At 41.3% G+C, this 122,500-nt stretch overlaps 7 protein-coding genes across 9 annotated transcripts; 1 reads left to right on the forward strand and 6 right to left on the reverse strand.

Moving 5' to 3' along the window:
- Positions 1–261: 261 nt before the first annotated feature.
- LOC139661032 (collagen alpha-1(IX) chain-like) lies at positions 262–13,817 on the reverse strand (the record flags this gene model as incomplete). Its single annotated transcript, XM_071539350.1, has 16 exons — positions 13,664–13,817; positions 12,493–12,567; positions 11,688–11,726; positions 11,494–11,556; positions 7,620–7,673; positions 7,126–7,161; positions 6,256–6,279; positions 5,135–5,188; positions 4,819–4,872; positions 4,493–4,525; positions 2,838–2,894; positions 2,593–2,646; positions 1,867–1,920; positions 1,653–1,706; positions 401–454; positions 262–315 (listed from the first exon to the last, which is right to left on the reverse strand). Coding segments are annotated over exons 1-16 (834 nt in total), but the record flags the coding sequence as incomplete, so codon positions are not given.
- Positions 13,818–15,416: 1,599 nt separating this feature from the next.
- Positions 15,417–26,724, forward strand: hyls1 (HYLS1 centriolar and ciliogenesis associated). Its single transcript, XM_071539338.1, has 12 exons — positions 15,417–15,552; positions 17,093–17,246; positions 18,115–18,237; positions 18,474–18,547; positions 19,255–19,601; positions 20,317–20,372; positions 23,178–23,344; positions 24,559–24,604; positions 24,708–24,762; positions 25,123–25,204; positions 25,668–25,694; positions 26,471–26,724. Exons 2-12 carry the CDS (start codon positions 17,147–17,149, stop codon positions 26,588–26,590), a joined length of 1,197 nt encoding a protein of 398 aa, XP_071395439.1. The 5' UTR covers positions 15,417–15,552; positions 17,093–17,146; the 3' UTR covers positions 26,591–26,724.
- Positions 26,658–34,189, reverse strand: mrpl4 (mitochondrial ribosomal protein L4). The gene is made up of 9 exons (XM_071539340.1): positions 33,999–34,189; positions 33,212–33,293; positions 31,874–32,045; positions 30,764–30,815; positions 30,302–30,419; positions 29,354–29,460; positions 28,779–28,888; positions 28,119–28,192; positions 26,658–26,900 (listed from the first exon to the last, which is right to left on the reverse strand). The coding sequence occupies exons 1-9, from the start codon at positions 34,044–34,046 to the stop codon at positions 26,755–26,757; spliced, it is 909 nt and encodes a 302-aa protein (XP_071395441.1). The 5' UTR covers positions 34,047–34,189; the 3' UTR covers positions 26,658–26,754.
- Positions 34,190–35,459: 1,270 nt separating this feature from the next.
- On the reverse strand, positions 35,460–48,119 carry LOC139661022 (neuroblast differentiation-associated protein AHNAK). Its single transcript, XM_071539336.1, has 5 exons — positions 47,968–48,119; positions 44,435–44,488; positions 44,148–44,268; positions 43,474–43,643; positions 35,460–43,035 (listed from the first exon to the last, which is right to left on the reverse strand). Exons 2-5 carry the CDS (start codon positions 44,435–44,437, stop codon positions 35,938–35,940), a joined length of 7,392 nt encoding a protein of 2,463 aa, XP_071395437.1. The 5' UTR covers positions 44,438–44,488; positions 47,968–48,119; the 3' UTR covers positions 35,460–35,937.
- A 3,346-nt stretch (positions 48,120–51,465) lies between these two features.
- On the reverse strand, positions 51,466–75,859 carry abcc10 (ATP-binding cassette, sub-family C (CFTR/MRP), member 10). The gene is made up of 22 exons (XM_071539337.1): positions 75,817–75,859; positions 74,924–75,136; positions 71,865–73,236; positions 70,602–70,829; positions 69,322–69,478; positions 68,343–68,500; positions 66,411–66,490; positions 65,763–65,934; positions 64,219–64,317; positions 63,274–63,463; positions 62,675–62,752; positions 62,190–62,375; positions 61,070–61,208; positions 60,040–60,232; positions 57,331–57,674; positions 55,525–55,694; positions 55,182–55,342; positions 54,356–54,609; positions 53,759–53,904; positions 52,861–52,958; positions 52,475–52,587; positions 51,466–51,772 (listed from the first exon to the last, which is right to left on the reverse strand). Exons 2-22 carry the CDS (start codon positions 75,097–75,099, stop codon positions 51,637–51,639), a joined length of 4,650 nt encoding a protein of 1,549 aa, XP_071395438.1. The 5' UTR covers positions 75,100–75,136; positions 75,817–75,859; the 3' UTR covers positions 51,466–51,636.
- A 4,295-nt stretch (positions 75,860–80,154) lies between these two features.
- Positions 80,155–95,879, reverse strand: sp2 (sp2 transcription factor). Of its 3 annotated transcripts, XM_071539348.1 has the most exons (9): positions 95,864–95,879; positions 95,095–95,118; positions 91,708–91,784; positions 90,309–91,061; positions 88,075–88,290; positions 86,738–87,029; positions 85,156–85,333; positions 82,783–82,976; positions 80,155–80,302 (listed from the first exon to the last, which is right to left on the reverse strand). In XM_071539348.1, exons 1-9 carry the CDS (start codon positions 95,865–95,867, stop codon positions 80,202–80,204), a joined length of 1,839 nt encoding a protein of 612 aa, XP_071395449.1. In that variant the 5' UTR covers positions 95,868–95,879; the 3' UTR covers positions 80,155–80,201. The 3 variants fall into 3 exon arrangements, with proteins under 3 accessions (XP_071395449.1, XP_071395447.1, XP_071395446.1); XM_071539346.1 differs by lacking the exon at positions 95,864–95,879 and having other exon boundaries at positions 95,095–95,138; XM_071539345.1 differs by lacking the exon at positions 95,864–95,879 and having other exon boundaries at positions 88,072–88,290; positions 95,095–95,117.
- A 6,240-nt stretch (positions 95,880–102,119) lies between these two features.
- Positions 102,120–119,964, reverse strand: socs7 (suppressor of cytokine signaling 7). Its single transcript, XM_071539342.1, has 10 exons — positions 118,409–119,964; positions 116,929–116,996; positions 114,738–114,842; positions 111,852–111,983; positions 110,016–110,161; positions 108,536–108,704; positions 106,073–106,201; positions 104,786–104,921; positions 103,113–103,256; positions 102,120–102,404 (listed from the first exon to the last, which is right to left on the reverse strand). Exons 1-9 carry the CDS (start codon positions 119,962–119,964, stop codon positions 103,136–103,138), a joined length of 2,562 nt encoding a protein of 853 aa, XP_071395443.1. The 3' UTR covers positions 102,120–102,404; positions 103,113–103,135.
- Between the last annotated feature and the right edge of the window lie 2,536 nt (positions 119,965–122,500).

The following is a 122,500-nucleotide window of genomic DNA, read 5'->3' on the forward strand; positions in this document are numbered from 1 at the left end:
CACACTAGTTATGATGCATAAACAAGTACAATTTTCTAAAATGATTTCAGTGAAAATTTAGGAGCAATCACACTGACCAGAACACTATTTTCTTGATCCTTTAAAATTAACTTAAAATTAAATTAACTTAATAATAATAGTAATGATGCATTTGATTCATAACACACTAACAAATGTATGGTTTGCACACAGAAGCAGCATTTGATGTGTAAAACAAATATATATATACAGAAGATTTGTCAGATTTTTTTATGGACGTACCTGTCCTCCCTTCGGCCCCGTCTCGCCCACCGCTCCTCTTTGCCCCACGTCGCCCTAAAAAAAAAACAGAATCCACGTTGAGCCGGGTTCGTCTAAACTACAAGGAGAGGTGAACAGATGCAGAGACACAGGCACTTACCGGGCCACCCTGGATCCCCTGAGGACCCACGTCGCCCGGCTTCCCGCGAGGTCCCTGTGTGTCGGGGAGATGAGACGATGTTTCAGGTCAAAGTCACTTTAAGTTACATGTGAAGAGTCTAATATAAAATGCTATATATCTATTTTTGAATAAGCAAATATACCCAAAATTTATCCTTCAATATCTCTACAATTCAGATGATCCAGTGTCCATTTTACAATAAGGGTCACTAAGTTAAGGGTTAGTTAATGCTTAATAAACATTAACTAACCCTTAATTAACAGTTAACTAATGTGTAATTTACTAATGGTGTTCATGTTAACTAAGGTATTAATTTATACATTGTTTAATAGTTTATAAAGATGACTATTAAATAATGTAAATGTAAATAATTAGTAAATGATTACCAGACACATTAGTTAACTGTTAATTAAGGGTTAGTTAATTCTTATTAAGCATTAACTAACCCTTAACTTAGTGACCCTTATTGTAAAGTGTTAACCACGTACAGAATTTGTTATAATTTTAATAATTTTTCAAAGGATGGATGTTGCTCTTTGGAACAATTAAGGAAATTTCGCTAGTGCTAAGAAGTAGGCTTCAACTGATTTGGGTTTTTGAAGACTGATCCCGGTACAGATATTTTTAGACTGAAGTCATCTAGAGCAAATACTTTGTGCTGATATTCAATATCTTATATAATATATATATTCAAATCGTGGTGAAGTCAGGATCCTGATCACAGCAAGCGTCCGTCCAACAAAATCATGCGCTAACTTGGTAAAACACGATGTAACGTTCACTGCTGCTGAGTGTGAAACCTGCCCACCATGCTGGTGATGGTGTCGCTCTACGGAGGGCAGAGTGTTGTTGTCATGACAACGCTGATCAACAGAGGGCAGCACTGGACCAAAAATTACATAAAGACACTTTTTTTTTTTTTTCTTCTTTACACCCCAAGCGGCCAAAACCTCCGGTGAATTTTGAAGCCAATGAGGAAGCGGCAATTCCTCTAATGTCCGCTAGAGTCCGGCTCCAAAAAGTCTCCAAGCCGCCAAACTCCATGAAGTCAACGGACCACAACCCAACTTCTCACTCAAAATAAAGAGGTTTTGGTCTCAGTAGTTAATTTCACTTCTTCTAATGTGTGTCCATATGGCGATTTTCAAAATAATTGCGTCATTAACGGGATATAACGGTTATGCTTTACACTTCATGCTGTACGGCAGTGTGTGACCTCATGACCTCTTACCCTGTCACCTCCGGAACCCATAATTCCCGTGATGCCTCTTGGTCCACCTGGGCCCTAAAATTACTCAGCAGATAGAGGGAGAGAAGGAGAGAGAGAGAGAGAGAGAGAGAGAGAGAGAGAGAAACATATCCCATGTTAATATGTTTGAAGCAGGAGGTCAGGGTTGGTTTGGCGTTTGCAGCGTTGTGAGAGAAAAGACGGTGAAATATTTTACTGGTAGTCCTTGAGTTCCGACTTCGCCCAGCGCTCCTTGGTCGCCCTCCTCCCCCTGGAAGAGAGAGAGACCAGACATGTCACACTCGTCTGCAGCTCCATTCATACTTTATATTACAAGGTATTATTGTGAATAGTCAATGAGCAAGAATATGATGGAAAATGGAACAAACTAAGTCCAAGTTTATCAGAATGATGCTGATCTTTACCTTTCCGTTATTATTATTATTAGTAGTATTTATTATTATTTTCCCCCTTTGTTTTTATTCTGTCTTTGTTTTACTGTGCTTTCATGTTTTAAAGTGTTTGTTTATGGTATGTTGTATTTTTTATGTTGGGTATTGTGTTATGCTGTGTATGTGTTTTTGTTGAATAAAGGAAAGAAAAACAGTAACTGTTTTCTGTATTTGAGTTTTAGATGCAGAAATGTGTGAAGAAACTCTTGCACACTCTCTCTTACTTACAGTTAAAATGTTTTTATTGAGAAACAACATGCAGTGTTTCAGTCTGGTGGTTTTCTGCAGTTATGAGGACGCTCCCATCTAAGACACCTAAAACACTGAATGCTTTTTTTCAATAAAATGTTTTAATTGCAAGTAAGAGGGCGTGTGCTGGAGTTTCTTTGCATGTGATGTGCTGCAGGAATGGGCCAGTATGCTGTACAGTATGGTATTTACGGTATATAACAGAATGTTATGTGATGTAAGGGAGGAAAGAGGGATGTTACCTTGTGTCCTTGTTTTCCAGGCTCTCCAGATTCTCCCTTAGCTCCTTTGTGGCCCTACAGGCAGAGACAACAAGTTAAGTTTATTTCTAAAGTATTTTTAACACAACAGGTTCATAACAAAGTGCTTTACCGAGCAGCAAAGTGCATGCAGGTAAAACAAAGACATACCGAATACAAAATCCTAATAGTGGACCGGTCAAAGTCGCTGTTGGAACACAATAGTAGCAAACATGGTTTTTACTCACTTTCATCCCGGGGAGCCCGGAGTATCCCGTCAGACCAGAAGGACAGGCGTTGGGACACTGGAAAACACAACAGCCTATTTGAGGTCATGGGAGAGCCCTGCCACCAGGGGGCGCCACTGACACCCAGAGATTATCTTCCCTGAACAGAAGACACGCCACTCCCTATCCACTCCGTCGGTTCTTCAAAAGTGGGTGCGAGTGCCTCCTGCCCCCAGCGAGTGAGATCGGGCTGCACGGCTAACATCGGACTTCATGTGACTCTACAGCAGGTTCCCTTTAAATGTTTTCACGGTTCTGAAACGATCCGAGAGGGAATATTCCCAATTTCTATTATTCACATGACAGCTTGTTTCTCCGTTTTATATATAGATTTTTTTCTTTTAAAACTAGCTTCCATAGCAGTTTGGTTAAACGCGTACATGCGTGACGCACTGACGTCACTCATAGGATAAGAAAATAAAGTGCTTTTTTTTTTTTTTAAATGTATATATCAACTGAATTTGACAAATTTACTGTATATCTTCTACAAACACACTGCGAGAATATAGACCGATAATGGCTTCAAATTGCAATGGTTTGTGATTTTGTGAAATCCCTCATTGATCTCTATTCATTTTGCACTTGATAAACTTAGACTTGGAGCGCCCCCTCTGGCCGTTCTGAGAGTTGTGAATCTTCTGTTCAGGGAAGACAATCTGATAATCTGATGAACTGACATGGTTGGTAAATCTTGGTCATATTATTTATTCATTTATTGATTTATTCACTTATTTATTTTATCTCTCCTGTGATGTCGGCTTCAAAATATGAATGTATGTAAGGGACTTCTGTGGTCGCAGGGTGGGGTATGAGGAAGATAATGCTCACTTTTCATATGATGTAAGAAATAGATAATAATTTAAAAAATGTGGTCACAAAAAAACAAATAAAAAGGGAAGAAATTCTTTGGGCTAACTTAATTCATTCTTGCTTGGCTTTAGCTGCCATAGAGTTGCACCACTATTATCAATGCCCAAGAAACCGTGTAATATGTGGAATCAAAGCATTTTAACAAAACCTAAGACTGTAGAAAGTGTTCCAGATTGACTGGAGATGCTTTCCAACTGCGCTGATATTTAATACCTATAAAACACAAACATGGAACCATTTGCTTTGCTAACTCTTGTGGTAACAACGGAGCTAGGTAGCCATGTTTCTGGCTCTCTCCTGTCTTGTATCTTTATGCAGGTATATCACTTTGTAGAAATCTTGACAGACATAACATTTGCATTGGTAACCATTGGAGGACATTCCTTTGTTCCTCGTACCTAGCTGAATCACCATCATACCCATGATCACAACACAAAAACACCCTCTGTAGCATTATGGCTATATTCTATTTTAAATAGGTTTTTTGCATTCCAGGATTTTTCACAGTCTTGAACATCTCATCCTACTGAATAACCTCCATTCTTGCAGAGTTAGGATGTTTAAAATGTAGCTTAAGTGTAGTTGTGTTAATATTTTGCAGCTGACTAGATTCCTGGCATTCCAGTTTCTAAGTGAGGTTCAGTAAATAATATAAATAGCTTGAAAGGGCTTGGTTTTAGTGCTGATAACTGTAAATGAATCTCAAAGAAAACACTGAACAGAGCAAACTTTTGGATCAAACTTACCAGGTCCTCGCCTTGATAAACACCTGGAGGGCCCTATAGGGAGAGAAATGCTTGAGCTTAAAAGAAATCCTGTAAATAAACTTCAGCTAATATATCTGCTGAATACACAGTAGGTTGCCTCTCATGTTAGCATATGAGATATTTCATCACCAAAAAACATCAAGGCGTTAATAGTTTTCCTACTGTACTGCCAATAACACCCATGATTTTCAGGGGTGTTGCTAGGAATATTCTGGGGTCTGTCACAAGATGTGTTAACCCCCCCCCCCCCCCCATCCCAATGCATCTAACCTAGAACAGTATCAGACAGAAGGTGTGATATTTACCCGCGGCCCAGCAGCACCAGGAAGACCCACCGACCCTCTCCTGCCTCTCGCTCCCTGAAACAGAGAGTGGGATTTAACATGAGAGGAAAATACATCACAGTGCAGTGTAGCTAGCATCATAAATATACTTTTTGTAATGTTTTTTGTTCCTTTTTGTAATGTTTTTTGTTTACTTTTTGAAAAATCACAAAAGTCATGAAGTTCTGAAAATATTTAATCGTGAATAATTTGACTTGTAACTAAAATCAACTCAATTCATGAGAAAACCAAGGAAGCATGGCAGAATTTACATGAACTGAATATGATTATTACTCACAGGTTGTCCAACTTTGCCCAGTTCACCTGGCAGCCCATCTGTTCCAGGGAGACCCTGTGAACAGCAACACAACCTGACCTGTTAACAAGCTGGTGCCATGTCAAGTTTTTATAACACTAGTCTCCACGCCACAACAGTTTATGGTCATATACTGTATATATTACCATCTGAATACTTATTAAGGATAAGGATGTTTATTGTCATTATAGAGCATGTTGTACATGAAAGGGAACGAAATTAGGTACTCAGGTCCCGGTTCAGGTAATAGCAATAATAAAATCAAGAAGAAAACACACAATAAAAACACCATTATAAAAATAAGTAAATAAATATATAAATATAAGTATAAATATAAAGTGAGCAAAGTGTGAGGATAGGAATAAGACTGTAAAAATCTGAAAAATAAACTGTACTACATACTACGGATGGAAATTAGCTTACAGCTATATCTGGCACAGTATATTTATTGAGCATTGTCCCAGTCAAATAAACAAATAAAATAAAAAATACATGTTAGTAATCCATACTCCTCCCAAATATTTCCAACCAATACAGTCTACATAACATGTTTAAACTGACCCCAGCATACATTTAGAGAACACCACAACTGTTTACATTGTATTTTCTTCATTTGTTGTATTAATTTTTCTACTTTTTTATTGCTCTTCTTGTACACTTGTATTTGTCTTTCCCCCTGTTGAATCTGCACTATTTGTTGTTTCAACAATTTTATTTTCCCACAGGGATCAATGAAGTTTCATCTTATCTCTTCTCTTTATATGTTTTTCCATTGCACCAGCACCACTCTGTACCTGCACTAGCCTGGATGTGGTGCATTATCAGTACTATTCTCTGCCTATCCCGGCCCTGCAGTGGTTGTGGTTCAGCATCATCACCCTTTGGTTTTCCACTGGAATACTAAGCAGGCACGATCCCTGGAGGGAAAGCAGCATGTAACCCTGCTGGAAGCCTCTGAAAGAGGATCAGTACCAAAAATGTTTCTCCATACTGAACTGAACTGTGATCAGAATATAACGGGAAAACATACCATACTGTGCCAGGATGGGTAAAGCACAGTACAGTTATACAGAGGAAAGCAACATGATACAGGAAGTACTCACGTCGAGGCCGTCAGGTCCGACACCCTGTGGAGACAGGAGGGAGATCAGGGAGAAGGCGGGTTTGTATTTGGTGGTTTTAAAGAAAGAAAACATGATGAAGCAACTAGCTGCAACTACAGAAGGGGTTTATGATCACAAAACCTTATAAAGTAAATTTCAAAATAAAATTGATAAATAATCAACAAAAAAAATGGCAACAGAAATAAATGAATTTGGGAGAGGAGAGGTGAGATTTTGGAGAGTTGTTTCCAGTATGACAGGTTTATTATTTGATCATTCTCAGTATCAGTGGAAATGTTATAATGATGATTGTTTGAAGATAAATTTAGATCAATAGAACACAGAACGTCTTGTTGCTTGAGACAGAATGAAATCAGACTGACAGACTGAGTTGTGCCTGGATGATTAGCACTAGGCACTTTGATTAACACAAAGGTCTTCACACAAATACTATATTTATTCATATGATTTATACAGCACATCAGTGTACCAAAGACTGAGACAGTTTTTACCAAAATCATTCTCTACATGTCATGTCAGTTCTTCACTGAGCTGTTATTAATTAATAAAAAGAAGTAAAATTTCTATTATTGTGAAAATGTAACATTTACTATGCATCTTCACACCTAAGCTGTGAATTTTCACACAACTCCCACATTTCTGCACAGAATCTGCACTTGTTCCTGATATATACCAATAATACTCAGAAGGTTATTGTTGAAACAAATTTAAAGAAGACGTTAGAGGTTCTGAGAGGGTTGAGCCTGGCAGGAGCTCTGCCAGGGTTAGAGGTTAAATTCCCACTGTAGTCACTCATGCTAAAGATATATGCAGATATTATAATAAATCAGGATAATCTCTGTCACTTACAGGCTCTCCTACAGGTCCGAGTGCGCCAGGTTCCCCCTGAAAACCAGCAAGAAAACACATGTGATCCTGTTGCAGCACGTCAATTCAAATCTTTACTCTTCTAGAAGGAAAGTTTGGTTTGCAGACAGGGTTTTAAAATTCACAAGAAATCGCCATAATATATACTATACAAACAATTGTCAAGAAAAGTGAGAGCTGCTGAAGCAAGACAGAGAAAAAAACACACTCACCTGTGCAAAATACATAAGTTTTATACAGGCACAATAATTGCAAGGGCAAATCTACTATTCTAGATGCAGCGGGGATAAACAGGCAGAGGGTCTTCTAACAAAAGCAGGAATATAATTTTTAAAAATGCATTTAATTTCTCAGAAGCAACACACTCTTGTTTCAGAGGGCACCAGTAGCTCTGCAGACTGGACTGAGGTTGAGAATTAGCGCTGACATTTCAGCAGAATGACAAACTGAACATAATGTGGAGATAATAAACTTACTTTTGGCCCTGTTGGGCCCTCAGAGCCCGGATCTCCAGGAGGTCCGACGGGTCCCTGCAGAGAAGACAGAAGCTTTCAACAACAGTGATGCATAACAAGGAAATACATACAAATTATTTGGATTGTTTCATTAGTACACACTCATCATGGATACTGAGCTTTCTTGGCAGACATGCTTTTCCATTTTGTTTTTTATATTTCTAGAGCTTATTGATGAGAGGAAACATGTTCAAATTGTTTACTGGGCCTATGAGTGTACAGTGAATAAAGTTACTATTTAACAATTCTGAAAAAATGATTGTATAGATTTGTAATCATATGGTATTGATTTGTAATTTTTAATGACATGGTAATTAGGTAATTTCAATGGGACTGAGCAACTTTGCAATAATTCAAGTCCAAATAGTGACACTGTCGATAAAGCACTGCAAATAAAGAAATGGGCAACAAACTTAGAGGGGAATGCTGACTTTCACCTTTTAAATATGTTTTTTTTTGTTTGTATTAAAACAGTTCAGTCTGCACAAGTGAACAATCATCAGTGTTTCCAATGAACAAAAAGAAGACAGAAGAGTTTGTCCTTCCCCCGAATCTGAGATTCTACACTGATGTAAAATCAGCTGAGCTCCATAGAGAACGAATTAGAAAAGGTGGAAACAATCACTGGGTCAGTACTCAGGTTGATTTTATTAGGATCCTGCTGCATTTTCTGATGTAGGACTAATTGCACTGCCAAAACATTAAGTTCATTTTGATGTTCTGTAAAGATTCAGAAAAATAATTGTATCACCATACTAAGTTAGTCTCCCAATCATCGTCTATGGAGCAAGTCCAGCATGACATCATTATGACATCACAAATTAGTTTTGGTTCTCCCGTTTCCAGCTTTGGTTGTGTAATAAGTGCTTGTGTTCATAAATATTTATTGAAATGTCCCAGGCCTTAAGAATAAGATCTTCTCTTCATCTTAAATTAAAAGGTATTCCCCTTTAAAGTTGCATTAGACAAGATGTTTATGTAAAAATCCACCAGTCTTATCAGCCTGAATCACAAAAGTGGAGCTGCAACAGAGAAGAGCGTCCCATGCACTAATCGAGATGCTGCAGATAAATTGATTGATGAATTGATTGATGACTTAACAGTGAAATCCAAAGTGTCTCCTAACCAGCAGTCAGCAGTCAGCATGCAGCGCTCCGTCCACAGAAAGCTGAGGAGGCTGAGACAGCTGCTGTCTTTCCTCTCTGGTTTCCTTTGTTATAAAGCTTGGTAAACAGTTCACTGATGTCACCTTACAGGATTTCTGGGTATTGAAGTTCAAATTTTTCAAACACTTACTTTCCATTTGGGGCCCCCAATGTGTGAAGTTGCCTAATGCAGCTTTATTATTTAAGTTCATTTGAAATCAACCCAAATAATCCTGACATGGTTATGGGCAGATACACTTTGTACAAACCTGCATGCATTTTCTCTGCAGCTCTGATCCCTACACATGGACACACACAGTCTAGGTCCCATTATAGGCTTTTAACGTCTGATACCAATGTCAGTTATTGAGGAGGGAAATCAATGTTATAGAGAACATCTGCCCGTAAACTCTTTGAGAGTTGCATGAAAGATTCTGAATCTTAAGGGTTTCTACTGTTTCAGAGGAGGGAGGGAGATGTTGCTGAAAACAGCAACAACAGCAGCAACAAGCAACCTGACAACCAGCAACCAAACATCTGTTGCTGTCAGACAGCAGAGCACGATGCCAGTGGAATGTGATGTGGGGTAAATGACGGTTCAAACCACCGACTGGCTTTCAGAACTAGCTGTGACCATTTCCTCAGGCAGCAATAATATCAATCAACTTGGATCAATATGTAAAACAAGATTAAATAGGAGTGACATGTCTATCAAACTTTCTCTGATTGTGTTTGTCCACTGAGACTCATTACAAAGTCTGATATCAGAGACAGTTGAGACATCCCCTCCCCTCTCCTCCCACCTGCATAAATCACGCTCTCTCTTCACTGTCTGACTAGTCAAAGGTGAAGAGAATCAAGATATCTAAAACTAGACTTAGAGACTACAACAGACTACAACAAGAATGGATTACTTTTGTCTTAAAGCAAAACTGTTGACACTCATTAAAAGAAAAATCCGTCTGCAGATCCTCTTCCACTGTTAGATCTCATCAATCTGTGATGTTCAGTGAGTTATTGTGTGACTGTGTTCTTTCCCTTTCCTACGTTTCCCAGAATGACCCGCACCCCTCACCCCAAAAGTCTAACAAACAAGTCTCTCGATGCTGCATTGCATTCTGGTCTCTCTCCTGCTCCTGTGGGTGGAGGAATTGGTCTCTCTGCCTCTTCTACGATGGATTTCTCCCTGTATGATTGTTGAACGTCTCTTGGTTGCAAAATGGCGGCTCTAGAAAGAAGCCCTCGCTCTTTGATTCTGTGGGACTGACACCAAAACCTGACGTTTACCGCTGATGTTTTACATCCTGAAACATTTTCTTATATCAAACACCATTGACCTTATTCACACAGCGGCCATTTTGAAAACTAAGGGTGGGAAACTCCACCTGGAAGAGCAGGTCCAGCTGTTTTACCCTTAGTATTTCACAGATTCACACTGAAAAACATATCAGACACAAATGTATCTCAAGAATGAGAGGGATATCGGTTCACATTTCAATGTATTTGGCCCATTATCTCTACCTACCTACCGGAGTCTAGTCTAGGCAGCTAGCTAGTAGCTAACTAACTAGTAAGCTAACTAGCTGACTTCCTGCTAAATTCAGACAGTTGTTGTCGATGTTGCTAGCTAATCTGGTAACACTTTGTCTATCTGAAGTCCTCATGTTGAAGTAACACTAGATGCCGATCTTGCAGGTAGAATTTCCCACCCCCGAGTGTTCAAAATGGCCGCCGTGTGAATAAGGTCAATAACTGCACTGGACCCAGAAATGCAACGTATATCGCCAATAGCTGTGTTTCAACAGTGTGTCAGTGTTTTAGGGATTTTTGGAGCATCACACTGTCACTGCTAGGGTTAGAGTGTCCATTTCCACTGGGATCATATGCATTCATGGTGTTGTAAGTCTTGGACAGACTCCACCAAATGCATATATACTGTATATTCTGTCTAGTTTCTGTGTATAAGTCTCCATCAGACTGGATCCTCTCTGATCCTCCTGTCCAGTCTGTCAGCAGCTGCTCTCTGGCTCGACCGGCCGCTCTGCTCTCGGCTCCTTCACCGCAGCAGACAGAAAACACACTGAGGCCATTTTGCGCCGCCTCAGCGTTCAGCTCTGTCCCGTCAGCCTCCCCCCCACCCCCCAACCCCCACCCCCACCCCCGCACCGCCCCTCATCCCCCCCACTCCGCCCCGCCTCACACAAAAAGACCTCTGTTTCTGTCAGGAAGCTCTTATGGAGGCGCACCGCTCGCTCCCCTAAATAGCCAGATTGATGTATCCAAGAATTTCATGTTTTTTCTTTTTTTTTTCAAAGGACTTTTTTTCCCCTCTACACTGTTCACTCTTGGGCCAAGACAAACTGCTCACACAGGAGTCGATGTGAATATCTCAAGTCCTCTGAGATACTCAATACATCCTCTGATCTGAGTTCAGTGATGGAGGAAGAAGAAGAAGAAAGGGAGTTCAACCTGGAGGGAAGATGACCGACTCACATCCATCGGTTCAAGCGGCTAGTGGATTAAAAAAAAAATCTACAGCCTCGTTTTTGTACTTTCTCCAACAAACTTGTTTTCAGAATAGAGAAGAGACTGTTGGGTTTGCTGTGAAAAGTGTCTCTAGAGCAGGAAAACTTCATCTGTCTGGTGTCTGGTGTTAATTTCCCAGCCTGTTAACGTGTCGTTTGACTCACGTCTGCGCCTGGAAGGCCTGGAGTTCCTGGGGTGCCGTCCTTCCCGTTGTCTCCGTCGAGGCCCTGGAAGCAGAAGGTTCAGAAGGTTCAGCTCACATCATCAACACTGTCGGTTTGTGTCAGTTAGACCCACAGTCAGCATCTATCATCTGTTTCTGCGATATGTGAAAGGAGAAATACAAAAATCCACTCACAGGTCCGCCATCGACGGTGGAGTCTACTCCTCTGTCGCCCTGAAGATACAGGAAGGATATGTTCATGTTGTATTATTATGATTTTTTAAAATAGCACAATTAGTGTAATAGCATGACTGACTATTGGAAGTAATGGTCATATGTGTCATATGGGTTTGGGGTCAATTCAGTTTCAGTTTAAGGAATTCAGGGAGTGCAATTTTCTTCAAAATCCACAAACTTTTTCATAAAAAGGTTTGTGGATTGGGAGAAAATCTTGTATCTCCCAAACTTTTCAGAAACAAAGAGCCTTTTTTTTCAGGTTGACCACCATGTATTTTTTGAGTTTATTCAGTTGGTTTTGAAAAGGTTTCATCAGCACCGTGGAATTTAGAGTCTAAACCCACAGAGCAGCATGTGTGTTCAGTAATCCTTCAACTGAAAACATGAGAAATTGGATTTACTAGGTTTTCACAGCAGTATCGTATCTGAATGAAGTAACTGAGAAGCTTTGCTCTGTCAATAGAAAGGCCGGTGGATTTTGGCTATTTCCTGGTGAGATTTTGAAAATCTTACAATAACTGGTTGTACAGAATGTGAGTTTAGAAAAAGCGTTTGAAAGCAGAGATATTTCAATTTAAAAGTTCAAAACAGCTGCAAATTAACTGCTGCTCGGCCTTCCCAGTGTAAACCAACGGACATCAGTTTCACTTGAAATACTTTGAACTGATGAAATAGAAAATGAACTGATCCCAAACCACGCCACATATCTGAGAACTGAAATTTATGCGCATGAGAAAGAAGATGAAATGAAATCTTGGCTCACATCAATGCCGTCCACTCCGGGCACGCCGGCTACTCCAGCGGGTCCCGGGGGGCCTCTGGGACCGACCGGGCCCCTCTGCACAACAACACAACACAAAACAAACATTTTCACTGAAACTCATCTCCAAATCCTGGCTGTCGCCGCACACAGAGACTCATTGTGTCTCCATCATGATGAGAGGAAAGGTCATGAAGTGAAACTACAGCCTGGTGTTTCTTTACACTGCAGCTGAGGAGCCGCATGTGTTCAGATTACTGCTGCTGCTTTAACCTGATTGGCACCAGATGGACTCACATACTCACCAGCTTTCTGTTCACATTAATTAGAAATAAGGCAAAAAGCAATAGATGTCAGATCAAATGCATTTTTTGTAATAGCATGATAGAGAGTATGCATTTATGTTTTTTGTATATATTTTGGGATATCCTGCATTCAGTCAATAGAACATTTTACAGAACATTTACATATCACATCCTGATTTTGCAACCATGCAATAATAATATAATGTGATATCCTCATGATAAACTATAGGCAAGGCAAGGTAAACTTCATTTATACAGCACATTTCACACACAAGGCAAATTCAACGTGCCGCAAATAAAACACAAAAACAAAATACTTAATTTGTCTGGTAAAATGACATCAAAAAAGAAAGAAAGAAAGAAAGAATAAAGAACAAAGATCAAAGATCAAAGAAAGAAAGATAAAACTAGGTAAGTAAGGACAATTTTAAAACTATAGTAATCCCGTAATACATTTTAGCAGGATTTCCAAGAAAAACTTAAACATATTATGCAGCTGCTACAGTCAATAAGCTTATGCCACAAAAATCCAATATTAATACTGAAGGAGGTTAAAAAATACATTAAGTCCCTATAGGAACATTATAGTGATCCCATAGGAGATTAAAACAATACCATAAAATATGATAAACTCACTATTGATTACCACAGACACACCTGAGTCTCTACAGGAACATTACAGTGACACCATAGGACATAAAATACCATAAAGTGCAATAAACTCACTATAAACTCATTACAGAGTATCACAGACACGCTCTAAGTCCCTGTAGGAATATTATAGGGATATTAGAGTGATTTTTCATTCAAGGAAAGGAAGGAAGTTTAGGGAGCGAGGACAGGGAAGCAGAGGGAAGCTCTTGTCTCACCTGAGCGGAGCAGATTAGGAGGATTTGCAGTAAAACCACCAACGAGGACTCCTGGTAGATCCTGGAGCGAGCCATGGTCTTCCCAGGGCCGAGGCAGACGCAAAAAGTCCCTTTTTCCCGGATTTAGTCGGGTTCACGGTCCACCTGCCAATATCCCCCCCGACTGGAAGCCCTGCGCTGCCTGAGGAGAGAGGATGTATTAACAAGTCCTGTTTATTCATGAGGAGCCGCAGCCTGCAGGCTGGTTGGAGGAGGGATGGAGGGGGGAGGGGGGGTGGGGGGCAGGGGGGGCAGGGGGGGTGGGGGGGGGCAGGGTGGGATTTATAAATACCTTCAACTTCCAGTTTTACACTCTACCTGCAGTGAGTAAGATGAACTGAAAATATTCTGGAACTGGAAGAAAATAACTTCACATGATCATTGAGCTTTACCTGGCTTCTTATTGATAAATGTCCTGTACATCTTCAATTTTGCAAAACATATTTTTGTTCTTTAAGTCAGTGGTTCTCAGTGTGGGGTCCGGGGACCACCAGGGGTCCTTAAGGGGGTTCCAGGGGGTCCCCAGCAAATTGATGAATTATTAAACTTCAGCAGTATTTCATTTACAAGAAGTTAACACAATTAGAGAATGTAGCATAATGACTGTTTTGATCAAAGTTTCCCTGTTATCGCTCTACCTACAATACAGATAGTCATGGGATTCTGGACAAAATCATATCAAACAATAAAAAATATTGTCAGATTTAGGTCCGAGAGACAAAATCTCATCAAATGGGGGTCTGTGGCTGTAATGTGGACTAAATTCGGGTCCTTGATATGAAAAAGGTTGAGAATCACTGCTTTAAGTCAAATGGAGTTGTGAGATTTGGTCATTTGCATGCCAGCAATCGTTTTTACGTTTTCATTTTAGGACACTGAAGGCATCACATCTTTTAGTATTTAAATTTTTCTTATATTTTGATAAGACAAGACAAGACTAAACAATGAAACAGGACATGATGAAACTGTATTGATCTCTGTGGGAAAATTGGACCATTGCAGCTGCAAATAGTAACAGGATACAGCAAAGAAAACTAGAACATAAACAAGAGCAGAGCAAAAGATGGTCGTGTAAAGATATGCAACCGACAATTTGAAGAACATGTTAAGTAGAAATGCATGAATGAGAATATGAAAAGGTATGGATGATAGCATTTTTAAACACAATACTAATGTTTTAACTTAGTTCAGAAGAAGAGTTCAGAAGCAAAGAAGAGCCAGGCTGAGGTTTGCAAAAGACCATAAGGACTGGACCGTAGAGGACTGGAGTCAGGTCGGAAAACACTGCATCTTTTTTGTTATTTTGACCATTTTTGACCAAACACATACCTGTAAATAGTAAAACCACAGAAACTGATAATTTTGCAGTGGTCTCTCAATTCATTTTTTCCAGAGCTGTATATGCAATATATAACAAATGAGAGGTAAAATAAGAATATGAAGATAAACAATGCATGAAATCACAGCATCTGTATGTGCATATGTCTTGGTTTAGCAGTTTTAGGAGATGGATTTCTTTTTAAATTAAATTATTTCAATGGTGAATTATCCTATTATGTACAAAGATATTGAAAATGATAGATAGATATTTCTGATACTAAGGTATTGCACGGTCCTCCAGCCACATGTGTTCTGTAGGCGGCGCTGTTTCTAACCAGACTGCGGAAACAGGAAACAGGAAACAGGAAACAGCGAAGAAATGAGCAGGCGTCATTTTCAAAGCGTTTTAACGGCTGTTGTCCTGACACTGAGCCTGTAAACAATATACAACACGCCCCTGTTTACGGCTAAAACTGTCCTGTTAATGTTTACCATGCATTCATTATAACAGCGGACCGGTCTGTGTGCAGGTGAGAAACAAACCGTTACTCTCGTCTTGCTAGCTAACATTGTTTAGCCATGTTTATTGGGCTACACTGTCTATAAGACTGCTAACTAGCTAACTATTACATTAGCTATAGCTAGCCCAGATGCTTTACACTCACTCTTGTATGGAGAGAACGACACACCAAACTCATTTTCTATCTGGCAATTTCATGTTTCCTTGCTTTTTACTGCATAACGTTACGCCACTCTTAAAACATAACTTGGGACCTTTAAAAAATCGTTACAGTCTAGGTGTAAATTCAGCATTGGTGGAAGAAGTACTGAGATCTTTTACTTCAGTAAAGGTAACAATACAACAATGTAAAGATACTCCATTACAAGTAAAAGTCCTGCATTCAAAATCTTACTTAAGTAAAAGTACATAAGTATTGGCAGCAAAATGTACTTAGACTATCAAAGTAAACATACTCATTATGCAAACTGTCCCCATTTAGAGAGTTATATTTTTCATAAATTATTGGAATATTAATACTGATTTATTGACATACATGTACATGTAAGCAGCATTTTAAAGTTGTCAACGTGAAGCTAGGCTAATCTTAACAATTTAGCTATACTTTTGGGTAGTCTAATCTATAACAATGCTATTTTATAGTTATTTTATAAAGATGATCAAATGTTTTAAATATAAAATATTGATCTGAAAAGTAACTAGTAACTACAGCTGTGAAATAAATGTAATGGAGTAAAAAGTACAATATTTCCCTCTGAAATGTAGTGGAGTATAAGTACAAAGTAGCATAAAATGGAAATACTCAAGTAAAGTACAAGTACCTCAAACTTGTACTTAAGTACAGTACTTGAGTAAATGTACTTAGTTACTTTCCACCACTGAAATTCAGCACACATACCCACCAAGCAGAACTTAATGTATTTCAATTAGCTGCATTTAAACTTGTAGTTAAGGTAGTTCTTGTGGTTCACACTGTTCGCTACTGGCATTCACTGTGTATTTGGATGGGGGGAAAAGGAGTGGGAATAACAGGCGAGCCGACTCTAAAAGTCGAAACTTTATTTAAATAAGACCTGCTTGTTGGATTATATGTATGCCGAATTCACTAGTGGGACTAAACAAATCAGGTAAGGTGTTAAATAATGTTTTACCAGCTGTGTACATTAGCTGATAAGCAACGCCACATTAAATTGACAGATAGTAGAGTTTATTGTTTTCTCCATACAGTAGAGAACAGAAATCAGTTGCAGGGTCTTATGTTCCCAGAGTCCTTTCAGTTTCAAGTTAAAATATTTCATAAATATTATCCAGTTTTTTGTTGTTGTTTTTTTAGAACAATGCCTCAAAACAGCTATATAAACACAACAAAACCAATGGTTATCATTTTATTTGATTTTGAAGGTCTCTAACCCTAACCCTAACCCTAGAACTGGGGAACATAGGACCCCTGGGAACATAGGAATGACTCCATGTTGGGAATAGCTGTAAGTTAGCTGTTCACTTGTCACATGACACACTTACTCAGTTTATCGGGATGGTTTCTCCCTCAGGTTTCATGTACCTCTTCCTCCTGAAGCTGCTCTCCCACCTGCTGTGAAAACATTATGGACAACCTGGATTTCTCAGAAGAGGAAATTCAGGAACAGCTGGCGATACTGGGCTACAGAAACATACCGACACACAGGCTGAGGGAATTCAAACGAGGTTAGACTCTGAAACACATCTGTCTGTCTACTTAATCCATTTGCCTTATAATGTTATTAGCTGCACATTGTTATTCTGTCAAAAATCACTTGAGATTAAATGAAAAAACGTGTGTGTGGGCTGAGGTGTAATGGCACGGGAAAGTAATAGGCTGCCTATAGTTTTTGATTGATTGATTGATTGATTGATGTGTTTATTTGAGTGTCCTGCACGATTTATGGTGCCCAGCCCATATGGGCTTACAAGACACTAGACAACAACAACAGCCAGGATGGCCACATGACAAATCATAATATGCATTTCCACAAATTCAAAAGGAAAACATTTCAAAAACATTCAGTTTCCATGACAGAAATGTCCTATTATGTTGGATACAGTGTTCTCTGTCTTAGTTGCCATGCATTTTCTATAAATAAAGACAAAAATCTCCTCATTAAAGAGCCAACTCAACATTTTACCTTCAGATAACCAAAACAAATCAGGGTCCCTCAACTGATTTTTTTCAAATAGATGATTCTTCAAATCACTGTACATGGGGCAGTGAAACACAAAATGAAATTCATCCTCAACAACACCAAGATCACAAAAAACACAAACGCAGCTCTTCAGGAATACCTTTATATCTGCCTACCTCAATTGCCAGTGGTAAGGTGCCAGTTCTTTACTGAGCACATAAGGACCTCTGCCCTCTATTTAAATTAATTGTTATATAAGGTTCTGTGAAGTAATCTTCCTTAATTTGAACGTAGTTTCTGAGCTTTGGCTTCTTGCAAATCTCCTCCTTCCATTGTTCCTTATGGATCTTTAGCAGTTTTTTTTCTTTAGCACTTTTTCTATAGTAATGCTGTCACTCTTCTTATAATGTTAGATCTGGATGAACTACTTCAACATGAAAAATGGAGGAGCCGGGCCTCGACCAGTGAGCTGAACTCCACCAGATCTCCAACAGCCACTTCTCAGCCAAGTCCTCCCGCCTACACTAAAGAGAAAGGTACGCGCTCTTGGTTGAATCCGTTATTAAAATTTGTCATAATAACAAATAAGGAACAAAATGCTGTAAAGTAAAAGGAACAAAACAAACATGTCAACAAGCAGATATAATAAAGAGACGCCTTGTGCTTCTGGCTCCATCGAGGCAGAGCAGAAAAGGCATAAGATTGTATAGTTGGAATTTTAAGATTTTCCATCAGTTGTTCTAGTAGGCTAATTCTGTGTTTCTCTTCACAGTTAAACAGTTTTACATTGAAAGACCTGGTGATGGGTTTTTCTTGCATGCTGGGAAACCAGACCATGACAGACGGGTATGTATTCACCACATATTACACCTGCCTATGAATTTAATAAAGCTTGTGTAGAATGTAGTTTAGCTACTCGTCTGTGGCATAATGTAAAATGCCCTTCGATGGAAAAATTCACCCTCAAACACTTAAAAACTGTTTGGGAAAAAAGCTACTGGTGATGTATCTTGCATTTCTGGGCCCATGTAATAGTTTGGTGTGTTTTTCTTCTTCATGAATAACTGGCCAATCGTAGACGAGGTGACGTCACCTCCAGATATTTCCAGCAGCTACAATGGAGTTTGATATGAGAAAATGTTTCAGGATGTAAAACATCAGCAGTGAACGTCAGGTTTTGGTGTCAGTCCCTCAGAATCAAAGAGCGAGGGCTTCTTTCTAGAGCCGCCATTTTGCACCAAGAAACGTTCAACAATCATACAGGGAGAAATCCATCTGTGGAAAGAGATTAGGGCCAGCAGAGATTGTATTTAAATTTGCATAAAAATCAATAAGGCTAAAAAACAATTGAGTGAAAACAAAAGTAATCCTTACTTTTGTTTTCACTCAATTGTTTTTTAGCCTTATTGATATTAAACAAAAGTAAGGATACTCCCAAGTTCTACTGCTGCAAAAAATTACAGAGGAAACACTGATTTTCATGTTGATTCCTAGAAATAGGACTGAATTTGGCACATGTGATGGATTAATACTTTGCATTATTTCCAACACAGGTGCTCACCTCCTGTCCAAACAGAGACTACAGCTCAAGGCAGGAATACTATGACTCCTATGCACAACACTCTGTGGCCTCCAAGCTCCCGCCGCCGCCAGCCGCTCCCACCAGGCTGGAGGTTCAGCCGCACCCGGAGGACACCCTGCACCCGGAGGACACCCTGCACACCCTGCACCCGGAGGACACCCTGCACCCGGAGGACACCCTGCACACCCTGCACACGGAGGACACACTGTACACAGAGGACACCCTGCACACTCTGCACCCAGAGGACACCGACAGCCACACGTCCACCCCTGACAGACAAACCCATGGGAGACACTTCCTCAAGAGAAAAGTCCTGAGGTAAAGTTAAAGCATGCATGGGACCAGACTATGGATTGGTCTCTGTCTGTCCGTTTGCTTGTTCATTTATCACATACAGTACCTCAGACACCACTGGCTGGATTTTGACAAAACTGTGTTCTGGTCAGTGTCCAAAATTGACTTTTTGTCTCATGTGCCAAGGGGTGGTACACTAAAAAATGTACTTGCCAGGAATAATTTCTTCCAGGCAAAATATATAATGTATACACTTTTTATAAAAATGTCTTCCTACCCAATTTCAGTGGTATTTTGTGTACAGAATCAGGTAGTGTGTGAAACATTCAGTAGAGACAGAAGCAGATTTAGAGTTTTAATTTAAAACTTGCTCACTCACTTGGATACAATGGATCAGTTTTGTAATTCATCGTGAAGTGACTCGCCACCTTTTCTTTAAAGCATTTTGTGACAAACTTGTTTAGTTATAGTAAGAAGAAGTGATAGAAGGGTTTGAAAGAACATAATGTTTTGATACCCCATTGATTTACACTGGCATTACAAAAAATGCTCAGAGACTGATACCAATTTCTCAGAAACAAAAACTCAGACGTGAATCAGTTGTTCACTAATGTTCATTAGGATAGTCTGGGGAAAAAACAAAATCCTTTCTTTCACTGCCTGAACTGGAGCTTCTACTAACTGCAAAGTTTGTGTCATTGTTGAAACTGAAACTATTGTATTTTTTTTCCACCTAAAGGAAACATAAAGGACGGTTCCTTGTCTGTGATGAATCAGTGCACAGCGAAGAATCAGGTAAGGTAGACTTAATTGTGTCTGTATTTATAGAAATCATTCAAAGGTCTTCTAATTGTATATTTGACGTGTTTTTTTTTTTTTCCAAAATTAGATATCTACCATTTCAAATATTTAACACCTACTCTGACAAAATGGCCATGTCATAAAAATAAAACTCACTGATAATGTTATTGGTGGTACTATCTGTGTTATGACATTTGATTACAAAAAAAAGAATATAAACATATTAGAGCATTTTGAGCGACACATTTCAGGAAAAACTTTGAGCAATTAATTTCAGGCAAAAAAAAAAACTAAATGGGATGTGTAGCATTTTGGAATTAAATTATATGGAATTAAATTATTGGAAAACATTTTCTTGGCTCATACATGGCCCACACAAAAAGGCAGAGATGCAATCCCCTCGGTCACCAGCATCTGGCGCTGTTTCCGTGGGAATAGAGCGGTGAGGACCTGCCACTGCCGAGGCTCCTGGGTATCAGATAATCCTCTTAGCTCTTTCCTTAAGCCCATCTGCCTCACCAGATCACACACTGTACACACCTCCGCAGGAGTGCAAAGGCCTCTTCCTCCTGTCGCCACCATGTACAAAATGTACAACACTCAGTGGGACGAGGACAGCGAGGATGAGAAGAATTCCCTCAGCTCCTCTTTCTGGTCCGACAGGGAGGAGGAAGAAGAGGAGGAGGAGGAGATCGAGCGAGTGAGGTACGAGGAAGACTCCAAACCCGCCGCTACTGCAGAAGACGACGTCCGAGAGCCTTCAGGGGAGGATCAGCCTGACGAGAACAAGCGTGGCGACATCAGCGGAGAGAGGAGTCTGGAGGAGAGCGACGAGGAAAGGAACGATGAAGGACGCTGCAGCAGTAGCACCGGCAGTCCGGCGCTGAGCCTGTTGACCTCCGGCTACGGCACCTACAGACCAGAAGAGCAGGAGGGAGTCGACTACAGAGACGACCACACCATCGCCGAGTTCGACCGAGAGAGCCAGGAGGGTCTTTCCGAGATGAGAGACGACGAAGAGGACGGCTGTTCGCTGTTTAACTACGGCGAGGACGATACCGAACCCGCGAACACGCCGGACTACGAAGAGACTCGCCCGCTGACTGTGCTGGAGGGCAGCGAGTACAAAGCCGACACGCCGTGTTGTGCGTATGACCATCTGCGTGAAGAGATGGACGACGAAGACATCACGGATATGAAATCGGAGGAAGATGACCACCGCTTTGCTGAGGTAGGAGAAGGTAAAAGGCCGAGGGATGAGAAGAAATTTGAAGACGAGCTTGATGATTATTTGCAAGCAGTGGTGGACAACAAAGATGATACAAATGCAAGATCAGAGGAGGAAGACCAACGCGTCGCTGAGGTAGAAGACAAATTAGAGACAGGTGGGAAGCATTTAGAAGATGGGAGTGATGTTGCGGAGCGTGAAGAATATAGAAAGCTGGCCGTAGAGGTGCGGCACCATGAAGAGGGAAATGATGTGGAGAAAGGAGCCGAGGATGAAGTGGAGCTGGAGGATCCGGAGGAATCTTCGAGCAATAAGCATATCAAGTTCATTGATTCCAAAGTGGGTTTCGGCCGTCCGAAACACAGTGACAAAACGTATGAGGAATGGGAAGGGAACCAAAGACACAAGAAGGGTAAATGGTTTGCTGTCGCTGCTCAGCCGTAGTTGCTTTTGCAAATTGCTTGTGTGTTTTCATACCGGACATTAAGTTTGAACCAGTATCAATATCAGGACATCAGGCCGTTACCAGGCTAAAGTATGTCACTGGGAGAACTGGTTCTTCTTCTTCCTGCTCCATATCATCTCGCACCAAAATGCACATGAAAATACTTTTGTCTAAAATCCTTAATCTTTTAGTAAAAAGACACTGACACTGGTATTAGATATTGGTCCAATATCAGCCTGAAATTTGGTGTCAAATGTTGCACTTACAGCTATGTGTAATAAGTCAGAAATCAAAGCAATGTGATTTTCTGCCTTTTTAGCATTTAGAGGGATGTTGGATCTCTTCAGTGGATGATATTGTCATTATTTTATTTTCTAGTGACTCCACATTAATGTTCCAAGTCTATTTTGTTCAGAAAAAGTAATGTTGCAGATTGGTACTCGATATCGGCCAATAATTAAACTTACCTGCAATCATTATTGGCCGTGAAAAAGTGAATCCCCTTCCATTGTCTACTGAATACAGAAGTTGAAAATATACTTACTACTTAAGTATTTCCATTCTGTGAGACTTTCTACTTTTCCTCCACTACATTTCAGAGGGAAATCTTGTACTTTTTCCTCCACTACATTTATCTGCCGACTGGAGTCACTAGTTACTTTGCAGAATAAGGTTTTAAATGCAAAACATACGATAAGCTCATAAAATGTGTTGCATTGTTAGAGTTTAAACTCCCCAACAGTATTTGGAGTAGTTAGACCAACAGCATTAAAATACTTCTGACAGGTTCATGCTTCAATAATTTAACTCTCTGACAGAATGAGGACTTTTACATTTGATACTTAACTACATTTTACTGCTAATACTTCTATACTTTAACTTAAGTAAACTTTTGAATGCAGAGCGTTTAATCTGCATCAAGCCTTTTAATGGAGTATATTTCTGTTTGGTATTGCTACTTTTACTGAGTAATACTCCCTCGTTCCTCAGTAGATATCGTCGTTCTGCCCTTGAGCAAGGTCCAGCTGCTCAGTGGAGCTGCTCAGTAGCCAACAGTTGAGGACTTGATTATCATATAAATGATGTTGCTAACAATAACAGTAACAGTGTGTTGTGTCTCTGGCAGATGCAGCGAGCGGTCTGGAGGAGCGGCTGGCGGGGCTCCAGGTGTCCATGTCCCCCCGACACGACTCGGAGACGGAGAATGAAGACCTCATCAGCCAGACTGACGACCAGAGCTCCGAGAATGAGGGAGTCTCTTTAAGCGCCTTTGAATCCTACATCAGAGGCATGGTGGGTATTGTAGTCCCCAACATGTGGCTGAAGTTTCCAGTGTTTTTGTGTTATCATACAAAAGGTAGTTTCAGTTTAAATGTATGTTGTATGTTGCTGCTGTTTAGGAGATATCGTTTTGATCAGTTCCTGTGGGCTGAGAAGGGCACATACCTGACACCAAAGAGTTTCAATATCTAGAGAGCAATCTGGATCCTATCTACACAGTAAACCCATGCAGTCTCACAGCAAGGACGCCATTAGAGGCAGATTTAGAAAACTCCACCTATGTTTATTCTACCTAGACTACTGCGCTCGTCTTCCTTCATTTGTGATTTATTTGTTAGTGGAGAGCTGAACCTGATCATTGCTGCCACTTACTGTGTGTTCACACTGTGAGCAACTAGGTTGATGTGTTGCTCTATTCTGACCAGTTGTGGGTGGAGCCAGAAGCTCTGATTGCATCCATGTAGGAATCCGCGGGAAAGTTTTGAACAGGCAAATTGTGTATTTTTGGTTGTACTGCCTTTCATAGCAACATTGTAACAAGTTAACATAGCTATCTGGTAAGTGCTAATTAGGTAGCAACAACGGAAAGTAAACGAAAGGAAAAATAAAATAAAATTAGTTCATAGCTTACCATCCGCCCCAATAATGGATGAAACTCTTGTACAAGCATTGTTTTTTGAGATGTTTATTTGTTTAGTCTTTCAAATAAAAGTTGTAGAGAACTGGGAAGCTTTGAATAGCTGGAATCAACTTCTGGTCCATGTTAGACTTGCCAGGCAGAACTGTTGTTCATGAAACAAAATCACATCAGCAAGCACACAAATCTGATTGGCTGTTGATGACTGTGGTGACAAGCTTGTAGAAATTTCCCTGGTCGCTCAGCTCTGTAGGAAATGATCAAACTGATGGTGGCTTGTTCATCGTGTTGCTCACAGTTGGTGCACATGGTTACTAGTAAGAGGGTAATGAGTTCAAAACTCTGACTGGCCGACAATTTCCCCAATAATAGGCTCCTTCCATGACATGAGACATGTATGTTGTTTTACTGTTGTGGAAAAAACACAACCATGCATGGAGAAATAAGTTGTAAGATAGCGGTTATGTTGATGGTGCCTCTGAAAGTGACTGCTCCCTGAATATAAAGACTCCAGATATCCTTGAAGATCGTGCATTGTCACTGAAAACCACTTTCACAAATTAAAGTTCTGTCATTTCATTTTGGACAGGCTCGAACACGAAGTGACGGTGACCTCAGGCCCAGACCCAAGTCCTGTAAGTCAACAGGAGCCTTCTTGCACCGATGCATATTGATGTTTTCATGGTGATAATTAGCAAAACGGTTCATATTTCCTTATCGAATTAATTGTTGTTTCAGTCATCCGGCCAGCACTGGGTCAACAAACCTTAAAGAAGACCGACCCGGTGGCCAAGTGAGTAACAAACTGTGGAATTCACATTTCTAAAAATTAGGGATGCACCGATACCAGGCTCAAATATAAATACTCAGCATTGTATCTACTCAAAATAAATTACTCGTACTTGTATTGAAAGAAATGGTATCAGTGCACCACTACTATTTCACTTTAAAATATGTAGCTGTTAAGTTCAGTTAAGTTCAACTTTATTGATCCTGAGGTGAAAGAATATGATATATATATATATATGTATTTATAGCAGATAAAAACACAACAAATAAAATATATATAGCATTTTCATTGTGTTAATGCAGAGTTTTTATTGGTTTGAAAATTGAGTAAGTTGTTAATTATGTGGTTCTCTTGTATTCCCAGGTATTTCCAGTATAAACAACTGTGGGAAGTGTTTAAGCTTCCAGGAGAAAAGGACAGGAGAGTCCTGCACAGAGAGATCAGGGTATGGAAAACATCTTGAAAAGAAGAACAAACTTTGTATTTTGTGTTATACTTATTATTTTGACACATATTGAGTCCTTTAAGCCCATCCCACGATGCAAGGTGCACTCATCGTTTCCAAAACCTCCACTTAATTGTTTGCACAGGTTTTCACTGTTAGACCCTCAGCGCTCTGTATCTTGCTCCTCCAATTCATCAGTTCCTACCATCAAATTCATAAAATTAGGCTGTTATGTTCTCAGCTTGCTTTCTGTAAAATGTGGCTTTGGTTGTGGGAAATATTGGCCATCTAGCAATTGACACTTATTCTACTATTGCATTTATTGTAAGTCAACAGCTCAGTGTTTAAAAAGAAATGTAAACTAGTTTTGGCTTTAAGGACACTTCTTGATTATAACTCATGTTTAACATGGTGAGTTGTTATTCTGTTGTTGCTTCACAATGTATTCTGTTTTCTTTCTCAGGAACGGCTGGCATACCAACCTCCACCAGTAAGTATTTACCTAAATGTTGTACTTAAAGCTGCACTAGGCAAGTTTTTCAGCCTAAATCACACAGTGGGGCTACAAGAGAGAAGAGCGTCCCATCCCTACTAATTGAAACCCAGTAGATTTGCCTTGTTTGCCCAAATTAAACTCTGGTGTTGGTATGGTCACTGGCAGTGTGACAGTTTGACTTTCTGTGTTCTTTTTTTATTTTTTATTATTTTGTTAGGGGTGCCAGCCAGGTCTCTCTCCTGGCATTTAAGATTGGTCAGTCAGTTTTGTTTCGTTTGTAGTTTTTTCTTAGTGTTTTTAAATCAAACCACACAAAGGATGAACACCAATCAAAATGTACACCCTTCACATTGAATGACCACTCAACCCAACAAGAACAACACAAACACAAAATTTTAGGGCAAAACCAAAATATTCTTATATTTAAAGACTCGCAAAAAACGCCCAAAATCCCACAGTCCCAAAGTTCACAAACAAAAAATATTCCAACTCTTTCGTGTTCGCCCACAGGAAGTGGCGAATCGAAAATTCAGAATTAAATCCCAGGCGGTCTCCTAAACTGGCTGAACCTCTTCACCACACACTGAGAAGAGGACATTTAGTTTACTGTTGTTGTCACATGACATGATATCTGGGTGGTGAAGTTTTGTAAAATTCAGACATTTGGGCGAACCAACATACAAAACTGCCCAGTGCAGCTGTAAAAACCTACAGTACACAACAAGTGAAATGCAGTTCATCTGATACTAAGACTTGTCTGTTTGTTGCAGCCTAAACCTCGGAGAGTTTTCGTGCCCAACACCTACGTGGTGCCAACAGAGAAGAAGCGCTCCGCCCTCCGCTGGGAGATCAGGAACGATTTAGCCAACGGCCTCCTGCCGCGGTTTTAGGCCTTCAGCTCCCCACATGCCTTTTTAGATACTTTTTAATAAAAACTTACATTGGTTTTATCATTGACATTATTTATTGAAGTTTTTTTTTTTTGGTCAAACATAATAAACACATAATGAAAGCAGTGACTATATTACATGTGGTTTCATTGCAGGACTGGTGCCTATGGGAAGTCAGAGTAGGGCAGTTTGAAGGGGTACAGGGGGGTGAAGCGCTGGTCGTGCCACAGCAGCTTGTCCTCCAAAAACCTCACGGCCTCCAGCGTGAGAACGAGCGCCTCGTGCTTCAGCATGCTGTGGACGTTCAGCCCTGGGCAGAGAAAACACCGGGTCAGACAGGGTGAAAACAAAGGGTACTGAGATTTTATTCACTTCTATATAGGCAAGACATTTTTATTTTTATGCTTTTACTGGCTTTACAAGGGCACATAAATACATTGAAAATAGGACATTAAGATGACATTAAGATTGCATTTAAAGGACACTGAAAGCAAAAACAAGCAAATAAATAGTTAAAGATTAAAAAGAAGTTACACATTTAATTTATTGGAAAGCCACAGTAAACAATAATGTTTTAAGCCCTGATTTAAATGAGCTGACAGTATTAGCCGACCTCAGGTATTCAGGAAGCTTGTTCCACAGGTGGGGAGCATAGAAACTAAAAGCTGCTTCACCTTGCTTGGCTTGGTTTTGATCCTGGGAACACTGAGTAAACCTGTTCCCAGATGACCTGAGGGGGTCTGGGTGCTTCATGACGTACGAGCAAATCAGAAATGTATCTGGGCCCGAGACCATTTAGTGCTTTATAGACTAGTAATAGGATTTTAAAGTCTATCCTTTGACACACATAGACAGAAGTCACATGGTTCCACCAGGTTTTGGATGAATTTAGACTTAATTTGTAACATACAAGCTTGATGAAAGGCTTGGTTTTCTGTGATGCCACAAACTTAGCTGTCCAAGCGATTTATAAATAACTAACATTCAGTCTTAGTCTTTCTCTTTATTTTTTAATTATTATTTGCCTTTATTTGACTTGTATAAATAAAGAGCCAAAATTCATCTAGAACCAGAGAAAACAAGTCACTTCCACGTTCTATCTCAAGAACTTGGCAGAACTTTTGGTCATATCCTTTGGTTCCCAAGGAAACATTGCATACCAGTTACTATGGGTTTCCTGTAATTTTACTATATATTATTTCCTGTTAAATAATATAGAAAGTGCAGTTACTAAAATAGTAGTGGTAAAGGTAAGTAAATAAAGTCTGGAGTTACTGGTGCTCCCCCCATTGGGGAGCATTACATCTGAATAAAACTTTATTCTTTTCTTTTTTTCTTATTTAGGTAGCCTGTAACTAGCAACAGGTTTTCACTATTTACTTGACCAGGTTTTTTAAATTTGTTAAATTCTAACTGAAGCAGCCACAATTGACATGTTCTGGCTATAAATTCTTAATATGTTAATTTACTGATTTTGAAAAGCTGTACCTAGCACCTGTAAATACAGAACAGCCAAGTGTTAACTTACCAATGGCTGGAATGATGTTCACAGTCTTCAGGCTCTCTGTGGCCTGCAGGATGTTTTCAGGAAACTCCTCCCCTCTGGAAACAACAGAAACAGCTTCAGCACTTTTTCATATCATGGACCCCTAGTTTAGTCCACATCAGAGCCACAGACCCCCATTTAATGAGATTTTGTCTCTCGGACCCAAATCTGAGAATATTTTTTATTATTAGATATGATTTTGTCCAGAATTCCATGACTATCTGTATTGCAGGTTGAGAGATAACAGGGAAACTATTGTCTTAACTTCTTGTAAATGAAATAATGGGGACCCCCCATCCCCTCAAGGACCCCTTGTAGTCCCCGGACCCCACGTTGAGAACCACTGACTTAGAGAACCGCAGCTCAGTTCAACACTGAAGCTGCTTCCTACAAATCCTCCAGCTTTCCATTCTTTTTCCAGGCTCAGTGTTTAGACTTTGGACAGCTATTCCTCATTGCTTTACAACTTGGTTTTACTAAAAGTTAGTTGCATACATAATCTCCTCAAGCAGTTACCAGCATAGTTGTGAAATTTCTGATTTTCTTTAGTAGTTTTCCATATTTTTGAAAGACCTGGAGCTCTGTAAAACCCCCTGTCCTTCCTTTGCTAAGCTGCACAGGAACCTTGTTGTTGATACTTACACATCCACCATCAGCACAGACTCTCCCCAGTGTCTGTGTCTGATGAGCTCCAGTAGGTACTGGGAGTCAGGCGTGGGGATGTTCAGGGAGTCCACAATGTAAAGGTAATCCTGGAAAATACAACATTCACTTCATAAAGACATCAACACTCGGGTGGGGAAAAAATTGGATTAAATAGAAAAATATTAAAATGTATATTAAAATTAAAAAAATATATCACAATTGCAATACTGACTACAGTAATTTCTGCATCTTTTTTTTTTTTTATCTTATGGGAAAAAGTGTTACTGACAGCTTCCTAAACAAGGCTCTGGTGCTGTATATAATCACTACTAGTCTACAAATTAAGCTGCACATTGGGGAAAATCTTACATTTTATTAAAAGCGGACAAATTCTAAGCATTGGCAGTTCATATTTTCTTCATTTTTTAACATTTTTAAGTACTGAACAAAGAAAATAATTAGGAAAAGCTGTGTCCACATGTAACACAATTGATATTTGTTTATTCAATAGCGTGCAGCCCCAAGTTAAATGAGTTTAAATGATTATTTTTTCACAAAAGGGTTTCAGTCACCTGACTCATCTTGGAGCTGAGGGCTACTTTGAGTCCTTGCACTCGAACCTTCATGGGCAACATGTAATAATAACTGGTCGGGCCTCTGGGTCCATGAGACACTCCGCCTGGAAGATAGTCAAACATGTTAGAGTTCTTCTGATGTGCCATCCTGGACTCACCAGCTGTTCTGTACTGACGATGCTTATGTAGGGGAGAAAAATCAAAGGCATGAAAATATGTGCATTCTTTTCTACCAATGTATGTATTGGTGTGAATGACTATTAAACTTCAGAGAGGATTCATTTGTATGTATACAGGGTTTCTACGCAGGTCTGGAAAAGTATTAAAAATGAATTTGATCATTTCCAGGTCTTGAATAGTTTGGGAATTTGAAAAAATGTCTGGAAAAGTATGGAAAATGTTGCGGTTCAGGTCCGATACACACATAATTCTATGTTTTATGTTGTTGTAGAGCCACTTTGAGTCCACAGTTTGTGTTGATGTGAAGAATAATGTTCAGATAGAGGGACGCTCTTATTACCCAGCCGCTGTCAGCATGCATTATATCAAATACCCACCAAAATCAAATCCGGTCAAGAACATAGGGTCTGGGAAAAATATGGAATTTTAAAATGGAAACCGTGTAGGAACCCTGCCAATCATCTCACATATTCTGATATTTGTGGCTGTGAAGAACAATCTTCATCTATACAGTGATATGACCTAGTTAGCAGGGGCAAGACGTCTATCTGCGTAAATCATATTGAACACCAGACAAAATCTCCAAAACAAATCAAGGTCTGGAAAAAGTATGGAATTTTTTAATTGAAAATGTGTAGGAACCCTGTGTATATAAAAAGATAAAACAGAAAAAAATAGATTGAGATGAAAAAATAAGGAGCTATAAGATCATTTCACCTCAAAAAAAAAAAAAAATCATAATAAACTTTTCCAGTGAACAGTCACCTCCTCTCCATATCGGCGATCTGATGCTGCCATGGCGAGCTCTTCCACTTCCTTTCTGTCTCCATGGTTTCCTGCCTCCGCCTCTGACCTCTGACCTCACCTTCGTGTTGGCGTGGCTCTGAGAGAACAAAACATCTGTTAGTTTCGGGAAAGTATAAATTCCCACAGATCACCTGTCAATCAAACAGTGTGGGCGGAGCTTGGATTTCCTGTTGATGCAGTTTGAGTTTCTCTTTTCTTTGTCTGTTCAGTCATGGCGGCTATCACTGCTCATGATAACTACCCAGTTCTTCTTCTTCTTCTTCTGTCTCACTGAGTTTTATATCTATTTCAAGAAATAGATATAAGCATACAGACAGCATTCATCTCACTATACAAAACACACAGGTTACACAAGGAGCAATGAGATCACAGGGACAAACAGGACAAACAAACATTCAAAAAAGCGACGATCACACTTACAATCCTCTTGAAATTTCTCTGCCACACTTCAACTTGATGGAGGATGTCGAGCCTGAGAGCAGAGGGAACAAAACACTGTTGAAAGAAGGGTTCCTGCACATTTTCCATTTCAAAGTCCCAGATTTTTCCAGACCTAATTTTTTTGTCTGGATTTAAAGGTTTTGGTCGGCAGTTTTGATTTAAAAAATTCCACACTGTTTCCAGACTTGATTACTTTTGATTTGAAGACTTTGGTTGGTGTTCAATATGATTTACACAGATTGTCGCAAAGTATGGAGATAGATCTTTTAGTAATCCAAAGTTGTTATTGGTTTTTATCCTACGGTCTGTAGATTGATAACTTCTGAAAACAAAATCCCAATCTTCATCATTAGTAAAGTTTATTACAAATCAACAGCGCAAAAAACTTGAGCTGACTAACATCACTCAGTTTAGTTTGAAGTCTCGCAGGAAGAGAGATCTTCTGCCACTGAAAGCCGTTTCAAAGAGTGAATTCTTTGGTGAATTTTGTCTATTTTACCAATCCTCTAAACAAACCTGTCGGGTTTAGACTCATTCAAATGAACAAACCATCAGCCTCACAGCTGCTACAAGCTCTCATTTTGTCACTTTTAGAGCTGCAACAATTAATCAATTAGTTGTCAACTATTAAATTAATCACCAACTATTTTGATAATCGATTAATCGGTTTGAGTAATTTTTTAAGAAAAGTGAGTCAAAATTCTCAGATTCCAGCTTCTTAAATGTGAATATTTTCTGGTTTCTTTCCTCCTCTATGACAGTAAACTGAATATCTTTGGGTTGTGGACAAAACAAGACATTTGAGGACGTCATCTTGGGCTTTGGGAAACACTGATCCACATTTTTCACCATTTTCTGACATTTTATAGACCAAACAACTAATCGATTAATCGAGAAAATAATCAACAGATTAATCGACAATGAAAATAATTGTTAGTTGCAGCCCTGGTCACTTTCAGGATCATGCTAGTTGCCTAGGATTACTGAACAGTAAAGTGTTAGCATGCACACCAGACAGAAGTACCTGCTAACCGCCTCAAGGAGAAAAGCTGCATGTTTATCTTTAATAATCTGGTATCAGTTTTTTACCTGACCGGCACTGCGAACACGTCCGGGTGGAGCTCAGCCAGAGCGGAGGGTTCGCTGTCCTGTTGCTCCAGAGTCTCCACCCACATCTGGACCGGACCGAGGTGAGCGGGAACCGCAGCGTCACACTTCCTCACAACGGGGAGGGGGCAGCCGGGGGGAGGAGGGGGCCGCTCTGCCGGGACAGACAGGACCGGACACCATCAGCTGGCTCAATCAAAACACTTTTGAAACAGCCGGTAAATTCACTCCGAGATGGAAAATGACTTGTTTGCTTTTCTTTCTTTTTTTTTTCTTTTTTTTTTAGAATTACAGATTTTGGAACAGTCCTGCCCCTCCCATCCAATAAAACTGCCTTTCTCTCTAACTGGTCTCCCATTGGTTTACCCTTTCGAAGGATCGCTCCCCACATTATGTCCCGCCCCAACATCCTGTCAAAATGCGGTTTCATTGTGATTTTAAGTAATCTAAGGCCTTTATTGACCTGTATTGGTGATCATGACCATTGTCCTTTTATCGGCCAATCAGGTTCCTCCTTGACCAGCTGGTGAATGTTATTGTTAATATTTATATTGTTTTATCAGATTTATCAGAGTCTGACCACAGAAATCATTCCAGTTTGGGTTAGGAGGATTTGACTCAACAGTCTGGAAAACCTGCTTCACTCTGCCTTAAAGAGCTGCTGATGAACACTAACAGACTTTCATCAGTCTGGGTTAGGGCTGGGCGATAATTCAATATTATCATTTATCGTCTTTCAGTGGAATCATATCGTGATGATATGAAGATATTTTGATATTGTGACACACATTTCTGTTGTCTAAATTGATGATGACAAGCAAATTTTACTTAAAAACTCTCATAAAATGAGGTATGGTAGGAATATTATTTGAATATTTCTGTTTTGTTTGACATCACACCTAACATCACCATTCGGTTCAATGAGATGAACATTAATTTGATTATTTAACATGATTTTGCATACATGAACCATATCGTGATATATATTGATATGGAGAAAAATCCTTATGATTATCATGATATTGATTTCAACCATATCGCCCAGCCCTAGTCTGGGTTTCAGAGGAGAGTTTTAGTGTCCCATGATGGTCTGAATGTTTCAGAGGTTTTTCACCCTGACAAGAAGAAAACTCTAGGGGAAATACTGTAACTTCAGGGCATAAAAATAGTCAGAAACAAAGTATCAGCTGTTTGCAGCATCAACCCAAAAATATCAGTGTTGGCCTTCAAAACCCCCATATCAGTTGAGCTCCAGTAGTGACCAAAGACAGTCAACCAGGTCAGATCCACAGTTCTAGCAGCAACAAGCTTCAGACTCACTGGATCTTGCAGGATCCACCAGGTTGGAGGGCAGCAGCAGGTTGGAGGGCAGAGCGCTCTCACCAGAGAACGATGAAGCAAACTGAGGAAAGAAAACTCTCATTTAGTTTAACAAACACAGCAGGTGTCACTTCACCACAGGACAGGCTGCGTCTGGGAGCATTCAGCAGCTACAGCAACACGTTTTCATATCACAATACAATTATAACTAGTCATGCTGATAAAGTATATGCACAAAACAATCTGGACTAGTCAGCATTGCATTTTGAGAAGTTGTAATTGATTTCTATCTCCGTTTCCAGATTTTGCATTTCAACCATTCATGATAAAAGATCGTTTTAATGTGTTTTTATCTTGCTTGTGCTTCTTAATTTTGTATCTGATTAAGTATTTACTGTTCTTGTTTTGTATTCCTTCCTAGAAAAGCACTTTGTAAACTCTGTTTTTAGACCTATGTTTAGACACGTGCTACATAAAAAAAAGTCTGTTATATAGAGCTAGAATTAACATTTTGAGTTGTTAGGGTTAGTCAGAATTGAATTGTGACAATTTAGACTTAACATCTAGAAACAATTGTTGGTATTCTCAAATTCATATTCTGAGAGGTCAGTTACCGATATCAAGAACCATAAAGTCACAATTTCATTACAGATGTCTTTGGTTACAATTATGACCGGTCCAAACTGCATTATGCATATATTGAGTGTAACAATCACTAGTTAAACTGAATAACAGACATGTATAATGTGAAGTGAAGTGGTGACATGTAGAGACGGAAGCTGCTCACCCTCCTAGCGGCGCTTCTGCCGCAGACTGTCAGAGAAAAGCGAAGCATTTCGGTTCAGGTTTCTCACACAGCTAGTCTCTATAAACTCCTCTGGAAAAACATTATATTCTGTACAATAAGTCAGTACAATCTGGTAAGACTTGAAGCCAGTTTCTAGCTGTCTGCTCCATGGAAGGTCATGTGGTGCTGCTGCTGTGTTGACGCATGGTGATGACGTAAAGCGGACGCGGTGGCGCCATCCAGCGGTTTGGAGCCGAAACAACAAGCTTTTCACCTCAAACACCACATTCTCATTTCCATTAATGAATATAAAGTTGTAGCCAATATAAATCAATTTCTAAAATAGCTTCTAATAGAGTAATAAGAAATATTAGTAAGACATGTTTATCACCATTCAAAATATTTTGGCTCTCATTTTGTCCTGATTACAGGCTACGACGTAGAAAAACATGTTGTCAACCTCTTTGTTTCAAATAGAAAATATCATATAGCCTACACCAGTGGTTCTCAACGTGGGGTCCGGGGACCACCAGGGGTCCTTGAGGGGGATCCAGGGGGTCCCAAGCAAACTGATGAAATGTTCATCTTCAGCAGTATTTCATTTACAAGAAGTTAACACAATTAGAGGATGTAGAAGAATGACTTTTTTATTCTCAGATTTGGGTTTGAGAGACAAAATCTCATCAAATGGGGTCCATGGCCCTAATGTGGACTGAATTTGGGGTCCTTGATATGAAAAAGGTTGAGAATCACTGGCCTACACAACATGAATGGTCAGATGCCACTCCCAGCTTTTCTACCTTCTTTACTGATTTTAAAAAATATATTGTAAAGGTATTAAAGGACTAAAGGAAAAAAAAGCAAAATGAAAAAACAAAACTCTTGATCTACTGGTAGCCTACTGTAGGCTATATTTGACCTGTTACCCCCATATGTTCTTGTTTTGTTATATCTTACTTGCCTCTGTAGATGCTTCCATGGGGAAACCTCAAGTCCAAGCTAAAGTGTGCAGAATGTTGAACTAGTTACTCAAAAATGTACTGCATTCCTCACTCCTTGTTACTCATTTCAAAAGTAATTTGAAGTAGCCAATTGAAAGTAATGCAATCAAAGTTTTTGGATAATTCAGCTTCAATCTGATATTTCAAGTGGTGATAACCAAAGTATGTCACATTTCTAAATTTGTAACTGTAAATTGTTACACATTACTGTAAAGCTTTACTGAGTCTACCTAATGCATTACCAATGCTTTACTGACTCGGCCCAATGCATTACCACCCAACACTGGTGCAGGAAAACTACTTTGATGGCTGGTGCTTTTCAAATTATCCACACAGTCTAGTTAGCAGTAAGCACCACTGAATCACTGAATTTTAACTTAGCCTACATCATTTGCTTAAAAATGTTGAAGCAAACACCCATGTTAATATTACTTTAATTGAATTCATCAATATAGGATCTACATCCACATCAAATATCAAATATACTGGGTTTCAAAAGTGGGTATACAATTTTTAATAATGATAATGGAAAAAAAGCTTGATAATTTTAGTCATTTTTACAAAATAATTAAATATCAAATTGACAATATTAAACATTTAAACATTTATTTATACTACAAATTAGACTTAATGTTACTTTTGAAACAGGTTGTATAGGACAAATACTCATCATTACAATGTGTACAATATATTATATTTACATAGAAAAGAAGTGCAAGTGTGCTGCATTGTAACAGATATTGTTTTGCATCATTACAAAGGTAAAGGCATGGGTTTAAGTACAAAAAATCCCCTCAATGAGGCAGAACGTTACATATTTCATTAAAAAAAAAACATAAGATTCAGCAGCATAAATCACAATAAATAAACCCAATAAAAAAAGCACACTAAAAGAAAACATTTGGTATCTCCTTCTGAACACATCATTGGTCTGAATCCTATATGAGGTTGGAAAAAAAGAATGTTGACCCTTTTAGCTCATTTGCATCTGGAACTTCAAGGTCCACATTTGATGGATTAAAGTCAACTCTTCCAAGTGTGTTGTATTTGCGATTTGGCATTTTTCCATTTTGTGCTTGTTTGGGGAAGACAGTGACATAGTATCCGTCTGTGTTGTCATGTACTTTTCGTTTTGAATCTTGTGAAAAAATTGGCAAACGCATGTCAGTTACAGGCTGCTTTACACTCTGGTGCTTTGAATGTACATCAACATCAGCAACTGGGATTTTTCTGTGATGTTTGTGGTCCCTAAGGTCAAAATCAGTACCTGAGGTGGAGATTCCATAGCTGGGGACTGGTGCTTTCAGATTTGTTCCACTGTGGACATCTGGTATTTCTGCCATGGTGAGATCCAGTTTTGAACCTCTGGCTCTAAGAATATGATCCTTCCCCGTGAAGTCATCAATGTTGAGATCCGCACGGGTGAGATCAATACTGCCTAGACGATTCAAATCAGAATCCACGAGAGGGTGGCTGGACCTTGCTTTGGTTTTTGCTGACTTTCTACCAGTGTGACGCAATTTGACATCTGCATCTATGTCCAAGTCAGGCATTCTCATATTTGCTCCTGTGATATCTGATCTACGATTCTTATGGGAGGGCCTTTTGTACTTCAGTGAAGGAGCATCAATGTCAAACTCTGGAGCTTTGAGATTAAGTTGTGGGCTCCGGATATCTGCTTTGGGCATGCTGAGGTTAACATTTGGAGAACTAACCTTTGGACCTGTGACATTTCCCTTCATGTCTGGTGTTTTAATATTTACTTTTGCATTTGGAGGAGATATATCCAGGTCTGCAGCTCTCAGAGGTGCACCAAAGTCAATATCAGACCCTGTCCTATTAAGATCTGGGCTCCCAAACTGAGGCAACTTAAAGGAAGGAAGTTTGAATTTTTTGTCTTGCAAATCAAGATCACTTTGGGGAACTTGGATGTTTCCTGAGGGAACATTCATGTCAATGCCTGGACCTCTAATTCCTGCTTTTGCTTTAGGGGTTGTAAAGTTCATGTCTGGTCCCTCTATATTACCATTTATTCCAAGATCAGGACCTTTTAGACCAGAAGCCCCAAACTTTGGCATTTTGGGCATTTTCAGTTTTCCTGAAGGAGAGCCGATGTCCATATCTGGTACATCCACATCAAATTCAGGGGCTCCTAGGTCAACTGCTGGTAAGTCTGGAGAATCCATGGAACCCTTTAGATTTGGTGCTTTGAGGCTCAAGTTGGGTGTGTCAATTTCACCTTTTGGTAGTGAACCAGAAAGCCCAAACCTAGGCATTTTTGGCATTTTCATCTGACTAGATGGAGCATTGATATCAATATCAGGGACATTGATGCCAGCTTTTGGTCTCTCTAGCGTTGGTACTCTTAGTCTGCCTGATGGCAAACTGACATCTGGAGCATTCAGGTCTAGTTTGGGGCCTTTAAGATTGGCATTAGGCAAATCCAAATCTGGCAAATTTAGTCCAGGGCCTTTCAATTTAGGGAGATTAATGTCTGGTGTATTTGCTTTGGGTCCAGAGAGACTTAGGTCTGGCATATTTAAACTTGGCATTTTGAATTTTCCTTTTGGACCATCAACATCAACATTTGGGATATTTAGGTCAGGCCCCTGTAGGTTCCCATCTATGTCAACATTGGGGCCTTTTGGGCTGGAGATGTCAAATTTAGGCATCTTCAGTTTGGGCATTTTGAACTTTGTGTTGGGCGAACCAATGTTCACATTTGGAGTATTCACATCTAACTTGGGAGATGTAAGGTTCATGTCTGGTAAATCCATGTCAGGGGTATTAATTCCACCCTTTATCTTTGGAGCTTTGAGACTCAAATCTGGTGTTTTCAGTTCTGTATTTATGTTCAAATTTGGTCCTTTTGATAATGTGGCATCAAGATCAGGTGAGTTGAAGTCAAACTTAGGGCCATCTAACTTTGGACCAGAAAACCCTAAATCAGGCATTTTCAAATTTGGCTTTTTGAGTTTTCCTGATGGGCTGCCAAAATCAACATCTGGCATTTCTAAACCAGCTTTGGAACCTTTGAGGTTGACATTGGGTGCATCTATGTCTGGGCCATCTAATTTGCCATCAATGTCAGGTCCTTTTAGACTTGGGAAGCTAAATTTAGGCATCTTCAATTTGGGCATTTTGAACTTTGCTTTTGGCGAACCAATGTTCACATCTGGAGTATTCACATCTAACTTGGGAGCTTTAAGGTCCATGTTTGGTAAGTCCAAGTCAGGGGCATCAATTCCACCCTTTATCTTTGGAGCTTTCAGACTCCAATCTGGTGTTTTCAGATCTGTATTCATGTCAAAATTTGGCCCTTTTGGCAATGTGCCTGAAAGATTAAATTTGGGCATTTTGAGTTTACCTGAAGGAGCATCAATATCCAAATCTGGGGCTCTGAGCTCTGTCATTGGTTTTGTCAGTGTTGGCATTTTCAGTTTACCTGACGGCATGTCAAAGTTGATGTCTGGGGTATTGAGGTCTAGTTTGGGGCTTTTGAGGTCAACATTGGGCATGTTCAGGTTTGGTGGACTTATTCCACCACTGAGCTTAGGACCAGAGATATCTAGGTCAGATGACGCGAGGTCAAAGCTAGGGCCATCTAACTTTGGAACAGAAAGCCCCAAATCAGGCATTTTCAAGTTTGGCGTTCTGAATTTTCCTGATGGGCTACCAAAATTAACATCTGGCATTTCTAAACCAGCGTTAGTACCTTTGATGTTGGCATTGGGTGTGTTGATATCTATGTCTGGGCCATCTAAGTTGCCATCAATGTCAGGTCCATTTAGGGTTGGGAGGCTAAACTTGGGCATCTTAAATTTGGGCATTTTGAACTTTGCTTTGGGTGAACCAATGTTCACATCTGGAGTATTCATGTCTAACTTGGGAGCTTTAAGGTCCATGTTTGGTAAGTCCAAGTCAGGGGCATCAATTCCACCCTTCATCTTTGGAGCTTTCAGACTCAAATCTGGTGTTTTCAGATTTGTATTCATGTCAAAATTTGGCCCTTTTGGCAATGTGCCTGAAAGATTAAATTTGGGCATTTTGAGTTTACCTGAAGGAGCATCAATATCCAAATCTGGGGCTCTGAGCTCTGCCTTTGGTTTTGTCAGTGTTGGCATTTTCAGTTTACCTGACGGCATGTCAAAGTTGATGTCTGGGGTATTGAGGTCTAGTTTGGGGCTTTTGAGGTCAACATTGGGCATGTTCAGGTTTGGTGGACTTATTCCACCACTGAGCTTAGGACCAGAGATATCTAGGTCAGATGACGCGAGGCCAAAGTTAGGGCCATCTAACTTTGGACCAGAAAGCCCCAAATCAGGCATTTTCAAGTTTGGCTTTTTGAATTTTCCTGATGGGCTACCAAAATTAACATCTGGCATTTCTAAACCAGCGTTAGGACCTTTGATGTTGGCATTGGGTGTGTTGATATCTATGTCTGGGCCATCTAAGTTGCCATCAATGTCAGGTCCTTTTAGGGTTGGGACGCTAAACTTGGGCATCTTAAATTTGGGCATTTTGAACTTTGCTTTGGGTGAACCAATGTTCACATCTGGAGTATCCATATCTAACTTGGGAGCTTTAAGGTCCATGTTTGGTAAGTCCAAGTCAGGGGCATCAATTCCACCCTTCATCTTTGGAGCTTTCAGACTCAAATCTGGTGTTTTCAGATTTGTATTCATGTCAAAATTTGGCCCTTTTGGCAATGTGCCTGAAAGATTAAATTTGGGCATTTTGAGTTTACCTGAGGGAGCATCAATATCCAAATCTGGGGCTCTGAGCTCTGCCTTTGGTTTTGTCAGTGTTGGCATTTTCAGTTTACCTGACGGCATGTCAAAGTTGACATCTGGAGTATTGAGGTCTAGTTTGGGGCTTTTGAGGTCAACCTTGGGCATGTTCAGGTTTGGTGGATTTATTCCACCACTGAGCTGAGGACCAGAGATATCTAGGTCTGGTGACTTGAGGTCAAAGTTAGGGCCATCTAACTTTGGAACAGAAAGCCCCAGATCAGGCATTTTCAAGTTTGGCTTTTTGAATTTCCCTGATGGGCTACCAAAATCAAAATCTGGCATTTCTAAACCAGCTTGAGGACCTTTGACATTGACATTGGGTGTGTTGATATCTATGTCTGGGCCTTCTAAGTCACCATCAATGTCAACATCTGGCCCTTTCAGGCTGGGGAGGTTAAATTTAGGCATCTTCAATTTAGGCATTTTGAACTTTGCTTTGGGTGAACCAAAGTTCACACCTGGAGTCTTCACATCTAAGTGTGGAGCTTTAAGGTCCATGTTTGGTAAGTTCAAGTCAGGGGCATCAATTCCACCCTTCATCTTTGGAGCTTTCAGACTCAGATCTGGTGTTTTCAGATCTGTATTTATGTCCAAGTTTTGTCCTTTCGGCAAGGTACCAGAAAGCCCAAATTTAGGCATTTTAAATTTAGGAGTATCAATTTTCATGTCAGGAGCATTCAAGTCGATATTTGGTTTCTTAAGTGTGGGTACTTTGAATTTACCCGAGGGCATATCTAACCTTACATCTGGAGCAGTAAGGTCAAGTTTGGGTTGGTTCAGGTCCATCTCAGGCAAAGTCAAATCTGGGGAACCAATAGCCCCTTTAAATTTGGGAGCTGAAAGATCAAAGTCTGGAGTCTTTAGCTCACCATCAGGCCCTTTCACATTTGGTCCTGACAATCCAAAATCTGGCATTTTAAAACTCGGCATCTTGAATTTTCCTGATGGACCTCCAATATCAGCATCAGGAATTTTCAAGTCTGTCTTTGGACCTTTGAGATTCAGTGATGGTGCATCAATGTCAAACTCTGGCTTTGATGAATCTACATTAAGACTACCTGATGGCAATCTTAAGCCTGGTCTGTTTAGATCTCCATCTACATCAATGTTTGGTCCTTTTGGACCTGATAGGTCGAAACTGGGCATTTTCAGCTTCGGCATTTTGAATTTTCCTTTGGGTGAACCAAGGTTCACATCAGGAGAATGCAGGTGTAAGTTAGGAGCTTTGAGATCCATGTTCGGTACATTCATGTCAGGAGCATCTTTTTTCTTTGGTAATGTGCCAAAGAGTTTGAATTTTGGCATTTTAAGCTTACCAGAGGGAGCATCTGCATCAAGGTTTAATTTACCAGAAGGCATATTAATGTCCACATCTGGGGCATCAAGGTCTACCTTGGGGTCTTTGAGATCAATATCAGGCAAATTAATGTCTGGGGGATTTAACCCCTTTTTAAACTTGGGGGCAGAAAGATCCAAGTCTGGAGCCTTTAACTCATAGTCAGAGCCATGCACTTTTGGCCCAGACAGCCCAAAGTCTGGCATTTTAAATTTTCCAGATGGGCTTCCAATATCCATGTTAGGCTTTTTGAGGTCAATTGAGGGCACATTTATGTCAACATTTGGTTCTGCTATTCCAGTGTTGAACTTTGGTGTTGCCAAGCTCAGATCTGGTCCCTCTAGATCTCCATTGATACCTGGACCTTGAGTACCCGAAAGATCAAATTTGGGCATTGTGAACTTTGGTGCTTTGAATTTGCCTGATTGGGCTTTGATGTCAACCTCTGGGGTGTCAATGTCCAATTCTGGTGCTTTTAGGTCAACTTTGGGTAGATTTATATCAGGTGCATCAATCTCACTTTTTATCTTGGGGGTTTTGAGACTTAAGTTAGGTATTTTAACATCAGCTTCACTATTCAGATCTGGTCTTTTGCCTGAGACCCCAAATTTGGGCATCTTAAATTTACCAGATGGGGCATCCACATCTAAATCCGGAGCTTTAAGGTCAATTCGTGGTTTCTTACATGACACTTTGACTTCACCTGAAGGCATGCCAATGTCGGGACCGTTGAGATCAAGTTTTGGGCCTTTAAAATTGGGAAGATTGCACTCTGGCATATCAATCTGTGGTGCAGATACATCGAGGTCTGGTGTTTTCAACCCAAAGTCAGGGGATTTAATACTTGGTCCCGAAATCCCTAAACCTGATGGTAACTTTACATTGGGTAAATTCATGCCAGGAGTATCAATGGAAGGTGTTTTTAGTCCAGTCTTTACTCCAATATCAAGGTCAATATCTGATCTTCTTGAAGATTTGCCAGACAGCCTAACCATAGGTAATTCCACATAACTGGAAGGATCGTCCACATTTAGGTCAGGGTTCTTTATTTTCTTGGAAGACCTGACACTGATTTTACCTGAGGGCACATCTGGTACACTTGTATCTGGTGTCTTGACCTCACATTCTGGACCACTTACAGCGGGTCCAGAGAGACCCAGTTCTGGCAGTTTAAATTTTGGCATTTTGAAGTTTGTTCCTTCAATATCCACTTTTGGAACACTGATGTCAGAAGTTGGGCCAGTGATATTCCCCTCATGTGGATTTATCCCCATGTTAGGAATACTGACATCTGGAACTCTTAAACCCATGTCTGGCAGTTTCAAATCAGCTTTTTGCAAAGCTGTATCAATGTCTGGAGCCCTGAAAGTTCCACTATTCTCCAATCCAATTTGCGGTCTTTCAAGATTTGGTACTTTCAAGTCAATGTTTGGCACTTGTACACCAGCTTTGGTGTTTACATCTGGACCCTCTGGTAATGTCCCCGACAGTTGGAGATCTGGGACATTTAGTTGTGAACTTCTCGCATCTACATTCAATCTTGGTACCTGAATAGTTCCATTGTCAGCTGGCAGGTGCAAGCCAAGACTAGATGGAAGGTTCAGACCGCTGCCATTAGCATCACCCTCTAATGCTCCAGTCTTTGCAGCAGAAAATGTGACGTCACCAGATTCTAAAGCAATAGGAACGTCTGTGCTCGGTTTCTTTGTTTTCAGAACTCCAAAGTCCACTCCAAGGCGAGGCAATCCAATGTCGTCTTTAAGGCTGAACTTGGATGAGTCTGGTACAGTTTGCTTGACTTTCAACTCCCCATTCCCCATTATGCCTCCCTCTGCACCAGGGGAGTCATCCTTAATGAACTTCTTGATTTTGGCATTGTACAGTTTGCTGTAGGAATCCTTCAGCATCTGGAAAAATAAACCACAGCTTGGTGAGGTGGATTTCACCATAGTGTATATAATTAGTCAGCGTTTCCCCTGTAATTGTTCTGTAGCAGAGTTGGTTTGGGGTCATTTGGACTGCAATTTTGTTTCTACTGCAGGTTGCAGCACAAAAACTATTCTTATTTGGATTTCTTTTATTATAAAGGCACTATTTCAAATAAGAATAGTTTTTGTGCTGCAACCTGCAGTAGAACCTGCAGTAGACTCATTTTACATTTTCTCTTGCAGTGGTGGTTTTCTTGCTGTGGTGGACCACCACTGTTGCATGAAAGGTCGCATAAAAAATGCAGTCATTAATTCATTAATTCATTAATTCATTAATTCATCCATCCATCCATCCATCCATCCATCCATGCTCTCAGTCAGTTGTATCTAACTTGAGGAGATATGTATTCCACCTACCTCCTCTGGACTCTTGGTACATTTGTCCAGATTGTTGAGGCTCTTGCTCAAGTTATTCTTGGTGAGGACTTGGACCTTGTCATTAAACGGCTCCATCAGCCTCAGTACTTTCAACACATCTTCTTTTGACAGTTCATCAAAATTAATCGCTGCCCCCACAATTTCATCCCCTGAAAAAGAAAAATCACGTGTTCACATAAAAAAGCAACACATTACAGGATATTTCTTGGACGCTCTTATCCAAGGCCATTCAGAGGACCATGAGTGTGAACATATTTTAGCATGGGTGGCCTTAGTGGGACTCAAACCCTGAGATTGTTATTGCTGTATTTGGCCCATTGTGTAAAAAGACGGCAAAACGACAAATTAGGATTAACGAGATTAAGCAGCAAAGCAACCAAGTTTTTCACATTTGGATGTTCTCAGAAAACTTTTGAAAATAACTAATTTATGGTATTTTGACAATGATCTTGGTTAGGACTTGGTCTAAAATGTGTATGGTTAGCCCAACCTTGGATTTGAGTCAGATGTACAATAGGTTACTTCAATCTATAAATCATATTCTTGTATGTAACAACTATGCAAACTCTAGAAGTTCGGAGACTTTGTCTTTCACTTTCAAGACAGTCAAGTGCAATACCAAAAAAGGTGCAGTAACAGCTTGAGGGTCATACCTTCCCTGAGTCCCTGATTGGTTGAGGAATTGCCATCGATGCTGGAGATGACCAATCCGCCCTCCTCTGATTCCTCCAGTGTCAGGCCCTCAGAGAGGCTCCTCCCTCTGCGGTGTGACAGCTGCAAGGAGACATTTGAAAATGGAGTTTAAAACAGCAGCACTCCTCCATAAGAGGAGCTCTGAAAAACATTAGGCTACTCAATCCAAACTTGACTTGGAATATCATAGTAATTATCTTCTCATCATTTTCAAATCTAAATAAAACAATCTGTCACTGTTTCATACCATGATCCTTGTGTTGCTGCCTCAGTGGCATATAATAATCCCTTTGCACTAAACCTGCAGGAGGAAATAAACAATAAAACGTTTAATCAACAGATACAGCCATTATGACATGTGGGAACATAATATAGCTCTATATGTTTATCTTATAACATATATAACACATCTTAAAGCTTACACTGCAAAATAAACAAAATAGTAGGAACATTAGCAGGTCTTAGCAACCAGGTGAAAAGCTCTGATCACACAGTGGTTTCACCTATTTAATCCAGTTGACAATAACGGAAAGGAAGGTGTAGATGAAGGGGAGGTAACAAGATAAAGGCAGATTTTTAAGCCTTGAAACCACAGATTACAAAATAAGGTTAAATTCAAAATTAGGGAGATGTTCCTGATGATTTGAATGAATCTATTACTAGAAATCTAAAAAAATAAAAATAAAAAAAATAAACAAACAGCAGAAACCACAAACAGTAGAAGCAGGGGACATCGGTGGTTAGAGACCCACTTATGTATGCAAATAAACAGATGACTGGCACCCAGGTAACTAGGCAGTTGCACCTTTCAGGTATTCCAGTTATGGCCTTGGGGCCATAACTTGGGAAAACCAGGAACAGGTTTATCCAGCACACTACGAACAAGTGTTCTGTTGTTGGGTGTTTCCTTTTTGTAAGCACAAAGTCAAAGTAACCACACCTACCACTTTCTAGTACAGAAACTCTGACACGGCACTGGCAGACCTCCAGTGAATCTGTTACAGTATGTTCTATCAGGCCCTGTCATTAATTTAATTCATGCAAGGTGAGCTGGATGAATGAATGTGTGTGCTAGATTCAGCATCACCACCTAGTTGCAGTTTCACACTTCCACACATCAAAATAACAGTATAAAGATGTGGAGTAAAAACGTTCCTTTACTAAACCAATACATGTTTCAACAGTGTACAAACAGAGTATTTCCCCTGTATTCATTCAGCAGCAGTATGTCATCATAGCAAGAAAATCACCACTGCTAGAAAAAATATTAAATTAAAATAACAGTGTGGTGTAGCCAAATTTTCCTCGAATATTAAAAAGTGTAGTCTTAATGTTTGGAATTAATGTTTTTATCATGATATTCAAAGAACAATGTTTTAGTGATGAAACTTGCACTAGAACCATAAATAAAAACTAAAACTAAAATTGCCCCCAAGTGCCTACACTACATAACATCACATACCAAACTGATGGTCATTTCCACGCTTCCATTTAATTTATATGCAAAGTAAACATTTAAATAACAGAGAAACTGAGCTTGCATAAGTATTCAATCCCTTTGCGTTGTTTGGGATAAATTGCCAAACTGGCAAAACTTTGCTCAACATTTTTTTTCCATCTTACTCAAATATTAAATACTTAGATTGTACTTAGTGGTTCTGAACAATGTTTTCCTTTCTTTGTTGCTATTAAAGCAGAGTCCAGGTCCCTTCACTAGATCTTACTGGGATTTTAGGATGGAGGCTGAACTCTCCATCAGAATACTTAAGCAATGTGTGGGATATGTGGCTCATTTATGGATGAAAATAAAAACCATCGCACTCCCATCTCAGTTTGGGAAAATACAGAATTTTAAATATTTGGAGGTTTTCATGTCCAATTTCTCCATTGACTTTCATAGTAAAATGGACTGGACAACCCACAGAAGCTGCACCTTCTGTATTTTAATTTATACTGTTTGGAAAGGGATGATTTATACTTTCTTTTAAACCTCAACAACTGGACTATAAAGTCCTATAATGTAATGTTCTGATGGAGACTCCAACAATCCGATTAAGTCCCATTAAGATCTGGTGAAGGGACATTAGCAACAAAGGCATTTTTTTTTTTTTTTTTAAAGTTTGAAAGGAAAACATTAAATATAAATATGTACAAAAATAAGATCTGAGTAACAGATTATTAGAAATGTTGAGCAGATCTTTGCTAGTGTGACAGTTCAGCCCAAAAGAATACTTATGCAAAATAGATCTCTTCTCTATTTTTTACTTTCACATACATTTCTAATAATTTGTTTTCTCTTTGATAAATCGTCAGACAGAAAAATAACTTTATGACATGCCATTTTCATTGCACATTGTATTTTTTTTTTATTCAATTGTTTAGTAATGTTTGATTTTGTAAATTAATTCTTCATTTAAAGGCCTCATGTATCACCTAATGGATCACCCAGCTAAAGAAATTCATTATTCATCATTCATCTTAAGTTTCAGTGTGTGTGTGTGTGTGTGTGAGTATGTGCTTGCGTGTCTACAGTACTGTGCAAGTCTTAGGCACATGTAAAAAAAAAAATATCAAAAATAATGAAAAGTTTCGAAATATAAAAAACACACTATAAAGAGCAATCTACTGACACACTAATGCAGAAAACAAATACACATCTAAGACTAAATTGTTAGTGAGTTTTTAGTGTTTCAGAGGCTTTTTGGGGTAAAAACACTGAATACTTGGATTTTTGTGGCATGAAAATGGTCAAATTTTAACTGTAAAATATCTGTATCAGTCTTCACAAAGCCGTATCAGTATGTGCAATCTAATATTCATAGTATACCACAGATTTAGGACTATAAGGCTGCAACCTTACCTGCACTGCACTGACATGTTTGCACATCATATACTGCATTGCTGCTAATGTCTTACACAAACTGTTTACTGACTGCACTGCCACTTTAAAGTCACAACTCTACACACATACAAGGACCTATGCTCAGTTTCATATCCAGAGACACCTAAGACTGAGATCCATGCACACACACAATACGCCTAATGCCTTACTTCCTTTTCCATTCCTATTTATCCTTTTTACTTATATTTGATATTTTTATATTTATATTTTCTTCCTCCTATGTAGCTTGGTACAGCACACTGAAACTTGTTGTACATGTACAACGACAATAAAGGTATTCATATTCTTATGGCGGGCAAAGTCCCTCTCCACTGTATGTGAATCCTGTTGTTTCTGTAGTGTGTATCTGTATGTGTATGGATTCTGAACAGCTGTCAGTATGTCTCCAAGATGAATTCCTGCATATTTATCGTGTGAAACCGAACACTAACATGACTCTGATTCTTGGCGTTTACATTACGCAGTACTCCGAATGACTTTTCAACAAAGGTGGCTAATTTCCCACCGAGAAAGTTACACATTAAACACATTAAACCCTCTACAGATCAGCCAAAATAAACAATATCTTTCAGTAATGACAGACGGAAATGAAAATACAGTATGAAGTCAGTAGCAGCTGGACTCAAAGTGCAGCTTGTCCTTGCCTACTCATGCATCGCACAAGTGTTCCTCAGGTATTTTCTCTACAGCAATGCCAAAACTGTGAGGTGTGCAAGGTAGAAGCCGAGGCTCGACGGAGACCACCGGGGCGATGACATCACTGTGAACTCCCTACATGCAACACTGTGGTCCACTGTGGACCGAGCGACCCATGACACCAGACGGAACGAAGTCCACAGCTGGAAAGAATTACAAATGATAACTCAAATGCATCTTACCTTGTGGTCCATCAGGCAGGTGTTTGACCGTCTGACTTCCCTGTGTGTGTGTGTGGGTGTGTGTGTGTGAGTGTGTGTGTGTGTGGGAGTGTGTGAGTGTGTGTTCTGCAGTCCCAGCTCAGCGTTATCAGTCCATGCTGTTTGCTCTGCGGCTCCTTCCAGCGGTGACTGCCGACCCGGAGCTCCAGTCGGGGAACGGGATCGCAGAATAAGCGGACAAACAGGTTCCACCTCGAAAACATCCCGCCTCTGTCTTGCCGTGGACACACCCACACACACACACACACACACACACACACACACACACACACACAGAAACAAACACACACCTTGAATGTCTTGCAGCTGATGGCATCACACACATGCACACACACCCTCATGCAAACACACCTTGACGATCCCACCTGTGGCAGTCATATACATATCCACACACACACACACACAAAACATACACAAACTCTGTTGGTCATATGCAAACACATTGACACATGCCCACACATATATGTACACAAAAACACACACACAGTCTTGTATTCCATCCAGAGTGAGGACCATCCATTGACTACATTTATTCCCTATCCCCTGACCTCAGTCTAATTCTAACCTTAACCCTAAAACCAAGTCCTAACCCTAAAATAAAAAATAAAAAAAAACCCTAAAATCAATTCACAAAAATGTCCTCACACCGGTCCTCACAAGGACAGCAAAACAAGCACACCAGCTCCAGGTCAGACTGTCGAAACCTCGTCTTTCAGGAACCGAGACAGAGAGAGGAAACCAAAAAAAACAAAAAACAAAACATAAACATAACACTCCCCATATCAACAAGGGGGAAGGGAAGGGAGGGAAAGTGCGGTGTTCATGTGAGAAAAATGCCGACCTGTGCCAAGGGAGCGGTGGAGAGGTGGAGGGGTGGAGAGGTGGAGAGGTGGAGAGGCGGAGAGGTGGAGAGGTGGAGAGGCGTTCACTGCCATGAGTCACTTTGATTACAAGGCTCCGGTTGGACACAATGACGGCTGCCTGTGTGAATCTAGATGGATCTAAAGAAAAAAAAATTATATAAGCCGTCCTGCAAGGGCGTGGCTGCTGCTGCAAATACACACTGATTTGATCAATTAAGTTACATAAGAACGATTGTTTTCAGGGACAGAACACAGACAGGACAACTATGTTTACAGCCAAAGAAGACATTTTTATTATTCATTATTATTAAAACCTATTATCTTGGAACTTAAACATAAGTGCGTGTGTTGACCCACACTGGAAATCACAAAAAAAAAAAACAATCTTCCCAGAATTCTTCTTTCACAACATTTAGATGTGAAATGTGTTCAAATCCATAAACATGAAAATATCACACATATTGCACCTACAGTAGTTCTAATGTATTCGATGGCTTTGAGTCGTTCAATATGACAACATTGCACAAATTCAAAATAATTCACTTTGTCCTTTCAGTGGATATTTGAATGTAAATATGCTTTAAAGTCCATGTAGTATATACATCCTGGAACATGCCAGTGTGTAACAGCCTTGATGTTAAAACGTGTCAGCTATGTGTTCAGTAAAGTCAGATTTATTTATTTATGAAGCTTTTAACAAATTAAGAAAAGTGATTTACAGAGCAACACAGAATAACATACAGATAAAATGCTTCAGTTTGAACAGATTGGTGTTGAAATTAGTGTAGAAAAACTTATGTCACTTATGTGTCAAGTCAAAGTTAGAGCGCAGTAAAGGACATACATACAGATAAAAACAATAAAGGGCAAACTGTGGGACCGTCATCACAGAAACTTCTTAATGATTGACTGCTGAAGGACGCTACAGAGTAAATCATTTTCTCCGGGAAGACATTAATTCCTTCACTGTCCAGATTTCACTGCTAAAAACATTCCCTTTGCTTATAAAAAAAGACTTCTTCATTGCAAAAACCCCATTTAAAAAAGTGTTGTTTTTTTTGGATAAAAGGCAAAAAAAATGAAAATGAAAAATGTAACGCCAAGGTTAGAAAATTAACCAGGCGACTCAGAAGAAGCAGTAAAAGTCCCGAGAGCCACCTGAACCCTCTGAGCTTGTGCTCTTACATAAGAGGTCAAAAGGTCGGCGGCTCGCCTCGGAGCTGAGGTAGCCAAACAGATCTGGGGTCAGTCACTGTGACCTCAGTTCAAGTTCTTGCCACTAGGTGGAGGAAAATAATCTGAACCTGTGACAGTGTGTCAGAGGAAAACTCCACATACTCTGAGCAGCGCTGGATTTTAGTTTGTATAACAGGATAAACCTTCATTTAATGCTTAGTTAACTGTTAGGAGAAGGAAAGTAATCTGAGTCTGTAACAGAGTGGAAGAGGAAAACCGTCTCTTGATTCCACAGCGATACCTGGCCAGTCCATATGCTCTGACTAACACTGGACTTTAGTGGCTGTGATAATATCACATAAAGATAAACTCTCACTGAATCCTTATTTAGCCGTTAGGAGAAGGAAAATAATCGGAGGCTGTAACAGTGAGTGGAGGAAAACTCTTGTTCCCGTCATAACTCCCATTTGGAGGGATGACAGCAGTGTGAAGGTGGGAGGATCAGAGGAGACGGTTTTCAGGGGCTCGGGGCAAAAAACGCCTTTCAAAGTTTATAAAATGCCTGTGGAATTAAAGATGAGGAGGCAAAAAATCCCCCCGACACTTGGTAGTAGCCAAGTAATAGGGATTACCCTTTATTGCATTTCACCCTGTTCACATTTTATCAGTAGAGCAGCTACTGTCCCCCTTGGGCCACCGTAGATGATTCCTGGAGCCTGACTGGGTTATTTTTTTTTTTGTGAGAAAAACAGAGCGGTTCTTGATCAGAAAACAACCGAGTCCGCAGCCTGAGGCAGGAGGAAGTGTAGCCATGCAGCCAGCAGTAGAGGAAAATACCGATTCCACACCAAAAAACAATATGGTAAAATAAAAATCAACAGTGGAGGGTGAAGATGGACTGGTTTGGGACAGAGAGTCTTCTGTGAGGCCCGCTGCCTAAGAAAATCTTAGTGGTACAAAGTGGTACGAGTGTTTATTTGCCAATATTCAATGCAAATGTATTATTTCATTGTTCAAAAAAATGCCCCAGAAAAGGAACAAAATGCCCCTAAAACTTAGATCACGGGAGCAAAAAAAAGTCCCTCTGAAAAAAAAAAAAAAGTGAATTTCTTCTCCTGGTCGAAATGCGGCTTCAGAGGCTTTTTCCACCCTGCTGACAACAAATGTATGGGGGGAAACAAATTTGGCATAATGGTCAAATTAAAAGATACTGGATTTCGGCACAAAATCGGCAAATTCAGCCAAGAAATATCGGCATTGGTCTTCAAAAAATCATATCGGTCTTCGAGTTTGAATGCATAACACTCTCCTCTCCCTCGACAACAACAGGGACAGAGGAAGACAGTTACTGCTCCAACAGCAGAAGAGAGGTTGTACTGGATTTTAAATGTGTATGTGTGTGTGTGTGTGTGTGTGTGTGTGTGTGTGTGTGTGTGTGTGTGTGTGTGTGTGTGAAGCAGGACGGAGCTGAAAAAGAGTGCGAGTGCTCAACAAACCTTCCCAGCATAAATAACGGTTAAAAAAACCCATAAAAATACAATCATCTTCTGATTTCTAATAAGTCCCCTCCCTCTACTGTCTTTCGGTGATGTCACTCTCCTGTCCCGCCAACCAGCCTGTGGAAGATGGACTGGTCCGTTTGGCACAGAGCAGCGGGGGTGTCGAACTCCACCACCTTCCCAGCATGCATCACCAGCACCCTGTCAGAGTCCATGATGGTGTTGATCCTGGTGAAAGAAAGAGAGAAACAACAGGGTTTAATTCCAAAATGAGATATCCAGCAAAAACAGTGACACCTACTCTTACAAAATGAAAACAAGTTACAGCGTATTTAAAGGGGAGCAGGTAAATTAAGATGTTTTAAATTAAGATAATTAAATTAAAATGTTTACATCCTAAATCCTCTATATTTTAGAGATATCGAATGATGACTTCAGGTAATTTAATCTATCGCCAAGATTGATATATACAGTACGTATATGCAATATACCGTATGTATGTAAATATACACTACCAGTCAAAAGTTTGGACACACGCTTTTTTACTTATTTTTACTATTTTCCACATTTTAGAATAACAGTAAAGACATCAAAACTATGAAATAACTCAAATGGAGTTATGCAGCGACCAAAAAACTGTTAAAAGAATCAAAACTATCTTATATTTTAGATTCTTTAAAGTAGCCGCCCTTTGCCTTGATGGAAAGGCAAAGGCTTTGGAAAGAAATTCATACATAGGATCAACTTCACTATTTATATTTGTCTAAGAAACTCATTTCAAGCATTTAAGCAGATGCCTTTAGATCAGAATGGCTTTAAGAGGATGAAAAACACAGAACATTCAATGAGGTGGGTCCAGACTTCTGACTGGTAAGTGTAGTTTTGGAAATAAACCGTTCAAACACAGTTCAAGCCCATGAAAATATTCACCTGTGGGCAATAGTGAGGACGGTCTTGTCCTGAAACTTCTCTCTGATCGTCTGCTGCAGCAGTTTGTCCGTCTTCTGATCCACGCTGGCCGTGGCTTCGTCAATACACAGAACCTGCAGGACGAGGAAACTATGTTCATGTTCCTGTTCTGTGATTTGGTCTTTCATGTATTAAATATACTGTACAGTATGTCTCATTACAGAGGGAGAGTCAATGTGTTGAGAAAGACGTGGTTTGAGTGCTTGTGTGGTTGAGTTCGAGAGTCAGTCGGCCCGTCCGGAGAGTCGAGCTGAGCGTGTAAGTTGCTCTACAGTGAAGTGATTGACAAGATTTGGATCAGAATGGATCGGTATCAGAGTAATATGCTGCAGCTGATCAGTTCTTACGTTGGCCTGGGTCAGCAGAGCCCGGGCCAGACACAGCAGCTGCCTCTGTCCCACAGAGAAAGACTTTCCTCTCTCTCCCACCTCAGCATCCAGGCCGCCTGAGAGACACACACACACACATACACACACACACACACATATTGAGACAGACATTAACATAAATATCTCTCATGATGCTGCCATGGAACTGTAAGGCTCTTTGGATAAAACTGTCCATCCAATGGCATATAAAATGTTTAACAGCATGTTATAGAAAATCAATTGCAGATGTGCAATATCTGGTAGCACACTTAAAACAGCACTAGGCAAGAGTTTTATGCGGTTAGGGTTAATAAAGGAGAGTGGACAGCCCACTCTAAAAAAAAATAGACTGGACCTATTAAAAAAACAACTTGATTTTATCTTTTATAACCAACAAAACAAGCTGTGGGACAGCATCCCAGCTGCATGTCACTGCTGGCACCAGTCTATTCTCAGGGAGCCTGTGGTAAAATTAAAACCGTTCAGATCAGTGGATGTCTTGAATCAACCATCACTTTCCTAATGGCCCCAAGCAAAACCTGACACCATCTCCAGAGGGCTTGGCTGTAGGGAAGGGCAGAGGGAGGCTTTCAGAGCAGCAGGAACATTCTTTAACTTGAACCAGACAGCCGCCCATCATGTGACCAGACGGGACCGGTGAGGGTGGAGCGACCCGTGTGAAATGAAAAGACTTTGAGTCAGATGGTTAGCTTCAAAACAAACGCACCTTGGCTTCAAAAACGTTGCTCTGCCCATCCTGACTACTCTATCATCCCTTCTAATCATCTCGCTTCATTCTCAGACTCCCTCTTTAACCCTTTTCATCCTCTCTCTCTCTCTCTCTCTCTCTCTCCCTCCCCCTCTCTCTGTCTCTCACCCATCCTGTCGACCACAGAGCGGAGGTGGCACTGGTCCAGGATGTCCAGCAGGTGCTGGTCTGGGTGTCGCCCACACGGGTCCATGTTCTCCCTGATGGTGCCGCTGAACAGGAACGGGTCCTGGGGAATAATGGCCAACTTGGACCTGCAGAGGTCGCCACCAGTACATACAAATAATTCAGTTAATCTACTGTGTGGGAACTTTGTTTTGGTCCTTGCACTCCTTGTTACTGACTGATTGTATTATATAATTTGACATTTTAAGGCTCTGAATGCAACGATAGATAATCTATGAAAAAGAAAAAACTACCTCAGGGTGTCTGCAGATTTCAACAAGTTAAAAAGACGTTTTTCATGCCAGTTAGAATGAACTATAAGACCAATTTTGCAACTGAAATACATGTGAAATTGACTGACTGCACTGACTTCTCACTGGAAAAACAGCAGACTAAGCAGCAACACATTTTTAAGATCTCTAAAACTGAACTTAAGACCTAAAATGCTAAACTTAACTGTATTCAAGACATTTGCGGTCTACATTAGGTCACAGATGATCATCTCATCCTCATCCATCCCCAGCACCACCTCCGTCCTACCTGAGCTGAGCCAGGCCCACGGTGCTGATGTCCAGCCCGTCTACGAGGATCTGGCCCTGGTTCAGCTCCACCATGCGGAACAGAGCCAGGAACAGGGTGGACTTGCCGGAGCCCGTGCGCCCCACCACGCCCACCTTCTCCCCGGGCCGCACCACCAGGCTCACCCCGTCCAGGGCGTTGGGGAGGCCCTCCCTGTAGGCCAGCACCGCCCCGCGGAACTCCAGCCAGCCCTGCTCCGGCCACGCCGGGGACAGCTGGTGTCAAAAACAGAGATAATGATAATGAGTATTTTCTATTGATTGTTTTTTCAATGAATCATTTAGTCTATAAAATGTGGCTTACTTAGTCTGACCAGCAGCCACAAAAACCCCAAATAATGAATTTTATAATGATATGAAATGGAGAAAAGCAAGCAAATCTTTCAGCAAGGGGTATTTTTACTTGATAAATGATGATCGACTGATTGATCATCTAATCGTTTCAGTGCTAATAATAATAATAATAATTTTATTTTTAGAGCCCTTTTCAAAAGCTCATGCCCCTTCTCCGAGGGTTGTCAAAAGGCATTCTGGGAAATATACATGTAGGAAACCACTAACTGATGTAGAAGTAGACAAGACAGGTCGAGGGAAAAGTGGGTTCACCAAAAAAGCACATTACACCTTCATCACAAAATAACTCCTGGAATACATTGATCATCACAGATCGATGATATGTAACACTGTAAGAGGATCCAAGGATGGATTTTTCAACAGGGAATCTCAATAAGACTTTAACAGGAATATAGCAAATAGCGAGACTGATGAGAGATCAGTTTGTGTCTGACCTGTGTGTTCTGGTGCTGTGGTTCGGTGGGCAGGCCGGTGGAGTATTCCTCAGTTCGCTCCACACTCACCAGCTGCATCTCTGTCTGGGTGAAGCTGAATATGAGGCCAGACAGCAGGCCGGTGATGGACAGGGCGTAGGACAGAGACAGGCCCACCAGACCTGGCAGAGACCACATGGACAGCAACAGTCATACTTAAGTTTTTAGAGAGACTGTCCCGCATTTAGAAGGTCACAGGTTCGATCAGTGTCCAAGGCTAAATGTTCTGGAGCAGGACGCCTTATTCTGGAATGAAACTCTTCATATACTGACACTCTGCTAGCGACCTCATTTGTCGACTCACCGGGATCAACGGAATGAAACTGGTGCTGGATGACGGCGATCACCCCGATGCCCGTCACCACGGCGACACCGATCATCTGCAGGCGGATGTCCAGCCACTGCATGGCGGCGTTGCTGAGGAACAGGCAGCGCTGGTTCTGCTCCAGACGCCTCGCGTTCTCCTCCTCAAACCTGAGACAAACACACATCACGCAGTCACTGTGAAGGTGTAACATTGTAACATCAATAAATCATCATCAATCGTTCTTACAACAGAAGACGTTCATTCATGAGTGTCTAAATTTTATACTGAAATATTAAGATTGTTTTATATCCTTTGTGTTTGTGTGTGTGTAATATGACCTTTATTTTTTTTTCGTGTGTGTGTGTGTGTGTGTGTGTGTGTATGTATATGTGTATCAATGTATCTGTACGAATGTATGTACTTATGTGTGTGTATATTTGTGTGTATGTTTGTATATACATATGTATATATATATATATATATTCTAGTATCTTTTTGGTGGACAAAAGCGTCCTTTTCTTGCCCTGACTTATCTGACACAGTGAAGTGCAACTACTAATAAATCTTTTATTTAATTTAGGTAATTTTCCAACAATCCTGTTCCCTGATGCCTCTCAGTGGGAAAGAAGAGAGCGAGGTACAGTATGTGGCATCGTCATCACAAGTCTGTTTGGGTCTCAGAGTGAGGCTGACAGTGAAATGCCACCAGGCTCACACACACATGGCTTCGTACATCGGGTTCTGAGCGGCAGATGGCTGCTTATGAGCTTTGGCGCACGCTGTCCATACACTGCCCATCAATGGCAACAGGCAAAGTACCATGCCAGCAACCATGCTCCTGAGTAATCCAGTACAGGGCGTCAGTACTGAGCTGGGTTAAAATGAAATATGAACTTGCCTACTTTTGTAACCTTTAGTTACTGAGCTGCCCAGTACAACCACAGTGGTCTACTGAGTGGTTTCACTGAAGCGACTGGGACATTAGCGCCTTGATGGTAGTTGTTGAGGGAAGGGAGAGTGTCAGTGTTTCACTTTCCCTTTTCTACATTTTTATTCACTTTTCTGAAGCAGATTAATATTCCAGACCAGACTGACAGGTAAGAGGAACCTTTACTACTTCTGGTTTGAGGAGACTTACTCCACAACTTTCCAAAATGGCGAAAAATAATGAAGTTACTAGCTGTGTTGTGATTCGCTCTGCATTTCCCCACGGGGATAATAAAGTATACAAAACACAAATACAAATACAAATTTACATTTTAGGCATTTAGATGAGATTCTTATCTGAAACAACTGATAATGAGCCCAATTCCTAGCTCACCAATATTACTATCAACCAATAACAGGGAACACAAGGGTAAACTGAGCTTGTGTGGGTTTACTCTCTAACAACATCCCTGGAAACTACAGCTGAAAGATATTGAAAAAAAAATCGAATTGTGATTATTTGACAGACTATTGCAATTGCGATTTAAACTGCGATTCATATCATCACAACTTTTTCTTGTCATACATTTTTTTTAGAACCTTAAAATAGTTTAAGGAAAAGTGATTTTGTTAAAAAACAGATGTCAGTGTGCAGGATTTTGATGAAAGGTTTTGATTCATGGACCAAAGATCACCTGCAGCTCTAAAACACCTTGTTCACACATACAGTTTGGACGCTTCTCTCTCTTAAGCAATTAATTGCAGCCTCTGTGATTTTTGCAGAAGTTCATATCACGATTTCAATCTTTTTTTCGATTAATTGTTCAGCTCTACTGGAAACATGAAGACAACGTCCTGTATGTCGGTGTCTCTGACCTGGCGGAGCTGCGGCTGGCCCGGACGGTGCCGAGCCCGCTCAGCGTCTCCGAGAAGTGGGAGTAGACGGGCGACAGGGTGAGGCTGCACAGGCGCTTCAGCTCCCGAGACGTGTGCCGGTAGAAGAGCTGCGTGCGGTGGTACAGCAGGCCCAGGGGCAGCAGGGGCACTAGGACCCAGGGCAGGCCGTAGCTCATCACCACCAGCATGCCCAGCAGGCCGAAGACGTTGGCCAGCAGGATGTTGAGGACGAAGGGCAGGCTGTCGTCCACGCTGTACAGGTCCGAGGAGAAGCGGTTGAGGACGCGGCCCAGGGGGGTCGTGTCGAAGAAGGTCATCGTGGCCTGAGGGGCGAGGAAGAGAAGTGAAGAAGAGGACGGATAGACTGAAAGTGATGCTGAACTTTGATAGTATCTTGGGTTGTGTCTCTTCCTCCATGATAAAACCCCAAAATCAGTGATTCTGTGATCTGTTGCTCTGGTAGAGGAGACTGGAGAATTGTGTATTTTTTTTTCTTTCTCCATTCACTGCCATTGTATGGAGGAACAGTCTGAAAATCACATTCTAGCACATAAAAGAACGCAGATACTGACAATATATAAAAAAAAAGAGCTGAATTTTTTTAACTGAATCGCTTTCTTTATGTTATTAAACCAACAAGTGTAACACCGAATCCGGTCAGAAGAATTTCGGTGTTACACTTGTTCAAACTGAAAGGTTTTATAAAGATAAAGAAAGCCTTTATGTCCTTTATGTGCTAGAAGTGTGATTTTCAGACTGTTCCTCCATACAATGGCAGTGAATGGAGAGAGAAAAAAAAAACACACAATTCTCCAGTCTCCTCTACCGGAGAAACAGATACCAGAGAATCACAGATTTTGGGGGTTTTATCATGGAGGAAGAGACACGACCCAAGGTACTACCAAAGTTCAACAGCACTCTAACAACTACCAGAAAAGTGACCTTGATAAAAGTTATTGCTGCTTCCAGTCGGTCCTGTGGAGCGGCTCAGCTTCCCACAGCACCAAACTGTGGCAGAGCAGAGCAGTACTGTAAATAAAAAGACACAGAGGCTGTGTTCAGACGGGCAGCTCACGTCCGATTTTTAGGCCTATCCGATATGAGTCAGATGAACAGCGATAATCCACATGGAATCCGGTCTGTTCACATGCTTGTTTTTCCCCATCTCTCCCCATGTGATGCGTATCTGAGGTCACGTTGCAACAAGAGCAGCACAGAACAAGAAACCTGGAATAAAGCCAGCAAGATAATTTGGTGACAGCAGCACCAGACAACATGGCAGATCCCAGGACCAGGAGATACCAGGAGAGACCAGAATATCAACTCCTCTCAGCTGTTCTAAAATTCACTGTAAAGCGCAGCCTCTCGCGGCTTATTGCTTAAATACATGGTTTTTAGCAGAAGACATCAGACTAATAACTGGGATAAGTATCTTTGCCAAAGTGCTGAGCCAAACATGAGACAAAGAAATTAGAGCAGTGGTTCTCAACCTTTTTGGCTCATGACCCCGTAAAACAAAGCAAAGCCTCCTCACATCCCACATTACCGGCTGCATATACAGTGAGCTCAACCAAAAAATGTTTTTCCCTTTTCCAGGTTATTTCATTTGATTTATAAGGAGTATTTCACAATGAAAAAAGCAAAAAATGAGAGAAAAGTCATACAAAATTGGCATGATAATAAATGTATATAGTAGAAATATGTTTTTTTCCTATCCCATAAATCATCTTGTGACCCTCCAAAATCAGCTCACAACCCCTTGGGCGGTTGAGAACCACTGTATTAGAGAGCCCAAATCAATTATTTTGACCTTTACCAAGGCCTTTTACAAGATCTTTACCAAATAAACTTTTTTTTTTTACCCTTTAACCTTAACAGGTTTTGCTGAGCATGCATGCTGTTTTCCCAGCTACTCCCTCCATCACATGATCACCATGGAAACACCCAATACACCCACAGTCTTCTACTTCTGCATGCTGAGCAGCAGTGGTGGAAAGTAACTAAGTACATTTACTCAAGTACTGTACTTAAGTACAATTTAGAGGTACTTGTACTTTACTTGAGTATTTCCATTTCATGCTACTTTATACTTCTACTCCACTACATTTATTTGACAGCTTTAGTTACTAGTTACTTTGCAGATTTAGATTATTAAAACAAATTATAAATCAACTAATAAATTATGATATATTTTTATAGGTTAAGCTACCCAGCAGTATATAAAGTAATTAAAATTAGCTCCACCTTTACCAGCTGCAACATTAAAGTGATGAACACATTAATGCATCAATAATTATAGTCCAATAACATGATATATATGATTCTGAAATGGGCCATTCTGCATAATGACTACTTTTACTTTTGCTACTTTAAGTATATTTTGATGCTAATACTTTTGTACTTTGACTTAAGTAACATTTTGAATCCAGGACTTTTACTTGTAACAAAGTATTTTTACACTGTGGTATTGCTACTTTTACGTAAGTCAAAGATCTGAATACTTCTTCCACCACTGCTGAGCAGCTCCAGTGGAGCAGATTTTCCCAGCTAGTCAGAGGTTTCATACCGAGACAGCCTTTCAGTCACCGGACCTTTCAACTGCTGCTGCCAAATCTGAAAACACACTCGGTCTGTTGGGTTCTGCCTGTGAGCCAGGGGGGGCCGGACAGCTGCTCAGATGACGCGCACCTTAAGGATCCTGTCCAGCAGTCTGTTGTGGACGACTGTGGCGGCGCAGATGGCTCCGTAGGCGAAGAGGAAGGCTCGGACCGCGGTGAAGACGGTGTTGGCCGCGGCGATGGAGCCGTACACCGTCAGGTAGAACTTCACCTCCGAGCTCACGTTGCCTAAAGAGGACGACTGCACCGAGGACACAGCGGACCTGGGTGGGTACACATGAAAGTTTTATCAGGATTTTAGTTAAAAGGTTGCATAAAGACAGTGAAACGTAACATAATTCAACGTAACATGAATCCTAAATATACTCGTGTAATCTCAATATGAAAAAGGTAATCATCCTCATAAATCGTAGCAATGATTCCTTCTAACAATACATTTTTGATGCCACTTTTTATACCAAAATGTCATCCAATATTACTGTAGCACTACTAATACAAGAAATCCCACTGGGTCTTTTTTAAAATGTCCTGAAGAACAAATCAAAGAAAATTCAGGCATTCACGAATCTTTCTGATATCAGTTTAAAACAGTTTCCATTTTGATATTATTTTTTATAATGCCGTAATATCATATAGTGAATATATAATGTGCTGGTTTGGGTTGATGCCATTCAACCTACGCATTGCCGGGTTCTTTAACATCAAACATGACATCAATCAACTATAACCCTTATTGCCGTGGTTCTCAACGTGGGGTCCGGGGACCACCAGGGGTCCTTGAGGGGGTTCCAGGGGGTCCCCAGCAAATTGATGAATTGTTAAACTTCACCATTATTTCATTTACAAGAAGTTAACACAATTAGAGAATGAAGAAGAATGATTATTTTGATTATAGTTTCTCTGATATCTCTCTACCTAGAATACAGTTAGTCATGGAATTCTGGACAAAATCATATCTAACAATAAAAAATATTCTCAGATTTGGGTCCGAGAGACAAAATCTCATCAAATGGGGGTCTGTGGCTCTAATGTGGACTAAATTAGGGGTCCTTGATATGAAAAAGGTTGAGCATCAGTGCCTTATTGATCCATCAACTCACATTAGTCCTCCAGGTGAGAAGAGCAGCAGGTAGGGGGAGCTGTAGGCAGCGGGGGAGGAACCGTTTGTCCAGGTGGAACCGTTGTTTTTCAGCTCCGAGATCCAGTGGGACAGCCACCAGTCGGACACGTTCTTAGAGGCTGAATCAGACAGAAACACGACAGCAAGTTTGTTGGCTCGCCAAAACTGGTAAGCTCCACCCTGCTTGGATTTAAAACAGTAAAACCCATCTAAGATAACTTCTCTGCCTTATTAGATGTTATATTGTGAAGTGTGGAAAAAAAGCTTGAAAAAAGCGTTCCAGAGATAGGGACTCGAGTCACAGTTTTAATTGCTTGAGACTTGACTTGATGCATGAAGAGAAGACTTGAGACTTGACCTGACTTGGGTTCTGGTAACTTGGGACTTGACTCTGATTTGTACTCTGATGACTTGAAAAGGTTTCTAAAGTCTTGACAAAAGATCTTGTGTTTGTGTAAATGACTTAGATTGAAAGTGATGAGATTTGTTCCAGCAGACGACTGAATTTAAATTCTGTTTTCTGAATTTGTATGGAATGATGAATTTATTGAAGTTGAAACTGATTATAGAAATCAAACTCATGATGCTCTTACCAAGTTTTTATCCTATTAAAACCATATTGCATTGAAAAGTCCTAGATATTTAGTTTTCTTAAAGATATTAAATTGATACTGGACTCTTGATTTGTTCTGACTTGACTTGCTGTTCTACATTTAGACTTGAGACTTGACATTAATGATTTGGACTTGACTTGGTAATCTACATTTAGACTTGTGCCTCAAGACTTGAGACTGACTTGGGACTAGAGCAAAGCTGACTTGGTCACATCTCTGAAGCGTTCAAATACGAGTTGCATGTAGGTCTCATGCCTTGAGATCCGATTTTGTACCTCATGTGATCCAGATCAGAATCAAACAAAATGCGCCTCCATGTAGATTTTCCCGTTCACACTGATTAGAATCAGCAGATGTAAGGGGGAAAAATAATCAGAAATGTGACACTTTCAGCTGCAGTGTGATTGAAGCCTTAGGCACTCTGGATGGATGGAGGCGTCCAGTGGAAGACGGATGATGATGAAATGCTGAGCGGTGGATCCAAACCTTGCATGAGGAGGAGAGACATCAGGATGGAGACAGCCAGCGCTCTGCCCACAGCCACCCAGTAGGTGTGGTAAACTCTCCAGGCGAGCCCCCCCGCCTGCTTCTGCTCCGCCCCCGACAGGTCAGGGTCCTCCTCTGCACACAGCTCACTGGACGAACCCGGCTCCTCCTCCTGCTCCACACCACCTGGTGCAAATCAAATAATGTTTGTCAGACTTTCCTACAATGTCAGTACCAATACCAGACTGAAAGAAGGTATTGTATTTCCCCAATAATTTTTTCAAGAGCCATGTGTAAGTTATTTTAGTTCAATGGCTCCAAATGAATGGTCCAAATCTACGCTTTCAGTAAAAGTGATGAATTAGATTGATAGTTGGTATCAGCCGATAATTCAACTTTAGTATTTGGAATCAATACATTGAAAAAGTAGAATCGGTACATCTCTACTGTTTTAGTCCGGCAGTTATGACTCAGAGTTAAGATACCTTTCTCTTTCGTGTTGTGGTCGTTCTTCCGCTTTTTAGGCACCGCCTCTACCAAAGGAAGGATTTCTGCCGGAGTGCCTGTTTAATAACATTAATAATAATAATAAAACTATATTTATAAAACACCTTTCATACGAATGTGTAACTCAAAGTGCTTTAAAGAGTAACAGACACACACAATAAAAAAAAAAGGAAAAAGCAAATGAGTGTCAGAAGGTTTAGGCTATATTAAAGTTAATTTTGTATACTAATGTGTGATTGACAGCTTATGTCGTACTATCCAAACTGTCCTGATTGTCCTGGTAAATAAAAAAAAACAATTTAAAAAGATCTTTACAAAGTGAAAATAATATAATTTCAGTGTTGTTGTCACGATACATATTGTCACATTTCTGTATTGCGATAAATTGAATTTCAATATATTGTCCCATCCCTAGTACTTAATGTAGTTTAAAACAAACCCATTTTGAAAGAATTATCTGCAGATGCTCCTTCACTGATCTAGTCAGCACCTTCCACACAAAAGCCATGGAAACATCTGAACCTAATTCCAGTGGCCACATGTAACATTGCAACCTTTCAAAGCCCATCTTTGCTACCTGTTCTGATGATTGTTCCATTGTCCATGAGCACCACCATGTCAGCTCTGTCCGCAAACTCTATGCGGTGTGTGCAAAGGATTCTGGTCTTTCCCCTGAGGATTCCCATGATGCATTTCTGCATCAGGTGGTGAGCCACGTCGGTATCGACGGCTGCCAGCGGATCATCCAGGAGGTAGATGTCTTTCTCCTTGGGTGATTATGTTGGGCCGGAAAACAGAAGGAAGACAGAGGTGACATCAAATGTTATACTAACAGAAGATAAAGAAATGCTTTTCTGGTTTCATTCTATGTGAGCGAGGGCATTTTTTTACATTTAAAATTTTAGGCATATAACTAAAGTGAACAGGTTGACAGGACATGTGACTGTTGTGGGGATCAAACCTGTGACCTTCCAGTTACAGCTCAGTCTCTAGAACAACTAATCCACCTTGCATGTCTTCATAAAAAAAAATTGAGCCCCTGACTGATGTATAACTGCACAGATATAAAGGCCAATTTAATAAAGGCCTTTTGTAGTTATATCAGTATCAGCATTTTGTACCACCTATGCATCACTAATAAAACTTGACATTTTGGCACAATAACTTCTGTGAATATGTAATTGTGTAGATTAAGTGTAGTGTAAGATCACAATTACAGTAGATCTTTGAAAGAAGAAGAAAATAAGTGTATATATGTATGTTTCAAAGCACATGATTATGATTTATATTAAATAAGAATCAATTTTACTGGTCAGTACGAGCTGCCGCAAGCCAAATTTGAGGAGTTATTTTCCAAGGAAATGTTTGGATATCATGCAATGACCTATCAACAGAAATACTGGATATCATTAATTTTCCTCCCCAGTAATACATACTGGAATCAAATTCAATAATCCTTTATCAGTCGGCTCCTGCAAGTGTTTGGTTGGTAAAGCTCCCTAGACTCAGACAGCATACTGACCATGTAGACGGCTCTGGCCAAGGCCAGCCGGGCCTTCTGTCCTCCGCTCAGAGTCACTCCGTTCTCCCCCACTTCTGTCCTGTCGCCGCTCGGCAGAACCTGAATAAACACAGGAGGCTGCAGTCAGGCTGGTGGGACTCATTTACCAATATTTCACATTTACGACAAAAGCAACTGAAACACTGGGCCAAATTGATTTAAGAGTCTATATGGAGTGGTTTGTGCTCTTTATAAATAGTCCAAAAAGAAGTATGCTTCAGGTGCGTAGGTTCCACAAAGCATAATGGGGTGAAGATGGTGTAAACAGAAATGTTTTCTTTTGTTGGTGCACCTTGTTTTGTTATTCTAATACATTTTTTGCACTTTTTTTGCACTATTATGTAAATAAATATTTTTCAAATTTTTGCATCAGTAAGTCTCTATTTTGGATTATTCCTTTCATAGCCAGTGTGCGAGTTCTTTTCATCATCTTTCAGCCCAAATTGATTTAAAACATGTCATAACCATTCAAACTGTGTGCAAAGCCACAGTGCTACCTGGTTAGATATCAATTCAAGCACACTGTATTTAGGAAAGATTGATTTTGAGTACAGACGGTCCGATGAGTACTGATTTGGCGTTTTGATATCTGCTTGTAAAAAAGCTCTTACCAGACGCTGGTTGCTTCCTGACCCCCCCACAATACAGGAGTGGATAGACTTGGTAAATGAAATATATCTAATGGAAAAAATTACTTTTTCACTCACACAAAAAAATACATTTATTAAATTCTGGTCGAAATGGGTCTCTTATGTGCGGCCCTTACGGCCAGATTTTGTGGAAGTGACAAATTAATGATCTGTTTTTGTTGTTTTATTTTTATTAACAAAACTCATCATTGTTTTTTCTGGTCTCCTACCTCCCTCTTTTGTCTCTCCCCATATTTGATTTGTCGAAACCTCTCCCAACTCTATACAGACACACCTAACTTTCTCTGCCTGTACAAAGTTCTAGAAACCTACAATTGTTGTAATAAATAAAAAAATTTAGAAGGATTTTGGGAAGGAAAGAGGAAAATTGTACATGTGCATAATGATACAATTCAACTATGTAAAACCTCTGCTTATCAATATCTCTACTGTATTGATGTATGTCTCTGGTAATTTAAATCCCTGTTATCCCTAAATAAAGAATAAAAAAAAAAAAAAAGATATCAATTCAAAAAATTTCAATTTACCTTTAGAGGCCCAAAATAGCACTGTAGTGTTATCAACTTGCTGTTTTCACTAAACACTAAAGTGAGGACTGAAAGAGTGAGAGGAAGCGAGGATTAATTCAATAAGAAGCTGTGGTTTTCTCTATATGACAGAAATTATAATAAAGCAAATTCTTAGGAGGAAAAAAAAAAGAAGATAGATGCTAACACTGAAAACACTATATGTCTCCCTGTACAGTCACCCAGCATATCAACATATAACACAGTAGTCACAGTAATATATACTGTAGATGTATGTAATAATTATAAGACAGGAAAGCAGATAGCTGTGTGTTTGTATGGATCGTACGTTGAGGTCGTCAGAGAGTGCGCAGGCCTCGATCACCGCCTGGTAGAAGGTTTGGTCGTACTCCCGGCCGAACAGGACGTTGTCCCGCACCGTGGCGTGCTGGATCCACGGCTCCTGGGACGCCAGGCCGAAGCCGCCCTCTCTGCCCTCAACGAACACCGCACCCCCGAGCCTGCGGACAGCAAGGAGAGACCGAGGAGGAATCTCAATAATCTGCTTCTTTCATCTCCTCTGAACACGACATCAAAGAAAAGTTCAAAAGGGAAGAATCTTGGATCTGATGTGTTTCATGAGGACAGAGGAATGAGGTCTGAACTTCGACTGCCTGTTAAAGTGCTACATGTAGTATTTTAACATCAATAAATCATTACCACATTCATTTTCAGACATTAGTATGATTACCAGAAACAAACAAGACCATTGACTGGCCTCTACACTGTATTTTACATCTAAAATCTGCTGGATTGCTTTACGGCACAAAATCTGCTGGATTGCTTTACGGCACAAAACAGGAAGAGGTTCTGTTCTTCCAGAGCAAACGGAGCTAAAGCTTTAAAGAGTTTCTGGCAGCAGATGGTGGAAGGAGGGAAAGGAAGATGGAAGCGATCGAAGCAAATTTTGAGTAAAGTTTGAGTAAAGTGCCTGTACCTGTTGAGTTCCCCAGTGAGAGCGGCCAGTAAGGAACTCTTCCCACAGCCGACCTTCCCCACCACAACAACAAGAGAACCCTGAAACACACAGGGGGTCAACAGTTACCTTCTGCTCTACAGCAAGGTTATTATAGTTTTGTATTTTTCATTCGTTTTTATTTTTTATTTCGTTTTGACTTTTTGTTTTCAATTTCAGTTTAGTTTTAATTCGTTTTTAAAGCGGGTTTGCTAGTTTAGTTCAGTTTTTATTTTTTGAAAAATGCTTAGTTTTAGTTTAGCTTTTATTAGTTTGTGTTAGTTTTAGTCTTTTTTTGTAATATGGGGTATTTGTCAGGGGCGAGATTCAAAAATTCAAAATACTAAGCTTATGTATGAAATAAATTGACAAAGACGAAAACTAAAGACATTTTCTCTATAATTTTAGTTTATTTTAGTTAGTTTTGTAAACACACAATGCAGTTTCAGTTAGTTATCTTTTTTTTTTGTAAAGCCTCGTTTGTATTGTTATTTCAGTTGACGAAAATGTTTTTTCACACATAGTTTTCGTTAACGATAATATCTTTGACCTGGAGATGGAAGTTGATGGTAATCCCCAATGTTAACAGCTATCGCGGGAAATTAATAAGATCCTATCTATTACTATAGAGTGTGATCCACTATGCATGTTACTTGGGATACTGAATGGCTTACTGATAAATATAAAGGGAAACTCTACAAAATGCTAACATTCTGTGCAAGAAAATGCATCCTTTTGAACTGGATAACAAACAAAATTCCATCTAAATCATATTGGCATAAGGTCATACTTGAATATGTATCATTGGACTATTTGACATGCATGTTACATCGCAAAGACAATGTATTTCCTGGAACATGGGAGCCTTTTATGTCATATATTGGTTTATATATCTCTGCTATTCTTACAAGAGGGTTTATGCAGTATGGACCTGTGTGATACCTGCTATTTAGCTATTTGTTATTTTTATTTTATGTAATTCCTGTGTCACTTGCCTGTTTAAATGTGTGAGTCTGTGAGCCGAGATGTTATATTTTGTTTTGATTTTGTCCCTCTTTTAATTGTTGTTTTTGTTGATGTGTGTTGCTTCGACGCAATCATAATGTTTTCTGAATCAAAAATCAATAAACACATAAAAAAAAAAAACAGCTGTCATCAGAAAATGAAAAACAAAAATGTAATCAAGGCTGTGAAATCTCAGTTTTAAATCTCAAGTCATAGTTTCGCTTTCACAACCTTGAATACATCTGTATCATCTGATGAATGATTTAATTTGACTCCAATTATGTTAAAGAGATACCACTGAATTTCAAATTGTACGTTGTTGCTTTTTATTCATTAGGCATTTGTACAGTATATAGGAATGCTTATTGGCCCAGTTCAGTAAGTTCAAAACACATCAGGCACTTAAAAAGTCTCTTTACTGACACTTTGGTTAACTGACAAAAGCCTTGTTGACATTTGTAAAGCTAAAGGAAAAATGCTGAAACATATTTCCTCGTAATATGACAGATGCTTTGTGAAGGGAAAACAGAAGATTTAAAATTCATAATTTCGAGGCATCCCCTTAATCTTGTGTTCACGTCATGGACAGATGACAGTTTGCAGCGTTTCCTCTGTATGTGGCGGTGTTGCTAGGGGATATTTTTAGTTTTTTGGTCTGTTTTGGTCCCAGTTGTGTCTCTAATAAAGGTTGCAGTGCTAAAAATGTTTTTGTTTGGATTCTTTATCATAGTAAAAACATTCACTTTAAACAGCAGGACGACACTATTTTGTTTCAGAGGGAATTTGGGCTAAATGACACTGTTTTAGTTTCACATTTTCTCTAGCAGCAGTGCATGAATAACAGAGGAAAGACAGAGTATCAGAGCATCAAAAACAATGAATATATGTACTTCACAGCATATACTGTACCTTAGTTATGTTGAGGTTGAGACTGTGCAGCAGCAGACTCCCTTTAGCAGCTCCGGTCTCTGTCTCCCCCTCTGCGGGATGGTCCGGGCCGTCGGACCCCTGCCAGGAGAACGAGCCCTGGCTCAACAGGACGGAGGTCTGAAGGTCTTCAGGAGACACTGTGGACAGAGACAGGTTTCTCAACGCAATGAAAACATGACTGACTTATATGATAATGTCTAACAACTGTTAAAGGGGCAATAAGTGAGGTTTTTACTGCCCCATAGGACAAAACGACCAGGTTGATATGGTCTCTATTATGTGAATGTGACTTTATTGTTTGTGTCCATTGCAAGCCAATGTAAATCAAGGGGACAGGGAGGTGGGTTGGTGTTAGACTTGTGAAAGAGAAGTTCAATAGGCGATAGCTGCCTTCATAGATTACTTAATTCCCCTTTAATATAACATTTAATATAACTTTGGTTATGCAGATCCATGAATCATTCAAAGCAAGAAATAAAAAGGGCAGATGAGAAGAACTTTTTTTCAAACCAAAATTTTGTGCTACTTCATGTGTACATGTAATGATTATATAAATACGGTGAGTGTTAAAAACATTCAGAAAACCTGCTGTTTCCTTGAAACAGACTGAGCAAATGAGGAAAGATGAAAACTAAGATCCCTTATTGATTACATAATACATCCAATTCAGTCAATAAGGGGAGATGTATAATATATGTATGAGCTTTTCCATTGCCTCTAAAACAACATTTACACCATCATGGGACACCAAAACCCTCCATCGAAACCCGGGCTGATGAAATTATTTTAGGTACATTAGCAGCTCTTTAAGACAGGGAGACCCAACCCACCTATTCAATGACTCCCATCCATGTATAAATAAGTCCATTGTATAAAGCAAAGACACAGAGCACCACACACACACACACACACACACACACACACACACACACACACACACACACACCCGGCAGCATACCCAGGCTGTAGTATGCGTTGAGGTCCTGGTTGGCCAGCTGGAGGAAGCGCTGGATGCGCTCCAGAGACACCTTGGCCTCCAGGATGCCGTTGAGCACCCAGGGGAAACAGTTCAGCGGCAGGATCAACATTCCCACCAGAGCCAGGGTGGTGAACACCTGCAGGGGAGAGGGAGCTTCACCTCTGTGTCTGAATCAATACAGATACTATGGTCCGCTCTAAAAAAAAAAACAGGCTGCATGTTCCTTCTTTACATTTTACTCCTTCATTCAGGGGAGAGCAGAAGATCTTGCACCGTTTCTGTGAGATTAGTTTTCAGTGGTAACTTTGTACTTTTATTGATTGATTGCTTGATGTCTTCATTTTGTATTGTACATGGTCACTTTTTGTTTGGTTCTTGGATTTGGTCACTTTTTGTTTACATGGTATGGAGCAGTGGTGGCCAATCATGGGTCACGCTGTATTTGGATAGTCCAATGTTGATACTCAACTTCCTATCAAGTGTAATGTGTCACAAAAAGTTTCAAGTCATTCTCATAATTGTGTGCAAAGTCTACAGATATTCAGTATCCAGGCCAGGAGTAATTTTAGGGTTGGGGTTAATGTTAGAAATCAGGTCAGGGTTAGAGCTGCACAGTCTGTAGAAATGCACCAAATAGACAAGTGACACTTTGTTGAACATCTAGTTTTTTGAGATGGACTGAGTGCTGCTCGGACGTGATGCGTCTTTCTCGCAATGAATCTTGGGGCTTTCCATTCGATCTCGTCGGTCAAGTCTACATCCTTAACTGGCAAGTAAACTTCGGGGATCTTTATCCGCCCTCTGTCCTCTCGTTGTTTTGTTTTGGAATCATGATTCAGCGGTTAGATATTATGTCAAACGCGCCACGGAGGACACAAGAATGCATATTGAGAAAGAGCCAGAGAGACATTTATTTATATGAAAACAGTGCAGATTATGAGAAATATTATGAGATTATTATTATTGTATTTTACTTGATTTTATGCATTCTATGTACTCTATTTCTTAACTTTATTTTTATTATTATTCAGTGGGTTTTATTTTCCATCTTATGTTATGCTCATTCTATGTCTATTTTCATGCATGTCATTTCTTTGTTGTAAAGCACTTAGAGCTGCATTTCTTGTATGAAAGGTGCTATACAAATAAAGTTTATTATTATTATTATTATTATAAGAAACTATAATTATTATTATTATTAAAAAACATGCATTGGACACCAAGGGAGACCGGCGGGCTCACCGGCCCGGCTTCCCTACCTTGGCTGCAGTCAGTTGGTTTCCCAGCAGCACGTATGTGACGAAGGTGAGGATGGAGATGACCACAGGCAGAGCGGCCCAGGTGTACACACACACCGCGTCCAGGTACTTGAGGGCCTTCAGGTGGGACAGCTCTCGCCCGCGACAGTCGGCCACCTTCTGAGTGAAGTGAGGCTCCCAGCTGTAGAACTTGATGACGCGGATCCCGAAGAGGATCTCCGTCATCAGCTGTGAGGGGGGAAGACGGAAAATTATAAAGAGAATAACCTGAATCTCAGTCACTTCTTGGCACTGTGGTAGAGCTGGGCAATATTTACATTTATCATCTTTCAATAGAATCATATTGTGATGAAATAAGGATATCAAGTTATCGTGACGCACAATTCTGTAGTCTAAACTAATGATAAAAAGCAAATACTTATTAAAAATGAGATCTGAAACAAATGAGGGAAGATCACCTGAAAATTGCACTTTTATTGTACTTTCTATTACCATGCTGTTCAATGCAATGAACATCAATTTGATTAATGTGATTCTGCTTATGCTAACAGATATCATTATACTGTATATCGATGTTGAAATACTTTATGATTATCGTGATATTAGTTTTGTCCAGCCCATCTCTGTGGTGAACGGGCAAATACTGCATCAATACACAATGAGAGGATTCCTGTTCCTATGTGGATTGGTAACTCCTTTAAAAAAAAACAACTGTACAAGGAAACTCACACTTATGTTTCCAGACATCAGTACTGCAGCATGCAGGCAAGTCTCCCAGTAGCATAGATACTGATGTTACTTTACTGTAGGTTTCTGTGTGTTACTGATATATTTTGTTCAGCCTATGTGAGCAATTTCCTTGTTGTGCTTTGGTCTGTGTATTGTACACCGGGTAAATTTAGCTAAGCAATCAGATTGGTCAAAGACGTGTTCTGTGATAAATCCCATAAAGCTCAGCCTGTGATTTAAACTGTGATTTATTAGTTACTATGGCAACTCTTGTGCTAACCAGGGAGCTAGTTAGCAATCTTTCTGGTGTTCTCCTGTTTTATTAGACAATACTCATGCTTTTGTAACTGTTGTATAAAAGCCATAAAACCCTTGATTGCATTCTTTACTGGGACTATGGGTACATCAGTTTTATTTCTAAACAGCATCACTTGTGTTATTTAAGTGACAAAGGAATTTCCCACAATGGAATCAATTGTGTAATACTATTACCACTACAGCACTTGTAACAACAGCGATCCAAACAGGTCTCACCTTAACACGGCTGTCCTTGTACCTGAGCATGTGTTTGTTGTTGTCAAGGATACGGGAAGCAAGGACCTTGTTGAGCGGCACCAGCAGCAGGGCCACGGCCAGGCCGCCCAGGAAAGACACGCCCACCTGCAGGTACAGCAGGTAGAGGGCAATAGAGAACTGGAAGGGCAGGCTCCACAGCTCGTGGAAACTCCTGAAGAAGTTGACCACGCGGTCGGAGTCCGTACTCATGAAGTTCACCACCTCTCCCAGGGTGAAGCGGGCCAGGCTGCTGCCGCTGACCCGCAGCGCTTTGCCGTAGATGGCCGAGACGAGAGCGGCGCGCGCCGACAGCGCCACCTTGGAGACCTCGAAGACGAAGATGTTTTGGAGGAAGGCCGACAGCAGGCTGCTGGCAAACAGCCCCAGGGCGCACCAGGCGCCCCAGCTGACAGGGGCTCCCTCCTCCTCCATGAAGGCCACCAGGCTGCTGAGGAGCAGCGGACCGGCAAAGCCCAGCATGTTGCCCACCAGCTTCAGCAGGCCCAGCATGTAGTACCGCAGCCCGAACGCCTTGTGCAGCACCCTCAGCAGTCCCACCTCGCCGTCCAGCTCCAGCGGCTCCTCCTGGTAGCGTGAACTCCAGGTGCCATTCAGCAGATTTCTGCTGACCGGCCTGGGCCACTGATCCTGCCGGTTTCGGGCCGCCGCCCCCTGCTGGCTGGCCTCCCAGCACTGGCGGAAGTACCGACAAATCACACTAGTGCGTAGTTTCCGGGGAAGGTGATAGACGTCGCACGGTCTGTCCAGTTCTCCACGCTGCCCTCGCCGCAGGAGAGGGTTCAGCCACAGGTAGAAGAGCCGGGAGACACAGCCGCTCCCGTCCTCAGCCACCATCTCACCTGTATCTGGGTAAGCGCTCTCCGGAATGAGGGGCGATCCGTCCACAGCGTTGATGTACAAGGTGTACCCAGCGTCACCGACGCAGGGGAACGCAAACGCCAGGAGGTAAACCACAAGAGAGAGCGTCCGGGCCGCAGCGAGCGCAAACCGCGTCACTCTGAGAGGCTCTGCCAGGTCCAGATACACCTCGCTGTAGCAGTAAGACGTCAAGGTGATGACCAGGTTCGGGACAGAGAGGAGAACCAGCAGAAGCAGCGCCGGAGGCCCTCTGGTCCTTCTGAAGGCGCTCCGCTGGAGGACGACCATGGCGCTGAAGTGGACCAGCCAGGCCAGGAGGGCGCAGCCGTCAGCCAGGAGGTCCAGGTACATGTCCCCCGGGCGGAGGAGGGTCACCAGGACGACGTCTCCAGTGAAGAGCAGCGCCAGCAGCAGGGCGGAGGCCAGCCTGAGCCTCCAACCACATGGAGGAGAAGTCTGGAGGAGGCTGCATCTGAGGAGCAGACATGAAAGAGACTCACTTGTTTAAACATTCACTGACCAAGAAAGATTTGGTGAGAATGTATGCTGTTTTTTTTCTCTATTTCACACTCCATCAGTTACAGGCATTCATACCTGAGTTGCCCAGTTCTACTCTTGGCCACTAAGCGCTTCAACTGGAGCAGTTGGGGGTTAGGTGCCTTGCTCAAGGGCACCTGGACAGTAATTGACCATTTGAAAAATAATGATTGACATAGCGATCCACCAATCCGTGCTTAGCTTCCGTCTACTTCCTCCGACATGCTGCTCCGTCAGTTCTGACAGTTCCAAATGAGCCTCCGACACGCACTGAGAGTTTGGCTTTTGTTGCAGCGGTTTGACTCTGACAAGGTAAAAATGTGTTTTTTGGGGAACCACAGAGTCGGATTATAGCGTCCATCTTCAAAGTCTGTCAGAGATACATAGCAACGGTAACTAAGGGGGGCGGGAGTTAACAGAAATGTTGCATATTGCAATTGTTGAGGGAGTGGAGAGCCATTCATTCACTTTTCCTGCCCAGATTTTCCCAGTATGTCCAGGGATTTGAACTGGAATCTTTACTGGGAGATGATTTCCTGTTATTTTTGTGTCCTGATCACATCCCACATATTTGGGCAAAAAAATATTACAAATAAAACATATTTCAGTTGCAAATTAGACTTGGCATGCATGTCTCTTGTTTTGAATACGCTCGGAGCTTGAATTCCATCGTCTTCTAATGTTTAAAACATCAGAAAGTATTGACAGATATTATAAGGCCTGATGTGTTCAGAAGTGAAAAGTCTGTTGATGCAAGAGTAGGACTGCTGTTGAGTTTTCACAGAGATTAACAGCAAAACTGAATGAAGTTCCGCTTGTCTTTTTACACCAGAAGTTTATTTTCCTTTTTGATACATAAGCTGTGTGTATTATTTTTTTTATTTACCTTTATTTATTCAGGTTGGTCAATTGAGAGCAGGTGCCCTCTTTTACAATGACGCCCTGATACAATACAATAACAATAAAGCATCACAGAGGAAAAGTAAAACACAATACAACAACACAATATAATGAAAATACATAAAGCCATACATATACATATAACACAAAGCATCTTTGCAGATCAATAGAAACAGGAACACTCCACTGTTACCATGTCCGTCAGTAAAACCTTAAAGTGATTGAGTGAAACCAGTGAAACCATCTGTTTTAGTTTCAGCAATTCCTGCAGCCTGTTCCACTTGTCTGGTGCATGAAAACTAAAAGCTAATTTCCCAAGTTCAGTGTTAATGAAGGGAGTTTCAGTCAAATATTCCTGTGCACGTGTCTTATAAGAGAGAGATCTGAGCTTTAAAAGAGATGTAAGATATGAAGGTAACTTATGTAGTAATGCATTGTAAACAAAGAGGAGACAGTGTTGTTCCCTTCTAACACTAAGCGAAGGCCATGCTAATTTCAGATAAAGTAAACAGTGGTGTGTACTGAAACTATCCCCAGTTATAAATCGTAAGGCATTATGGTAGAATGTATCTAGTGATTTCAGAGTAGTAGGGGCTGCATGCATATAAGGTGTATCACCGTAATCCAAAACTGATATAAGAGTTGATTGTACAATTGCCAACCAGGGTGTGGATGATGTCGGAGCGAAGTATTCATTTTGCCAGCAGGTATGTATGACCCACCTGGGAATGCTTAGGTAGCAGGCACTGAAAACAGCCATGGCAGCATGAGGCACGGCTCCCAGGACCAGCTGGTTGAAGCAGGGGCTGAAGGTCCCATTCTGCCACACGGGGAACGGCTGCTGTCCGTCCGTGTGACAGAGACCCACCACCAACTCTGCTGGGCCAAAGTCCCTCATGCCTCTCCCTGTTCGCCCGTCATCACACTAGAAAACACTTCAAGAGCAAAAAATGGGAAAAGTACTATGAAGTGTTAGGGATAAAGAGTTCATTAGAGAGACATGAGAGTATGTTAGTTCTCTATCCAGCACTCAGAAATGAGCCAAATCTCACTCAGGTATGCGTTTGCTTTTGGAGCTGAGCCATCAGTTAAAAGTTAAGCTAAAAGGTAACTAAAAGAAAACTTAATGTTTAGCTGTGTGGCAGGCAGGTGAACCCAGCCAGCCAAACACATGTGTGAATACAACAGACTTTCAACTGGCTCTAAACACATCTTCCAACAAGAGGATGGGATTAACAAACTTGGCAGCTACCAGGCAGTTACTTGCATTTGTATAGTGTTAATTTCCCAACCTTTCTAATATGTTTCAGCAATGACCTCTAGCTATTCACGACTTAGCTGAAAATGTAGTCTCAGCTACTGAAAATGAAAGTGGTAAAATGAGAGACAGCGACAGCAGAAAGTTTTTCCGACTGGGAGTAACCAGCTGGCTAAACTATGTAAACAAAAGTGTCTGGCTAGCTTGCTAGCGAAGTAGCAACCAGTTTAGCTAGCTGCTCTGGTAGTTGCAAGCTGTTTATTGCTCAGTTCAGAAAAAAACACTAACGAGATGCATTTGTGTTCAGTATAACTCAACAACTTGACTAATGCAAGGCAATTATTATGACAAAGCAACCTTGAAGTAACACCGGCTTCCATCTAGTAAGCAGAGAGGAGGTAGCTACGTCGACTCCTGATGACGCAGTACAGCGAGTTTTTCAAAATAAATGTCCCATATAAATAAACAAATCTTTGCGTTTGTAATCCCAAAATTGCAAGACAAACATAGCGGCTGAAAATGAGAAATTGGAATATTTTTGTAATTGTTTTGTGCAATTAATAAAACTATTCTAATCATGATTCTGATTCTGGTAAAATACAAACAGGTCAAACAAACCAAGAAACAGACAAAATGGTTTGATTTCTTTATTGAGGGGGTGACTGTAGAAAAGGAGCAAGCTCTCTGTAATAAGCACCTTAATACAAGTTATAAAATTAATTGCTGGATCTCTGGGTTCTCCTGATATGCAAGGAGCACAGGACTGGCTGTAGAACATTATGAGGAAAAAGGGCTTGGACAGGGAGAAGCATTTCATTCACAGAAACCGAGCAATATAAATTTCTCAATTTGGGAACCTCATCATATTTAAATACAATTAAAATTAAAAATTAAAAAACCTGGGATTTTGTCAGTGCACATTACATTAGCATGTAACATAAGCTAAAAACACAAAAGGAATTCTACAAATGTCGTTACCTGGAATTAGACAGACAAAATTCTTTAAATACTGGGTGCAGCTGTCTAAGGCATCTTTAATTCAATAGAAAAGAGATAATCTAGAAGTCTTGTACAAAGCAGGAATGAAGCTATACAATGTCACATTATATTTTATTCCTTACACACTGTACAAAGTCCACTTCCTTCAGGTCCGGCCACGCCAGCCACAATACTAGGCAGTGTAACTTGTTTTTTATCCTACATTTACTGTGTCTACCAGACACACACTGTATATACATATTCAGACATAGAATACAAACATAAATATGAGCAGGCTCTTTCTATCCATCCCAGTGGCCTCTCGGGTCTCCAGAGACATTCTTGAAGGAATACACTGACTATTGGGTACGTAAGCTTTATGTCCTTTGTTGCCCTGTGAAGCACTTTGTGAGGAAAGCTTGGTAAAAGTGCTTTATAAATAAATCCGACTTGACTAAGCTCTTTGATCAAGTCACCATTGTGCGGTGAGACTGGCAGCAGTTTAACCTGTTTGCTTGGGATTTAGTGCACTGTGGTGCTTTTGATAATGTTTAGCCAGGCTGCACCATCCATTAAACATACAGTATGCCAAAGCATTAACACACACCAAAGTGAAAACTAAATAAACAGCAGACACACAGAGGTGAAACTGCTACCAACCGTCTTCTCTCCCTATGCTAATTTGACCAAAGAGCTTATTTACCAATAAGTTGGTGTATTTCTTTAATGAAAGTAACTCCCATACAAGATCAGATTTATAAATGTACGATGAGCTGTTAGAGAAAGGTCAATACGACTTCATTATATCCAAAAACAATATGAGCAACAATATGTTTTCTGTAAAGCAAATGACATTAAGTAACTTGTGTGAATACTGTACAGTAGGCCTAATGCTGGTCATCTGTATATCAATACAAATCAAACTTCTCAAGTGTTAATTCAAAATTAAAGCTATTACATAGCCGGAAATATGTACAAAGTAACTGATCGTAGGCCTGAGAAAGCTTTTGATGTTGTTGTTATTTTTTTTGCATCTCGTGACATGATTGTCAAGTCAGGCCAGTATTTGGAAATCGAATCATATACACAGCAATGCATAGGCTACAAATCACCAAATCAAAACTATACTGTCAAGCAGAACAACATTGTTTCTCTGGAAATTGTTTACATTTACCAGTACACAGGATCTGATGTAAGCGTACCCTTGTGCTGTCACAGTTGGGCGAGCACCTACGTAAAAAACCTGGCTTGGGTGTCAGAGGAAAGGGCAGCGGGTGGCAGCGGGTGTCATGGGGCGATCAAGTGGGCTGCTCCCGTCACTGATGACTTGCAACCTCAGCACCTACAGAAGACTTGAGAGTTAATTATGGCGTCCCAGAACCGCCGCCTCTACAATAATCCCTGGTTTCCAAACAAATAGGAACTTCTGAGAGACATAAAGCATAATATGAGGGCCCATGTAGCACGCACTGTACATGTAAATCCATATCAGGAAGCAGTCAAGGATGCAAGAGCAGCACAGTCCTCTGACATTTGGACTCTCTTCAGGGTTTTCCATTCAGATCTGTCTCCCTCCACAACACAGAAAACTACTGAGGCTTCCCCAGAAAGAACTTCTCTGGTGAGGTGGAGAATATTAGGTAACGCCCAACATTGTCTCCTCTCAGGTAGTATATTTCATGAAAAGTAACAATATTTTTTTTTAAATTTAAGTCAGGCTTTAGAGTCCACAGCAGAGAGAAACTGCTCACCTGAGGATTACTACCGAACTCCTCCTTGTTGTTGCCCCTAGAGGCGACTGTTCCTTCCTGCTTCTCCTTGATCTTAGCCCAGCCTTTGACACGATTGATCACAACATATTGCTTGATCACCTGGAAAATTGGGTAGGGGGGGGGGTCACTGACATAGCTTTCAATTGGTTTAAATCTTACCTTCTGAATAGGACATTCTCTGTTGTATTAGGTAACTGCCACTTCTTCTACAGCTCTTCTCAAATATGGTGTTCCACAGGGGTCAATCCTAGGCCCTCTATTATTCTCCATTTATATGCTTCGGCTTGGCGGCATCATCCATAACCATAATATTCATTTTCACTGTTGCCCAATATTTCCTCCATATAATATTTGACAGCTATCCAACAATGTTAAGCCTGTAGCCAAGAATTTGGGTGTGATATTTGATTCAGACCTCTGCTTTAATGATCAGGTTAAGAGGGTTGTTCAGACTTGCTTCCGTCAGTTAAAAAGAAAACTGAAGGAAGCAAAAAAAAAAGTCAATAAATTAGAAATAAAATGTTTAAAAAAAAAAAATGGAAGGCTTTTCATTCTTTGCTGATCTTGAAAAAGTTATCCTTACCTTCATCTCGTCACATTTAAAATATTGTAATTCCCTCTGTTCCTGTTTGAGTCAGAGTTCCAAAATGCAAAATGCAGCAGCGAGGCTCTGAACCAGATCAAGAAGTCGGGATCATGTCGCCCCCATTGTAGCAGCTCTATACTGGTTTCCTGTTAGTTTTAGAATTGATTTTAAGATTTTACTGATAACTTTTAAGGCACAGCGGGGTCTGGCCCCCAGCTACATATCACACCTCTTAACCCTCGACTCGGCTTGTAATTAAAGGCCTTTGCTGTCAGAGCCAGCCAGATCAATATCATCATTTAAATCACTTCTCACAGCTTACTTGTAAAGGAAAGCCTTTTTATAATGTTCTGTTTATGTCCTGTTTTTATCTCGGTTGTAATTTAATCTTGTTTTTATTTTGTGTTGTAATTTTGTGTCCGTTCGCTTTCTTATTCCACTTTTTATTGTAATTATCCTTATATTTGTTTTGTAAAGCACTTTGTAACGGTTGTTTGGAAAAGTGCTATATAAATAAAGTTTATTATCATTATTATTATTACGTATGGCGGTATGCATATACACACACATTTAAAAAAAAATATATATACTGTATATAGCCAATGTAAACTTCGAGAGGTTTTCAAGAGTCTCATATGGGTTTCATGTAATGGTCCCCGGGTTTTTGGATATACAGGGTTTAGATCGGCCGAGAGACTCACGCTGAAACACAAACAGCGTAACTGAGAGCAAACAAAATGACAAAAATTACCATTCCACTGAGGTAAAAGAAAAATCTGTTAAATTTACAGAAAATGGCTTTAAATAAGGGTTTCAATTTTACTTCTTCTTTCTAACCACGGTGCTTGAGCCCCTGGTGTTCCATGACAAGAAAACAACAAAGCCTTGAGTTAAGTAAAGCAAAGCAGGAGTTGGGGGAAGAAAAAAACAAAGGAGAATCTGTGACTGGAGTCCTGTGGGCTTGGGTGTTTTCTGTCTGAATAACTCTGTGTACATTCTTCCCCCAGCGAAGTCCATGAGTAAGTAAGCAGAGCCGAGCGTCTGCGCCTCAAAATGTCTTAAACCTCGCCCGTCCCGCCCGTCCTACGCGTTCAGCCTACGTAGCAGGAGCTGGCCGGCAGTCAGAGGGAAAAAAAAAAAAAAAAAACGAACAAAATATTATTAATAATAAATTTGCTGGAACAGTTTGAAGTCCGTCAGGAGGGATTCGTTTGTACACGCAGCGTCCGAGAGGAGTGAGAGGGGATATGCGGTCTTTTTTTTTTTTTTTTTTGGAGTATTTCCCATTATGGGACAAGAGACAGACACTCCCTTGGTATGGTCTCCCCTGCCCCCCCCCCCCCCCCCCCTCTGTGCAGTCTGGTTCATGAGGGTGTGTCTGTGTATACGCTCAGTATACAGTCCGCTCACAAGTTCTTGGTGTTTATGTGAGTTTTGTAATGCTTCGTCAGGTGGTCGCTCCTCATGAAGCGTTTCTGACACTGGTTGCACTCGAAGCGCTTGTCTCCTGTGGGGGGGAAAACAAAACGATGGGATGATGATTTGAATCGTAGGTCAACAAAAGTTTTTAAATTTAACTTCCAGAAAAATATCTTTTCCTGGCAAACTCATGTTATAGTAAGCAGTATTTCACCTGCTGGGATCACCTTTTTTCACAATCTGTTATGCTGTCTGATACAACACAACAGCATTTACATCTGAAATGATCCTTCTGAGTATGTTGCAAGATATTGTGATAAAGATTATTAAATCAAAATTATTTTGTCATGAAGATCTGAGAAATTATTTGTCTGCACTTTTTGCATCTGATATCAACATCGACTATTTTCCACTGAAAGTGACATTGAAATGTTTCAATATTGCCGATGTACCAATATTTGAATTATGATTTGCTGAATCCAAAATGACAATATACATAATTATACAGCGTTAATTGCGCAGCCCTAATGATAGGTATTGATTTGTTGTCATGCTGTATGTTCTGCCCCGAAAATCCCCTGTGGATACATGTTCAAGTTACAGAGACGCACACATGTGCCTTGATATTTGTATATTTGGCAGCTATTATTTTACAGTGAGTTAGAGTATGATTGACATCCATTTTTAGGGGGAAAGTGGAGAAGCGTCCGTACTGACACCATAGCTGCGTTTCATTTGTCATTTAACCAGCCCTCCTTCACTTCCCCTCGGCACTTGGTAATACGTAGCACCATACGTAACGCGAGTGGCCACTTGCAGAGAAGGGGGGGCGGGGTCAGAGCAGGGGGGCGGGGTCAGAGCAGGGGGGCGGGGTCAGAGGGGGAGCAGAATATTTGAAATGGAACGCACCTGCTCTTAAGCAGGCCTAGTAACTAATAATAAGAATAAATAATAAAAATTACACAGAACAATGAGTAATGAAATATTGCAGATGAGTTAATTTCATAAATATGTCTAAATCCTCTAAATATTGTTTGTTTACTTGCATTTATATTTATCACCTGTCCGTGCACCGGTATTGACGGACGATCACAATGCATCCTGGGAAATATGCGCTTGGTAAGTCGACATCGTCGTTGACTCGCTCCCTCGGCCCTCGAAGGGTCGCTATCAGGAAGTTCACTTCAGTTATCAGAGTAATGGAACGGCACTTAAGATGGAGGAGGGGAAGTGCCGAGGGGAAGTGAACCGGTTGTCGGGCCGGTTGAAAACGACTAATGAAACGCACCGCAGGATTTCAACTGAACTTCAAAACCCCACTTTCAAAAACGTTGTGTTCGAATCATTTCACATGCAACTTACTTAGCTCACTCGCAACCTCTCTTTAAGAAATTATCTATACTCAGCATCTTTCAAGTAAACTTCCTCCTCACAGCACAGTTTGTCTTCAAAGCAATTCATCATCAGTCTTCATGTTAGAGGAGCCAAAGTTTTCAATCAACTCCCCCCTCATTTCTTTGATCTCACACCCAATCTGTTTAAAAAAAAAAGCTGTCAAACAGTATTTATTTCACAAATTAATCATCAAGTTTATTGAGGTGATCATACTGCTGTCTCTTTTTTGGTATAATGAATTACTTCATGTTAACTAATCTTTTCCTTTTTTTTGTTGTTTTCTCTCTTTATCCCTTTACTCTGCTTTTTCTTCTCTTTTCTTTTCGTTTTCTTTTAATATTCTTTTACTTATTTTCTCCTTTTCCCCTTATTTATTTAACAGTATTACTTCACCTATTGATTTGTTTATACTGTTTTGCTCTTTCTAAACGTTTTGGGGGGTTTTATTACACTATATTGTAATTATGTATGATTGTTATTAAGGGAGACACTCCATAAGCCCCTCGGGGTTTCTTTGGTGTTCCTTGCACACGCTCTTTATGATGTTGGTATACATTATGGATATTTTGTTTGAACTACTCTTTTGTGCTAAATAAATAAATAAATAAAAAATTTGGGCAAATGGTGTGAATCTACAGCGTCTCAATTAGCACAGATAGGACACTCTTCACATTCCAAAACATAGAATCTGATGGTTATCCTTGTGCAATACTTGTATGGTGCAATATACTCTATATATCTTATTTTATTTGTATTTTAATTTTATTTGATTGGATTTTTTTTACTAGTTGGTTATAATGCTGTGTGTGTGTGTGTGTGTGTGGGTGTGTGTGTTGGGGGGGATGGAAGGGGGACTGTATATTGTACAGCTGTATTTATATTTGTTTGTATGACTGCTTTGTGTACTCTTGCACCTTAACCACCTGAATTTCCCTATCTGGGATAATAAAGTTTACCTTGACCTTGACCTTGACCTGTTGAAGCCCCACTTTGTGATTTAGGCTGATGAGATGGGTGTATTTTTACATAAAACTCTTGCATGTCAGCTTTAAGTTACTTACTACTCTTCATCAAATAACCCAATTTGTTTGAACCTTATGCTATTTATAATTTCGTCCAACTAGCGTGAATCTGGACGTGTGTTTTCGGTGTGTGTGTCTGCGGCAGACGGACCTGTATGCGTCCTGGCGTGCCGCTGCAGCTCGTCGCTGCGTGTGAAGCGTTTCCCGCAGAAGACCCAGTTGCAGACGAAGGGCCGCTCTCCGGTGTGCAGCCGGACGTGCGCTCTGAGCAGAGACGTTTTCCTGAACGTCTTCTCACAGCCGGGGATGTGGCAGATGTGCTTCCTCTTCCCCACCTCACCGGGCCTGCAGTGCGCGCATACACACACACACACACACACACACACACACACACACAGAGTAAGACACACAGTAAGTTTTGGTGTCGATATGCACTAATGCATGAAAGGGTATGAAATGCATGAAAGGGTATGAAAACACTTCTCTGATTTTCACAATTTTTCTGTGCACGTTCACTGAGAAAATGATTTGAACATGGACTGATTCTTTCTAGAAAGGCCGATGGCATGTACAACATTCAGAACAGAAAATACCTGACATTCTTTGTTGAATAAAATCTGCTTTTATTCAGTAAAGAACGATCTCAAAATGTTTTACAGCGGGTATCTAATTAAAAAATAAACTTCCCTCTAACTCAACAGCCGTTACACCTGAGTTCTACACCCATTCAACACTGACAGAAAATTTGGATAATAAATCTGTAACCGCAAGCAACCAAATCACTCTGTGCTATTTTTCGATATCCAATGTTAATCGAGCTGTAGAATATGAATGGACTTCCACAGTAACTGGTTACTCTTGTAGCAGCCAGGGAGCCAATTAGTGATCTTTCTCTCTCTCTCCTGTTTTTAATCTTACGTGTGTGTGTACTACTTTGAAGAAAATGTTTAATTCAGTACACTCTGATAACCGCTGAAAAAAAGCTGTGAAACCTTTGTGGATTTTCTTTACTGTGATTACAGAGCAAGGTCCGACATTATCACCCGCCAAGCACCAAATGCTGGTAAAAATTTGTCTTTGGTGAATAAATCAATAAGTCTCACCTCATGATAACATTTGAACACCTCAGTTAAATACAGTCTTTGCCTGTTCTCAAACTTAAACTCTCTCTGACCGTGAGCCAATCAAGTCAAAGCAAAGCAATGTCTCTCTGTATCAAACAGGCTCCTGATTGGCTGCCTGTTACGCTCTTCTGCACAAAGCAGTAGCATCTAAACTTGTTTCTCTGCTGTCTGGATGGTTAATTAGCCGACCGTCAGCTGAAACTTGAAACATTATTCCCATGTGGCGACACATAGCAGGTGTGAGGCCACCAAGAAGAAGAACTGAAGACAAAGAGAAAAAGATCCACTCTATATGTAAATGAGCTAGTTTCATCGGCTCTTGTCTATTTTTTTATGATAATTTTTGTATTATATTTTGGTTGTTCATTGAGGTAGCATATGGTTGTATACAAATTGAATATAATTACATACAACACATTATTCATTCATACAAGATTGATTGTGTTATAATATAGGAAAGTTCACTGAACCTGCATAACTCTGCACAGGGGTAACTGACATCATATCTCCACATCTTCACCTGCTCTTGTCTCTTTATTGAATGTTTCACACGGCACCTGATTCTATATATAATATACACATACCTAAGAAAAATGCATATTAATTATTTTGGCCAGTATATTTTTTACTTGGCAGGTGAAGTTAATTTTCAACGTCAGTTTTACCTCATACCTATTTCACGTCCATCATCACCCATAATCACTCTAAAAAATGCCCTTTTAGGTATTATTGCTATATTAAAGACCCCATGAAATGAAACTTTTTTTTTACCTTTTCGCCAGTGTTGCTGGACTTAATATACACCTATTCACCAATACAGGCCAAAAAATGTTGATTTTATATCAAAATTAAGAGACAGCCTCTTTCCGCACTTAGGGGCAGATGAAAAAATTTCAGTTTATGAAATTCTGATAACCGTTGGAATACTTTTTTTCCCAGCATGCAACTCAGTTCAGCTGCAACATGGTCGAAGGCGTGTTTTTGTTTTTGGCTGCTTCACCTAAAACTCTTTTCCCAGACGGGCGACGGAGGCCGAGAATATTCCTCCACAACCGAGTGGAGACGGCTGCCCATGTTTGATCTGAGCGGGTTTGACGTTGACTCACCCACTTCCTCAATATCTCATTAATATTCAAATAAGCCCCTCCCACTGATGCTTCCCACCCTTACTGCCTGTTTCATTTGGAAATACGTGAACACACGGAAGCAAATCACGCTCTCCATGCCACTTCACAGGGTCTTTAACATCTTCATCAATTCCTAGACTTCTGAACAGGCACCCACTGGACCTCCCCTGGCACCCCACTGGACCTCCCCTGGCACCCACTGGACCTCCCCTGGCACCCACTGGACCTCCCCTGGCACCCTTGGGACCCCAGCGCCGGTGCCAGCACACTTGCCTCTTGTCTGCGTCTTTACAGTTGGGGCAGGTGCATGCCATGCGGCGCTTCTTCTCCCCCGGCTGGCTGGGCAGCTCCAGGGTGAGCGTCTGGTCCACCTGGACGGCCGGCTGGCCCTGCGGAGCCGCCAGCTGCAGCCCTCCGCCCTGCATCGTCTGCACCGTTAGGTGCTGCTGGCCTGGAAAACACCGAGACAGACAGACACACTGTTAGAGACACTGTAGGGCTCCTGCACATCCTATTTCAGTGATTCCCAACCTTATTCATATCAAGGAGCCCTAATGTAGTACACATTAGGCCCTGCAGACCCTCATTTGACCCAAATCTGAGTATATTTTTATTGTCAGATATGATTTTGTCCAGAATTCCATGACTATCTGTATTGTAGGTAGAGAGATAACAGAGAAACTGTGATCAAAACAGTCATTCATCTACACTCTCTATTTGTGCTGTGTAAATGAAATAATGCTGAAGTTTAACAATTCATCAATTTGCTGGGGACCCCCTAGAACCCCCTCAAGGACCCGTGGTGGTCCCCGGATCCCACGTTGAGAACCCCTGCTCTATTTCAATACTCCCTTCTGTTTCCAGACCTTGACTTGTTGACTGGATTTGAAGATTTTGAATAAATAGCTTTGTTTATATAACTGGTGTATAAATGCAATAGCACAGGAGAGGGAGGGTTAGGATTAGAGTTGAAGATAATTAATTCTAAACTTTTGTGTAACACTTTTCCAGTTCCCTTTGCAGGAACCCTGACAGACGACAGACTTGCACTGTACATGAGGTCCTGTTGCCCCAGTGCCAAATGTCAGTATGTAACTGGGAAACTAGTTATCAGTATGTGTGCAACTGACAGTGGTGATGAACTGACAACAGGCTGACGACTCGATAAAATCCCGACTTGTGCACAGTAGAGCCGCACATGACAACATACTGTGACCATACTGCTCGACAGCTTCAATACAGAAATATCAGCACCGGTCTTCAAAAACCAATATCTAGCCTAGTTTAAACACGAGTCACAAAAGCACAATTGACCTATCCGACACCCAATTAAATTTTTCGCCACCTTTTTTTTTTTTTTATTATGTATTTTCTTTTCCTCTTTTACTTCCATTATTTCCTTTTTATTTTTTCTAATTAATCTTGTCTTAATACATTTTCGTGTTTCGTCTATATTTGAAGTGAATTTGCAAAAAATGAAAGTGCAAATTACAAACTATTTTGCAAGACTCCTTTTTTTCCTCATATGTGCACGATACCTCACCTGTAAAAACTGATTTGTTATCTGTTCTCATGTATGTCCGTTTTTTCTTTATTTATTATTTTTCATGTTTTCTCTATATCTGCATTGATAATTCTTTTTCCTATTTTCGACTGTATGTCTAACTCTGAAAACCCCAATAAAAAGAGTTATAAAAAAAAAAAAACAATATCGGTCAAACCCTGGCTTTAATCCCTTTCCTTTTACACTCTCATCAAAAATGACTTGAACAGTGGAATAAGCTTAAAACCCTCGATGGCCCGTGTTACAATAGTAAACTTGGAAACACAGAAACAAACCCCCCCCCCGACTCACCCCCTGCGTTGGTGATGGTGACAGGAACTCCCTGCACTTGGACCCCGTTGATGTTGATCGTCTGCACCGCCTGCGCCGTCGAGGAGAGCTGCGCCGGATTCAGCGCGATCATCCCCCCCGCCGGCGCGATTTTTGCCAGAGTCCTCTCCTTCCGCCCCCCCGCCAGCGTCCTCTTGGCGCCGGCCACCGGCGAGGTGGGGGTGACGATCGAGGTGGTGGGGGTCGTCGTCGTGGAGACCGTCTCCTGGAGCTGAACGGTCTGCCACTCCCCCGACGGCGTTTTGATCAGGATCTGAGGAGACAAACCTTGGTTAGCCAAACTGGTTTTTTGAAGTCAGAGCTTTATTTCAGCAATAAGCCTCAGTGAGTTTAGAATAGCAGCTGCATTGCATTCTATTTTCTGCTCCTGTGGGTGGAGAAACTGGTCTCTCTCCTCTTCTACGATGGATTTCTCCCTGTGTGATTGTTGAACGTCTCTTGGTGCAAAATGGCGGCTCTAGAAAGAAGCCCTCGCTCTTTGATTCTGAGGGACTGACATAGAGCTGCAACGATTAATCGATTAATCGATTAGTTGTCAACTATTAAATTAATCGCCAACTATTTTGATAATCGATTAATCGGTTTGAGTAATTTTTTAAGGAAAATAAGTCAGAATTCTCTGATTCCAGCTTCTTAAATGTGAATATTTTCTGGTTTCTTTACTCCTCTATGGCAGTAAACTGAATATCTTTGGGTTGTGGACAAAACAAGACATTTGAGGACGTCATCTTGGGCTTTGGGAAACACTGATCCACATTTTTCACCATTTTCTGACATTTTATAGACCAAACAACTGATCGATTAATCGAGAAAATAATCGACAGATTAATCGACAATGAAAATAATCGTTAGTTGCAGCCCTAGACTGACACCAAAACCTGACGTTTACCGCTGATGTTTTAGATCCTGAAACATTTTCTCATATTGTAGCTGCTGGAAATATCTGAATGTGACGTCACCTCATCTATGGTTTTTTTTTGATCAGGGTCTTTTTATTGTAATTTTTCACATTATATCATAGGTCCAAACAGGTCCAACAGAAAAAAAAAAAAAAAAAAGGAAACTTAATCGAATCCCCCACCCACCACCCCCCAAATACCAGACAAACACATATAAACACTATACATAGCCAGACATCCACAGAAGGAAAATAAATAACACAAATAGAATGAAATGACAGAAAAATTGGTTACATTATCATGCTGTCAGCCTCCATATCCTCAACCTCATCTATGTTTTAACATGGATTTTTGGAAGTGTGGTGTGTGGTTATATGCGAGAGTCTGAATGCATACCACCTGTGTTTGCGTTGTGTCCGGGGCGACCTGCAGGCTTGGGGGCGCCGACTGTCTCTGCGGGACGGGGGGCAGCGTGGCGGAGGCGGCCTGCACCACCTTCAGGGCCTGCTGGGGGATCTGAACCACCTGAGAGTCCTGTTTGGACTGAACCAGCTGGACCTGCTGCACCACCGCTGGCTGCCCCGGGCTCTGCACGATCAGCAGGTTGTTACCCGCCTGCCAACACAAACAGGGGAGAAAAAAAAATTACATTTTAATGTCCGTGCTTTAGGCGTGTGGCCGACGCTCTGATCCAGACTGATGTGACAGTGAATGAGAAGGCAGGGTTCAGTGTGTCGGGCTCATCGCTGCTGATGGACACGGTTGCTGTTGAGGAGGAACAAACCCTGTGATATTTCAGTGACTGTCTCTCTAACCCAGTGATTCTCAAACTTTTTCATATCAAGGACCCCTAAATTTAGTCCACATTAGAGCCACGGACCCCCATTTGATGAGATTTTGTCTCTCGGACCCAAATCTGACAATATCTTTTATTGCTAGATATGATTTTGTCCAGAATTCCATGACTGTCTGTATTGTAGGTAGAGAGATAACAGAGAAACTATGATCAAAACAGTCATTCTTCTACATTCTCTAATCGTGTTAACTTCTTGTAAATGAAATAATGGTGAAGTTTAACAATTCATCAATTTGCTGGGGACCCCCTGGAACCCTCTCAAGGACCCCTGGTGGTCCCCGGACCCCTTGTTGAGAACCACTGCTCTAACCACTAGGCCACCCTGCCGCCACGAGTTAGTGAGTTTATATGGGATATAACATGGGATATATCACATTCTCACTCAGCTGGACTGGGTGGGAAATTACACCACATCCTGGGTTTGATTCCAGTCTGGGACCTTTGTCGCATGTCATCCCACAATCTTTCCTGTCTCTCTCCACTCTGAACTATCAAATAAAAGGCAAAATGCCCCCAAAAAATTGAACTATTCATGAAGTTTTGCTGCCAAGTTTATTTTGCTCAATTACAAAGGCTAATTAAGTCAGATTTTTCCTGTCCCATAAATGACACAAAATGACAACAATATATCTGCAAGGGGTTCACAGGGTTGTGATTTAATGATTACTTGGCCAGCTGCTGAGATTTCTGGCTTTCAAAACACACTTTCAGGCCCGTTCAGTTTTGGAAACAATTCCCACCCACTCACATTTTCAGCTGCTCTACGATGGAGGAGGACGGTGCCAAGCCAAAAAAGCAAATCCCAAAGCAGTATTATTATTACAGTATTTTGCATGGTGATATATCACCTCTTCATAAGACGTTTCTGTTGGATCTCTGGTCTACTTAGCTAGCTTACTGTGAGGTTTAGGATCACTTGTCTGGTGTTAACTCAGTGTACACTTCCACAGAGTAGAGGCCCAAACGCACTGGATGAGATACCTGATGGACATCATTTTAAGGTCCTAATTCGATGTTTCTTGGTAGGGCTGAACAATTAATCAAAATTTTATCGAAATCGCAATATGGCCTACTGCAATTTTCAAATCGCAGGAGGCACAATATTTGTTAAAGGCAAAATGTGTGTCAAAATACCATTTTAAATTAAATATTGTGGTGCTGCAGAGATGTCCTGGCCTACACATCATAACCCTGACCCTAACCCAGAAATAGGTCACTGCAGCTCAAGAAACCTGACAAACAAAACCTATAAACCCAAAGTCTAAAGCAGACGTGAAGATAGTTTGAAACGCCACTTGATGCTTGCAGTGCGGTTTGGTTCATTGAAAATAACTGGTGTGTTTGCCTCTGATGCTTCCAGTGCATTTCTGCCTTAACGTCACACTGAAATCAAGAATGACTTTTTCGCCTTTTTAGCTCATTCTATCACACCATACATGCAAAATAATTTTTTTATTGTTTTTATTGTATTTCAAAATCAAAATCTCATTATTTTTACTTCCTGGAAAGTGTAAAGTCTTTAGTGGCGACTTCATGCTGTACCAAGGAGCAACATAAAAACCTCCAACCAATAAAAATCACACATTTTTTAACAATCGCCCCTCCCATCAAATAAAACTGCATTGCTCTCCCTAACTGATCTCCCATTGGCTTACACTTGAATGCTTCCTCCCTGTGATATTTCCCGCCCCAACATCCTGTTTCAACAGGAAATACATCACATGAAGGAAGCAAGATGCTCTGGTTTCACTCACTTTAACAGAGAGGCCAGACGTACCTGAATAATATTGTCAGCAGCTTCTATCAGTATGGTCTCCATCTGCTCTGGGGGAGGGGAGGCGGGCTGCGGGGGGAGAGGCGGAGGCTGGGCAGCCAAAACCACCTTCTTCTTCCTCCCTCTTCGTCCCTTCCCCGGAGTGGGAGGGGCTGCTGCCGTCTCCGTGACGATCTGGGCCCCGCCCACCTCTCCCGTAGCCACGTTGAGCGGCAGCGTGAGCCCGCTGGGGAGCTGCACCATGTTGGACGCAGCGTTGTTGGGCTTCCGCGACCTGGGGGAGGGCTTGATGGCCACGGTCTTCTGCGGCGTGACCGGGGCGGTGGCGGCCGCCGGGGCCGGCATGGTCATGGGAGTGGTGATGATGGCCTGGTTGGTGCCCGGTATGAGCTGGATCTGGCCTCCCTGCGGCATCACCTGGATGGTCTGGGCGCCCTGGATCTGGGGCACCACCTGGTACTGGATGTTGGCGGGGGCTGAGGTATTGGTGCGGGCCGGGCTCTGGATGGTGAGCACGATGGGGCTGCCGGGGCTGGCGGCCTGGCCCAGGCCGGCGGGGAGCTGGATCACATTGCCCTTGGCTGACAGGAAGCCCAGGTTTTTGGGCGGAGCGGGGGCGATGGGGGCCGGTTTGATGGGGAGAAGCCTGCGAGGCTGCGGCTGGGCTGGAGGAGCGGTGACAGGAGCCTGAGCTGCAGGAGGGCCGATCTTACTGCAGGTGGCGGCCAGCAGGGCCAGAGGAGAGGGCTGGGAGTCCTGGAGGGAGAAACAGAGTCAGAGGCACGGGCACACTAAAAATGACTCTGATACAGCAGGCAACTGTGTCTTTAGGATCTGCAATTAAAGCAGAACCAGTTTAGCACTTACAGAGAGAGAGAGATAAGGTGAGATAGAGAGAGCAAAGATCAAGATAAACAAAGAGTTATAGATAAAACAGATAGAGACAGACAGGCAGGCAGCCAGATAGCTCGTAGTTACGCAAGTCTTGGCTTGTATAACTAAAAACATAAACAATGTCAAACAAGTGCAGGACCAGTTGTGACTTTTCACCTTTACGGTTTGAGTGCACCACTCTGGAAATATCTGTGATCCTCAGGCTTCAGGAAAAGGTCAAAGCATTTTACAAAAATGTCTTTTTTTTCCCTTCGATTTTACTGCACTTTCTATACCCTGAGCCATCACCCAGGTTGGAAAAAAAAACACATAGAAACAAAACAAAAACAATCCACACCCATCCACTCATTCTGACCAAACTCAGGTATGCACGGACTGTAAAAGGAGTTCATTCATATCGGGCTCTCTGCCAGTCTGCAGCAACATGCATGCGTTACAGATTAAGCGTGATCTTGGCACAAAAACCAGTTCAGAGAGTACAAGCACTCGGCATCTGGCTGTGACTCACTTGTGTGGAAGTGGTGGAAGGCTGTAGGTATTCGCTGGGACTGACAGCAACAGTGGTGGCCATACTGTCCTGTTGTTCTGGAAAACACACACACACACACACACACACAGGAGAGTCAGATATAGGTGGCAGCATATGTTTTCACTGGCTGGTCTTGTTCAAGGGCATCACAGAACTTACCTACAAAGCAGATATAAGTAAAACACAATTAACCCAGAGGCACTTGAGCTGCCAAATGTCCCTCCCTAATCACCATGATAAACTAAACATAACCAGTTATGATAATGAGGTAATTCATCAAGCTAATTAATTGGTAAATATTTCTATGTCAACACACCTGTTCCTGCATAACACATGGATGGTATTAATATGAACTCTGTATCTTAAAGCAGTGGTTCTCAACCTGGGGGTCAGGACCCACCAGGGGGTCGCAAGATAATTTTAGGGGGCCGCGAGATGTTTTATGGCATGAGAAATGAAACATAGTTCTACTATACAAATTTGTTATCATACTTTTTCTGATTTTTCTCTAATTTTTGCTTTGATAATTAATCAAATGAAACAACCTGAAAAGGGAAATTCTTTGGCTGACCACTCTGCATATGCAGCCTGTGACAGGTCCACAAATTGGCATCACGTTTTAAAGGGTCCCAAGCCAAAAAGGTTGAGAACCACTGTCTTAAAGCATTAAGGAGTTATGATAGTTTCAAGAAAATCTGTTTTTCCTCATTAATTTGCAAATGTATGCAGCAAAGTGCTCCAAAATCTAATCAGATCATCTAGTCTAGGGGGAGGCAGTGGTGTAAGAATGAAGTTTCTATAATGTATTGATCTGGAGTTACTGTGTTCACAAGAATGTGTCTACAGACAGACAGACGGACGGACAGACAGATGTCACCATGACATAGTGTCCCACATACCATGTACCATGGTGGCGGGACATGAAAATGTTTTCTTCACCTTTAACACAGTATTTATGTCTCTGTTGGCCATATGAGAATGTAACTGACCACTGAATGCACTGTCCTTTAATTGTTAACTGGTCAATATGAAATCCTGTTTAATTTAGTATTCTAGGTAGCAGCTAATTGGTCTCTTTTTTCCATAATTCTGTTCATGTTCAGTGATGCTCCAGTAACAATAACATGGGGTAAGATAAAGATCACATTTTTAGCAGGAATTTTTAGCAGAAGAAAATTTAAATGCTGCAGTTTCAGCGACAGCCAGACTTCTGCTTTTTAAAATAATGTGCAGACTTTGAATTTTCTAAAGAAGCACAGGTCAAATAACTGACATCCTATTTTGAAAGCATCTAGAAAGCTGTTTTTCATCAAGCTAGCCGACTGGCCATGAAAGCTGTTATCATTCTGCCCCGGGAAGCTCTGAGCACAAACAACCATCAGGCCACTGGCGACCATTCAGGAGCTGTAAGCAAAGAAATGCACTATTGGACTGCATTCAAATGCGTTGTGAGGAAAAGACACAAAATTTATTGAACACATTGCATTTCCATTACGAAAGTCAGCATAAGAACACTTAGGGCAGACTGCCTAATAGTTTAAAGAGCAGGGTAAATCTTGGGTACCAAGTAAAGCTGACTAACGGCCAAAAGAGGCTGAGGCTGCTACTGTCAAACAGAACCACTCCAGGGTAAGTGGTACAAGATATATGCTATGTTTTACACTGGGTGACCTATCCCTCTAAGCCATTTTTGCTTGAACTGCATTACAGCTTCTCTACAAAAGACATCAATCACAGGTTTAAAGAAAAAAATCCTGAAACATATTTGAGTGCATCAATAACAGACAATCCTCTAAAATAAAAACTGGCAATCTGCATCTGCTGAAGCGTTTCCAACTGCCGCATCCCTATGAGATACAGCGTTTCATCTGTGATTTTATGTAGCAGGAGAGCTTGGGGGTATTTCTAGGTTTGGTTCCACATCTGTCCCTGTTTATGAACTTAGACAAAACACTGAGATATTAGTATTCAGAGTATTTGACTGCAGCAGCTCAGGGCCACGTTGGCTGGCAGAGAAACACCACTTGCAATCAAACAGCAGCTGTATGGAATCAAACAGCAGGTGACACATAATCAAATGAAAGCCACAGTCAATGACCGGTGTTTTGGCAACAAGCCATACTAGCAGGAAATGTATAAGCTGTCGAGGGAATACTATAACCTGACTACATCCGTTTAAACAACATATTCACTGATTTAGCCAGGATGTCCTGGAACTACAAAAGTTGCTAATTTCATGTTTTTACTGATCAACGCTAAAGCAGGGGTTTATGATAAATATGCTCAAACATGCGTCATTCTCAGTAGAAAAATGAGTTGCTTGTTTTGAAGTAATGTCTGAACAGCAAAGCCTCTTTACACATAATGAATTGCTTATTTCTTCCGCCTCATCTGGCAACACTGAACTTCACCCTGACAGACAAAAAACAGGGAACTTAAACTATGTTGCGTCTGTGTGGAGCAGTAGACTAAACAGGAGCTGGTTCCTCTGGTGGGGCTAGCTGGCTCAGTTACTGTAAATACAGCTATGGATGGTGGATGGCTTGACTTCACTGTCAAATCAATGAACTTTCAACAAGGTTCCTCAGTCTGCTGAGCCACTTGGCTGAGACACTTTCTGGGAAATATCAACGTGGATGTGTGCTTGCAGAGCTGGTACAATAAGTCAGCAGCTAGAGACACTGTGCACAAAAATGCAAACTGCTTCTGCATTTTCACAACTGCCAAAGGGGGTTCAGCTCCAACCACGACCAGTTATGTGAGTGTGTCTTTAAGCCCTGCCAGTAATGCACGGATAGAAAAAAAATCCAGGTTGAGCGCGGCCTGAAAATAGCGCCGCCATCAAACACAGAGTTGGTTTGCTACTAGTCTTTGCTGTGGACAACCAGCTAACGTTAGCTAGCATTTCTTACTAACCAGCGGCTGGCTGCTGAAGTAGCTAGCAGCTAGCTTTAGCAGAATTGATCTCCGTGCAGCTTAGTTTCTACTGATAAACTGCGCAGGGTGGGAACATTAATTCAACTGCAACATTCAAATAACTTTATATTTCATTGTGGAACGGATGAGAGGTGGAGATGCACGGCTGGTGCTGGAACTAAAAACAAGCCACTGTAAGGACCAGCTACATAGCTAGCATATTTGGCTAGCTAACGCGCAGCTAGCAAGTCAAACTCTCTTTGATAACGTTACAGAAAAAGGCAGCCCTTTTCCGGAAGTGCATTGCTTCTTTGGTTTGCATAAAGCCCCGTCAACCTCGAACATACTTATTCATAACACATATTGTTCATCGCGTTTTTGTTCAATACAGATATAATGTTTTACGAAGTACAATGTAATATAAACACCAATGTTTTAATTCCTACCCACCGCTCATGACGACATTCGCTCTCCGTGAGCCTTCAAGAGCGAGCCCATGGAAGATTCCGCCCGCGCTGCTGCACCAATCCACGGACAATAGGCCGTTGACGGACAGCTAGGCCGACCAATCGCCCTGAGCTGTCTTTGTGATTGAAATTCAACTGAACCAATCACGAAGCACCGTTTTCTCACGGACGTCGATGGATGACAATTCCACCAATAGGATATCGAGATTACGTTGGGGGGGGGCGGGTCCGAAGGATAAACCCTCGACAAGCAGCTGCCCTATTACAGCAAGAATGAGGTTTCACTGACGTCTGTTGGGTCCAATGTGGTTTATCAGGGGCAGTTCGGTCAAAATAAGAATGACATCCATTTTGATCAATGAGCTTCAAGTCACTTGTTTCTGACCTGTCAAACACTGTCACATATTTTACTACATATTTACTATGTAAAACCGTGCGGGCTAACGCAGGCTGCACTCAGCCAGTGTAAACGGATTATTAGTCTATTTTAAAGCTGTGGCTATGAACACACAAGCTGTCATAATATTATGTCTTGGCCTGTTGATGACTCACTCACAGCTGATTCTGATGTAATCACATGTCGACTCACCTGGCTCTTCTTATCTGGCCTGGTATGCAAGTTGTTGTCACACTTCTGTCCAGCCTGCACGCTGCAGCCTGACCCTCACAGCCTGGCATTTGGCCTAGGATTTGGCTTTATTTTATGTTTGAAGATTAACCCTCAGGAAAATCAGCTATAATGATTGCATAATACATTTTGGAAGAATACTGTACAAAACTATAAATCCCTATGGGAATATTATGGTGATTCCATAGGGGGTAAAAAATACCATAAAGTACATAAAGGCACTATAAACTCTCTATACCAGTGATTCTCAACCTTTTTCATATCAAGGACCCCTAATGTAGTCCACATTAGGGCCATGGACCCCCATTTGATGGGATTTTGTCTCTCCGACCCAAATCTGAGAATATTTTTATTGTTAGATATGATTTTATCCAGAACTCTATGACTGTCTTTATTGTAGGTAGAGAGATAACAGAGAAACTATGATCAAAACAGCCATTCTTCACATTCTATAATTGTTCTTGTAAAGGAAATAATGAAGTTTAACAAGTCATCAATTTGCTGGGGACCCCCTTGGATGCCCTCAAGGACCCCTGGTGGTCCCCGGACCCCATGTTGAGAACCACTGCTCTATACCAAACACACACACTATAAGTAACTATAGGAATATTATACGAATGTTAAAGCATTACCATAGGTGATACCATACCATACCATAATATACAATTAGGTCACTATAAACTCACCATTGAGTACAATAGATACACTGTAAATCCCTGCAGGAATATTATTGCGTTTTTTGTTGTTACTGAAGTAGGTTTAAATGAACTGGAGCTGTACTTAGAATTAACTATGAATAGGCTAGTTAGTTTTCAGAAGTCAGTCTATTGAAATATTCTGCCATGCGGCCTTAATGCACACATGTTGAACATATATATTTGTAGAGGGATATGCGTAATCTATTATCTGGTGTCTGTCTTGCTCTCTATAGGGCCGGGCGATAATTCAATATTATCATTTATCGTCTGTCAGAGGAATCATATCGTCATGACGATATGGTGATTTTGTGATATCGAGACACACAACTCTGCTGTCTGACCTGATGACAAGCAAATCTTATTTTAAAAATGAGGTATGAAACATTGTAAGGAATATTATTTGAAAATTTCAGTTTTGTTTGACATCACACCTTTACCATTACCATTTGGTTCAATGGGATGAATATTAATTTGATTATTTAACGTGATTTTTTTTCAACTATTTGTATGCATATGCGTGGACTATGTATGTATTTATGTGTGTGTGTATGTATATGTATATGCATTTGTATGTATATGTGTATGTATGCATGTATACTATATGTATGTATGTGTGTATACATCTTTATGTATGTATATATGTATGTATATGTATGTATGTATGTATGTTTTTCTGTATATATCTATATTATTGTTGTATGTTATGTTACATCCTGCTGATTATTTGTATTTGACTGAGGAGTCTTTTTTATGCAAATAAGCATTTCATTATTGCGATGCATTCTGTGTATATATTATATATGACAAATAAAGTCTCTCCCAGCCCCACTCTGTAGCACAGTGGTTCTCAACCTTTTTCATATCAAGGACCCCTAATGTAGTCCACATTAGAACCACGGATCCCTATTTGATGCGATTTTGTCCCTCTGACCCAAATCTGAGAATATTTTTATTGTCAGATATGATTTTGTCCAGAACTCCATGACTATCTGTATTGTAGGTAGAGAGATAACAGAGAAACTATGATCAAAACAGTCAGTCTTCTACATTCTATAATTGTTCTTGTAAATGAAATAATGAAGTTTAACGATTCATCAATTCGCTGGGGACCCCCTGGGATGCCCTCAAAGACCCCTGGTGGTCCCTGGACCCCACGTTGAGAACCACTGCTGTGCCATGTGTGTCAGTATGTAGTGCGCTGCTCTCTAAGTGGTTAATATGCCTCTGCATCAACGCCGCAAGGACAAATTCCTGTACATGAGCTGTACTCAGCAGATGAAAGCGATTCTGCTTCGTCTGCTCCACTTGGCTTTCACGGCGGCCGACAGAAAACAGACCGTCGTCCGCAGACCCAGGAGTGAGCGGGCGGCTGAACTGATCCCAGCTCTGCCACTGCGCTGCCTTTCAACCCCACGGAGAAAACGTTCCAGTCGGTCCCAGCTGTCGTCAACATCCACTGAGCCGGCCTGCAGAGCTGTGAGCTGTCCCTCTCTCTCTCTCTCTCATTGGATCGCTCCCCCATGACTCTATTCACAGCAACAATGACTGCGGCCCTATTCACACAGGCTTTTCCCAAAGAGTGCACTTGACCTTATTCACACACTGTCTCTCTCTCTCTCTCTCTCTCTCTCTCTCTATCTCTCTGCCCAGTGTGTCCTTCCCTGCATCACCACATGCCTGGAAAAAGAGAGTGCTGTATTCTTAATTTAAGGACTCTTCTTCCCTCTCCACCTTAAGTGTTCAGTTCAGTTGGTGTTATATAGGATGCGGATATACGATCCATCACCTTCTCCCCAAGCAGAAAGAGAGAGCTGCATAATTTAACTGGGATATTACTTGTAGAAGTGAGATTCACCACTGCTCTCTCTCTCTCTCTCTCTCCCTCTGTGTGTGTGTGTGTGTTATTGCTCACAAGCTTTATGAGCGAGCTACAGTAAAGCACTAGCTGCAGAGTTTTTTTCACCCTAAACATTTCAAAGGGAACAGCTCACATTAAAAAAATTAAACACTTTCTATGCTGGGAATCCTGCACCAGAAGCCGAAGAAAGAAATGGATGCAAACACCTCTGTCCTTATGAAATCGTAGCCTATATGAACGCAAATCAATAGTATGACATACAGCAGCTGCATTCAGGTGATGGTGGGAAGTTTCTGACAAGTCGGCTGCTAAAAAAGTGTTGCTTTCACATGCTACTTTGTGCAAAATCAAACCCGTTAGATAAAACAATGAACAAGCATGGAAGTCCTGCCGCGTAACAAGGTAGTTAAACAAGCTTAATTTAAACAAATGTTAGTTATGATGGTTAATTAGGCTTCTTGACCTCTCCTGTCACATCTTTTATTTTTTTTCATTATCTGGATTTTATGCAGTTTTATATGGAAGCCCGTTTCCGCCATTGTGATGAAAAAAAAAAAGATCCTGAAAGTCATTATAATAAGAAACTTTCTCAAAATAATGAGTTAGTATCTTAAAATAATGAGAAACTTTCTCAAAATAATGACTTAGTATCTCAAAATAATGACTTAGTATCTCAAAATAATGAGAAACGTTCTCATTATTTTGAGAAACTTTCTCATTATAATGACTTACAGGACCGTTTTTTTCATCACACTGGCGGAAATGGGCTTCCATAGTTTTATGTGTGTGCAAAAAAAATAAAATAAAATAAAATAAATAAAAAAATAGTTTGGCTACAAGCATGTAATAAAGGTGCATGTGTATATATAGGTGTTTTCTTACTGCTGACTAACACAAAACTTGATTTTTCTGCCCTGTTGAGAAGGTTAAAGGTTATTATTGCATCATAAACTTTGGTAGCAAAACTTTCTCCGCCTTTCCGACTTCATCATCCAACTTTGATTGGTGTTCATGTGAAATTTAAAAGTAGAAGATTTGTTTTTCCGATATATCAGATAGCACATGAATGCAGGGTAAATCAATCCCATCATTAAAACATTCAAGTTGAAAAATGACAAAGAATAAAATCAGTGCCACACACACTAATGTTTTTTTTTTCTGACGTCTTTTTTTTTTTTTTTTACTGAAAACGCTGAGCCAGTAGCCAGCTTCAGGGTACCGAGAAACAGAATGAGCAAGAAAGTACAACCGGGCATTTCAACAAATAAAACGGACAGGTAGAGATCGACCCGGGGCAGAGATACACACTGTGAGGCGGCTCAGTGGGGAAAATGAGGAAACCGGGTTCACTCTCACACCCGGATCATACACTCCCAGGACAATAATGCCAAGATCACATGATTGTTATAGTGCAAGTAAACCTGACCAGACGTTTGTGTTTCTTGAGAAAAAGGAAGCCGAGGCACGTTTCTGTTGTGTGCCAAAGTGAAAAAGGCCTTTATTCCTCTATGGATATTCTACATCGGCATGATTGCCTTCATCATGGATGTCTCTGATGAAAACAGCAGATGAAGGAATGAAGGAGAAACCCCTGATGAAGACACCTACTGTATGCTGAAACATGTAGGGTAGCCAGAGAAAAATAAAGGCTTTTTTAATGTTTTCACACAAAAGAAGAGAGCCTTGGCTTCCTTTATCAAGTATTATTTTACCCTTGACTCCAGTGAGCAAACAGACTTTAAAATCCACCCTAAAGCTCTTTAACACTGTTAAAAAAACAACTAATGATAATTGGCCAAACATAGACAATGTTCAACAATCACACAGGGAGAAATCATCGTAGAAGAGGCAGAGAGACCGATTTCTCCACCCACAGGAGCAAGAAAATAGACCAGAATGCAATGCAGCCACAAGACATATTCCCATACGCCCACTTTTGATTGAAAGGAACAAGTTCTCGCCTGTTCTCTGGGGGTTGTCGAAGGGCATTCTGGGAAATGTAGGAAATGTGCACTAACTGAAGTAGAGGTAGACAGGGTAGGTTGAAGAAAAAAAAAAGTAAATTGCAGCACTTCATTACAAAATAACTCCTGGAATGCCTTGAACATCACAGACGGGTGAGATCTAACAGTGTGAGAGAACTTCAGGGTGGATTTTCCCTTTAGTGGTTTGGAGAAGCATGAAGCAGCAGGACACTCTGGTACCTCTGAACCTGCAGGTTTGTGTTTCTGTCGGCGTGAAACTGAGTTTGACATGTTGAGGCATGGAGACTGAGCTGCTACTGTTAACTACCACCGGTCAAATATGAAGAATCATGGAGGACAGCCAGTAAAGTCTTTCTTAATGGCTGTGAGCAAATGGACATGAATAATTCTTCATATGTTGAGTTTGATATTGATGTGTGGATGAATCGACATTCTTAGGATACTGATGAGTTTTTTAACTGTTCACTGATGGTCATGACAGTAATACTGATTTGAACTGAAGGCCAACAAAAACATAAATTCAGTGTTTAACGTCCCGGTGGCCAATTCCAGACACTTTCGACCAAATCTGAAACACACAAAAGTTTTAGCTTCTCGAATGTGTACGATTTCACGTCATTTTTTCACTCGCCTTTTGTTAGAAAACTTTTCAAAAATATGCATGAAAACACTGGAAACCGCATCAAAGAGTGTGTTCATCCAAGAGATGAAAAAAACACAAAGTCCTGCACTCTACAAGTCACTTCTGCACCAATTTAATGTGTCGGGCTATTGCTGTGTTTCCCTCAGTCCACCTTTCATCATGTCTGTGTATCTTGTCTGTATCGTGCAAAACATTTCACTAGACCAAAAACGTCTGCAGATAAATTGAAGCGGATGTGACTGTTTGTTCGGTGTTTTTTCTCTTTATGTTTTAGGGCACAAGAATGAAGACAACCTGCTATTTTTCCCACTGAATCGAGTAGAGCTGCAACGATTAATCGATTAGTTGTCAACTATTAAACTAATCGCCAACTATTTTGATAATCGATTAATTGGTTTGAGTAATTTTTTTAAAGAAAAATAAGTCAAAATTCTCTGATTCCAGCTTCTTAAATGTGAATATTTTCTGGTTTCTTTCCTCCTCTATGACAGTAAACTGAATATCTTTGGGTTGTGGACAAAACAAGACATTTGAGGACGTCTTGGGCTTTGGGAAACACTGATCCACATTTTTCACCATTTTCTGACATTTTATAGACCAAACAACTAACCGATTAATCGAGAAAATAATCGACAGATTAATCGACAATGAAACTAATCGTTAGTTGCAGCCCTAGAATCGAGGTCTGGTTCTTTAGAGAGCGGTTAGCAACAAGCTACAAGCTAAATGCCGCCATGTTGGAGGAGTGACAGCCAAACAAAGATGGTAGCAATATCAAGTCTTCCTACCTGGCAAAACAAAGAAAACACCTGATCTCTGTGAGGTGTTGGGAGTTGAAATTATACTATAAAAGGAGGATAAAGATCAGAAAACAAGTGACATTAATCCCTCCTTTTGTTGTCACTCCTCCAACATGGCCGCCTGTCTCTCTCGTAGCCACTTGTACCCACTGACCAAACTCTCAGCGACCGGCCTCTACATGTGTATCTCTCCTGAGGGCCTCTTTTGAGTCCAGCAGCCCTCGCTTTCGACTGGATGGAAGGAAAAACAAGGAAACGGCAGCAAACCATATAGTTGTACAAACAGACCAGTGCATCGTGTTTTAAAACTCCAGTTCGGTAGGTACAGGAAATATCTGTTTGCGTCTTGAGTCAGAGTTCAAAATTCACGCTCTCTCTCTCTCTCTCTCTCTCTCTCTCTCTCTCTCTCTTTTCTTTTCTTCCGGTGGGTTTGCAGGCTAGAAGACGTCTGCAGTCTCTTCTCCACCATGAGGCCGATCCCCCCCTCTGCATCTGCGCTCCTTGCGGACAGTTTTCCCGACATTCCAACTGCCAACACTTTCCCTCCTTTTTCGTGAGTCCAAGTCAATAGAGGGGGCGGGTCCGTCTGAATCCCACTGGATGCAGAGATTTCCAGGGACTTTGATTGGCTGATGCTGGAAGACTGGCAGGCCAGTAGAGTTCAGTCCTCCACACAGAAACCTGGAGAGGGACACAAGATGGGGTAAAACTGAATTCACATGCTATCGGATACTTCGGAAAAACTAAATTCCTAATCAGAAATTAGTCGGACGATGAAGTTTGAAATTCAGATAAAATTTTGCCACCTGACATTCCGAGTTATGACACAATGTTTCAGTTTCAGTTTAATAATAATGATCAACTTAAATTGTACCCCACTTTTCAAAAGTTTCAAAGTGCTTCAAAGACAGAAAATTAAAAAGTAAATACGTAAAAAAAAAATAGTGAATAAAACAGAAAATAAAATAACTAGAAATGAAGACCAATAAATAAAAAATAACAACTGCAGAAAAAAAAAATATTCTAGCCTGATCTCCTTGAGGAGGTCATTATAAAGTCTAGAGGCTTTAGTAACAAAGCATTATCTCTCTTGGAATTCTTTTTATTTTTAATCTTTAATTTATTTTAAAATGGATTTTCGTGCCTTGTTTGCAAAAGCAGACAAAAGAGACAAGACTTGACTTCTTCCCTGTAGGTCTCTCCTTCAAACATGAGTTGAATTAAGCAGACGAAGTACACAGTCTGCTTGATAATCATCCTAACCCCTGAATCAACATACATCTCATTTGTAAAGATAACCTGCTCCCTGGTTAATGACAGGTCCTTTACTCCAGATTCAGAATAAATGATAAGTCATGATTACAGTAGACCAATGAGAAAATAACTCACTTGAGCTGAGACGATCTCTGCTGCTACGTCTGAGACTCGGCCGCTCGCTCTGCTCCCGCCCCCAGGCGTATGCTCTTGATTGACAGGTACATCTCCTCCTCGGGGTCGTAGTAGTAGAACTTCCTCAGGTAGGAGATCAGCGGTCTGGAGAGAGGCAGAGGAACACACACACACCAACATCAGCCATGTGTCCCGGGACATTACTGGTTCCACTGCTTCATGCTAACACTGCTGAAGGCCACTGCATTATCCATACTAAGAAGACTGACCTTTTACTAATAAAAAGCTGTCAAGTGTTTTTTTTATTATATGGCCTGTAGATTCATCAATTTTAAAAATGAAATATCATTAACTGAATAAAGCTGATCTAGCCAGGTTTATTTTGGGAACTATTTCAGGTGAGCAACCACATATTCATCCGCAGCATAGTGTTTTGTATCTGTACACAGCCTCCCATCGCCCACCACCTTCACTTTCTGTGGAAACAGGGAAAGTAGTCCTGCTACTTGCTACTGCTACTTAACAGCATGTTAGTTTTTGTATTATATTTTGTGTAAATTTAACCAATCTCCTGTAGAAAACTGTTTAAATCGTTTAAGATTATTTACCTTGTAGCTTTTTTACAGTTGCTACAAGTTCTCGTTTCCCTTTTGAGATAATGCTAGTAGCTTGCTGTCACTCAACATAATGTATGCTAAAGTATTAGCATGGAGCCTACTGTCACTCAATATAGTGTATGCTAAAGTGTTAGCATGGAGCCTACTGTCACGCAATATAGTGTATGCTAAAGTGTTAGCATGGAGCCTACTGTCACGCAATATAGTGTATGCTAAAGTGTTAGCATGGAGCCTACTGTCACTCAATATAGTGCTAAAGTGTTAGCATGGAGCCTACTGTCGCTCAATATAGTGTATGCTAAAGTGTTAGCATGGAGCCTACTATCGCTCAACATTGCTTATGCTAAAGTGTTAGCATGGAGCCTACTGTCACTCAATATAGTGTATGCTAAAGTGTTAGCATGGAGCCTACTGTCACTCAATATAGTGTATGCTAAAGTGTTAGCATGGAGCCTACTGTCACTCAATATAGTGCTAAAGTGTTAGCATGGAGCCTACTGTCGCTCAATATAGTGTATGCTAAAGTGTTAGCATGGAGCCTACTGTCACTCAATATAGTGCTAAAGTGTTAGCATGGAGCCTACTGTCGCTCAATATAGTGTATGCTTAAGTGTTAGCATGGAGCCTACTGTCGCTCAACATAATGTATGCTAAAGTGTTAGCATGGAGCCTACTATCGCTCAACATTGCTTATGCTAAAGTGTTAGCATGGAGCCTACTGTCACTCAATATAGTGTATGCTAAAGTGTTAGCATGGAGCCTACTGTCACTCAATATAGTGTATGCTAAAGTGTTAGCATGGAGCACCCATGGTCTACTGGACACTTGGATGATTTTGGTGTCTATTTTCTCATCACTTAATGGATAAGTTGACCAACAGGTCAGTCTCCTAAAAACCTGGTGTACCTATTCCTTCAAGAGAAACCTAGAAGTACCAGGATGAGCCGTGTGTATCTATACGCTATGTGTGTTATTTTGTGATAAAATATGTGTATATGTCATCAGGTGGAAGCTGCAGTGAGCAGCTGGGTGGAGTCAGGGGAGGGGAGCAGGTACTTGGGCAGAGGAAGCTCCTGGATGTGGTCGATGCGGACCATCTGTCGGATGCAGAAGCGGCAGAGGTGCTGCAGCGACTTGACGTTGCTGAAGCGAGACACGGGGTAGAGCAGCTGCACCGGGGTCGGAGGAAGCCCTGGAACACACACACACACACACACACACATAAGTTTGTATTACTATACTTGTTCTTGTTTTATACTTACTTTGGTTGATGATTTCCTACATTTCCCAGAATGCCTTTCAACACCCACCAGAGAAGGAGTGTGAACATGTTGCTTTCAATCAAACTTGAGTGCATGGGCAGATAGCTATCTAGTCTCTCTCCTCTTCTACGATGGATTTCTCCCTGTATGATTGTTGAACGTCTCTTGGTGTAAAATGGCGGCTCTAGAAAGAAGCCCTCGCTCTTTGAGTGTTAAAGAGTTTTAGGGAGAATTTTTCCTTTAATAACCTTAAACCCAAAGCCCTAACCCTAAACTAACCTTAACTAATTTATTATATCCTGTTTTATCCTTCCTTCCTTCCTTATATAACTTATTATATAGCTAACTAATGTATTATTACAATAATACAATAGCATATGAGTTGTGACAGCATCATCATATCAATTTGTGCAAACAGCATGTAGCCTAATACTGCAGGGCATTTTTTAACCTTAATCCTTACCCCAATTTAACCTAACCCTAATTCTAATCTAATTCTAATCTTAATTCTATACAGTATATATATATATATTTACATATTATGGGCTAATTACAAAAAGGCATAACAGAATGACTTTAAAGGAAAAAGACTAATTCTCAACCCTAAACTGGGTCATTAAAGAAGTGAAGACCAGCAAACTGTCGTCATGTTGGAGGATTTCTGTCATCTTTCTATCCTTAAGAGGACATTTGGTCCTCATAAGTACAGAAACACAAGAACACACACACACACACACACACACACACACAATTGAACACACAATTATGCATATGTTGAAGGCAAACACACATAGGTAGACACAAGTGAAGTGTTGGATATATAATCACACATAAGTTGAGGACGAAACACACACACACACTCTCACATTCATAAATCATGCATGGGCTGAACGTAAACACACACAGTCAGATTCATTCCTTCTCTCTGTGTCCATCTATCCGTCTCTCTCTCTCTCTCTCTCTCTCTCTCTCTCTCTCTCTCTCTCTCTCTCTCTCTCTCCAGGCACTTCTCACTAAGTGGCGACTCACATCCATTTTTGATCTGGCCGGGCTGCGTGTGACGGCCTGACCTATATTTTACCTGGTACTCTGGAGCGGAGGAAGTAGAGGAATTTGCCGTTCTTGGAGTGCATGATGGCTCGCTCGATGAACTCCACCACCGAGTGGCAGCGGTCCTCAAACTTGGGGTGACACCACAGGCTGAACGTGCCTGGAGAGGACGGGAAACACGTGTGATCTTTCTTTTCTTTTTAAAAACAGACTCTCTCCACTCTCCACGTTCATTTTGAGATGTTGGTATAATTAAACGTAAACAAACAAGACCATTGGCAAGAAGGCCCTCAGCCTCTACCGGACTCCAAACTGTGTTTTACATTGTGTGCCACTGTGTTGGATTTGCGGGAATATCTGGAATTGCTTTACAGCAGCATTAGTTTTGTTTTGTGTTGTAAAAGAAGCTCCCCTCGTGCCGTAAAGCAGTTTTTCCCAATCCAGAATTTGAGGACTGGATTGGTAGGAAAAACTGCTTTACGGCACTAATGGCTTCTTTCTCATGACTTTCTAATCAGGTTAGAGTACTCAGATTACTTTTGTTTGTGGTAACTACTAATTTAACACTTGTAATCTGTTATTAGTTACTTCTTTTTAAAATTAGAAAAAATTAGTTATTTTTTATTTTTCTCATCCAAACATTTTGCCATTTTCAGTTTTTATAAAGTCTCACAAAGCCTAACAGCTGTTGGCAAATCAGTTCTTGATGGAAGAATGTCATAAAAGTAAACACTACACAAGTAAACACTAAATTGGTAATACTGTAAGACAAAAGTGAGCAGCTACAACATTTATACAACATCTACAGCCAGACCTGAGTACAGTGAATAGAAACACATCAGAAGTCGTTTGCTTGGTGTTTGTTTGTCTGTCAGTTTATTTTCCCTCGGTTCATGTTGGACCGCGATGCGTTCATGCAGACATGATGGTGCTGATGTGGATGTGATGTGTCCTGTCAGTCCTGCTGCTCGTCTGAAGCATGAACGGGTTTCCAGGCACGACACTATAGCTCTGTACTGGTGACTCATTAATGCAGTGCCCCATGTATGTATTTGTGTGTCTGTGTGTGTGTGTGTGTGTGTGTATGTGTGTACATGAAGTATCTTTCATGACTCAGCTCGTCATACATGTGGTGTGGGTGTGTGTGCATGCATGCGTGTGTGTGTTAATGATGAACAGTGCTGAATATTACCTAAAAAAAATAATGTATTATTGATTTCAGATACTTGTGAAAATCAGTATCACTTCTGAGAAAACTGGGAAAAAAGTGAAAGGAGAAGCTCAGAAGGCACAGTAGAAAATTTGTGTTTGTATGCAAACCTGAAATAAATTTCCTGAACTTGGTCATTTTTCACTTTTGCTTGTATTTTAGAAAACAATCTGAAGTAATCGGATTACATTACTCAGTTTGGGTAATCCCTTGAACTATGTTACTGACTCCAGTTTTGATGAGTTAACTAGTGACTGTATTCTGTTATATTACCGAAAATAATAATGTATTCTGATTACAGATGCTTGTGAAAAATCAGGATTACTTCTGGGAAAACTTTTAAAGTGAAAGCTAGAAACCCAGGAGGCCATTTAAGTAGAGGCAGCTGTTCTTCATCTTTATAAAATGTGGCACTGAAGGACATTTGTGTTTGTACGCAAACCTGAAAGTCACTGAAGTCTAATGAAAAACTAATGAAAAAGACGGTGAAAAAGACATAAAGTCTGTACACTGCACTGATCCCATGAACTCATTTATAACCAACTGAAGAAGAGAACTATGGCTCAAAATGTCACATTAAGTTGATTAGTTCATGGGATCAGTCCAGTCTGCAGACTCTATATGTTGTTTGTATGCAAACCTGAAATAAACTTCCTTTACTTTGTAATTTTTCACTTTTTCTTATCTGTATCTTTCTGCCTCAAATATGGCAAAGCAACCTGAAAGTAATCAGATTACATTGCATGTCCAATTCTGATGTGTTGTCATTGGCGAATAAAGTTTGATTCTGATTCTAAAGTAACCTACATTTGTTTGGGTTTGACTGTGTGTGTAGGTATGTGTGTGTGTGTGTGTGTGTGTGTGTGTACAAATGTCTTGCATGACTCATCATGTTAGTGGGTCATACATGTGGTGTGTGTTCATACAGGCCTGTGGTGTGAAATGACCAGTATGTACAGTATGTGGATGCATTTGTTTCTGTGCACATTGTGTGAGTGTGTGTGTGCTCTGGCTTTGAGTGTGTATGATTGTGTATGTGCACACATACAAAATATGCATGGGAATATGTGTGTGTGTGTGTGTGTGTGTGTGTGTGTGTGTGTGTGTGTGTGTGTGTGTGTGTGTGCATATCCAAATGCGTCCTGTAAATATAAACCCATTTATGTTCACGCTTCGGTAATCGAGTGTGTGCACCAAAATGTGACTCACCATGGCAGTGTTTCATACGTGTATGTGTGTGTGTGTGTGTGTGAGTGTGTGAGTGTGTGTGTGTGTGAGTCTCACCCCGGTAGTGCTCCATGCGTGTGTGGTGTGTGACGCCCTGCGACCTGAAGCTGAGGCTCAGGATGTACCGCGGGTCTGAGCTGTCCCGCACCAGGAAGGAGCCGTCCGGTTTCCCCTTCAGCTTCATCTCTGCGTCCTCCCAGTTCATGGGACCCCAGTACCAGCCGCACTGGACACAGAAGAACACACAGTACGACCTGTTAATGTTGTGTTGGTTACAATAATATACAGTTTAACCAGGTTAACATTATGTTGACTATAGGGATGGGATGTTCTGCTTATCTCAGGATACGATTCGATATGTGATATGTGGTTCATGATTCAATAAAACCACGATAAGATGTGATAAATAAAAGTTCAGTGACAACAAAGTTTGACTCTGCAGAATTCTGTTTATTTCTGAGCCACAAATCTAAAGCTGCAACGATTAATCGATTAATCCATTAGTTGTCAACTATTAAATTAATCGCCAACTATTTTGATAATCGATTAATCGGTTTGAGTAATTTTTTAAGAAAAATAAGTCAAAATTCTCTGATTCCAGCTTCTTACATGTGAATATTTTCTGGTTTCTTTCCTCCTCTATGACAGTAAACTGAATATCTTTGGGTTGTGGACAAAACAAGACATTTGAGGACGTCATCTTGGGCTTTGGGAAACACTGATCCACATTTTTCACCATTTTCTGACATTTTATAGACCAAACAACTAATTGATTAATCGAGAAAATAATTCACAGATTAATCGACAATGAAAAAAATCGTTAGTTGCAGCCCTACACAGATCTTTCCAGCGATGCCATTGGCTGCTAGAAAGTAAACAACAATTTAAAAATGTCATTACAAAGTGACAATAATAAGCTTGTGAAACTGTGATGGGTCATTTTTCTGCCCCACGATACGTATTGTCACATTTTTGTATTGTGATATATTGAATTTCAATATATTGTCCCATCCCATATTAAATACACAGTCCTGTTGGACCAGAACTGTCCTGTTGGACCAGAACTTAGCTCTATAGCACTTACTCTCGTTGTTCTCTCCTATCTAGAAACTTGCTTGTGTTGTATGCTAATCTCATGTGTAAGTCGCTTTGGATAAAAGCGTCTGCCAAATGTGAAATTGTAATTGTAATTGTCATCTGACTCCAGTATCAGCCACACTGGAGACACAACACACAGTACAACCAGGTTAATATTATGAATGAATTATAAATTAAATCTAGTGTAGTGTAGGTGTAGTAAAGGCATCATTTACACACTACAACTAAAGGCCAGACATAAATGGTGATAGACAAGGTGATAAATTATTACATGTATAGTCACCAAACCAAAATCTTAGAGATTCCTACAGATATGGCTTCCAAATACATTTCTGGCTCATTTTTGCTCGATGTTTGCTCTCCATTATAACGATACATGCTTATATTATTATTATTAAGTTATGACGAATAGGCTAAAGCGAAGGCGTTAACGTCTTACCTTCTCCAGCTCTCTCAGGCTGGCGGTGAAGTTGCTGGCCTCAGACCGCCGCAGGGCGCACAGCGTGGGGGGCGGAGCCAGTCTGGCAGGGGGCGGGGCGTCGGCCGGCGATGGGGTCGAATGAGGAAGGGCGCGGAGGAAGGCGTCTGGAAGAGAGAAACAAAGTGATTCCCATTTTGATGAATGACTAAATCTTTTGTTCATCCAGAAACCACATTATACCTTATGCAGATCTCATGTGATTGTCAGACTTACACTACCAGTCAAAAGTCTGGACCCACCTGATTGAATTTTCTATGTTTCTTATTCTCTTAAAGCCATTTTGATCTAAAGGCTTCTGCTCAAATGCTTGAAATTAATTTCTTCGACAAATATAAATAGTGAAGTTGATCCTATGTATGAATTTCTTTCCAAAGCCTTTGCCTTTCCATCAAGGCAAAGAATCTAAAATATAAGATAGTTTTGATTTGTTTGACCCTTTTTTGGTCGCTGCATAATTCCATTTGTGTTATTTCATAGTTTTGATGTCTTTACTGTTATTCTAAAATGTGGAAAATAGTAAAAATAAAGACAAATGCGTGTGTCCAAACTTTTGACTGGTAGTGTACATGACAAAAATATTCCAGTGTCTTGATAAAGTGATTTGACAGCTGCCAGAAGCATTAGTCATAAAGGAATACGGTTTGTAACTCAACCATCGAGGAGTAATTGTCTCCTTTCATCCAGACCAAGTGATTTTTTTTATTGAAGTTATTTGGTATCTTCCGACTTTTACCAACAAAACTGTAACATTTCAGAGCCTATAATCAGCAAAGCACATGATGGATTTCTATTCTAAAATTGTGAGTCATCTTAAGACCTCTGCTTCGAAAATAGCCACGCTTTGAAGGATGAGAAACATCTGTGTTTTTGAAATACGGACTGGTGAATTTCAGGTTGCAGTTTTTCCTGTCCAAAATGGAAATAGAGCAGCAGTTTTGGTATGACATTTTTGGATCAAGCCTTTGAAATGGATAACCTAGTGTTTTTCATGGGTTTTACGGTCTTTGATGTTCCTTGTTCACAGTAAAATAAAAGGGAAAATTTAGCCGAACTGTTTGTTGTTTTGCCAAAGATGTATTTAGAAAAGATCAGAACATGGTCAGGTCGTTACGTAGAAAGCTGACTTCACTGCATTCGACCAATCGTCATACGTTTGGGGCAGAAGGAGGGGGCGGACCCTGTAGAACTGCCAGCCAATCAGAACAGTGGCTCTTTCCGGCTCTTTAGGCCAGAGAGAATTTGTCACTAAAAATATTTAGAAATTATTTGCACTTGAAAAATATTTCCAGATGTGTTTCACAGAATCGAGGTAAGGATATACATTAAAAAAAAAGTGAAAAATGCCCCTCCTTTAAAAATTGTACATTTTCTGTCCCTTCGCTAATTTTGAACTGGGTTGTGTTTATTCGTGAATTGAATTGAGAATGCATCGTGAATTCCAATTCAAATGTTGGAATGTGGATGTCACCCAGCTGTGAATTGAATTGGACATGATGACAGGAAACAGAATTTAATTCAATGAAATTCCACTTCTAAGAGCGTTTGTCTCGACTCAAATAAAAGACAAACAAATCAAATACGTTAATACCAGCTGAAAGGTTCCTTTAACATTTTATGATATTCAGCATTGATAATATAAAACACTATGTGTAATCTCAGATTGTGGTAAGAACAAAAAAAAAACAAAACATGGAATTTCGTTTTTTTTCCAATTTCAATTCCTCGGTTGAATTGGAACTGATGAGTTGATTGATGAATCGACCCCAGCCTGGTTGGAGTTGCTGGACTTCTTACCGTTGAGGCTGAGACTGTGCTGGATGGTGGCGTGGGAGGGAGGAGGAGGGGGGAGAGGCAGGGGGAGGGACTGCAGGGAAGCTCCCATTACACTCACTAGGAAAGGACCAGGCTGAGGCCCACCTATGTCATCTGGAAGAAGAACAGGGGGGAGGAGGGACGGAAAAGAGGAAAGGAGGGAGGAAGGGAAGAGGAAAGCAGAGAGGGAAAAGAGGAAAGGAGCAAGGGAGGGAGAATGAGGGAGGACAGAGGAAAGGAGAGAGGGAGGTAAGACAGGGAGGAAAGTGGGAGGAAAGAGGAAAGGACAAATGCAAAGAGGGGGGAAAGAGGAAAGGAGGGAGGGAGGAAAGAGGAAGGGAAGGAGGGAGCGAGAGAAAAGGAAGGGAGGAAAGGAGGGAGTGAGGTAAAACAGAAGGACAGAAAGGAGGAAAGAAGGAAGGACATGAGACAACAAGGAAGGAATGAGAAAAGGAATTAAGGAAGGAAAGAAGGAAAGAAGGAAAGAGGGAAGGAGAGAAAGAGGGAGGAAAGAGGAAAGGATGTAGCGAGGGAGGTAAGACAGAAGGTGGAGAGAGGGGGGAAAGGGGAGGGAGGGATTGGGGGAATAAGGGAAAGGAGAGATGGAAAGGAGAGAGCAAGGAAGGAATGACAAGAAAGGAAAGAAGGCAAGAGGGACAAAGGGAGGAAAGAGGAAAGGAGGGAGGAAGAGAGTGAGGGAGGACAATAAGAGAGCGCGAGGGATTGGGGGAATAAAGGAAAGAAGGAAGGAAAGAAGAGAGTAAGGAAGGAATGACATGAAGAAAGGAAGGAAGGAACGAAGGAAAGATAAAAGAGGGAGAGAGAAAGGAAGGAAAGATAGGAGGGAGGAAGGAATGAAGGAAGGAAGGAAGGAAGGAAGGAAGGAAGGAAGGAAGGAAGAAAAGAATGACAAATTAGAGGGGGGAGGAAGGAAGGAAAAGACGAAGGAAATGAGGAAGGGAAGATGAAAGGAAAGAGGGAGGAGGGAAAGAAGGGTATGAAAAGAAAGAATGATGGAGAAAAAAGTAAAGAGGAAGGAAGGAAGGAGGGGAGGAAGGAAGGAAGGAAGGAAGGAAGAAGGGAAGGAAGGAAAGTGGGTCTGTAACAGGTTTGTCAACACTGTCAGTCAGTCAGCCTCAGTCTCTGATCTCATTTCTCCAAATTTCAGGGCTTTAGGGCTTTCTTTTTACTGACCAATCAGATTGTCCCGTTGGTACTGAGTGATTCTGCAACAGCCAATGAAACACAGAGTAGATTTCTGCTCCAGAGAAGACAAAACCCTTTGCTCTCCTGCCTGTCAGATGCAGCTCTACCTTTGTCATATGAGTCACTGTGTTCAAATGAATTCTGTAGATCAAGCCTGTAGCTGACCTTTCAAAGCCCGTCCAATCAGATTACAGCTTCATGTGAAACTCATCTTGTCTGAGTTTCCAGAACTGCATGATGCAACATTAAAAAATGTCAGAAACACCTCCGATATTAAAGGATAAGTTCGGCGATTTTGGACCTATACATAATTTGTCTCTTACATACCAACACGGTCTCACGGCAGTTCATGAAATAGTCACGAAAATTTAATCTATTGAATCTTGGTTAAGGTTAGAGAAATGGTTTGATCATGGTTAAATAAGAAAAACGTTTGTTAAAAATTTAAATGTGGTTTACAGTTGAAATGTACTTTGAACACGCTGGGAATCGAACCCCGGTCATCGGCATGGAAGGCATGAAACGTATACTCCACACTGGCCCATCCTCCACACCGACCACAACGCCCTGACTGGCCACCGCTTTATTTCAATGTCACACTACTTCCTGAGTCCCGACTGACAGAAAACAAAATGTGTTGCAGGCACAAAAGAAACGTACTTCCAACTGAAATACATTCGTTTGAAAGTCGTGCTGAGTGTCACGAAAAAAATGGAAAAATCTTGTCCATGTACACGAATCAATAGATTAAATTTCGTGACTATGACCGGGTTGTACATACCTGTAGTTCTTGGACTTACAGACAATATTGGCTCCAGAGTCAGCTGTCGGTTGAAACAGCGAGCTCCGTTGCCTCTTGCTGCTAACAATGAGTCCAAATTGTTGGTCAAAATATCTCCAGAAAAAGCCGTTTGTGGCTCCACAGGGGAGCTGAGAGGAAACACGACTCAGTTCCTCCATTACGCAACTTTCACTAATCAGGAAATCACAGAACTATTTTTTTCTCTGCAGCAGCACAGGCCGCTGTGGTGGGGTGAAAGGCGGTTCCTGGTGGAGTCATCTCGTTCTGGACGGTCAGGTCAGATTGTAAACAGTAGAGTTCGATAGAAGACGAAGTGGAAACTGTGCGATGCCGCTGCTTTCCGGGCCGTGGAGAGAAATACATCGGTCGCTCTCCAGGTCGTTTTCACAGACTGACTTTTCTGGAGATATTTTGACAAACAGTTTGGTCTCATTGTTAGCAGCAAGAGGCAGCGGAGCTCGCTGCTTCAAACCGACAGCTGACTCTGGAGCCAATATTGTCTGTGGGTCCAAGAACTACAGGTATGTAATGTATGAGATAAATTATATATAGATCCAAAATAGCCAAACTTATCCTTCAAGAGGAACTGCCAAGGCTTTCTCTGCCAAAGCTCAGGTACAAATTCAAAACAATCTGCGACCGGTGGTTTGGAAGAGACGACTTGGCATTAGCTCATGTTTTTGTATCCCGCCTTCCCGCTACATCTGCACTTCTGCGATGATGTATCAACAAGCCTACCTACAGCCTACATGTCGGTGAGTTCAATGGAGAACATTCATCTCGTGTGGGCGCCCCTGGAATGAACAAGAGGAGGAGAAAGACAGGAGGAGAGCGAGAGATCAGAAAGGAGAGGAAAGTACCTAACAGACTGAGACTTCGGCGTGGCGGGGGAGGAGGCGTGGGAGGGTGCGGCGTGTTCGCCCCTCGCCGCGAAATATCCACATCCACCAGGGAAACAGTCTCACCTGAAGCCAGAAGAGAAGCACAAGAGAGAGAAAAGGGGGGGGAAAGAAAGAGTCAGAGAGAGAGAAAGCAGAGAGAGAAAGGAAATGAAAGAGGGGTGCAGTAACAGAGCAAAAGTGAAAAGGCCCCCGGTTTATCTGTTTACCTAAATTAAATTCTGGTGTCAGGTATGGACACGTCTCCGCCCGCAAGAAGTGACGAATCGAAACATGAGAGTGAAATCCAAACTGTCTCCTGAACAGCGGCAGAGAAAGCTGGACTCACCAGCGTTAGATCTTTTCCTCTCTCGTCTCTTTGGTTTCCTTTGGTCTAAAGCATCGCAGACCGGCCGGGTTGGTAAACATGAGCAAGCTGTGCGCAGTTTTTCGGGGTTTTGAAGTCCCCAAGATTCAAACCACTAACGCTCGCTGCCATATGAGGCTGCCAACGTGCAAAGTCCCCCAGTGCAGCTCTAATGTTCCCTGTGCAGAATATGAATTCATAAAAACTCCAAAATATATCTTAACATTCGAGAACTGAATTTGGATGAGTTGGTATTCTAAGAGCGTTGTGAGACACCAGAATATACTATACAAAGTCAGCTCACCAGTTTTTGCAGAATGAGCTACATGCATCCTCACCCATCCCACCCACAGGTCTGTTGTGCTAAATCTTATCTATCTGATCCTCCATTAATGACGTGTGACTGGTAAGAACAGTAGGTGCTGAATGTAGCAGTTTTAAACATCAAAGATATCACTATATCTTCGTCAAATTAATGGTGAAAGCTTTGTATAATTACTCTAAACCAGTGAGAACATGGTGGAGACGGCTGGTCGCCTCCACCATCTCACACCAGTGGTATTGTTAGTAACGTTACTAGTCACAGAACTTGAATGGATAGAACGGTCATTCCCATTCAAATCAACCTTCCTGGACAGGCGGAGCGGCGGCCATTTTTATGTGAACCGTTGAACTAGCTTCTACAAAGCGACTTACAGCAAGTCACTGAGCTGAGAGGTTTCACAGCAAGAACCAAAGCAGCTTCTCTGTCTCCTTGCTGCCATGGATTGCTAACATGCTAATGTTGACTAGAAGAGCTGGAGAGAGAAGTCCAGTCTTTGACAATCTCTGAACCCATCGTCTATCGGTCTGAGGACGATTAGACTCTGGGGGCGACGGCCAATATTTCGGGGTTTCCGGTGTAGTCAGCGGACATCCGGGCCAAGACTTCCTCTTCCGTGCGCCGGTCATTGTTTACAGTCCGATTAGCAACTTGAGACTTGAGCGAGAATGGAGTTGGACTTGAGTACAATACACAAACATTGATACTTTTTGTAGGTGTTTTAGGTCCAGATGACATTTCGGCTAATCTCTATAAACAGATATCTGCATATGAGATGTCGTCTCTCAACTCCAACTCCATTCTCGCGTCTCAGGTTGCTAATCGGACTGTAAAAAGTCTTGGCCCGGATGTCCGCTGGCTACACCGGAAACCCCGAATTATTGGCCGTCGCCCCCAGAGTCTAATCGTCCTCAGACCGATAGAGTCTGTGATAAAGCTACGTTAGCCTCGTCGCTAACGTTAGCTTTCAGTTGGGTTTTGACAGTTTGCTAACAGACTCATCTGAACTGTTCTCAAGCAAGTGTGACAGACTTTACAGACTTGTGTTGTCACCATAGCAACTAACCCTTAAAATTCTAGAGTCACCATTTTATACTGTAGCCTACTAGCCAAACTACCACGGCAAACAGTGGAAGGACCGTTCTATCCATTTAAGATTTGTGGTGCTAGTGTTTCTCTAAATTAGGTAAGACCACATTTCCCATAAACCCTGTAGTTTCATGTTGCAAAGTGGGTCTTTACTTCTTCAATCAAAGGTTTTCTTTGACTTTACTGAAGAGGATAAACACGTCTCGGAAGTGATTTTTCTGTCGGCCATGCATATGTTTGAGAACGCCTGATGTAAACTGAATGCTGTTTCAAAACAAGTTCATTGCTATTGGTTTCAGCGGAGAGTTTTAGTGTCCCGTGGTGTACAGGCGGTTTCAGAGGCCTTTCCACTCTGGCATGAAAGCTTCAGCGAGGGAAACGCTGTCAGCCCTTACCGGTGAAAGCAGAGAGGGAGGCAGGAGAGAAGGCACTGTGGGCCCTGGTCAGTCTGGGCTGGCTGTGGCTGCAGGAGAGAGCGACAGAGAGAGACAGGCAGACAGACAGACAGACAGAGAGGGAGACAGAGAGGGAGACAGACAGACAGACAGACAGGCAGAGAGGGAGACAGACAGAGAGGGAGACAGACAGAGAGGGAGACAGACAGAGAGGGAGACAGAGAGCGAGCGAGACAGACAGAGAGGGAGACAGACAGACAGACAGAGAGGGAGACAGACAGGTGGGGAGGGAGACAGAGAGCGAGCGAGACAGGCAGAGAGGGAGACAGACAGACAGACAGAGAGGGAGACAGACAGACAGGCAGAGATGGAGACAGACAGACAGACAGACAGAGAGGGAGACAGACAGACAGGCAGAGAGGGAGACAGACAGACAGACAGACAGACAGAGAGGGAGACAGACAGACAGAGAGGGAGACAGACAGACAGACACAGAGGGAGACAGACAGACAGACAGACAGACAGACAGAGGGAGATAGACAGACAGACAGACAGGCAGAAAGGGAGACAGGGTGGAAGAGGAGGAGAGTATCAGAGCACAGTGCAGGAGTGTTAGTAGCTGCAGAGATTCAGAAGATCAGTGTGTCTGTGTGTGTGTGTGTGTGTGTGTGTGTGTGTGCGTGTGCGCGTGTGTGTGTGTGTGCGTGTGTGTGTGTGTGTGTGTGTGTGTGCAGGACAGTTTTGGATCCTGCACCGTCTTCATTTTTGACACTTTCTATTTGATGCTTTTAGCTCTGGCAGTCAGGATGTTTTTTTAATCAGCCCCTTCAGCCTGCTGCTCTGAATGGAAAGTCAGCAGCAGCAGGATGGAGGAGACAAAAGCTGTGGAAGAATCCCTGCGTCTCATAACATTTACAACCACAACTTCCAAAATCCTTTATATTGATTAACTCTAGAAAGGCCAATTGGTTTGGGAGTCTGAGAGAAAGGCCAATAAGCTGTCAGCTGAATATGATTCTATTGACTATTATTTGCTTGTGTGATTGTGTGAAAATCTGGCAAGTTGGTGTTGGGAAAAGTCAAGGAGGAGGGACATTTTGAAAGCTGAGATATTTCATTTCTAAAATTCAAAATAGTCATCTAGTGACTGAGGTTTGGCCTTTCTAATGTTAAAGTTCTGGGGACAAAGTGGAGCAATGACTCATGACTGACAAGATATTATTATTTGACCAAAGTGATAAATTATTAGATGTAGCTCACCAAGCTATAGAGGGAACTTTGGCCCTGAACTCTCCCTGATTAGATTTTTTAGATCTGGCTTCCAGGCAACTTTCCTTCATCTTTGCTCTCCATGATAGTGATAAAAACTACAATATTACATTTTAAAGTTTAATTTGGACTCAGGCTAAAGTATGGTGACAATTTGCCATACCCCACTGACGCCCATGCAGTGGCAGCTGCAGTGCATGGAGCTCCTCACCTGTCTGCTTCCTGCTCGGCTCCACCGGCGCTCGCCATGTCCACCAGACTCCCAGCAGAAGAGGTGGAATAGGCCACCGAGGGCCTCTTGTCCAGCAGGTGGTTGGAGCCACTGCAGCTTTTAGTCCGGAACAGTTTACTCAGGCGGATCTTTAGCGAGCCCTTTCTGGACTTTCCGGGAACTTTGAGCGTCTTGTCCCCGCCGCCTCCCCGGCCCGTGGGAGTCCGCGGCGCGCTGGCGCACCTCTCCGGCCGCCTCCTGGGTGTGGACGCCTGGCTCGGGTTTGGGCTGGTGGCCCGGGTGGAGCTCTGTATCGGTGTTGGGGAAGGTGACGAGGCCGAAACCTGGGGGGCAACCTCTGAATCTCCGGGGGTTACCTGAGAGACCCGGGTGGCTTCGCTCCCGTGGAGGCTGCACACCTGTGCGTCCAGGTGCGCCGCCGCCGGGGCCAGCCCCTCCACCTGCCGCGTCAGCTCCGCCTGGAAACTGCTAAGGGAGAAAGCCCCGGACATTTTCTGAACTATTTCCCTTTTCCTGTTGAGCAAAAACGCACGACGTCCGTTCTCGTCATCTGTCTCATCCTCCGGGCATTCGTCCATACCCAGGCCGGCAACATCCCCGCTCCCCAGCCCCTCCAGCACCAACAAAGCGTCGCTAGTCTCCGTCGGGTCATCCCCGGGCTCCATCCCCCCTGCTACCGGCCCATGTGCGCCCTGACACGAGCACTGCGGGAGCTCCCCGGTTTTGAATAACATCTTGGGTACCGCACCGACCCCAAGCTCCCCGAACCGCCGGGCCAGCTCGAACACGGCTCCCTCTCTCTCCCTGGTGGCGCAGCCCCATTTCGAGTCGATCACGGCGAGAGGGTTGGATCTGTCCGACAGCAAGGGCCACTCGGGCGGGTTGGTGATCAGGCGGTGCCGGCGACACAGCTCGGCAGCCCCATGCATCTCTGCAGCCACCGTGGATAATGTGACCGGGGAATGCGCTCCCCACGTCTGGCCCAGCAGGTTCTGCTGCGCGTCTCCCGGGCTCAGGGTGTTGTTATTGATAGTCGGGCCAGAGGAGCCAGATCCCGGCGTCTGGTCCAAACCCAGCGCATCCCTCGACTGATTCAGACGCTCTGATTCGCGGTCCAAAAGCCCTTCTCCATCCCGCATTATGTTGGGGAACACCAGGAGCTGAGGCCGGAGGCCGCCTCTGGGAGCGAAGTCAAAGCCCTGGGCCTCCATGGGGCTCTGCGGAGGAGGAGGAGCGGACAGCGCGGCTCTGCTCGCCATCACCCCGGCGTCAGGTGCGGCCGTCCCCCCGCCGCTCGGCAGGGCTTTGTTCACCGACGACAGACGGCTGCTGGGATGGTCGAGGCCCGCCGTCGGATCTCGGGTGAAATCCAAAGCCGCTTTGACGCCGCTGTGAGCCAGGACCTCCTTCCCCAGCCCGGCCACCACTCCTCCCGGCGACAGATTCCCGTTTTCTGCGTCCAAGCGGTCATCCTCGGCCGCGGAAACCAGGCGCATCAACACAAAATCGGGCGACATATCTTGCGCGTTGTTCATAATTATTCCTCAATATCGCGAAAGGAGAATTAAGCGATCTGCACTTCACATAGCTAACCGCGGAGATCTCTTCCTATAATAAAGAAAGGGCCAAGCCGCTGTCTCCCAGAAATAGGCTACGAGCAAAAAAAAAAAAAAGCAAAACTATTTCAGGCGTTTTTTCATCCTCCCCTCCAACACGACAGCATCCAGGTCTAAATATATCCGGAATATGTCCAGCTCGCTCCGGGCAGCAGGCGGATCCCGGGGTCAAACATGCGGTGTGATGTGGTGGAGTCTCCGGTCAGTGACCACAGTCTGGCTCTCTGTTCCCATCCAGGCCCCACCCGCTCCTCCGCTCCGCTCCGCGCATCCCATAATGCCACTTCATGAGCACAGATGATGTGCACTATAAATTAGTCTGTGGCCTTGTAACACAGCTTTATACCTGAGACACTCTGACATCCCAACAGCTGATTTCTGTTTCCATATGATTCCTCTTATTGATTCATGTGCACCAAAGCTAATTTATTTACAATAGGCTACAATATGCAAGCAATCACATTCCTATAATATTCCTATAATATTACCACAGGGACCTATAGTGTGTCTGTGATACTCAGTAGAGGGTTTACAGTGATCTTAGCGTACTTTATGGTATTTTATATTTCCTTTGGTAAAGCAATAGCCTATTCCTATACTTATGTTTTGCTGTAATATTTCTATAGTATCGTTTTAAAATGTATATTAGAAATATATTTTCCACAAGGAATAGCATAACAAGGTAATTATAAGGCTGTTGTAGCCAATGTACAGCAGAATTGTACAAAAGTCACAATAATATTCCTATGATATTCATATAATGTCCCTATAATATTCCTACAGAGACTTATAGTGAGTCTGTGGCACTCAGTAAATAGTTTAGAGATGTAGGCTACTTGTTGGTATTTTTCATCTCCTATGGCATCACTAGCTATAATATTCCTATAGGAAATTAAGGTTTTGCTGTGATATTTGTATAACAGCCATCTAAAATTATTGTAAGATTAGTGCCATATTGTATGAAATAGCATAATAAGGTAATTATAGGCCTGAAGCAATGCCATTTGATGAAGAATCCTCCTATAATTTAATGCCTGTGGGAGGCTAAAGGGTTTACAGTGACGTAGCATCCTTTATATTTTTATCTCCTATGGCAATGCTATAATATTCCTGCAGTTTTGCTTTGAATTCTCTATCCTTGTAAAATGTATTATATGATTACAATAGTTTTTCTTTGAAATGTCAGGTTGGCAGGTCGTTATCATAAAAGAGATTGTGTTCTCAATAACCTACCTGGTAAAATAAAGGACATAAATATATAAATAAATAAAATAAATAAATGTATAGTCCAACAAGGAAACTATACAGCTGTAACAACACCTGCAGCCAGTATACATCATTTGATGAAAAATCACAGTAATATTCCTATAATATTTTTATAGGAATAATACTATGCTTAGTGTGTTGTTGGTACTAGTAGAGAGTTTACACTTTACAGTGACAGAGCACTCTATGACTCAAAGTTTTGCTCTGATGTTTCTATAGTATCCATCTAATAAAAGTATTATAGGATTACTATAGTTATTTTCTTAAAGATCCAGTGCAGTGAAAGTCTGATGTTGATTTCCAACACAGTGAGCATCATCTTGTTCAGTGTCTGATGGTTAGATGGTGCAAAGCCTGTAGGGCTGAGAGAGACAAACCTTCCACTGCAGACAAGATTTCTTTCTGCTGTCTGACAGACTATGGGGCACCTCATTAACTATGCATATTGTCGACCAATCCGAGCATTCATTACAACCTGTGTGTGGTGACATCATTTACACCAGGAAGTAGATTGGAATCCTGAATCTGTTTGATGCTGTTGAGTTTTTCAAAAAGCGTTAGTCAAATTTCCACAATGCTGACAGTTCTAATAATTTGGGTAACTTTACATTAACAGGTCCTTGGTTAAATTATACCATGAAATTGAGAAATGCAAGTCTCACTGCACTGGACCTTTAAGGAATAGCATAACAAAATAATTATAAGGCTGTCGTACCTATTGTATGACACCATTTCATGAAAAATCCCTATAATATTCCTATGATATTCCTATAGTTACTCAAAGTTTTGCTGTGATATAGCATAGTATTCTGTAACAGGATGACTACAGTAGTTTTTCTTACAGCATGGTATCAGAAGGTCATAATGAGGCTGTTGCTGACAGATGATTGCAGGTCTCTCACCTGTCTGATGTGCCAGCCTCCTGGCAGCGGCTCGCCCACTGGGTGCCAGCTGTGAAGCTGTGTCAATTTCAATTCAGTTTGGAACAAGACAAGACAATCCAGCATTTTAACTATGAATGTTAATGGAGAATGGAGATATTAGTAAGAGAGAGAGGGAGAAAAGAGTTAAGCCAGAGGAGACATATTATTCTGCTGCTGCTGCTGCTGTGTGTGTGTGTGTGTGTGTGTGTGTGTGTGTGTGTGTGTGTGTGTGTGTGTGTGTGTGTGACTCAGCAACACAGATCATA

Source organism: Centroberyx affinis, unplaced genomic scaffold (assembly GCF_046629955.1).
Source record: "Centroberyx affinis isolate AG114_WGS23_722 - 3 ecotype Tasmania unplaced genomic scaffold, CSIRO-AGI_Caff_v1 ptg003436l_1, whole genome shotgun sequence".
NCBI lineage: Eukaryota > Metazoa > Chordata > Actinopteri > Beryciformes > Berycidae > Centroberyx > Centroberyx affinis.

What these genes read in the sequence shown, in the direction of transcription:
- hyls1 (XM_071539338.1), top strand. Translation starts at nt 17,147, where the DNA reads ATGGACAACCTGGATTTCTCAGAAGAGGAAATTCAGGAACAGCTGGCG. An exon ending in GCTGAGGGAATTCAAACGAG is followed by an intron (nt 17,247 to 18,114) that starts GTTAGACTCTGA and finishes TTATAATGTTAG; the next exon opens with ATCTGGATGAACTACTTCAA. An exon ending in CTCAAGAGAAAAGTCCTGAG is followed by an intron (nt 19,602 to 20,316) that starts GTAAAGTTAAAG and finishes TTCCACCTAAAG; the next exon opens with GAAACATAAAGGACGGTTCC.
- mrpl4 (XM_071539340.1), bottom strand. Translation starts at nt 34,046, where the DNA reads ATGCTTCGCTTTTCTCTGACAGTCTGCGGCAGAAGCGCCGCTAGGAGG. An exon ending in AGAGAAATTTCAAGAGGATT is followed by an intron (nt 30,420 to 30,763) that starts GTAAGTGTGATC and finishes TTGTTCTCTCAG; the next exon opens with AGCCACGCCAACACGAAGGT. An exon ending in ATCGCCGATATGGAGAGGAG is followed by an intron (nt 29,461 to 30,301) that starts GTGACTGTTCAC and finishes ACTATCTTCCAG; the next exon opens with GCGGAGTGTCTCATGGACCC.
- LOC139661022 (XM_071539336.1), bottom strand. An exon ending in CAATCAGGGACTCAGGGAAG is followed by an intron (nt 43,644 to 44,147) that starts GTATGACCCTCA and finishes TTTCTTTTTCAG; the next exon opens with GGGATGAAATTGTGGGGGCA. An exon ending in GTACCAAGAGTCCAGAGGAG is followed by an intron (nt 43,036 to 43,473) that starts GTAGGTGGAATA and finishes TTATTTTTCCAG; the next exon opens with ATGCTGAAGGATTCCTACAG.
- abcc10 (XM_071539337.1), bottom strand. Translation starts at nt 75,099, where the DNA reads ATGAGGGACTTTGGCCCAGCAGAGTTGGTGGTGGGTCTCTGTCACACG. An exon ending in ACCAACTGACTGCAGCCAAG is followed by an intron (nt 69,479 to 70,601) that starts GTAGGGAAGCCG and finishes TCTCCCCTGCAG; the next exon opens with GTGTTCACCACCCTGGCTCT. An exon ending in CTCACTGGGGAACTCAACAG is followed by an intron (nt 65,935 to 66,410) that starts GTACAGGCACTT and finishes TGCTGTCCGCAG; the next exon opens with GCTCGGGGGTGCGGTGTTCG.
- sp2 (XM_071539348.1), bottom strand. An exon ending in CACCATCACCAACGCAGGGG is followed by an intron (nt 85,334 to 86,737) that starts GTGAGTCGGGGG and finishes GGTGTTTTCCAG; the next exon opens with GCCAGCAGCACCTAACGGTG. An exon ending in TGTAAAGACGCAGACAAGAG is followed by an intron (nt 82,977 to 85,155) that starts GCAAGTGTGCTG and finishes CGCGCACTGCAG; the next exon opens with GCCCGGTGAGGTGGGGAAGA.
- socs7 (XM_071539342.1), bottom strand. Translation starts at nt 119,964, where the DNA reads ATGAACAACGCGCAAGATATGTCGCCCGATTTTGTGTTGATGCGCCTG. An exon ending in GCCGAGCAGGAAGCAGACAG is followed by an intron (nt 116,997 to 118,408) that starts GTGAGGAGCTCC and finishes TCTCTCCTGCAG; the next exon opens with CCACAGCCAGCCCAGACTGA. An exon ending in GCACAGTCTCAGCCTCAACG is followed by an intron (nt 110,162 to 111,851) that starts GTAAGAAGTCCA and finishes TCTCTCTTCCAG; the next exon opens with ACGCCTTCCTCCGCGCCCTT.